The sequence below is a fragment of the Pelobates fuscus genome, chromosome 11, assembly GCF_036172605.1.
Source record: "Pelobates fuscus isolate aPelFus1 chromosome 11, aPelFus1.pri, whole genome shotgun sequence".
In the NCBI taxonomy this organism is placed as follows: domain Eukaryota; kingdom Metazoa; phylum Chordata; class Amphibia; order Anura; family Pelobatidae; genus Pelobates; species Pelobates fuscus.
This window is the reverse complement of record NC_086327.1, coordinates 138,176,769-138,298,664: the sequence shown is the minus strand read 5'-3', so window position 1 is coordinate 138,298,664 and position 121,896 is coordinate 138,176,769. Positions and strand designations below refer to the sequence as shown.

The 121,896-nt window shown below is 41.2% G+C and overlaps 4 protein-coding genes across 5 annotated transcripts in view; 1 reads left to right on the top strand and 3 right to left on the bottom strand.

Moving 5' to 3' along the window:
* Nucleotides 1-4,631: 4,631 nt before the first annotated feature.
* Nucleotides 4,632-72,990, bottom strand: LOC134577648 (beta-galactosidase-1-like protein 2). Its single transcript, XM_063436506.1, has 19 exons — nucleotides 72,879-72,990; nucleotides 47,760-47,957; nucleotides 46,684-46,752; nucleotides 43,222-43,317; nucleotides 42,177-42,285; nucleotides 41,666-41,758; nucleotides 40,107-40,188; nucleotides 37,438-37,502; nucleotides 34,527-34,611; nucleotides 32,708-32,845; nucleotides 31,532-31,612; nucleotides 31,332-31,438; nucleotides 21,227-21,373; nucleotides 15,463-15,534; nucleotides 14,778-14,856; nucleotides 12,908-12,995; nucleotides 12,679-12,790; nucleotides 10,072-10,188; nucleotides 4,632-5,176 (listed from the first exon to the last, which is right to left on the bottom strand). The coding sequence occupies exons 1-19, from the start codon at nucleotides 72,947-72,949 to the stop codon at nucleotides 5,090-5,092; spliced, it is 1,896 nt and encodes a 631-aa protein (XP_063292576.1). The 5' UTR covers nucleotides 72,950-72,990; the 3' UTR covers nucleotides 4,632-5,089.
* Nucleotides 72,991-93,907: 20,917 nt separating this feature from the next.
* On the bottom strand, nucleotides 93,908-102,592 carry ACAD8 (acyl-CoA dehydrogenase family member 8). Its single transcript, XM_063435725.1, has 11 exons — nucleotides 102,485-102,592; nucleotides 101,122-101,222; nucleotides 100,314-100,483; nucleotides 100,095-100,204; nucleotides 98,591-98,667; nucleotides 98,370-98,507; nucleotides 97,043-97,178; nucleotides 96,861-96,958; nucleotides 96,349-96,501; nucleotides 94,816-94,918; nucleotides 93,908-94,435 (listed from the first exon to the last, which is right to left on the bottom strand). Exons 1-11 carry the CDS (start codon nucleotides 102,585-102,587, stop codon nucleotides 94,383-94,385), a joined length of 1,242 nt encoding a protein of 413 aa, XP_063291795.1. The 5' UTR covers nucleotides 102,588-102,592; the 3' UTR covers nucleotides 93,908-94,382.
* THYN1 (thymocyte nuclear protein 1) lies at nucleotides 102,566-107,328 on the top strand. 2 transcript variants are annotated; one of them, XM_063435726.1, is made up of 8 exons: nucleotides 102,566-102,763; nucleotides 102,996-103,073; nucleotides 103,260-103,435; nucleotides 103,926-103,994; nucleotides 104,222-104,314; nucleotides 106,079-106,174; nucleotides 106,531-106,681; nucleotides 107,078-107,328. In XM_063435726.1, exons 2-8 carry the CDS (start codon nucleotides 103,037-103,039, stop codon nucleotides 107,119-107,121), a joined length of 666 nt encoding a protein of 221 aa, XP_063291796.1. In that variant the 5' UTR covers nucleotides 102,566-102,763; nucleotides 102,996-103,036; the 3' UTR covers nucleotides 107,122-107,328. The 2 variants fall into 2 exon arrangements, with proteins under 2 accessions (XP_063291796.1, XP_063291797.1); XM_063435727.1 differs by having other exon boundaries at nucleotides 102,757-102,819.
* Nucleotides 107,329-109,163: 1,835 nt separating this feature from the next.
* VPS26B (VPS26 retromer complex component B) overlaps nucleotides 109,164-121,896 on the bottom strand; it is a 19,874-nt gene continuing 7,141 nt past the window's right edge. Inside the window, exons 2-7 of the mRNA XM_063437121.1 lie at nucleotides 118,217-118,373; nucleotides 117,163-117,327; nucleotides 113,647-113,822; nucleotides 111,646-111,788; nucleotides 110,001-111,250; nucleotides 109,164-109,948 (exon numbers count right to left, since the gene is read on the bottom strand). Coding sequence (XP_063293191.1) covers nucleotides 111,101-111,250; nucleotides 111,646-111,788; nucleotides 113,647-113,822; nucleotides 117,163-117,327; nucleotides 118,217-118,373 — 791 coding nt within the window. The 3' untranslated portion in view covers nucleotides 109,164-109,948; nucleotides 110,001-111,100. The remainder of the gene's footprint in view (nucleotides 109,949-110,000; nucleotides 111,251-111,645; nucleotides 111,789-113,646; nucleotides 113,823-117,162; nucleotides 117,328-118,216; nucleotides 118,374-121,896) is intronic.

Sequence of the window (121,896 nt, the reverse complement as noted above, 5' to 3'; positions counted from 1 at the left end):
CTGATACCTGGAACAACAAAGGCAAGTCTCTGGCTGAGTGCCAGGTTCGCGGCTTGAGGTGGTGGAAGCTTGTTTTGTCGGGTGGTCGGATCTGTCCCGGTGGTGCTTCACGTCCGGTGCGGAATTGTGGTGGCTTAAGGTGGAGGCGAGTGCTTGACGTGGGGCAGGCTCTGCATTTCTGTTTGTGCCTCCGGTCCAGTCTTCAACGCCTTTTGCGTTGGTGGATTTTAATGCTTTGCTTAGCTGTGGTGGAGCTTGTTGGGGCTTCCTGCTTATTATTTGCTTCCAAAATTGATTAAAGAGTCTGTCCAGCTTAGACTCAATATCCTGCCATGCTTTGCTGGTACCAGGAGGACACGCGGCTGCCGCCATATTGGGAGAGTCGCAGAGGAGTATATCAGCCTGGGCGGCTGTGCTCTGTGCGTCCATTATCTCCAGACAGCCTCTCAGGGGTGGACCGGGATAACCCCCACCGGTCCGAGGGGGGAGTAACGGAGCTCCTGCCGGGAAGTAGCTGCTCCTGGGCATCCCAGGATCAGGAGATCGTCCGCCTCTCCCGCCCGGTGAGCACCAGGCCACACTTGCCACACGGAGGTAAGTAAGACTCTGTCGAGTTGCTGACCGCTATTAAGCATGTCGGGTCGGTCAGGTAGGAGCAACATTGCTGGGTCATCCCCTTCTGGGGTGATATTCGCTTGTTGATAGCTGCTTAAAGTGAGATTGAGGGAGCTCACACGAAGTGCGTCTTTCCTCCATGACAGCTAGGCCCCGCCCCCCGGAAGCTGCATTCTTAGTGAGAGGAGGGACAGTGTAGCTGCTGCTGATTTAATAGGGAAATCGATAGCTAGGCTAGTGTATTCAGTGTCCACTACAGTCCTGAAGGACTCATCTGATCTCTGCTGTAAGGACAGCACCCCAAAAAGCCCTTTTTAGGGCTAGAACATCAGTCTGCTTTTTTTTTTTTTCTGTGTAATCTAATTGCAGTTGCCTGCCTGCCTGCCTGCCTGCCAGCGTGTGTCAGGCTCACAGCGTATACTGTGCCCACTTGCCCAGTGCCACCACTCATATCTGGTGTCACAATAGCTTGCATTTAAAAAAAAAAAAACTTTTTTTACTGTAATATAATAGCAGTCAGTTTTTCTGTGTAATCTAATTGAAGTTGCCTGCCTGCCTGCCAGCGTGTGTCAGGCTCACAGCGTATACTGTGCCCACGTGCCCAGTGCCACCACTCATATCTGGTGTCACAATAGCTTGCATTTAAAAAAAAAATAAACTTTTTTGACTGTAATATAATAGTGTGCTACACGTGTGCGTTTCAGGGCCTGCCAGGGCACAGTGTCACACCAGTGCAACTCATATCTGGTGTAACAGTAGTGTACATTTAAAAAAAAAAAAAAAAAATACAGGGGGCTTGTTGTCACCTTTCGGGGACCCTTGGTGTTGTTACATAGTTACATAGCTGAAAAGAGACTTGCGTCCATCAAGTTCAGCCTTCCTCACATATGTTTTTTGCTGTTGATCCAAAAGAAGGCAAAAAAAACCCAGTTTGAGGCACTTCCAATTTTGCAACAAGCTAGGAAAAAAATTCCTTCTTGACCCCAAATGGCAGTCAGATTTATCCTTGGATCAAGCAGTTATTACCCTACATTGAAAGATTATATCCTTGAATATTCTGTTTTTGCAAGTATGCATCTAGTAGCTGTTTGAACATCTGTATGGACTCTGATAAAACCACTTCTTCAGGCAGAGAATTCCACATCCTGATTGTTCTTACAGTAAAAAAACCTTTCCTTTGCCTTAGATGAAATCTTCTTTCTTCTAGTCTAAACACATGACCTCGTGTCCTATGTAAAGTCCGGTTTGTGAATAGATTTCCTTGAATATATTTGTATAATGTTATCATATCCCCTCTCAGGCGACGTTTTTCTAAACGTGGCTGGGTGGAGGAAGAGACCTTCAATGACATCAGTGAGGACAAGGAACGGGACATAGCTAGCTTGGTATCCAACCTTGTGCAAATGGGGAGTTTGCGGTTGTGCAAATGGACTGTTTGCGGTTGTTTGCGGTGCGTTAAACGGGGAGTTTGGTCTGTCACTGTGAAGCGGGCGTAACCCTTACACTACCTGATCGATACAACATAATACCTGATGTTTTAAAGCACGTTATTCCAAACAATTTAGGAATGTTAGGTGATTTATGCCCTTTATGGATTTAAACCAAACTCTGCATCAACTATGTAATTTTCCATGGGAGTTTTGCCATGGATCCCCCTCTGGCATGCCACAGTCCAGGTGTTAGTCCCCTTGAAACAACTTTTCCATCACTATTGTGGCCAGAAAGAGTCCCTGTGGGTTTTAAAATTCACCTGCCTATTGAAGTCTATGGCGGTTCGCCCGGTTCGCGAACATTTGCGAAAGTTCGCGTTTGCGAACGGAAAATTTTATGTTTGCGACATCACCAATTTTAAAGCATGTATTTGTGGCGGGACCGCTACCTGTCCGTGAATTGTCCTTATGTTATTGCCTGTATTTCCCCATGTATTTGTGACTATTTAAGTGTTTTGCCTGCTCCCTGGAACTGTGCGTCTTCCATTTAATGGGATTCGATGTGTTTTAACGATTCCCTCTTAAGTGACCGAAGTGACTTACCGAAGAAAACCGTTCGGGTTACTCCGGCCCGCTACAGTATTCATTGGGAGCGTAGTCTAAAAGAGATTACAAAAACTGCAGTTCTTATGACTGCAGCCTTTGTAAGTCCTCCCCTTCTTCCCCGGAAGAGACTTTCAGTCTCTTCACAGGGAAATAACCAATCGGAGGCGTCTCAGTGAGAACCCTCTGACTTGGTCTCCACTGTTGCGTGCAAGAACGCACACATGCTGCAGCTGAGAAGCTGGTCTGAGGTCTGTGAAAGAGGGGGAGGCTCAAGTAGAGCGTGCCTGTGAATTCCGTTAGCTCAGGGGAAGGAATCCTCTCTGGCTGATTGATTGACAGCTGGGAGGAGGGGGTTCACTAGTTAATTTATGAAATACAGATAATATACAGCAATCACAATCCTTCTAAAGGTGAGTTAGTGATGTATTAAAGGGACACTATTGGAACCTAGACTCCTTCATTTTATTGAAGTTATTTTCAAACTAAAGTGGTCTGGGTACAGTGTCTCTGTCCCCCTAACATTACAAGGCTAAGACTGCCTCCAGTGGCTGTTCTTCAGACAGTCACTAGAGAAGTTTCCTGTCTTTTCACAGAGTTTAACTCCATGAAACATGATTCATTGCTTTCCTATAATGAAGATCTAATGTGCTTCCAGCACTCACCGCATATTAGGTCCCCCCATCGCCGTGACGTCTCTGGAGGAGGAGAGTGATCCAGCACAGAGGCACCTTGGGGTTGGACTCGGGTAAGTGAATAAAATCATGGTTGTTTGCGGGTGGGAAATGGGCTTGCTATAGCATTAGGAATACAGTTTAACATTCCTAACGCTATAGTGTTCCTTTAATGGAACCATCAAAAACTTGGAGATTTCAACACCTTTAAGGAATTTAATCAAATAACCATCAGGCCTAAATATTCTATTTTAATATAAATTATATAGATCGATGTAGAATTTTTAAGCAGAACAAACACCACAACACATTGTCTGACTTCATGATATGCACAGCCAATGCTAACCAACATTTTAATATATTGTTTTTAAATTTATTAATATAAAAAATGCATAATTCCTTTAATGTCCACTTAGAGGTACCCTGGCAAAATCAATGCACTCAAACACCTGTAACATTCAACTAGTCATTAAAAACCTCTCAAAGGCTCAATTTGTTTGTTTTGTTCTTTTGTCTTTAACCTCATGTTATCATCTGTTCCTTTAACCCCTTAAGGACACATGACATGTGTGACATGTCATGATTCTCTTTTATTCCAGAAGTTTGGTCCTTAAGGGGTTAAATATATACAAATTATTATAATTTTTATTTTAAAATTCTAAGGGTCAAGACTAATTTTGTAACATGCTTCAGGCACATCATGGACAGCACCTTTCTTTGGGTCCTTCTCGCACCAGTGTTTCATTAAGAGGTTAAAATACAGTTTTTCACTGGTTTATAGACCTGCATCACTTATTGGTAGATACATGTTGTATCATTTGAGATTACTTGGAATCCAATCCTAGAACAAGGAATTTTATGAAATCAAACATAAAGGGAAATTAAACTCAAAAGAAGAAACCCATTTATTTATTTTACAAGGATACAGACATAACTGCTTTTTTCATTAATGCTGAACTTTCTACAAACATTTTTATTTATCAAATATTTTACCAGGAACGAAACATTGAGATTACTCTCGTTTTCAAGTATGTCCAGGGAATTATAAATTAAGACAATTCACTTTACAAATAAAATTATAAAACAATTTAAAAACAACATTCAATCTTACAGGTAAAAATTGTCCTTGTTGATCCCTGAGCAGATCTGTTATCCAATAAAGCAGCAGATTATAAAAAAAAAAAACAACAAAAAAAAAACCATTAAAAATCAATAGAAACATCTGGAAAAAAAAAAAAAAACAGTGGTGGACACCTTTAAAAAAATTTTTTTTATATAAATCTTTAAAAAAAAAAAACATTAAATAAATGTTGGAAGCACTGGAAACGGAGAGAGCTGGGATTGTTGGTAACTTGTCCCAAATAAGAGAATCTCATTCCATGACATTCTGATTAAAACATCAGTCTATAAAAAAAATTAGATCTTTAAAATCATTGGAGGAGTGGCAGTCTTTGTGACATCTTGGTGCAATCTTTGTCTAATTTCTGGAGCGGGCGCAGTTTTTGTCAGTTTTTTTGAGATTAGTCACCCTGCTTAAGAAGTTTGCTGACTCTTAATATAATCAATTTAATTAAATGATCAGATGAAAGACCTTCAGATTTTGGTTGTTTTTCCTGTGTTCATTCTTCAGTTATGAGTGGTAGTGTTATACTTTTCTCACCTAAGCAGATGATACTACAACCTCTTACACATCTTTCATTTGCTACAACGATTTGTCTTTTTCTGATTCTGTCATCTACATACCACGATGTTCATCCCAAAACATTATTAATCCACATATTGTGTCCGGCCAAGAAATGGGGCATCAACCGTGTACAAAGTAGGACCAGATTTATACTCTTCAAATATCGTTATCTGTAACAGAAAGGGAGAGGGTGTGTAATGATGGCAGAAAGATGAGAGTCAGTGATTACTGGTACACAAAGTGTAATGACAATGGTTAATGAGAGACAGTGATTATTAATACACAATGTGTAATGATGGTGGCCAATGAGAGTCAGTGATTACTGGTACACAAAGTGTAATGACAATGGTTAATGAGAGACAGTGATGATTAATACACAATGTGTAATGATGGCGGCCAATGAGAGTCAGTGATTACTGATACACAATGTGTAATGATGGCGGCCAATGAGACTCAGTGATTACTGATACACAATGTGTAATGATGGCGGCCAATGAGAGTCAGTGATTACTGATACACAATGTGTAATGATGGCGGCCAATGAGAGTCAGTGATTACTGATACACAATGTGTAATGATGGCGGCCAATGAGAGTCAGTGATTACTGATACACCATGTGTAATGATGGCGGCCAATGAGAGTCAGTGATTACTGATACACAATGTGTAATGATGGCGGCCAATGAGGGTCAGTGATTACTGGTACACAATGTGTAATGATGGTGGCCAATGAGAGTCAGTGATTACTGATACACAATGTGTAATGATGGCGGCCAATAAGAGTCAGTGATTACTGGTACACAATGTGTAATGATGTCTGCCAATGAGAGTCAGTGATTACTGATACACCATGTGTAATTATGGCGGCCAATGAGAGTCAGTGATTACTGATACACAATGTGTAATGATGGTGGCCAATGAGACTCCGTGATTACTGATACACAATGTGTAATGATGGTGGCCAATGAGACTCAGTGATTACTGATACACAATGTGTAATGATGGCGGCCAATAAGAGTCAGTGATTACTGGTACACAATGTGTAATGATGTCTGCCAATGAGAGTCAGTGATTACTGATACACCATGTGTAATTATGGCGGCCAATGAGAGTCAGTGATTACTGATACACAATGTGTAATGATGGTGGCCAATGAGACTCAGTGATTACTGATACACAATGTGTAATGATGGTGGCCAATGAGAGTCAGTGATTACTGGTACACAATGTGTAATGATGTCTGCCAATGAGACTCCGTGATTACTGATACACAATGTGTAATGATGGCGGCCAATGAGAGTCAGTGATTACTGATACACAATGTGTAATGATGGCGGCCAATGAGAGTCAGTGATTACTGGTACACAATGTGTAATGATGGCGGCCAATGAGAGTCAGTGATTACTGATACACAATGTGTAATGATGGCGGCCAATGAGACTCAGTGATTACTGATACACAATGTGTAATGATGGCGGCCAATGAGAGTCAGTGATTACTGATACACAATGTGTAATGATGGCGGCCAATGAGAGTCAGTGATTACTGATACACAATGTGTAATGATGGCGGCCAATGAGAGTCAGTGATTACTGATACACCATGTGTAATGATGGCGGCCAATGAGAGTCAGTGATTACTGATACACAATGTGTAATGATGGCGGCCAATGAGGGTCAGTGATTACTGGTACACAATGTGTAATGATGGTGGCCAATGAGAGTCAGTGATTACTGATACACAATGTGTAATGATGGCGGCCAATAAGAGTCAGTGATTACTGGTACACAATGTGTAATGATGTCTGCCAATGAGAGTCAGTGATTACTGATACACCATGTGTAATTATGGCGGCCAATGAGAGTCAGTGATTACTGATACACAATGTGTAATGATGGTGGCCAATGAGACTCAGTGATTACTGATACACAATGTGTAATGATGGTGGCCAATGAGACTCAGTGATTACTGATACACAATGTGTAATGATGGCGGCCAATAAGAGTCAGTGATTACTGGTACACAATGTGTAATGATGTCTGCCAATGAGAGTCAGTGATTACTGATACACCATGTGTAATTATGGCGGCCAATGAGAGTCAGTGATTACTGATACACAATGTGTAATGATGGTGGCCAATGAGACTCAGTGATTACTGATACACAATGTGTAATGATGGTGGCCAATGAGAGTCAGTGATTACTGGTACACAATGTGTAATGATGTCTGCCAATGAGACTCAGTGATTACTGATACACAATGTGTAATGATGGCGGCCAATAAGAGTCAGTGATTACTGATACACAATGTGTAATGATGGCGGCCAATGAGAGTCAGTGATTACTGGTACACAATGTGTAATGATGGCGGCCAATGAGAGTCAGTGATTACTGATACACAATGTGTAATGATGGTGGCCAATGAGACTCAGTGATTACTGATACACAATGTGTAATGATGGCGGCCAATGAGAGTCAGTGATTACTGATACACAATGTGTAATGATGGCGGCCAATGAGAGTCAGTGATTACTGATACACAATGTGTAATGATGGCGGCCAATGAGAGTCAGTGATTACTGATACACAATGTGTAATGATGGTGGCCAATGAGGGTCAGTGATTACTGATACACAATGTGTAATGATTGTGTATTAGTAATCACTGACTCTCATTGGCCACAATCATTACACATTGTGTATTAGTAATCACTGACTCTCATTGGCCACAATGTGTAATGATGGTGGTGTAGCGTTACTTACCTTATCCAGGGGCCGGCCGTGGTCCTCTCTTCGAGCCGTGCGCGGTCCTGCTGCTGCACGAGCCGCACGCGGCTCATCCGACGGCTGCAACAAGAAGGCGGCAGTGACCGCGAGAAGCGGTCACGTGTCCCGCCTGAATCTAAGAGCGCGCCGCGGGTCTCGGGCGCGCTCTTAAAGAAACAGTGGGAACCTAAACTGGAAAAAGGCTCCCATTGGCCCCTGTCATGCCACACTCCCCATACACTTACCTTTTCGGGGTGTGGATATGACAGGAGTCAATCAAATTAATTTAGAAGGTACTTATCCTCACCTTTTTTCCCTTAGTCCTTGCCCTATCGTGGTTTCTGTTGCAGTTCCCTTTAGCGCTTGTTGTATTCAGTTGTGTTCCTTCGTATTGACCTTGGCTTTGTTTCTGACTACGTTATCTCTTTATCCTTATCTGTTCTGTTTGCCGGCTTGCCGTTTACTGAGTACCAGACCCCGGCTAGTCCTAGTTTACGCTGTCTCTTTGAGCCCTTGACCTCGGATCGTTCCGGACTCTGTCTCCTCTAAGATACGTTGAGTCCGGCCATTCTAAGGTCCGGTAGACGTATCTCTCCTCTCTGTGGTCTTTTGTCGAGTTGAATCCTGCGAGTTGGGGTATATTTTGGTGACAGGTGGTCAATGAGAGTCAGTAATTACTGATACACAATGTGTAATGATGGCGGCCAATGAGACTCAGTGATTACTGATACACAATGTGTAATGATGGTGACCAATGAGAGTCAGTGATTACTGATACACAATGTGTAACGATGGCAGCCAATGAGAGTCAGTGATTACTGATACACAATGTGTAATTATGGCGGCCAATGAGAGTCAGTAATTACTGATACACAATGTGTAATGATGGTGGCCAATGAGAGTCAGTGATTACTGATACACAATGTGTAATGATGGCGGCCAATGAGAGTCAGTGATTACTGATACACAATGTGTAATGATGGCGGCCAATGAGAGTCAGTGATTACTGATACACAATGTGTAATGATGGCGGCCAATGAGAGTCAGTGATTACTGATACACAATGTGTAATGATGGTGGCCAATGAGAGTCAGTGATTACTGATACACAATGTGTAATTATGGCGGCCAATGAGAGTCAGTGATTACTGATACACAATGTGTAATTATGGCGGCCAATGAGAGTCAGTGATTATTGATACACAATGTGTAATGATGGTGGCCAATGAGACTCAGTGATTACTGATAAACAATGTGTAATGATGGCGGCCAATGAGAGTCAGTGATTACTGATACACAATGTGTAATGATGGCGGCCAATGAGAGTCAGTGATTACTGAAACACAATGTGTAATGATGGCGGCCAATGAGGGTCAGTGATTACTGATACACAATGTGTAATGATGGTGGCCAATGAGAGTCAGTGATTACTGATGCACAATGTGTAATGATTGTGGCCAATGAGACTCAGTGATTACTGATGCACAATGTGTAATGATGGCGGCCAATGAGAGTCAGTGATTACTGATACACAATGTGTAATTATGGCGGCCAATGAGAGTCAGTAATTACTGATACACAATGTGTAATGATGGTGGCCAATGAGACTCAGTGATTACTGATAAACAATGTGTAATGATGGCGGCCAATGAGACTCAGTAATTACTGATACACAATGTGTAATGATGGCGGCCAATGAGAGTCAGTGATTACTAATGTCCTACGGGACAAAAATGGAGGCATAAATAATGTGTAGTTATGACAAAATTCCAACTTTTTAAACAAAACCACAAGGAATAAATATTAGTTTAGTATTTCCTACTCGATTTTTTATAAATATTAAATATATTGAGGTGCAGGTGTACCAAGACTATCAGAGCTTTTCACTAAAGCAAGAATTATGGAGAAATTACGCAGGAACACGGCAATGGCATGTTATAGTCCAGTGTAACCAAATTGGAAAATGCAGCTACGGTAATTTCTCCTAAAATTTGTAAAACCCTTGTTAATTCTCCCCAGTTCTCGGTTTAGTGTCATCCCCATACATGTATTTTCTGAGACAGCGAGGGGTTTATTAAGCACCTAACTATAGTTAGTCAAAAAAACTGTATGACGAATTTTAGGGTAAAATAACCGATTTGGAAAAATAATCGCAAGCTGGCAAATTTACCCTAAATGTTCTAGTTATTAGGAAATAAATGTTCCAGTGATTAGGAAATGAATCGAAATTTTAGTGCACTACCCTTGGTGAGGTGAATCTGCAGATTATAAAGGGAAATCCTGCTACAGCAGGAAAACTCACCTCATTAACCCCAGGCAATAGCCAGCTTCCCGGCACATAAAGGGTCTCTTGAGGACCAAAATCCCAATAACGACCCAAATTCTTCCCATTTACAAACACAACGCCTTTCTTCCAGCCCTGGAAAATAATAAATAAAGAGAAATGTTGTTGCAAAAATACAGAGGATGTGGTATAAATGCATCAGGAGGGAAAAAGCAGTACCGGTTTAGTGGAGCATTTTAAAACAAGTAAGCCACACAAAACCGTTATTTGGTTTCCATGGTAACTGCTCAATTTTTATAAAATGATGACAGAATTGCTCCAATCACAACATAATGGATTATTGCAGTATTTACAACAAATTTTATTAGTTTTGCAAAACATATCGTAGTAATACAAGTTGAAAAAAGACTCAAGTCCATCAACTTAACACATGAATTCATCCCATGTACGGGCGATTCATAATAAAGCCAGGCTAACTATAATGGACCTGGAAATCTTGTTTTGCACCCAGACATTTTTTCCAAATATGTTTATTGATTTGGGGCAGAGGACAGAAAATTCCATATCTTTACTGCTATAGGTGAAATCTCATTTCTTTAAGTTTTATAGGATGATTTCCTGTGGTTTGTACAGTCCTGTTAAACACAGGTTACCTGAGAGCTGCTTGTTTGCCCCGACATATTCATACAGTGCTGTTGTATCCCCTCGGACACACCTTTTTGTAAAGTAGATATGTTCAAATGTAATAATCTTTTTTTCTGAACTTATTTATAATTTAAATATTCTTTCAAATCAAAGCCCTAAACTCAGGGCCAGATTAAGAGCCCAGTGGGCCTGGTGCAGACAAATATGATGGGCCTAATTACAAAATCTTATCGACCAAAAACACTAAAACAGTCATACCTCCTAAGCGTCATGTATCTGATGGAGATGGTGCTGGAGGGAAACTCATAGGATGCAGCTATGAGAAAACACATACCCTATACTAATCTTACGCTTTAATATTTCAAGTAAACCCATACCCCCTAACAGCAGTGTCCAGTAAAGCAGGAAGTCTATGGATCGCGTAAAAGGGTGGGCCACTGACACAAATCACATAACCAGAACTGCCGAAAGAGGCGAACATACACAAAAAGGGGGCATGTCTGTGTCCCCATGTCTCCCAATGACACTAGGGGCCATTGAGAGACATTGGGACACTCAGATACTAGGGAACACTGGGAGACCTGGGACAGTGAGATTCTTGGGGACACTGGGTGACATGGGGACACTGGGTGATTGATACATGAGGGGACACTGGGAGACATGGGGCACTGGAGACTTGATAAAGACCTGGGTACAGGTCAAAACGTTGCGGTGTCCAATAAACCTGCTTAAATCTATCACAGTGAGTGCCTGAGATTTTTTTATTTTATACTTGGGGACACTGAGACACTTGGGGGCACTGTGAGACATGTGAGGCCCTACTGGCCGGTGCTGGTATTGTAGAATAATCTCTGTTTATTATACTTAGACAGACATTTGTATTGCCGGTATTACTGCAATACCGGCACCAGCTAGGCAACCTCAAATACCTGAGAAATACTTCTGAGAAATACCTGGCAACCCTAAGAGTAGTGTGTAAATCAATGGGCCTATTCCATGGGCCTGGGCCCCTATGTTAATCCGGCTCTGCCTAAACTGCATATCCAGGTGCACTTTTACATTCTTTTATACCGAGCCAAAATCATATTTTCATTATGTAAAATTAATGTCTTTGTACACAAGACAGTATCTTATTGACTTGTAATGAGACTGACTGACATTGCACATTGTTCTAGTTTGATGACTTGAGCAGCCAGTGCAAACCAATCAAATGCCCTTTTTAATCTTCGCCCGAATGATCCACACGACTCCCCAGGCAAATGCCGGAAGGATCGGTACATTCGTGTGCAGCACTGCCCACATATCTAATATTAAGCATTTTTATTTAAGAATATCCCTTACTGCACCTCATTAAAGTTACACTCCTCATTCTAAATAACTTTGCACAAATCCACATTCAATTTTATCTTTCACTAACATGTCCAGCCCCACCATTTTTAGTAGATGAGGCAATGCCAGAAAGCTCATCATTACCAAATTATGATACTATATGATACTGCTTTTATGAATAAATTACTAATTCAACAAATCCAAGCAATGGTACGATATATGAATGAGGACGGTGACATTGTAAAAATGTCCAAAATCTGCCTCATTTAGCTTTTTTGGCTGAGGGTACAGACACATGACAATATTTATTTCTATTGGTCTGTCTCTAACCTTTGTTCGGACAATTATTGCACAAATTCACAGAAATCAACAAAGCTAAATACAGTAGAAAATCATAAAATCCTCTGGCTTTTGTTAAAGTGCTTGGATGAGGATAATGAGAGTTGTATATTAACATGATCGTAGAATTATGAGTTGGAAAAGTTTGGGTTACAATTTCGGACAATTCTATTTACTGTTATTATTGATGGCAGATTATTGCATCACTAGAAATGAACAATTTGCTTATACAAATCAGAAATATTACCTTTTGAAAACAAAAATAAACAGCAAAATTAATTTTCAATCATTGGACATGGATGATTACCTTACCTTCATCCTAAGGAAGGTGTCCTGTGGTTGGCTAAGGACATGCAGAGCTCCCTGATAAAACACAGGTCCCCACTTCTCCTCTGATAGGTCTGACCAATGCAAGGTGTTCAGACTGGGAAAGAGATACATTGGGAATGTCAGGTTGATCATATAATTGAGACGGAATAAATAGGCCTGTCCAATCTCTTGTTTACCGAATGCTGGGTTGCCAGGCTTGAATATCACTCACCTACTGATGAAGGTCTGATTCATGTCAAGACTATACATCTTAAAGTTCCTCAAAGGGACATCTCGAAGGAACACATCCCCAACAAGGCCTGAGAAAAAGAACACAGTGGAAAGTACAAGGGATACATAAAAAGAGAATAATGTTAGCAGAAGTTTAGAAAACATACATCAATTTAATTACAGGGCAGATAGCTATTGGGTATTGGCTGGGAGTCATGAGAGATTTAAATGGATCCTATAGTGCCAGGAATACAAACCCGTTTTCCTGGCACTATAGGTTGCTCTGGAACTGCAATGTTTAACATTGCAGCACTAAGTGCAAAAGGGGCACAGCACCCAGACCACCCCAATGAGCTGAAGTGGTCTGGGTGCCTACAGTGTCCCTTTAATAGCAGATAAAGGGGAATCTTCAAATCTATAGTATAGAAGTCATGGCCCCATTTTAAAATTAACCTGTACTCCACAAATTGTGTGAATTGCACTATCCGTCCACCCAAGCATGTTCTAGGGGTTTACGCTTAGTAACCCGCTATTAAATGTATTACATCGATTTATTGCATTGGCATAGAAGTAAAGTACTGGAAATGTGTCTGCCAAAGTGGGTGCATGCATTATTTGGAGGCAGGGAGGGGATTTGCTGTGCACATCCATCTTGGAGGAGGTGGAAGCAATCTCCAGCTCATTATATATCAAAATCCACATATTTGCTGGGAATCAAATTTGCCTTGTTCACAGACAATATTTGTATGCCAGCCGGAAGCTGATGTAACCAACCCATATAAAAAAGAGGATATTACTACATCTGCGATACTGACTTTATTAGTAGTGTCAATATGATTCGGCATTATTTCACATCACTATGGTTTAATTATGAGTAACTGGACAATCTTCAATCTGAGGTAGAAGTGATAGATTTTATAACACATTACCAAATGTGACCAGGTGCAAACCCAAGGAACATGCTCAGTTTGTGTGTTTTAATATACAGTATCTCACAAAAGTCAGTACACTCACATTTTTGTAAATATTTTATTATATCTTTTCATGTGACAACACTGAAGAAATGACACTCTGCTACAATGTAAAGTAGTAAGTGTACAACCTGTATAACAGGGTAAATTTGCTGTCACCTCAAAATAACTCAACACACAGCAATTAATGTCTAAACTGTTGGCAACAAAAGTGACTTCACCCCTAAGTGGAAATGTCCAAATTGGGCCCAAAGTGTACAATATTTTGTGTGGCCACCATTATTTTCCAGCACTGCCTTAACCCTCATGGGCATGGAGTTCACCAGAGTTGCCACTGGAGTCCTCTTCCACTCCTCCATGACGGCATCACGGAGCTGGTGGATGTTGGAGACCTTGCGCTGGGGTGTACTCACTTTTGTTGCCAACAGTTTAGACATTAATGTGTTGAGTTATTTTGAGGGGACAGCAAATTTACCCTGTTATACAGGTTGTACACTTACTACTTTATATTGTAGCAGAGTGTCATTTCTTCAGTGTTGTCACATGAAAAGATATAAAAAAATATTTACAAAAATGTGAGTGGTGTACTCACTTTTGTGGGATACTGTAGAAACATAGAATGTGACAGCAGATAAGAACCTATTGGCCCATCATTAGTCCCTGGCCTTATCTTATAGTTAGGATAGCCTTATGCCTATCCCACGCATGCTTAAACTCCTTTACTGTATTAACCTCTATCACTTCTTCTGGAAGGCTATTCCATGCATCCACTACCCTCTTAGTAAAGTGATACTGCCTGATATTTTTAAACATTTGCCCCTCTAATTTAAGACTATGTCCTCTTGTTGTGGTAGTTTTTATTCTTTCTTTTGTTAACTTTTCATGAATAAGTATCCTTACCTTTGCGCTGTTCGTTTAATCTGTTTCCATAGTTAACGCGACCGCAGTTTTCTACTAATATTTGCAATTTCCTGTAGCCCTTTGAATTGAAAATGATATAAAAATCAGCCAGGTCAATGTGACTTAAACTGGCTCTGACATATAGCTCCCCATCACCGAGCATTATTACTGTCTATCCCTTGAGTTAATCATTTTCACTATGCCCAGGAGTGTGGAATTCTGGGAGCTACTCTGCAAATTACAGACTCTGATTGGCTGCTGACATCATCTGATCCCATGCAGCCATGTTTATATATCAATAATAACGAGATCCACTGGAAAATAGTTTGACTAAACCCAGAGTGACTATAGCCAATGACTCTGTCCTAGAAGTTGTGGCGTTTATTGTTTTCAGAGTGCACTTTAACCTCATGAAATACTCTGACCCCTACGTCCAAACCCATTAATCAAACAGAGACAGCAATTTATTCAATAAAAAGTCAGTTATGGGGAGTTAAAAATCAAAGTGCTTAATTTAAGCTGATTTGGAGAAATGTTTCACATTATTTTGCAATGTACTTGTCATTTTCACTCAAATCCCAGTTAAATGAACAATCTAAACAGTGTGTTGGATCTCCAACTCAGAGAACACAATACGTGCTCTGCAGAACGTTACCGTTTTATAATTAAAATAATTATGACTTACTGGAACCTCTGGAATATTCAGTTCCTGTTTTTTATAATCCACCGAGCCAACAGACTGAGTGCTGACAAAAACCTTTAAGAGAAATTGATCTGTTACCAGGATTTTCTTGGTAATAAAGGGACAGATAATGTCAAGTACAGTCAATACAATCATTTTATTAGCACATTTTGCTGAAAGCTGCGAAGGATCAGCCCAGATAACTCGGGAACTGTAGCCTATCATTAAACGCAGAATCAGTACTTGTACGGCTAGGGAGAAACCATTGAACACAGAGTCAGTACTTGTACGGCTGGGGAGAAACCATTAAACGCAGAGTTAGTACTTGTACAGCTAGGGAGAAACCATTAAATGCAGAGTCAGTACTTGTAAGGCTGGGGAGAAACCATTAAACGCAGAGTTAGTACTTGTACAGCTAGGGAGAAACCATTAAACGCAGAGTCAGTACTTGTACAGCTAGGGAGAAACCATTAAACGCAGAGTCAGTACTTGTACAGCTAGGGAGAAACCATTAAACGCAGAGTCAGTACTTGTACGGCTGGGGAGAAACCATTAAACGCAGAGTTAGTACTTGTACAGCTAGGGAGAAACCATTAAATGCAGAGTCAGTACTTGTACGGCTAGGGAGAAACCATTAAACGCAGAGTCAGTACTTGTACGGCTAGGGAGAAACCATTAAACGCAGAGTCAGTACTTGTACGGCTAGGGAGAAACCATTAAACGCAGAGTTAGTACTTGTACGGCTAGGGAGAAACCATTAAACGCAGAGTCAGTACTTGTACGGCTAGGGAGAAACCATTAAACGCAGAGTCAGTACTTGTACGGCTGGGGAGAAACCATTAAACGCAGAGTCAGTACTTGTACGGCTAGGGAGAAACCATTGAACACAGAGTCAGTACTTGTACGGCTAGGGAGAAACCATTAAACGCAGAGTCAGTACTTGTACGGCTAGGGAGAAACCATTAAACGCAGAGTCAGTACTTGTACGGCTAGGGAGAAACCATTAAACGCAGAGTCAGTACTTGTACGGCTAGGGAGAAACCATTAAACGCAGAGTCAGTACTTGTACAGCTAGGGAGAAACCGACGCAGAGTCAGTACTTGTACGGCTAGGGAGAAACCATTAAACGCAGAGTCAGTACTTGTACGGCTAAGGAGAAACCATTAAACGCAGAGTCAGTACTTGTACGGCTAAGGAGAAACCATTAAACGCAGAGTCAGTACTTGTACGGCTAGGGAGAAACCATTAAACGCAGAGTCAGTACTTGTACGGCTAGGGAGAAACCATTAAACGCAGAGTCAGTACTTGTACGGCTGGGGAGAAACCATTAAACGCAGAGTTAGTACTTGTACAGCTAGGGAGAAACCATTAAATGCAGAGTCAGTACTTGTACGGCTAGGGAGAAACCATTAAACGCAGAGTCAGTACTTGTACGGCTAGGGAGAAACCATTAAACGCAGAGTCAGTACTTGTACGGCTAGGGAGAAACCATTAAACGCAGAGTTAGTACTTGTACGGCTAGGGAGAAACCATTAAACGCAGAGTCAGTACTTGTACGGCTAGGGAGAAACCATTAAACGCAGAGTCAGTACTTGTACGGCTGGGGAGAAACCATTAAACGCAGAGTCAGTACTTGTACGGCTAGGGAGAAACCATTGAACGCAGAGTCAGTACTTGTACGGCTAGGGAGAAACCATTAAACGCAGAGTCAGTACTTGTACGGCTAGGGAGAAACCATTAAACGCAGAGTCAGTACTTGTACGGCTAGGGAGAAACCATTAAACGCAGAGTCAGTACTTGTACGGCTAGGGAGAAACCATTAAACGCAGAGTCAGTACTTGTACAGCTAGGGAGAAACCGACGCAGAGTCAGTACTTGTACGGCTAGGGAGAAACCATTAAACGCAGAGACAGTACTTGTACGGCTAAGGAGAAACCATTAAACGCAGAGTCAGTACTTGTACGGCTAGGGAGAAACCATTAAACGCAGAGTCAGTACTTGTACGGCTGGGGAGAAACCATTAAACGCAGAGTTAGTACTTTTACAGCTAGGGAGAAACCATTAAACGCAGAGTCAGTACTTGTACGGCTAGGGAGAAACCATTAAACGCAGAGTCAGTACTTGTATGGCTAGGGAGAAACCAATAAACGCAGAGTCAGTACTTGTACGGCTAGGGAGAAACCATTGAACGCAGAGTCAGTACTTGTAAGGCTAGGGAGAAACCATTAAACGCAGAGTTAGTACTTGTACAGCTAGGGAGAAACCATTAAACGCAGAGTCAGTACTTGTACGGCTAGGGAGAAACCATTAAACGCAGAGTCAGTACTTGTACAGCTAGGGAGAAACCATTAAACGCAGAGTCAGTACTTGTACAGCTAGGGAGAAACCATTAAACGCAGAGTCAGTATTTGTACGGCTAGGGAGAAACCATTGAACGCAGAGTCAGTACTTGTAAGGCTAGGGAGAAACCATTAAACGCAGAGTTAGTACTTGTACGGCTAGGGAGAAACCATTAAACGCAGAGTCAGTACTTGTACGGCTAGGGAGAAACCATTAAACGCAGAGTCAGTACTTGTACGGCTAGGGAGAAACCATTAAACGCAGAGTTACTACTTGTACGGCTAGGGAGAAACCATTAAACGCAGAGTCAGTACTTGTACGGCTAGGGAGAAACCATTAAACGCAGAGTCAGTGCTTGTACGGCTGGGGAGAAACCATTAAACGCAGAGTCAGTACTTGTACGGCTAGGGAGAAACCATTGAACACAGAGTCAGTACTTGTACGGCTAGGGAGAAACCATTAAACGCAGAGTCAGTACTTGTACGGCTAGGGAGAAACCATTAAACGCAGAGTCAGTACTTGTACGGCTAGGGAGAAACCATTAAACGCAGAGTCAGTACTTGTACGGCTAGGGAGAAACCATTAAACGCAGAGTCAGTACTTGTACAGCTAGGGAGAAACCGACGCAGAGTCAGTACTTGTACGGCTAAGGAGAAACCATTAAACGCAGAGTCAGTACTTGTACGGCTAAGGAGAAACCATTAAACGCAGAGTCAGTACTTGTACGGCTAGGGAGAAACCATTAAACGCAGAGTCAGTACTTGTACGGCTAGGGAGAAACCATTAAACGCAGAGTTAGTACTTGTACAGCTAGGGAGAAACCATTAAACGCAGAGTCAGTACTTGTACAGCTAGGGAGAAACCATTAAACGCAGAGTCAGTACTTGTACGGCTGGGGAGAAACCATTAAACGCAGAGTTAGTACTTGTACAGCTAGGGAGAAACCATTAAATGCAGAGTCAGTACTTGTACGGCTAGGGAGAAACCATTAAACGCAGAGTCAGTACTTGTAAGGCTGGGGAGAAACCATTAAACGCAGAGTTAGTACTTGTACAGCTAGGGAGAAACCATTAAATGCAGAGTCAGTACTTGTACGGCTAGGGAGAAACCATTAAACGCAGAGTCAGTACTTGTACGGCTAGGGAGAAACCATTAAACGCAGAGTCAGTACTTGTACGGCTAGGGAGAAACCATTAAACGCAGAGTTAGTACTTGTACGGCTAGGGAGAAACCATTAAACGCAGAGTCAGTACTTGTACGGCTAGGGAGAAACCATTAAACGCAGAGTCAGTACTTGTACGGCTGGGGAGAAACCATTAAACGCAGAGTCAGTACTTGTACGGCTAGGGAGAAACCATTAAACGCAGAGTCAGTACTTGTACGGCTAGGGAGAAACCATTAAACGCAGAGTCAGTACTTGTACGGCTAGGGAGAAACCATTAAACGCAGAGTCAGTACTTGTACGGCTAGGGAGAAACCATTAAACGCAGAGTCAGTACTTGTACAGCTAGGGAGAAACCGACGCAGAGTCAGTACTTGTACGGCTAGGGAGAAACCATTAAACGCAGAGTCAGTACTTGTACGGCTAAGGAGAAACCATTAAACGCAGAGTCAGTACTTGTACGGCTAAGGAGAAACCATTAAACGCAGAGTCAGTACTTGTACGGCTAGGGAGAAACCATTAAACGCAGAGTCAGTACTTGTACGGCTAGGGAGAAACCATTAAACGCAGAGTTAGTACTTGTACAGCTAGGGAGAAACCATTAAATGCAGAGTCAGTACTTGTACGGCTAGGGAGAAACCATTAAACGCAGAGTCAGTACTTGTAAGGCTGGGGAGAAACCATTAAACGCAGAGTTAGTACTTGTACAGCTAGGGAGAAACCATTAAACGCAGAGTCAGTACTTGTACAGCTAGGGAGAAACCATTAAACGCAGAGTCAGTACTTGTACAGCTAGGGAGAAACCATTAAACGCAGAGTCAGTACTTGTACGGCTGGGGAGAAACCATTAAACGCAGAGTTAGTACTTGTACAGCTAGGGAGAAACCATTAAATGCAGAGTCAGTACTTGTACGGCTAGGGAGAAACCATTAAACGCAGAGTCAGTACTTGTACGGCTAGGGAGAAACCATTGAACGCAGAGTCAGTACTTGTAAGGCTAGGGAGAAACCATTAAACGCAGAGTTAGTACTTGTACAGCTAGGGAGAAACCATTAAACGCAGAGTCAGTACTTGTACGGCTAGGGAGAAACCATTAAACGCAGAGTCAGTACTTGTACGGCTAGAGAGAAACCATTAAACGCAGAGTCAGTACTTGTACGGCTAGGGAGAAACCATTAAACGCAGAGCCAGTACTTGTACGGCTAAGGAGAAACCATTAAACGCAGAGTCAGTACTTGTACGGCTAGGGAGAAACCATTAAACGCAGAGTCAGTACTTGTACGGCTAGGGAGAAACCATTAAACGCAGAGTCAGTACTTGTACAGCTAGGGAGAAACCATTAAACGCAGAGTCAGTACTTGTACGGCTAGGGAGAAACCATTAAACGCAGAGTCAGTACTTGTATGGCTAGGGAGAAACCATTAAACGCAGAGTCAGTACTTGTACGGCTAGGGAGAAACCATTGAACGCAGAGTCAGTACTTGTAAGGCTAGGGAGAAACCATTAAACGCAGAGTCAGTACTTGTACGGCTAGGGAGAAACCATTAAACGCAGAGTCAGTACTTGTACGGCTAGGGAGAAACCATTAAACGCAGAGTCAGTACTTGTACGGCTAGGGAGAAACCTAACTTCTGCCTGTGACACAAACGTGTGTATAAATGTATGGCCCATTTATATGTAACTAGGAGGCAAGGAAAGGGAAACTATCGTACCATGAGCTTTGCAAATAACATAAGCTGTCATGTGGCTTTAAGTGTCCCTTTTAAAACACAAATGACAGGAAAGGCCAATATGTAAGCAAATTGTGGGTACCCATCACCCCAGGTAAATGCTGAGCTTTCAAGCCCTAAGACATTCAACTGAGAGAAAGCAGAGTTAAATCCTGTGAAAGGATGCCACATGCCTATATATAAGGGTGAATAGCATGCTTTGTAATTGTTTAACCCCTTGTGTGACATGTCATGATTCCCTTCTATTCCAGAAGTTTGGTCCTTAAGGGGTTAAGAAACCTGCATTTTAATTAATGCAAATGGAGTATTTCAGGCAAAGATTTTTGCTTTTAAGAGCTTCGGTACCCTTCAAATAATTCCTTATAGAGAATTCACACCTGTACACCTTGGTTATCCAGGGAAGATCGACAGCATGAAAGATCTGCTCTGACAAACCTGTAATATTACATGCATACACGGAATTTCCTTTGGTGTCTTTCTGTCCGGTGCAATCTATTGCTCCCAAATATAGCACTAAAGGTAAGTAGCAATTCACCTGGGCTCTGTCACGGACATTCCCGTTGGTGTGGAATTTGCCTCCTCCATATATAACGGCCTCGTACAAAGTGTAGCCATAGGATTGCCCGTTCCCATCGTTCACTGGGAGATTTTCCATATTAATAGGCTCCTCTGATCTGGATGGCTGGGGATGTAGAAAGAGAATGGAATTAGATTTTCCATTTATTCAGACAGCAGCTCACTATTAGTATTACTCAAACTGCCTGTAACAACCAAGCAGCTTATTTCATTAAAAAAGTTCAATGACCCTGAAACACAATGCATGCTTTGTACGAATAGTTTTCTTGCATATATAAAGTTCACAATTTATCTCATTCCACTTTATAAATATAATAAAACATTATCTTACTGTATATTGTAAACAACGGAACGCCTGGGTCTCGATCCCCATGAAGAGCAATTTATTGTCACAGCTCTGGAAGTGGCAGTTTATAAATCGCTCACCCCAATGCATGCTACTGAAGCACTGACTGGGGTAACACACTGACCTCCGCAGCCGTATTCCATGTTGGTACCATCATGCTGACATATGGGCTCGCATTTCTGCTTGGAAAGTGCTGCAGAAGCACGGTTTGCTTGGGCGTTGCTTTATCATGCCATATGCACACATTAATGTTCATGGAGCTTGTGATAAGAGACATTCACATGGTATCCGCTGGCTGCATATGATGCAAATCAAAGGAAAACTCCAAACTCCAACTTGCTGAAGAGCTTAATGCCTGAAGAGTTGTTCCTTTTTCACTTTATAATGTTAAAACGTCATGGCTGGCAATCATGCAGTCAGGGGCTGTGTCTTCTGTCTAGTTTAGCTCCATGAAGCTAAATGCAGGTGGCTGGCTGGTCTGCACAGCTTCTCAATGAGAAGCCCCAGATTGGTCATTCCGCTGGCACAGATGAGAACGTCCGTGATTGAGAATAAGGGGAGGGCTTGCAGAAAAACGCACATTCTGCCACTTCCCGATTTAAAGATCAGACAATTAAATTTATATAAATTTCCAAACAAGGCAAAACTCACTTTATATCACTTGTGCCATTACAGAGAGAACCTATGCCAGTGATGGCTAGCCTATTTTTTTTTTTTATAATTTTTTCTGGACTACATTCCCTTGATGCTCAGCTGGCTTTTAGACTCTGAAAGCTAGCTGAGCAGCATGGGAAATGTAGTCCAGAAACAATTTATGGTGTCAAGGTTAGCCATTGCTGACCTATACCATTGCGCAACAGACTGTTCCCACCAATAAGCATCTGCCCAGAACCGAAATGTTAGCAAGTTCTCTCTGCACGAGAGACTCAGCAACTCTGGATCATCATTTCAAACTTCATCTTTGGAGTGCATAATGTGTCGTCTGGTTACTGGGAGGGTGAAAGGGCTATTCTTTGATCACTGTTCCAGTGTGGAGGATTCAACAGGGAAAGTCCTTGTAAGGACTAGAGCTCCCAGGAGTGTCGTCCAGTGCCTGGAGGTGTCTAGAGCAAATTCCCCATTCGGCTCCTGGAGGGAGCAGTTCCAGGACCCCAGTCAAGCCACGGCAACTGTGGGCAGAAGTGCTGCAGTTTGTCCCCTGTTCCAGCTAGGAAGCGGTCCTTGGCGGAGGAACCCAGTCGGGGTACAGGAAGCTCCGTTACAAACCCCCTAAGAAGAATTTCATGCATGTTTCTGTGTGGGTATATATACTAAATTGCTATATACAGTATCTCACAAAAGTGAGTACACCCCTCACATATTTGTAAATATTTTATTATATCTTTTCATGTGATAACACTGAAGAAATGGCACTCTGCTGCAATGTAAAGTAGTAAGTGTAAAGCAGTGTACATTTGCAGTCTTCTCAAAATAACAACACACAGCCATCAATGTCTAAACCACTGGCAAAAAAAGTAAGTACACCCCTAAGTGGAAATGTCCAAATTGGGCCCAAAGGGCAATATTTTGTGTGGCCACCATTATTTTCCAGCACTGCCTTAACCCTGAGGGGCATGGTGTTCACCAGAGCTTCACAGGTTGCCACTGGAGTACTCTTCCACTCCTCCATGAAGACATCACAGAGTTGGTGGATGTTAGAAACCTTGCGCTCCCCCACCTTCCATTTGAGGATGCCCCACAGATGCTCAATACGGTTTAGGTCTGGAGACATGCTTGGCCAGTCCATCACCTTTACCTTCACCTTCTTTAGCAAGGCAGTGGTCGTTTTGGAGGTGTGTTTGGGGTTTTTATCATGTTGGAATACTGCCCTGCAGCCCAGTCTCCGAGGGGAAGGGGATCATGCTCTGCTTCAGTATGTCACAGTACATGTTGTCATTCATGGTTCCCTCAATGAACGGTAGCTCCCCAGTGCCAGCAGCACTCATGCAGGCCCAAACCATGACACTCCCACCACCATGCTTGACTGTAGGCAAGACACACTTGTCTTTGTACTCCTCACCTGGTTGCCGCAACACACGCTTGACCATCTGAACCAAATACGTTTATCTTGGTCTCATCGGTTCCAGTTATCCATGTCCTTAGTCAGCTTGTCTTCAGCAAATTGTTTGCGGGCTTTCTTGTGCATCATCTTTAGAAGAGGCTTCCTTCTGGGGCGACAGCCATGCAGACCAATTTGATGCAGTGTGCGGCGTATGGTCTGAGCACTGACAGGCTGACCCCCACCCCATCAATCTCTGCAGCAATGCTGGCAGCATTCATACGTCTATTTCCCAAAGACAACCTCTGGATAAGACGCTGAGCACGTGCACTCAACTTCTTTGGTCGACCATGGAGAGGCCTGTTCTAAGTGGAACCTGTCCCGTGAAACCGCTGTATGGTTTTGCCCACCATGCTGCAGCTCAGTTTCAGGGTCTTGGCAATCTTCTTATAGCTTAGGCCATCTTTATGTAGAGCAGCAATTCTTTTTTTCAGATCCTCAGAGAGTTCTTTGCCATGAGGTGCCATGTTGAACTTCCAGTGACCAGTATGAGAGAGTGTGAGAGCAATAACACCAAATTTAACACACCTGCTCCCCATTCACACCTGAGACCTTGTAACACTGAGTCACATGACACCACGGAGGGAAAATGGCTAATTGGGCCCAATTTGGACATTTCCACTTGGGGGTGTACTCACTTTTGTTGCCAACCGTTTAGACTTTAATGGCTGCGTGGTGAGTTATTTTAAAGGGAAAAGCAAACTTACCCTGTTATCCCGGCTATACACTTGCTAATTTACATTGTAGCATAGTGTCATTTCTTCAGTGTTGTCACATGAAAAGATATAATTAAATTATTTACAAAAATGTGAGCGATGTACACGTTTGTGGGATATTGTATGTATATTGTTAATAGGATAGCTGTCCATGAGTGCAGGCCTTTTTGGATATATATATATTTATACTCAATGGGGCTCACTTGCGATAGGGTTGTGTAAAATTAGGCATTCATGTCTGAATTGAATTTCAGTTATATAAATAGAAGTGATTGGCCAAATGCAGATCAAAAAGAACAAGAAACAAAAAATACAAGTGGTGTTGTGGATTTTTAACTAGGGTATTTGGGTTTATTTGTTTCTTTTCATCCCAAATTGGATATTTTTATGATGTGGCAATGTAGGTGCCAAATCTGCAAGGCGATGGATGTCATATTATCACTTGGCAAATAAACTATTCAATAAAATAATAAGACATTGTTATCATAATAACTGAAATTCAATTCAATGGAAATATTGTCTTATTTATCTATTGAAATTATGCGGGTTGGGTTGTCTTCCCCCATAGGGTACACAAGAAGGTACCCAGACCTTGGATCACATCCGGTTATCCAAGAGAATGTTGAGTATTTTTGGGGTAATGACTGAGATAAATGTTATTGTATGTTTAAAGTATGTCCGAATGATTTGGGTTAAACAAGCGGTTTAATATATAAAACGATATATGATTAGATTAATTTCCATAAATGCGCAAGGCTTAAACTCTCACGTTAAAAGAGGCTTTCCATATGATGTAATGACCAGAGAGAATGTTAAAGTGGGATTTAGTCAGGAGACTCATTCCTTAGCAATTTACAAATGTTTATGGCACTATAAAAAAATTCCAATAATTTATAATGCATCCCAACAAAAGAAAGAAAAAAAAAAGCGGAATATCTTATTTTTTCTAAGGATACAGTATTTGAGTGCCAATATCAAAATGCAGATTTGGAAGGTAGATTTATAATCTTGGTTGGCCTGTTAAATGGGGTAATGTATACACTTGTAAATGTATACTTACCTAATAAACACCCGATCAGGTTATTATATTAACTAGGATCTTGAGATTAATTGAACAGGTGAAAAAAGGGAAAGTAGTAGTAGCAGGGGATTTCAACTGTATACTTGACCCCATTATGGATAAACAACTGGGTATAAATCAAAAAAATTACCAACATTTAGCAAAGCAGGCTAAAGAAATGAACAAATTAGTGAATAAATTTGATTTAATTGATTGCTGGAGATTGTTGCATCCCAATGAGAAAAACTATGCTCACAGATCTGTCCCCTACGGCTCAGCGGCAAGAATTGATTTGATTCTTGGAAATATAAATTTTTCTAAATTTCTAATCTCAGTTAATATAAAAGAGAACACGTGGTCTGACCATGATTTAATATTAATTGAAGTTGCAGAAGGAATAAAAGAAATTCCACCATTATGGAGACTAGACGATAGCCTCTTAGAAGTAAAGTCAAATATCGATCATATGACCAATTTGATTGATTTATTTTTTAAAGAAAATTCAACAGATGAGATCACTAAAGAATGCCTTTGGTGTACATTTAAAACAGTGATAAGAGGGTATTGGATTAAGTTGATAAGTCAACATAAAACAAAAAGAGAGGTTAAATTATCAGACATGTATATTGAATATTATAATTTATCAACTTTGAATAAAAGTAATTTTTCAAGAGAAAGATTAGAAAAGATTAAGATCTGCGAAACAAATATAAATAAGTTAATCGAGGCTAGAATTCAACGAAATTTAAAAAAATTGAAAGTAAAATTGTATTACAAAAACAACAAAGTAGACTCTATGTTAACAAATAGACTAAAAAAACAAAATTTGGAAAGAAAAATTTATAATATAATAGTAGGAGGGGGGCGGAGCCTGACCACGAGCCGGAGCGGTCGCACCTCAGCAAGGCTCCCGACCGCAACCTGAAAAAAAAACCAACAAGTGGGGAATAAAACCCCCAACTTACCCACTCCTGACCAGGGGCACCATCGGTACTCTCCCCTACAACCTCCCATGCCGTTTGTGTGCCCGGCACGGGGTAACCGCCGGAAGCGCAGACCCGCGGCCTACAAGCCGGCTGCAGCCCTCGATTGGACGGAATTCCTCGACGGCCTCGATCAGCCAGAGGATTCAGCAGGGGACGATTCCTATATAGCACCCTCACCCACTCGGGCAGAAATGGGCCACCGGTCCCAGAAACCCCCACCGGAGACGGCTTCAGGGTCCAGGGATATCAGCACCATGCTGCAACAACACAGGCCGCCAGCCAAAATGGCGGGAGCAGCGGAGCAGGACACCATGAAGGTACTCAGGGGTCCCAGCCCACATGCCCAATCCCCAGAACAGGTACCTACACCAGGGGGAACCACTGATGGGTCTGCCCCAGTCACCCAGCGGGACTTCCAACACCTAATTGGGGAAATAAAAAACCTCCTGGCGACCAGCATAGCAGCCATTAAATCTGACGTGCAGGCTATAGATGTCAGGGTTCAGGCCACAGAGAACGATGTTGCTAACATCAAACAGGGACTGACAACCTTGCAGGACACAGTACTGGCACTCCAGAATCAACAGCAAGCACTCTCCCTCCACTATATCGCCCTCGACGACAGGACAAGGCAAAACCACATAAAAATAAGAGGAGTACCAGACGACGTCTCCTCAGACGAATTACCTCACTACCTGAGACGCCTCGTGGCCGCCATCCTGCCACCCACACAGGCCAAGAAATTTAACACGGATGGGATATACCGCCTGCCACCTTCGGGCAGGACAGCCCCAAGCTTGGCCCGAGACGTGATTGTCCGCTGTGCTGCCTCCCAAGACAAAAGAATCCTGATGACTGCTCTCCGGGGCAAGACGCCACTCACATTTGAAGGCGCACAGCTTAAAATCTACCAAGACCTCACCAGAGCCACGCTACAATGGCGCAGATCGCTGAACCAAGTCACCAGCACCCTCAGAGGAGCAGGGATAGAATACCACTGGAGGTCACCCAGATTCCTGGTGGTCACTAGACACGGAACTATCCACAAACTCTCCACACTTGAGGAGTTCCCGACATTCTGCCACGCTTTGGGCATACCCGCACCCAACCAGGCCACTGACAAGCGACCTACTACTGAGGCCTGACTCCAACAACAGAGACCTTACCACACATGTTCTACGTTGCACAGTTATAACTACACATAATCTGCTGGCCTTGAACCACTCCTAGCTCACCTCATCCCCCCCACTGACAAGAGGGAGCGACCGCTCCAAACCTACGTACCCCCCCCCCCCAGGCCCCCCTGGGCCCTGGGTATACATAGAAGAAGTCCATAACTCAGAACCCGATAGGGTTACTACACACATACTATGGTTACTCACCCATTCTCCCGAGGCAATTCACACACTCACGATAACATACCATTGCAGGCCCACATTCTCTAGTACATGATTTCGTTTAAATGCTATTGTTCATGCCGTACTATGTTTTCATGATTATGTTTGATGTACAGTTCAAATATTCTTGACCCGCAAGGGTATGAAAAAACAAAATTTCAATAAAAAGAGATTGACAAAAAAGAAGATAGTAGGAGGTGAGAATATTACAAAACCTGAAGATATAGCCTAGACATTTAGGAAGTTATATGGCAAACTATATAATTTAAACTTAAATCCTCCAATAACAGCCATGGAAAGATATTTAAGATAAAAATGCCGAAAATCTCTATTGACTAGAAAAATTATTTAAATAAGCCATTTACAACAGAAGAATTAGAACGGGCAATTAAGAATTTAGCAAAACAAAAAGCTCCGGGTCCTGACGGAACTAATCAATTTTATAAAAACTTTAAACTTCAAATTATTCCAGTGTTAACAGATACATTTAATGAAATATCAAAAGCAGGCCATGCTTCAGCAGATTTTTTTAAGAGCAGAATTATCAGAATTATCAAATTATCGCCCAATATCATTAATAAATGCTGATGTTAAACTTTATTCAGCAATTTTGGCAAATAGACTCCAAGCAGTGTTGCCAGAAATTATACACAAGGACCAGATAGGTTTTGTAGCAGGGAGACAATCCAATAACAATACTAGAAGAATGATAGAGATAATGGACTGGGCCCAAACAACTGAGGTGCCCCTGCTGACCCTGTCGATTGATGCCGAAAAAGCTTTCGACAGGGTCAGCTGGGATTTTCTAAAACAAACCATGTTAAAAATGGTTTTTGAAGGTTGGTTTACGGGGGCAGTGGAGGCTTTGTACCCGGAGCCGTCAGCTAGAATTGTAGGTAGAGACTTATTTATTTATAAAATATTTTACCAGGAAAGATACATTGAGATTTCTCTCGTTTTCAAGTATGTCCTGGGTCCACAAATCATTGCATTGTTACAGTTAGTGTACAATAAAATACAAAAACAATATTAATATACAATATATACAAAATTTAACATAGAACAGGTAGGAAATATATAATCAACCATGACAGGTGCATTCTGTTTTGAGGTATGTAGAAAGGGATCTCTTAAAGGACTTAAGATCTGAATGGTTCAAAATTCTTAACGGCACGAGACAGGGCTGTCCACTCTCACCGCTTTTTTAGGTTATTTCAGTGGAACCCTTAGCATGCATAATTAGACAAAGTATAGGTATAAAAGGGATTTCTATCCCAAATGAACAACTTAAAATCTGTCTATATGCAGATGACGTTATATTGACTATTACAGAACAAGAACACTCGCTACCACTGTTATTGCAGGAGATAACATTATATGGCGAGGTCTCCAACTTCAAAATGAATATAAATAAAACATTAGCCTTAACTATAAACATAGGGAAATCACAGTTACAAACGTTAAGACAAAATTATTAATTCAACTGGTCAATTACACAGCTTCCATATTTAGGCATTTTGTTAACATCTGAAGTTGCTCGCTTAATGGAAATTAATTTTTTAAATCAACTAAAAGAAATGAATAGATTGCTTAGGGAATGGAGGTTTCATGAAATATCATGGTGGGGCAGAATTAACACGATTAGGGCTTATATAGTCCCAAAATGGATCTATCTGTTCCGCATGATCCCTCTTAAGATCCCATTACACTGGTTAAATTTAATACAGAGAAGTTTTACAGACTTTTTATGGAGGGGCAAGAAACCCAGAATCAACTCAATAACATTAGCGAATAAAGCTTATCGGGGAGGTCTGGGATACCCATTAATAATAAATACTTATCAAGCAATTATGATGTCACATGCCTTAAATTTACAAGCTGCAGATTGTAAAGAACAAGCGTGGTATGAATTAGAACTATACAGAGAGGAGATGTCTAACATAGAAACATACTCTGGGCAAATATTGGTAAAAGGGTTAGCATACCAGAATTTAAAACCAAGATTATGTCACATACAATAAATGAATGGTATACTATAAAAAAGAAATTGGGAATAGTTGATTTAATCCCAGATACTAAATCTCTGAAAATGGTGGAAAATATTATGGATGATAGAAGTTTGGAAAAGTGGTACGATAACTCTGATATCTGTATTAAAGATATATATGACAACGATCATTTAGAAGACTACCCCACTCTAAGGACAAGACTAGCCTTACCCCCCAGAGAAATTTTTAATTACTTGCGTATTAAGAGTTTCCTAAAGATGCATCTTATAAAATATAATGGGGATAAAGGAAATCTACTTAGAAAGATTCTATCCATAGAAACTACGAAAAGGAAATATTCCCTAATACTTGATTTGTTAAACTCTATAAAGCAACCAAACATCCCCACAGCTTTTAAAAAATGGGAACGAGATTTTGATACCGAAGTTGACTTTAATTCGTGGTGCCTTGCATTTCTAAAAATTAAAAAACATCTCCATTGCTTAAATATATTGGAAAACTTTATTAAAGTCAGCTATAGATGGTATATGGTTCCAAGGAGATTAAACAAGATATGTCAAACTAATCCTCCTAATTGTTGGAGATGTTTTAACTTAGACGGCTCTATGATACACATATGGTGGAGCTGCCATAGAATCCAACCAATATGGGACCTTACTTATAAAATAATAGCTGAGATAAGTAATATTCATCTAAATTTTTCACCAGAAACAGCTTTATTACATATTTACAAAAACAAGCTAGATAAAAAAAATGAAATACTAGTTATACATTGTTTGTTTTATGGCAAAGCTCCTGATTGCAAGATCATGGAAGAAAACAGATATTCCAAATATGCATCATTTAAAGGGCCAAATTCTGAATCAATTTGAGATGGAAAAAGGAATAATCTGGCATAATGCTAATAAAAAAAAACTCAGTAAGAGAGATATATAATACCCTTATAGTAGATATAAACCATATAGAAAGCTAAAGAGGAAAACAAAGATTAATAATTTGAAGATCATGAGATAACCCATTTTATGTTTCAATGTATGTTGAAGTTTGTGTGAATGTGGATTAATCATAGATAAGATGAACAATGTATGCAAAACAAGAATGTCTATACTGTTGATGCAAAGAGTAAAGTGTCAAGTTAAACAAAAGTAATGTAATTGTATAGATATAAGAATATAAAAAAAAAAGAGAAAGCGAAAGGAAAAGAGGAAAAAAAAAAAATATATCTTTCTATGACTATGGTATGAATATTTTTATGTTTGATTCTAAACAGAACCATTGTTTTACTGTATGTATATTTGTACAAAATGTCTCAAGACAAATAATTTAATAAAGAGAAATACATAAAAAAAAGAAATTATCAGCAATAACATAATTGAGAAAGGGTTGTCATTGAATTAAATTGGATTTCTAGACAACAAAGGGCCAATAATCCTTATTTACTGATTCCCATACCTCTCCTGTAGATATCAAAACATCCCATAGAGATATACAGCGTTTCAGCTCCACGGCACCGTACGTGGCTTTGGGGATTAGAGGGGGAACAGGAGGAAGTGGATCCACTGTACAATCAAAGACAAGAGATCTGTTACTGCAAGCTCATATAATACATTAGCCAATAGACATTTCATGTAATAATTTTGATGATAAATTACCATGAAACTTGCTTAACAGATCTCGTAACTTGTAATATTTTGAAGTGTAGTCGCCAGCCTCGGATAATGGGGCGTCATAATCTAACAAGGAAGGATCATTTCATTAGAGAGTATAACACACTGCTCTGTGATATCTTGATCTTTAGGTGTCCTTTAAAATCAATGCTACGTTATGCCAGTGTTATATCTACAGAAAGCAGCAAAGTTTAATTCAAGGTTCAGTTTACAGAGAACTGTTGTTTTCAATGTGCAGTGTCTACAGATGGCTGCCAGGCTCAGTGTTCAATCCACAAGGCCCCACAAAATCAGAAGTGAACACAGCAGAACTTGCAGATTTCCGTGTAACTCCGGTGATGAAGACAAATCATATTTGTTGGATAAGATGATCGGGAACTCCAGGGCAGAGCCGATAATGTAAAATGACCCAGGCATGAAGGAGTCCCGCACTACTACGTCTATACTTCAACAATTCAACATTAAAGATGCATTAAAAGGACATTCCATTTATAGCCCTGTGAACCAACACAACTTGAGTGTACTGTATTTGATACATTTTGCCCAGATATTGGTGCTGTAATTTCTTCACCTTCAAATATCATTAGTTTTGCTTTAAAAAGAAAAAGGCTTTGCTGCTTTCTATAACAAAACCCTGTACCTTTAGTCACACTCCCTCTTTTCACAAAGCAGTTTCCTTATTAGATGTATTCTAAGTACGAACTCAGGAGCTGAGCTACTGACATCACTCTGCTTCGGAGCCAATCACGGTCGTTATTATTTGCCCCCTTCACCACAGCACAGCTTTCAAAAGCCATACAGATAATAGGAGGACAGTGATTGGCTGTGGTGGCGATGTCAAGACAGCTGCTCAGCTCACATTGATCTCTCATTGGCTGAGTTGAGTATGCACTCTGAATACATCTAATAAGGAAGTTGTTTTGCGATCAGAGGGTTCATGGCTAGAGTTCAGGGGAATGCTGCAGAAATCTGCTAAATCTTTTTTGAACACGGACAGTATAAGGACAAACCTATCAAATGCACTTAAGTTAAACTGCTGCCCATAGTGTCCCTTTAAATCTTGAATTATGCCAATGACCTATACAGGGCATTCTGTTTAATATTCATTGACCAACTTCTCAAGATGGATATTTCTCCATTCTCCTATATACAGGAACTCACCGTAGCTGGTAACATCAGAACGATACTCGTGAAAGTGCAGAGCTCCACTCATGAAGCCAAAGTTGGTTCCACCATGAAACATGTAAAGATTAATGGAGGCGCCTTTTTTCAGAACTTCTGAGACAGTCGTCATCATCTCTGGGAGGATATAGAAAGAAAACATTCAATGCCCAGGGTTTAGAGACACTTATAAATGATTATGGTCTACATATATCTAATAGTTAATCCACTGAACTCCTTGATTACTGTGCAGAAAACTGTATCAGTAGCCACCCCCCACCCACTGAAAGGGCCTATGAATAAATACATTAATGATCACATGAAATAAAACTTGGCTGGAATTTTATATAGACTGCCTTGTTACTTCCATAATGGTATACTTCATTGGGGCCTACACATAGGGCAAACCATAAAGATTTAGTGTGCTTTCCATGAGCATCCAATAAGAAGTCTTTGCAAGACAGGTGCTCTAGATAATTGCTGCCTCTCGAGTTTAGCTCCAATGAGCTAACCAAACCAGGAAGTAACAGGACCGCTTGTCTGATTGACAGCCAGGGGGGTGTAACTAAGATTCATTTAGAAAAGTGCCAATTTATATTAAAATCTGCACTTTTCGTAAAATGAATAAAAGAGAACACATTCTTCACACATAAAGCACTTCAGCAAACTAAAGTACTTTAGGGGCTTGGATCGTCCCTTTAATAAAAAGAAAAACAAATAAATAAATAAAAAAATGATGTATATAAATTTTTTGAGAAAAGTTAACTTTTTACTTGGCTAAGCAGCCATGTTCGGTCACACTCTACTGTTATCTGATCAATCACTCCTCAACCTAACTTCCTGGCTGCTCTATGTGAATCTGCTGCTGCAGGCAAGCTAGGTTGAGCAGCAGTTGATCAGATAATAGAAGAGTCTGATCCAACTTTACTGCTAAGCAAAATAAAAAAAAAAAGTACTTTTTCTAAAAAATTTAAAGGACCACTCTAGGCACCCAGACCACTTCAGCTTAATGAAGTGGTCTGGGTGCCAGGTCCAGCTAGGGTTAACCCATTTTTTTTATAAACATGGCAGTTTCAGAGAAACTGCTATGTTTATTAATGGGTTAAGCCTTCCCCCAAATCCTCTAGTGGCTGTCTCATTGACAGCCGCTAGAGGCGCTTGCATGATTCTCACTGTGAAAATCACAGTGAGAGCACGCAAGCGTCCATAGGAAAGCATTGTAAATGCTTTCCTATGCGCATGGATGAATGCGCGCACAGCTCTTGCCGCGCGTGCGCATTCAGCCGACGGGGCGGAACGGAGGAGGATCGGAGGCAGAGATCTCCCCGCCCAGCGCTGGAAAAAGGTAAGTTTTACCCCTTTTCCCCTTTCCAGAGCCGGGCGGGAGGGGGACCCTGAGGGTGGGGGCACCCTCAGGGCACTCTAGTGCCAGGAAAACAAGTATGTTTTCCTGGCACTAGAGCGGTCCTTTAAATGTTAAAAATCAATATACATAATTAAAGAAAATATAAAATTTCATTAAATGTAATAAACCTTTTAAAAATTTGAGTGAAAAGTTGATGACAGTTGTCCTTTAAACTTTTGTTGAATCCCTGCGTCTCTTACGACCTGTTTTTAAGTTGATGTGACCAATAAAAAAAGAGGGTTATGCAAGTGAATTTTACATTTCAGACCTAAAATGCTGTGCAGGGAGCAATACGGACTTGTGATTTTTTTTTTGCCAGTTTGAGTATTTGACCTCAAATTCAAAATTCACTTTAAATTCTCCCTGTAGGAAATGGAAAGGAAATGAGACATGCAAACACGAAGAACTACTCACGATCAACATCAAAGACATGGTGGTCCCCTCCCCAGTGATCGAACCACCCTGTCCAATACTCCATCACCAGGACAGGTTTGTTATTCTGTGTATAGAAATGAAAAGTGAACTAGTGAAATCCCATCACCCTTACAAGCTCGAAATACTCTACATTAACATTAAGGATTGTTCTGTAGTTTTATGTAATGCTTGAATATCTTAATATGGCCACGTTAAGAATTAAAATATATTTAAATATATTTATGGAACTTGCAGTTTTTAAAATGAGAGGAGCCAAGGAATGGCCTGAATATTTACTGACTAAACCACAAATTGTGATGAATTTGAATTAAAAAATGAATAAATAAATGAAAATAAAACAGGCCAAAAATAGTCTAAGCTGCGAATATGGGAGTATTAAAGAATTTTTAAATACATCCTCCCAACTGCCCCGATCCCGGGTCCTGTCCTACTTCTCATTTTTCCCTGGAGGTGGAGGCACCACCAATACTGCGGACAGGATCACCCTATTTCCCGGTGGGGCTGCCTCCCAGAGGGGCTGGGTGGAGCTAATGATGCAAATCACTTCATTGGCACTGGCCCCCATTTACCCCTCCTACCAGCATCCCACTTCACAGGACGCCGGTGTTGGAAGGAATTCTATTTTGGTTTAAATTTAGCCAATGAGTTTTTTTGTATTCACCTAAATTCAATGTGGATGTATGTGTGTACCGGTGTACAGACAGAGAGTGTTTGCAGCTCTGACGACTGGGTGAAGTTATTCCAGGTCATATTACCGAGAGTTTTACAGCAATGAAACAATGGCTGCTTCTCAAATTGGCAGAATGATTTACTGGTGACACTCTTCATAGTCATCTTGTACTAAATAAAATGCCTTGGACCAATTCTCTAATTTTACTGAAATACAGACGAAATACCAAACTTTTCTTCTGTGTGATACATTGTCTGAAAGTCTTTCAACTCAAAAATAATTATTTTAAGATGACATTGGTTTTCTGCTCTAAAAGCGCCAAAAAAAGAATCCGCCAAAGACAATAAAATGTACGTGGCAATTTGCATCAACCGGTGTGACATTCATCTAACGAACATTTGTATTTAGATAAAAGTCCCCCGCTGGATAAGGATCACTAATCCGGCTGCAGAACTGAAGGAATCGCAGATCTCAGATTGTAAGCTCGTTTCACCTCTGGTCTTGTAACATTCTGTATGTAAATATCTTCAGATTCTATCATTGTAATGCACGCTGAATATGTGGGCGCTTTATAAATCCTAATAATCAGAATCTCAGTCCAGCTGAGAATCCTTGGCACTATTTGAAAATTGTATTCTACAAATACCAGCCAATCAACCTGAAGCACCTGGAGCAAATCTTCCAAGAGGAAATGCTGAAATCAGACACCCACTACACACAGAATTCTTGTTCCGGGATGGCAAATGATGCCCCAAAGACACTGCTGAAGCTGGAGTTACACCAGCAGCAGAGGGGTTAAACTTTTGCTGCGTTTCATAGCACAATACTACACATACAGACCCCAGACACCACAACCACTTCAAATTACTTGGAGCAACCCTTTAATATAAGGGGTTTGAATACCTAAGCAAGAAGCATATTTCAGTTTTTCTTTTAAATATCTACTCAGAAATATGCAAGTTTGAGTTTAAAATGTAGTTTTAGAGCAGGAAAGTTTGTAATAAATGTTGTTTGGGCATTTGTGAGTGAATCATTTATAATTCGGCAATAATGATCATTTTTAAGTGATCTAAATACTTCTGCAAGGCACCGAATATTACATTTTAGTTCACTACAATGATGCAGATTGTATATTTTAAATGAGCTTTGAAAATGGCACACAATGGTGATGTCGTCTATTCCTTGAATTAACCTGCTTTCTATTGAAATATCACCGATGGTATTTTGTCAAGTGCTTTGTAACATTCTGTTTTATTTTGATTTGTGCTATCTAGTTAAGAGCAGGTTATAAAGGGAATTTATTCAGAAGTTTGCTGCAGGATAAAGTACACTGTAATTAGAGAAGGTCCTTCTCTGTGTAATTAAAAGCCATTGAGCGGTTGCATAGCTGTAATATGGAGCTCCTTAAATATCAACATATCTTGCCCTGTGCAGCTTACAGATTGAGTGCTTGCAGTAAAATGAGCCGTACATAATTAGCATGACAAAACCCATTTTGTGGTTATATAGCTGATTAATGTGACATAGTGAATAATCAGGTCATCTCATCGTAACAGCAATGGAACACAGAAACATGATCCACAATTTGGAGACAGATCGGGACTGGGTCCTGTTTTGTTTAACACTTTCATTACCAGAATTTGTATTCCAAAAGAAAATGTTCTACAATAAACCCTACTGACTTTCACTGACACTCCTGGCTGGTCCTCAGCTGTCTGAGAAACACATTTCTCCATTGGAGTTCTGGTACCGTGCCTATATCTTATGCAGAGGGACTATAAATCACATAAACCGCCTCCCACTCCTGTTCTGTACGGAGGCCTGTTAGGATCAGTGCATGCAGGGCTCCTGGACAGAATGTAGAGGGTAGAAAGAGCTAGGTAGGGCACTGGGCACACGGGATACACATACGGTATATCTGCAGTGCCCTTTGAAATAGATGCCTGGTTTCAGCCAAGTCACAGAATTTACTACAGGTGGGCAGTATACCCACATACAGCCGTTGGTATGGTGTAATGAAGAGAACTCAGTAGTAAAGTAATGTGAGTAAATAGCAGACACTGAATGTACAATACTGAATTTCAATCATGCGCTAAAATATAAGCAATGAATTTTACAGATTGTTTCAATCAGTGCGGATGAGGATGCTGGTCCATTCTATATGAATAGATATTTTTTATTTTTATAAAGCATACCGTACATGTGTTTGCTGTATATTACCTGGATGGAGTCCAGATAGGAGAAGAGAATGGGTTCAATCTTTTGGAAGTTGATTGTGGCCAGAACTGTAAGAGTTAAACAAAAGAAAAACAAGTAATGAACAAACAGCATACACGGCACAATCTACAATGGTCTTAACCCTTTTAAATCTTCTAAAACTGCACCGGGGGTTTATTAACTAAACAGTGATTTGTAGTGAACTGAAAAAAACTAAATAGAAAATGAATGGAAACAAATTCTCCAATCTCTGTGGTATAGTCGCTGCTTGGTTATTTTGGCTGAATGGGTTTGAGACTGTCGGTCATTAATCCTGAAAACATAAAACAGACACAGGTAATACAAACATGCCAGCTGTCATGATGTCCCCTTCTGGCTCTCTGTGCCATTTAAACAGAGTGCTGGCACCTTGTTTAATGAAGTGATTAGTTTACAAGGAGGAGGACAGTGTGTGTCTTACACCTTTCCCATGGACGGTTAAATACCACCAGTAGGATCTCTTCTTCTCGGGTTTTACTTCCAAACATGACAAATCATTAATAACAGTTGTTAACTCTACCATAGATGCATTGTATTAATGTGTGGAATAGGAAGTGAGATTTGTGGAGTTAACCAGAGGATGAATTATTCACTGTGAAATGCTGATTCTGTGTTTGTTTCAAGTAATGAGAGGTCTATATACACACACACACATATAGATGAGGTTCAATGTAGGTCAAACAGCTACATCTAGTGGTAAAGACTTTTGATTACAATGGCAAGGCCCTACTGTTACTGTACATGACCCAGTTCTCTATCCAAACATTATTCTTGCTGCAACAAACTAACAAGATTGGCTGATTGGTCTCATTGCCACTGGCACAAGCCTGGCGTACCTGCTGATAGTCACTAGCCCACTCATTCCCTGACACAGGATCGGATTACCTGGCTGAAGGCCACTCTGCCAGACACATGATTGGCAGATTCAGAAAGATCCTGACAAAACTCCAGCTATCTAGATAAAACCTGGCAACTTATCATGGGGAATGTAGTTCTACAACATATATCAGGTCTCCCCTGTGCAGGTAAGTAGTTGGACTTGCATTGCATTGTGGGACTGCAAGAGGTGGAGTATTGGCATGCTTATTAAAAACAGGAAACAGGTGTCAGCCTAGACAAGTTTAGGGACAGTCCACGCTGCAGTGACCCATTCTGTCTGTTTAATGAATTTCACTATATACAATATATATGTAAAGACAATAAATGACACATCACACATCCAGATACAAGCACTACGGAATCTCTCCATTACTCCTCTCCCTGCAACTTCCAGATACTGACTGAAGCTTGGAAAATAATCCACCTCTTATTATAACGTTGTTACTGTATTATAATTTGTTACTATAGCTTCATTTATCCATCACTTCCAAATTCCTCCTGCTACCTATTGTCCCAAATTCCCACTATACGCTTGCAAGCTCATGGGCTCTCTAACTGCACTTTGTATTAAAGAGCTTCAATGGCTAGATCTCAGGTCACTGGGCCACCTTTTGTATCGGTCTGTGTATATTGTACGTTCTCCCCTAATAGTACAGCGCTGAGAAATATGCTGACGCTGTTTGAATGCCAGTAATTTATAATAAATAAATCGATATTCTGCAGTGAGCTACCATCAACCAAGAAGTAACTCACTTAACTATATCTAGTGATTCTTAGATTATCCAATAAGCAGTGCTACATGGGAACAGCGAGGAATTCTGGAGGCTGCGGTTATAAGATAACAGCTGTAATACTCAAAAAAAAAACTACAGCAAAACAGGGATTTACTTAGGTTGGAAGGGTTAAATGGAGGCTTACAAAATTAAAATAAAAAAATAAAAGTGTGGTGTGTTCTTTTACTCACCATGACTAACCTGTCCAGCTGGTGATACTTAGATTAGCATACAGAAATTTACCTTTCCAGGATCAATGTATTTATTGTTATATATAAAAGGTTACGTGCTGTTAGACTTAGAATTACATAGTTACATAGCTGAAAAGAGACTTGCGTCCAAGTTCAGCCTTCCTCACATGTTTTTGCTGTTGATCCAAAAGAAAGCAAAAATCCCAGTCTGAAGCGCTTCCAATTTTGCAACAAACTAGGAAAAAATTCCTTCTTGACCCCAAAATAGCAGTCAGATGTCTCCTTGGATCAAGCAGCTATTACCCCACTAATTAGAAATTATATCCCTGTATGTTATGTTTTTGGAAGTATTTATCCAATTGCTGATTAACCCCTTAAGGGCCAAACTTCTGGAATAAAAGGGAATCATGACATGTCACACATGTCATGTGTCCTTAAGGGGTTAAACATCTGTACGGACTCTGATAAAACCATCTTTATTTACACTTCTGTTTGCTACTTTTTAAAGCCACAAACATGAACAATGTTTAATGAGATAAATACTTTATTAAATGTCAAAAACACAAGGGGTTTATTCACTAAACCGTTAACTATAAGAACCGACAGCAGAATTGCATATTTCAGGCAAAAATAATAATAATAATTTGATCTAAATGTGCAATTACTTTGCCATCTCTCTTGGGTTCCCAGTTTAGCAAAAAAGCCTAAAACATTCTTGAAAGTAAATTTTAAATGTAATGTCATAAAATTTCTCTCTGTACAAAATCAACACAACAAGGCTTCGAATTACCTCCTTCTACTGTCCCGGAACTGAGACCATCTTTGTTGTCAGACGTTAGTAAAAGTTCCTCGATCCCTCTGCGGACAAGGGCCTGGTGTGCGAAGACACAGAGGGTCTTGTTATTAGAACAGAGAGTGACCTGTACAGACGAGCTGAGAGCACACAGTGAATGCTGCCAACCATTATACAGAGATTATCTCAGCCATGCAATCACACCTGAAACCTAGTGACTTCTGTTTATACACTAATTAAATGAAATAACCGGTTTGGAAAAATTCTCAAACTCGGCTACTTTAACAGCTTAACTACTTGTGCCTAAAACTTGCATATACCCTGTAACTTCTCCTCAATTTCCATTTTAGTGAATAAACTACCATAGGGGTTGTTCACCTACAGTGACCTATACTTAATTGAAAAAATAAATAAATAATAAAACTCCGATTTGTAAAACTGCTAAAATCACAGCTTGGATACTTTGGTTTGAATTTAGTGATTTTGTGTGCGATTTATAATGTTTAGTGCATTAACCCTAATAATTTACAATATTATAAAGTGGGATATGCGCTTTGAAGGGCAGGAGTGATTCTGAAGAATTAAGGTATCACCGCTGATAACAGCACTACACAAATAATTATTTTATATCATAATGTATCACGGTCTGTGCTCAAAATAGTCAGTGAACTGTAATTAACTGAAAACTGAATGGCAAAATAGAAAAAAAAGTAAAAACAAATCTTACATTTAGCGTTTTTTTATTTCAAACAGTTTTAGCCAACATTTTGAAATATCAGTTTTCTCTTATCTACAATCCAGTGTTTTATCTAAGAAGCCCTATTATCTTTAACACCCTGGGTACGTTTTGTGGCTGCCCCTGCTGTAAATACTTTTCAAGACCCCAGAATTTAGCAAGCACATTTTTTAGCTTTTTAATAGCTGTCAATTTTCTATAGGACATTAAAAAGGATTTATAGTGTAATTAGTCATTTATACAAAAGTGTTCTGAATAACTATCGTCCATAAACTGAGCAAACTGAACCTGCAGCCGAGAGGAAGCCAATACAGCTCACCTGATTGTCTAACACCAGAAAAACTACGATTAACTCAGCAATTCCCTTGTGCCAGGCTTCCGATTACAGGCGACAGAGAGCATACAGAATTCAAAGGGGGAAACAAATAATTTATTCCAAAACATTTCCCAATTTAGGCCTTTGTTCCAGATTGGATATTTAACTTACATCAGGGTTACTCAAACTAAAACTGATGGCAATTTGTAAAACCAATATAGCTGAGATGGAAACATACAGGTGGAGAGATGTTTGCAAATCCCAACTGTTCATGGTTTAGTAAATAACCTGATTATGTTTCATATGGTGCACTACACAGGAAATCACATCACACTTTGAGGTTAATTCACTAAACACAGAATTGTCGTGAATGAAAAACTAAATTGCAAGATTTCAGTTAAAATAACCAAGGTCTGACTATATTGTCGCCTAAAGTTTAGTCCGTAAGCCCCAGTATATGTCATGGATTAATAAAAGGGTCTCGCAGCCCACGTCTGCACTTACGGTCTTTATAAATTCCATGTAGTTGGCGTCCTTAGCGTAAGAGCCATACTCATTCTCCACCTGAACTGCGATTATTGGTCCGCCCCTTGAGTACTGCAGATATAAAGCACAAAGGTTACCGAGTTAGCAGTTTATCCACCAACCAATGAGCTGCAGAGAGTGGAAAACTGGTGCGCAAAGTTTAGATCTAAAGAACTGAATTCAGGGGAATTAATCAACGTAAACCAGTTGGATCCTTTTGAACTTGTTTTATTGCAGCTGGAAGGTGTATAATGGCTTTCCAGCGGTTTCTCAACTACCTCCAGGGATGTGCAAACTGCAGCCATGCTGAAATAATCATACCGCAGTACTAAGCATGCTAGACGAGGACTGTTGATTAATGTGGGGCTTGTTGAGTGTGTTGGGAGCAGTTGCCCTCCGCGGCAAATGTGTCAGACTGTGTTCCTGACTCCTGTGATCAATTCAGCGTCAGGTGGACTGAGACTGATAATTACTGCACCTGAGAACCTACCTGATGCCAGATCACCTTCGGGATCAATTCATCAAAAAAAGCCTCGGTTGCCTCTGTGAAGCCGCTATACGTTGTTCGTAGCTGCATGTTCTTGTCTCGTAATAACCAGCTGGTAAAGAAATGCCTTTAAGATACTGGATCAAATACTGAGCTTATACCAGCATTTCCCCTCCATCTGACCACTAACCATAGTTTGCTACTTTCTACCCCCTATGCATGAATAAAGATATTAATAGCTACGGGAGCTTTGAATAAAGAGTAAAAGTCACCGTGGAAACTAATACAATGTCCCTAGTGACTCCACTTTTTGGACTTTGCACTAGAATTACGCAAGAACAGTCTATGTATTTATACAGTGCTATTAGTTTACACGACTTGTGACACACAACTTAATAACAAACAGAGTCAAACAAAATAAAACTGCCCGCCCACAGTATGGTTTATCCCGTCTCATCTTCATTTTTTTATAAAACCTCCCAAGAGCCCAAGAGCCACCACTTCCGCTCCTACATCAGCATTTTATCACCAGCCCTTCCGAACCACCACACATTTGCTCCTGTCTCCCCAAACAGCAATCTTTACTCTCTCACCACTTACTTCCCCTCTAGTATTCTTTCCTCGTCTCCTTCCTCATCTCTACAACCTCTTTTGACCACAAGGAAATTAGTCAACGAAAATAGAGTCCCACATTTTAATTATCCATCTTACCTAAATGCATATAGTTACATAGCTGAAAAGAGACAGCCTTTCTCACATTTCTTTTTGCTGTTGATCCAAAAGAAGGCAAGAAATCCACTCTGAAGCATTTACAATTTTGCAACAAACTAGGAAAAAATCCTTCTTGACCCCAGAATGGCAGTCAGATATCTCCTTGGATCAAGAAGGTATTATCCCACTAATTAGAAATTATATCCCTGTATATGTAGTTTAAAATATAGTCAGGTACATTTTATCTATAGCTATCCATTGTCAATTAACTCAGATGAGCTATGAACAGTGGTCCATGGTAAATAGCGTTTGGATAAATGTAGACACTACTTCTCACCTCGGCAAACCTCCAAGGTCCCACTCAGAGCATATGTATGGTCCAGGGCGCAAAATAACCCAGAGTCCAACTTCATCTGCCATATCTAGAAAACCTCTAGGGAAATTTAGAAGAAACCAGATTACAAGCTGATCACAAAAATAAGGCTACTCAATATATCCCTCACACATGTTTATTGGGTCTGCAGTCTGTGAAGTTAGGGATTAAGCAAATCTATTTACAGCCCACAGCTAAACCCAATACAAGCAATAACACCCCCAGTAATGTGTCTTTAAACTACAATTTACGTGTTTAGAAATAAGTCTGTGTAAATAAGATACATTGTTTTTCATCGAAGTTACATTTTATTTGAATAAATTGTTATTAGTAAGTCACCTAACATTTCTGATTTTAGTGGTCACACCCCTAAAATAGTAGTGTCCCTCTTTGTCCATTTGAAATATTGGGAGGTATGGACTGTGTACATTAGTTGTGTGTGTGAAAGATACCGTTTTCCACTAAAATAAAACCGGTTCTTATATTAATTTTTGCCCCCGAAAAACACACTAGGGCTTATTTTCGGGTAATTTATTGTTTCGGGGGAAAACGGTAGCAAGTATGTGCAAGAAAGCAGGTCTACGTTCAGGGGAATCAGACCAGTTCACTAGCGAATGGAATCCTGCAAATCTATGCTCAGGGAAAATGCCCCGAACAAAGATTAGCGAACTAGTGACTAGGGTTTATTTTCGGGGTAGGGCTTATAGTGCACGCATCCCTAGAAAATAAGCATCAGCTTTTTGGGGGGGGAGATGTCCTATTTTCGTGGAAAAACAGTATATGTGATAGTTGTATGTATGTAATCGGGGTATATAGATTTGTTTAGTGTCGGATATGTGTGTGATGTATATGAAGGGAGTCAGAGGCGGCTCTCTAATTAGGCAGTTTAGGCGGCCACCTAAGGCCTCACTGCCGCCTAAACCACCTTAGGGCAGACTGTATCAGGTCCTCGGTCACTGACTGAGCACCCGACACCAGGAGGGGGCCCGGCGGCATATCTAGCAATCAGAGCGTTGCCGCGAGTTACCACGGCATTGTCCTGACGAGATCTCGCGATATACATGGTCTGCAGCTCTGCACACTGCGGAGCTGCAGACCGGCGCCTATGGCCACCGGACCACCAGGAAGAGAAACAAGGTATTGAATCACTCCCTCCCAGTATTTCTCCCCCTCACCCCAGCATTAACCCACTCCCTCTCCTAGTATCCCCCCCCCCCCCAGAGCATTAAGCCTCTCCCTCTCAGTATTCCCACCCCCTGCATTAAGCCTATCTCTCCCAGTATTCCCACCCCCTGCATTAAGCCTCTCTCTCCCAATATTCCCACCGAGCATTAACTCTCCACTCCCAGTATCCCCCCCGAGCATTAACCCTCTCCCTCCCAGTATTCCCCCCAGCATTAACCCTCTCTCCCCCCCCCGCATTAACCCTCCCCCTTCCCACACAGTATTATCCCCTCCCTCCCAGTATCCCCCACACAGTATTACCCCCCTCCCTCCCAGTATCCCCCACACAGTATTACCCCCTCCCTCCCAGTATCCCCACAGTATTACCCCCCTCCCTCCCAGTATACCCCACACAGTATTATCCCCCTCCCTCCCAGTATACCCCACACAGTATTATCCCCCTCCCTCCCAGTATACCCCACACAGTATTATCCCCCTCCCTCCCAGTATACCCCACACAGTATTACCCCCCTCCCTCCCAGTATACCCCACACAGTATTACCCCCCTCCCTCCCAGTATACCCCACACAGTATTACCCCCCTCCCTCCCAGTATACCCCACACAGTATTACCCCCCTCCCTCCCAGTATACCCCACACAGTATTACCCCCCTCCCTCCCAGTATACCCCACACAGTATTACCCCCCTCCCTCCCAGTATACCCCACACAGTATTACCCCCCTCCCTCCCAGTATACCCCACACAGTATTACCCCCCCTGCCTCCCAGTATAGCACTCACACCATCAACCACCTTCAACACAGTATCCCCCCACAGTGTTAACCCCTCCCTCACAATATTTCCACCACACAGTATCACCCCTCCGTCCCACACAGTATCAACCCCCTTCTCACACACTATCACCCCCCTTCTCTCACAGTATCACCCCCTCACACACACTGTCATGCCCCACAATGTAGTATCACCATACTCTCACACAATCAGCCTGCCCACACACGGTCATCCCCCCCTACACTGTCAGCCCCTTTACGCATCCACACTCACATTAACCACTCCTAATATTGTTAAACTACCCCTGCCCTTGCTCTGTCACACTCAGCAGGTCAAATTAAAATTCTGTCACACTCACCTTCTCACACTCTGTCACACTCTCCCCCCAACCCTGCCACACTTATCCTGTCACATTAATGCCTCTAATCCGGTCACAAAAAATGCAACCCTATTTTTTATTTATTTTTTACTTTTGGTGTTAGCGGGGCCTTATGTTTGAGTTTCGCCTAAGGCCTCAAAATCTAGAGCCGCCTCTGAAGGGAGTTATACATGTTTAACCCCTTAAGGACACATGACGTGTGACATGTCATGATTCCTTTTTATTCCAGAAGTTTGGTCCTTAAGGGGTTAAAGACGTATATGTATAAAAGCTGTGAGGACAATGTGTGATACCGGCTGTGTAAGCATGATTTGGGAGCTGTGTGATGGACTTTAAAAGGTAAATGTAAACATAGAAATAGTTAAAAGTAAAGATCAGTAGTAATTATTCATCGTTTGCCACTAACATTGAAAAGGGCAATAATGCCATGGGACACCAGGCACCATAATCACTTTAATTATATACAGTGGTTATGGTGCCTATGGTGTCCCTTTAGTGACAGCAAAAAAGAGGACTGTGAGCACCATAACCACTTATGCTTACTGTAGTTTTTATGATACAAAAAGTCTTTAGGCGTCAATAGTATTTAACAGTTTTACAGTGTCATGGCTGGCACCTACATCAAATAATGAGAAAAAAAAATGATTACGACACCATAACTACTACAACGACCAGTAATAATACAACAAGCTATAGTGGTTATGGTGCTTAGAGTGTCTCTTCAAAATATGCTAAATATTACAAGCTGAAACCAGCAATATACAATACAAATATTACACTCAACGTCAGTGAAATGATCAGCTCAGTCATTCTTTTCTTTACGTTTAAATTAGTTTCAATTAATGTTACAGTGACGTATACCAGCAGATATTGTATTTTTATGTTTTTATTCTTAAATTATTTTTATGAATGTGGATAATATCAAATAATTTATCATAATATAAATTCACATTTAGCATAAAAACATTAAAATTGGTTTCAGGTATCAATAGGTGATGCTGAATTCGCAGTCAGGACCAATTGCCGGGCTGCCTCTGTCAGATTAAGAATACAGGGAAAAACTGCATATAAAAAATGAAAGTCTCCAATTACCCGAGGTTCAAGTTCCCAGAGAAGTCAAACTTCCCTCGTCTTGGCTCGTGCAGATTCCACGGCACATAGCTAAAGTAAAAGACCGACATCGTTAGGAGCATTTACATATCAATTCACACAAAGCATGTTACATGGCTATAGATGGTCTCTGGTGACTGTCTGGATAGTCCCTCATCCAGTGGTGGTACTTCATAAAGGCTCTAAGCAGCAGCCAATGGTAATGAGATGCTGTTATGGGCAAATGCAAATATTACAAGTTTTAGAATGAAATGTTGTATTTCTTAAACTGTGTACCTTGTCTTTAAGGGATATTGCAAATTGACAAGGTGTTAGAAATGGAACATATTGTTTTTCATAACTGTTTCTTTAAGCAATAACCTCAGTGCATAATATGTTTGCGCCATTTTGTCCCAGACAAATTACAATAACAATAATGCATAAACAAGCTTCAAGGCTATACTACGACTCTTTCAGTACACAATATACTGTGGTAACCCCAAGTTAATGGAACTTCCCCAAATCCGGGAATCTCCCACGACTGTGCACTTACGTCTTAGTATAAACAACAGATAAGCTATTCAGACTTTAAGATGCCATCTTGAACTAAGTCAGGAAAATTTCCATGACGTATGCACCCTTTAGTTATGGCCTTGTATGTTTGCCAAATTAAGGGTGGTCCTAAAATGAATAAAGTAAAAAAAGTAACTTTTTCATATATGAACTATTGCACTATTCAAAACCAGCTGTTTCTCCAGTCGTTAATAAAGGAAAGAATGAAAACTGCTGATATAAATCACAGCAAAAACATACACTTATCAGTAGCTCTTACAATGCCAATAGATTCGATTTGTTTTTTGGGTGTTTTGTAACAAAAACTGGGGGGGGGCTACTGTAACAAACTACTTTCGGCAAAGATCTTATCGATGGGAGATTAGATGTTGATTACTAGTAAATATGAGGCATTTTACTGCATTAACGGATTTGTAAAGCACAGAGTTTGTAATTAGCTGTACATTACACGGTTCTTTGGCGACGCACCATGCATGTACGGATATGTTTATACTTCAGGTACCTACGTAGTAAGGGTATTTAAGCCACACGCCTTCATCTTCAGCATCCGGTCCTTCCACTGAGCATGAGGTACTCGAAAATAATGCATGGAACCTCCCAAAATCATGATGGGTTTGCCTTCTAGGAGAAATTGTGAATTCTCGGCTTGCAGGCCTGTGCGATGGATTAACATCCTTATGGGGAAGATTTTGTATAAAGAAGATCTGTAGATATTAGAAAATAATTCATGTTATACTGGATAGCATGCCAACGTTTAATCAAATTGGTGATATTTTTTTGAAACCTCTATTCAGAAATATGCCACTGGGTTCTTACACATATCCATAAGCATAGGTTTGACTACCTATCTATATATATATTATTACTGTATGTAGATGCAAAACTAATTGTTCTGCTTCTAAGCTGATATATCAGATCAAGCCAGAAATAGTGCAAGAAACATATCAAATAAATTAAAAATTCAAATGTGCATTATTTAGATTCTTTGTGAACTCTTTGTGAAAGGTTATATACAGTTGTGCTTAAAAGTTTGCATACCCTTGGAGAACTGGTAATATATTTACCATTTTAAAAGAAAACATGAGCGACTAGGCAAAACACATTTCTTTTATTCAATTCTTGCAGGTGGTATAGCTGCCCATTCGTCTTGGCAGAATGCCTCCAGGTCATGCAAAGTCTTTGGTGGTCTTGCATGAACAACATGTTAGAGATCTCCCCAGAGTAGCTCGATGATATTAAGGTCAGGAGACTGCAATGGACACTCCAGAACCTTCACTTTTTTCTGCTGCAACCACTAGAGGGTCAACTTAGCCTTCTGCTTAGGGTCATTGTTATGCTGGATAGTCCAAGAGCGTCCCACGTGCAGCCTTCATGCAGATTCATGCAAGATTCCCTGTGCCTTTATGTCACGGCACTGCCATGTACTCGCCGCTCCCAGAGACCCCTCTCCCGGTTCTGCGGCGGTTTCTTCTCTCCCTCTTGCCGCCGAGGTCCATGGCGAGCACGCCGTCGCGGCAAGATTGCGGGTGCCACGTGGACCGAGCATTCTGCACAGGGAGGAGGAGAAGGAGAGCTGCAGATCAGTTAGGGGAGGGCAGATCAGGGACTATAGTGCAAACCAAGTTGGCGCTAAGTCCCTGTCCTCTTTTAATACCTCCTGTGTGCCCCACCTACTGGTGGGAGGTGGTCGGTCATGTGATCCTTTTTAAACCAAGCACACCTTCCAGTCAGTGCTTGGTTATTTTCCTTGTCTTTGTATACCTGCCTTTTGCCCTGATATTCAGCTTATATTCCTGGTTCCTGACCCCTAGTCACCTGATTGATTCTTCTTGCCTGCTGTTTGACCTGACTTCGGATTGATTGACTGTGCCTCCTGCTTCTTCCCTTCTCGGATTCCTCGCTTGGCTTCTTCCCATTAAAGACCTCCGTGCCACCGCAGACCCTTTGGGACCCTGTCCCTACTTTCAGGTGCTCCTGCGGGTCGTGATTGTTTGGGAGTGCTATTCCGCTGCAATTGGGTTTCGTCACCTCTGCAAAACCCCAGGTGGGTGTGACACTTTAGAGCTCACACACCCCAAAACATCAGTGAGCCACCACCATGCTTCACAGCGGGGATGGTATACTTTTCACTATAGGCCTTGTTGACTCCTCTCCAAACATAGCACTTATGGTTGTGATCATAAAGCTCTATTTTGGTCTCATTTTTTCCAAATTACAGTGTGCCAGAAGCTGAGAGGCGTGTCAAGGTGTTGTCGGGCATATTGTAACCAGGCTTTTTTGTGGCTAGTGCAGTAAAGGCTACTTTCTGGCAACTCGATCATGCAGCTCATTTTTGTTCAAGTATCGTCGTATTGTGCTCCTTGAAACAACCCCACCGTTTTTTTCCAGAGCAGCCTGTATTTCTCCTGAGGTTATTTGTGGGTTTTTCTTTGTATCCTGATCAATTCTTCTGGCAGTTGTGGCTAAAATCTTTCTTGGTTTACCTGACCTTGGCTTGGTAAATTGAACAGTACCGAACAAATCTCTTTTTGTATCCTTTTCCATATTTATAAAGTTCCATTACCTTGTTACGCAGGTCTTTTGACAGTTCTTTTCTACTCCCCATGGCTCAGTATCTAGCCTGCTCAGTGCATCCATGTGAGAGCTAAACTAATTGACTATTTATACACAGACACTAATTGCAATTTTTAAAAAAGGGCAGGTGTTGGAAATTAATCTTTAATTGCCATTTTAACCTGTGTGTGTCACCTTGTGTGTCTGTAACAAGGCCAAACATTGAAGGGTATGTAAACTTTTGATCAGGGCCATTTGGGTGATTTCTGTTATCATTATGTTATCAAAACAACTATGTAATAATAAATGTCTTCATATGATCACTATCCTTCAATAAAAGACATTTTTTGCATGATCAGTCATATTTTCAAAATCAATGCCACAATTTCACAATTTAAAAATCAAGCACCTAATATATGACTTTTCTTTAGTTATTAGACATGTCATTAGCGAAGAAGGGAAAATGATTTACTTTAGTGGTAATTATAGCACATGAGCTAATGAACTTTACTACTTTCCTCTTCTTTCCCAACAAGCTCAAAAGTTAAAATCAAGATAGACAACAAATGCAAGTTATGCAACCTGTGATTTAACATGAAATGCCATTCAGTTATAATGGTTTTGAGGTTGTGACAGTGGCTTAACATTCAATATTTCTGGCTCTGTAAAATGTAATTGTCCCAATCCATAAAGTTGGAATAGAACTCACAATACTCATCACATTGCACCCATTGTAAAGCACTATGTAAATATAATAATAATAATAATAATAATAATAATAATAATAATGTCTTACTCATCATAGCCAACAGTCTTATAAAGTTCACATTAATTAATAACATTTCCTTAAACAATGAATATGTCATTTATCATGAACTGAGTTTATATCAGGATAAGCACATTATGGCTGGAACACATAATCAGATTCCCACTATTATCCAAGGCAGGTGCTCTGAAACATGTAACGTTTCTTGTAAATGGGTTAGCTCTGACCAGACTACCCTCCTTGGTACATACATAAAGGTCTAAGTGCAAACATAATGACTCAAATAGTTTGAAGTCCTTAATTAGCAAACAGATCACAGACTGCATGCATGCGACCAGTATTAAAAAGGAGCATAATACAATTATTTGTGCCTGGACATTTTGGCAGAGCACATTTTCCTTTAAAGGATCGTGTAGCGTGCGCTGGGTGTGTGAGGAAGCTGGGTAATTCTCTTACCGTGACCTGCCCTTCTCTGCTAGCTATGAAATAACGCCAAGATGAGGAATGGAATGCAGATTACCTAGTTAAATTATTACCACCTTATCAGCAGACAATCCTGGGGCAATGTTCAGGCCTGATAGTGTAATAAAAAAAGCAATGTTTCAAAGGCTTGAAACCTAGAAAATGGCACATAGAATGTTAATTAAAGAAACCCTCTTTGCAATACAACCATTTTCATGCATGTTATAGATTTTGGCCATATTTTGCATGTTCAATGTTGTATAGTTTTTGCAAAATAAAAATATAAATATTTTGCAGCAATCTTAATATTAACCCTGCGCCCTATTCCAATCCCACTCTCAAACACTCCATAATGGCTGTAACTGGGTAAAGCCAGCGGCTAACCTGCAGTGTTGACAATGAGGCAATACAAAGCTTTCTGGGAACTGTAGTTCACTTAACAGAATTCCTACTTCGAAAGCTGATACCTGAAGTACCAAAAACCCTCGAGCAAATACCAAGACTGAGGCTATACACAGAGAGCTTTGAAATCTAATAATCTAACCCCCCACAAACCCCTGCCCCCCATCACACTTTAACTGATTGGCCATGCTACTTCCTGTAGTGAGCAAAACTTAAAGTCGATGATGTAATGTTTGGACATTATCACAAAACAAAGGAACTTCAAAATACAGATTTTATTATTGTTGATAATATTTTGAATGCAATAACTTTAATGGGTTAGAAAATGAATGGGGCTGTTCAGTCTGGTTTGTCGTGGCAAAAACAACTCCCTTACCTACACCATCACAATAATATTAAATATTGTACCCCTGCGCATGCTTACTCACACTAGTTAGTTGCAGTCACACAGGACAAAGAATGTGCTGCTTAGAGCGGCCATTTCATTAATAATAAACTTTACCTAATCAGTTTCTGTATCTCAAATCTCTTTTTATTGGTTTAATACATAGGAAAAAGCAGGAACTCAGATCTGGCACCAAGAGGTAAAGATACTAAATATGAATAAAGGCAAGTGGCGAGGGGGAGCGTATAATCCTTAAGACACAAGGGCCATAAGGAAAAACAAAATTAAAAACAAACAAACTTAACAGTGCCGCTTTAAGAGAGATGTCTTGGATTCCATGTTAGCGCCATCATGATGTTGTGATGTAGTGAATTTTAAAGCCTGGATGTTGAGGAGAGTAGCATGTTAAACATTGTATGACAATTTCCTTTTTAATACATTCATCTATTTATTTATTTTTATTCTTTATTTTTTGTTGTGCATGGTATAACAATAGGCTTGTTCAGCCACAATAGCAGTCACAATCAGTAATGTAACGAACAGTTGAAACATAACGTGGCATATGAATATACAGCACATTTTTAGTTTTGTAAGAGGAAATATAAACAGTGGGTGAACGTTGCTTGATTCCTGCTCCTATCTAGCAAACCGTAATGTAATGGCATTGCATGTAGCTTGACATACTAAAGGTACTTTAATTGCTTCAATCTTAGCTGTTCTTGTCGTAAATGTTTGCGTTTAACAATCGCTGGACTCTTAAGTTTTACCCCCCTCCAGTGCTTCCCCGGCCAGTCCAGGATATATAGTAATAAGAAGAAGAAGAAGAAGAAAGAAAATAAATAAATGACATATGCTTTCATACATTCTTGAGAGGTCTTGTGGGGCAGAGAGAGTTGTGTGTCCACTGGTACTGTGTCTGGGTTAGAGTCTTAGTCCCTTTGGCTTCAGCCAATGCCCTGTTGGGGCTGGGTGAGTGTCTCCTGCGGTGAGTGGAGCAGCTGGTACGGACCCCTCGATATGAGGATACTGGTATCCCTTGGGCCATGTTGAGCTGTTGTGGGCACTGGGTGTAATCCCTGGCAAGCTGCTCGTGGGGTATGGATTGCCTGTCTGGGGCTGCTCTGTATGTGTCTTCCTGGCGCAGTTGCCTCGCCGGTTCCCGCGCCCCTCCGCTGCACTTGCCTTGTGTGGTGTGGACTCGTGGCCTGCTTTGTCAGTCCCCTCCGCTTGACTGCCTTGTGTGGGACAAGCGGGTGTTTCACCCTCCGCCACCCTCTAGCATCCGCTTGCTTGGGCTTTGTGTCCTGCTTCTGCCCCTGCCGGGTCAGGCTGATGTCGCCTTTTGGGTGCTTCTGTTGTTGGTGTTGTGCTGCTCTTTGTCCCCGTCTGGCCTCCTGTGGGGTGCCCTGTGGCGAATTCCGTTCAGGCTCTGGGGCTCTCATATGGGCTTCCAAGAAGGCGGCAAAGATGCCATTCAGCCGCACCTCTGTTTCCCGCCATGCGTTAGCCGTGTCTGCAATTTGGGAGGCCTCCGCCATCTTGGAGGTCGCAGTGATGGCAGCTTTTGGGCTCCAGTGGGCCGGTGTCGGCACGTCGCTTTGCCAGGGAGTCTGGTGGGAGTAGACCGGGATGACCCCCACCGGTCTAAAGGGGGGGGTACGAGGGCCCACAGTCAGTTTCCCGGTGTGGCTTTGTTGCTGGGGTGCTGCCGCTTCCCCTGCGCCTGCCTCGCTCGTAGGCCTGATCATATGCTGTGCTCGGTTCGTCGTTCGAGAGGTACCGTTCTTTTTGCCTTGATGTCCACTCTCGAGTGGTAGTGTTAGATTCCCGTTTAGGTATAGCCTTTAAGTTTGACGTCAAGTGCCAGGCTTAGCAGGAGCTGCTGAGGTGTGCGTCCATGCAGCTCTGCAGTCAAGCCACGCCCCTAATCTATTTATTTTAATGTAGCACAAATCAAGTATCAAAGAGTTGACTTTTTTTCAAAATTGTGATCTTCCCAAGAACACCTGGAATGGAATATCTGATATTCTTTTTAATATACGCATTGCACTAGTGATGTAGGATTTTAGATAAAACAATGGGGACATAAATTAAACTACAACTCAGTTTGTTGGTGTAGTGATCCTAAAATATGGGGGAGTGCAGCAATTAAGAGAATTGGGAACTAATTTGTGCTGGAACAGTGTACATATCAGTCTCAAACGTAGGACATTATTTATTTAAACTACGCATTTTGTGGTGATTATGCCAACACAATAACGGTTGTGTATTAAAAAAAGAATTCTGGGGGAAAATTTAAGAAGTTGAGCAATCACCATGGAGACCAAAGGAATGTAGCAGCATGGTGCTCCACTTTCAGTGCTTTTCCCACAATGACTCTTTTTAGAACCCGCCTTGAATAGCATAAACAATATAATATTACTCAAACCTCCCAAAACGAAATGTGGTTCATTTATGAGAATGAGAAATAGGGTGAACTGAAGACGCAGAGGAGTAGTTAGCACCCAGCTGCCACAGATAATAAATCACATAATGCTCAGCCAGTTTCCTAATGGGATTTGGAGTTCCTAGCAAACACTAGAGGTATGGTGGACTGCGAACTAGATCATTATTATTAGACAACACCTACGAGACACAAATCACTCCCGTACAGTTATTATTCCTCATCTCCAACAACAAACACAGATGATATGTGTGACTTTTCTAAATCAATTTGGAATTACAATTCCCAGCGATTTGGTATTTAGTGAATAAATCTCATATCATTTGATTTAATCCTGATAGCGCACCCATGGTATAGATTAGTAATGACTAAGTAGATGGAGTGCTTAAATCAGTAACAGGGCAGGTGCTAATTAGCTGCCCCGGGGGTATGTGCCAGTACGTGCCAGGTTATTAATAGTCAGTGGAAAGGCAGGTGTCAGCTTACAGAGCATGTTACACAAACTTGGGATGATGACAGACATTGCTCCGGATTGTCTTTCCATTCATTAGTAAGTTTTGCACCCATGCACTGATTTTATGTTTGTTCACTAAATAGCGTGACTTAAAATATTTAAATAGAGTTATTGGGTTTATTTAGTAAAAAGCTCAGTTCTAATAATAATATTTTCAAGTCATCATAACTCGCTATTTAATTAATTACCCCATGAGTTATTTGGATAAATAATCAAATTGCTTTCTATCTTCTCCTGATTAAGGTTTTGGCTCTCGGCACAAAGTGCATACAGCTGAACTGATACTGAAATATTGATCTTATTAAGACCCCCTGTTCGTACTGTGCGGGATCTCCTACATAAAGCCATATGTAGGAAATCTATTCATAAACAGGGCTATACATAGGACACGAGATCACGCATTTAGACTGGAAGAAAGGAGATTTCATCTACGGCAAAGAAAAGGTTTTTTACAGTAAGAGCTACAAGAATGTGGAATTCTCTGCCTGAAGAGGTGGTTTTGTCAGAGTTAATACAGATGTTTAAACAGCAATTGGATAAATACTTACAGAAACATAACTGTGGCGAAACCAGCTTCGCCACTGTGAACTGGAGAGGCCTGGTTGCTAGCCTCCTGCCCACTGACTATGGCCCCTGGACATGTTGCACTTTAAAAACTATATTTGGGCATGTAATAATGTATATTACTGCTACTGGGCCTTTAAGGGCCATCCGTGGATCTATGGGGACTTTTGGGATACTGTACCTTTAAGACTGTGGAGCGTAGTACAGTAATCCTGCCTTTAATACTTTAATGTCATGTATGTATTTTTGTATGCAGTTTAACCTGGGATATGTATGCAGCATTCATCTGATTGTTCAGTAGAATCACTCCATTCATTGTATTGAGGAAACTACCGAACAACCAGACCACCCAGGACTAAGTGTGCCTCCAATTACCGTTTGCAACAATGTTGCAAACGGGTAATTGGCAATCAGTGTAATGTATTCTTTGTCCTCTGGGTGGCCGCCATTCGGGAAACAAACACGTGGCGGCGGCCATCTTAAACTACCGAACAGCGGTGTTTTGCCGTCGAGTGTCTGGAACTAAAATCGGACACTTGACTAGGCAACCACCGCTGAGACCTCCATACTTCCAGAAATTCGTATAACAACTACCGAATGACCAGCCGTTCGGTAGAAAGAACCCCACAAACAAGGGAATTCATTTAAACCCTCTCCAGGCTCTATAACACAGGCAATTCGTCTGTTTTCATTCCCTTGTTTGTGACCGACCGCAGGGCCAAAATGCATGGAACTGTTTTCGGATACTTTACCCATGCGGTCGGTCAAATCTTTGGAACCTCATATCTCCCGAACCATTCATCCGAATGACCTGATTCTTGGATATGTTGTCCCCCTGAATAAGGGCTATCAGATACCGGTTTTGGAGGTGTAGCATATGTATTTGGGGTACATCCAGGAATTGGGGAAAAGGGTGTACGGTATAATTATGTTAAGTGCTAATCTAAGGGGAGGAAATGTGGGGGAGGTACATCCATGTGATTGGTTAAATTCATCCTCCCCCTGGGAGTGTCCTGTATGTACTTGTTTGTAATAAAAGCCAGACTGGGTGTCCCAGTCCAGAGTCTTGCTTAACCCTCAAAGCGATGTGTCGTCTCGGTCTTTGGGGGAATGGGATTGTATGCTGACTGCCAAGAGTGTAAGCCGATGTCTGCTTTTCTTGTTCAGCTGTTCCAGTGTTCGTGTGGTTCCAGTCGGGAGAATGGTGTTTGCAGTAGCTGCCTGTGCATCTGGAAAGGGGATTATCGCCTAAACTGGGTTTTATCCTCTTGTAAGTGAAACGGTCCGTTACAATAACATACAGGGATATAATTTCTAATTAGTTAGGTAATAGCTGTTTGATCCAAGGAAACATCTGACTGCTATTTTGGGATCAAGAAGGAATTCTTTTCCTAGTTTGTTGCAAAATTGGAAGCGCTTCAGACTGGGTTTTTTGCCTTCTTTTGGATCAACATCAAAAACAAATGTGAGGAAAGCGGAACTTGGTGGACGCAAGTCTCTTTTCAGCTATGTAACTACGTAACAGCAAATGTAGAACCAAAAGAAATTGCCAAAAACAAAACCATGAAATTTGGGTCTTTTTCTCACAAGAATGTTTCAGGTTTTTATTTTCCTTAGAAATAACGCTTATAATAACGCTTATAATAACGCTTATAATAACGCTTATAATAACGCTTATAATAACGCTTATAATAACGCTTATAATAACGCTTATAATAACGCTTCTGACAACTAGACTAATGTTAAGACAGAGCCAGTAATTTGATTATTTTGTGTGTATGTTAAATACAGCTCGGAACCATGATCTGCCATAACAACGTTTCTCGGGCAGCATGATGTAATCAGTAACCGTGTTGGAAGGAAGAATTTAATGAGCACTTCCTCCATCCTAATGGGGGTTTGTTTCCTTGGAGAATTTGCCAAGTGGCAGACATCAGAAAAAGCATTGTGCTCTAAAATAACGATTCAAAGTTAGATAATTGTGATCCAAGCATTAGTAATGCCAGGATGGAATAGATCATTATTCAGACATTTCTATCAAAGTAAACGAATGGTCACTTAAATGCAACAGCAGTAATATATACCATAATATATATTTATCGGTATTATTTAGAAATTAACCTGATGTCTGGTTAAAGGACAATTATCAAATTTTCACTTCTCGTTTTCTAAAGGTTTATTACAGTAAATGAAACTTAATGATATTTTTAGGTATGTTTACGGATTTAGATTTTTTTTATTTATTTTTTTAAATGTCATTTTTTTTTTAAATGGCTAAGCGGCCATGCTGAGTCTCACTCCAATGATTTCTGACCAGCTGCTGCTCAACCTAACTTGCCGCCTCTGTGAATGCTCTGTGTGAACATGCTGTAACACTTTCTAGCGGTCAGATTGGTAAAATGCGTCTTCATGTGCATGTGCAGTGGGTCTGCCTCAGGTGCAGTTTTTGATTAAGTATAGTTCGCTAAGATTTGCCGAATTCACATTATGTGATCTTGGTAAACTAACATGTAATCTTATGAGGCAACATATCAGTACACTGGATATTCATATTTAATTCCCAACAATTTTCAATTTCAAATTTAAGGCCAAAATAGCAGAACTGGAAAAATTCTGAAAGTCAGTCATACTTCAAGCTGACTCACTTTGGCCTCAAATTTGAATTCACTTTGAAGTCTCACTTTAGCGAACAACCCTGTTAGTGTGTAGGATCTACTCTAGTGCTATGTGTGTGCACCTTTACCACATTTATAGTCAATGTTCTCATGTCACAAACATTTACATATAGACTGAGACACACAGTGTGCGTGCAGTATTATTACTAAGGTTGTGCACACAGGGATTTTGTTGTTTAATAAAAGGAATTATTTATTGGCAACTCTGAAATCTAAAGGTGAATTGTTATTTAATAAGCTGTCAGCAAACTAAAACAAAGCTAAACTAGTTTTAATTACCTACTGAACACAAAACACATAAACTGCACCTGAGGCAGACCCACTGCGCATGCATACAGAGACGCGTTTTACCAATCTGACAGCTAGAAGATATTTGGCACTATAGTCTTGTGCCGAATGGAACCACGTGAAAAAACACAGATCTCTGAATATCATATTTGTTTGGGTAAAAAAAAAAAAAAAAAAAAAAGTGTTTTTCGCCATAACTCCACTGGGATTGTATATTCAACCGAGGAGGCAAGGGGACTGAAATCTCCAAACTGCTGTGGACTGTGCAATTCCCAGTGATATAATTATAAAAATCAGAAACAGCTCTGTATGTGACTCCAGAGAAAAGCTCTGTCTCCGGCAGTGGACCCGTAGGGATTTACTGATAATGGCTGTAACAAGGGTATGATCATGTGGGCAAGTGAGAGACTCGTCCTTTCTATATTCACAGGATGGCTTGAGAAATGTTTTACTGTATCTGAAAACAATGAGCTGATCTTGTTTCTCTCAACACCCCGTGTGAATCTATATTTCCATGTGTGTATATTAATATGGTATTTGCATGTATCTGTAAAAACAAACTACACCTGTCACCATTTCCAGGCAAACAGCCTTACTGCACGGCCAGGTGAGGTTATACAATACTGCCTTGACATTTACCGGGGCCATGAATCAGATACTACAAAGTCAGCCTTGTTCTTAGTTCTATTTTAGCCTCAGATTTGCAATTCACACTTTAGAAAATGCCTCTGATCCAATATTCACCATAAAAACACTTAGTGAATTGTGGTGAAATGAAAACAAAATTGCAAAATTCTGTGTAAATTAATAAAGTCAGAACACAACACAACCTGGAGAATTTCTAAAAAAAAATTCAGTCATTTTATTCTGGTTTCCAGCTATTTTTTAATTTACTACATCCCGCTTGTCGGTTAATAAGCTGCTTTGGGTTATTCCATAAACCAGGAGATTTAGGTGAGAAGCGTCAAATGGGGAAATTAGTTGAGTTTGAGATTTTTTTTGCTAATTGATCTACTTTGTTCTAAAATCTGTAAATCTTCTGCAATTTATGGTTTAAGACATTACACTAATTATATTATCTGGTTTCATTTAATTATAGGGCTAAGGATGACACAGGCTTAACAGATTAACCACACTAATATATTATGGTATTAAGCTATTTAAAAAACAAAAAACATTAACTGTATCTTTAATAAAGTAAACATGGAGATCTCTACTATACTTCATTAGATTGCAACTACAAATTAGGAGAAAAAAAAAAAGTATCAGACCAAATACTAAACATGATTAGATTTAATTAGAGCATGCTGTTCCAGCAATGACTCACACTGATATTACTCGGTAGTCACACAGACATACAGTTAGGTCCAGTGAGGATTTCCAGGTACAAACTTGCATGTTGTAAAAATATTTATTGCAGATCCTGGCAGATTATTGCAAATATCTGGAAAAACAGTTTCCATATCTGTATAGATCTCACACAAGTGATTTGAAGTGGTCGTGGTGAATGGAGTCTGCGTGTATAATGTTCTGCTATGAAAAGCTGAGATTAACCCCTTATCTCCACCTCCAGCAGTGTGATTAGCTGGTCCAGAACAAAGTTTCAAGCTGTCTAATATCAATTCTGTGCAAAATTTCTGTCTGATACTAGCGCGCACAGCACGCTGTGGTAATGGTTGTACAACCCATGTCCTCCCTTCAGTATGTCCTCACCCCCCCTACAGTGATGGGGAGTGACGTCAGCCAAGGTGGATTGGACTCAGTGATGGATTTAGGTGAAATTTAGCTTTTCTTTTTTAACTTGTGGGGAGATCACCTAGAAAAGAGTTACTCTAACCAAAATCAGCACTTTATAAAAACAGTTAATAACCCTTTAACACAATGTAAATATATATGGGCATTGTTAGTGCTTTTTAGAATGCTGAGGAATTTTTTTGATTGACCCACACAAGTGGGTGTTTTAAGACTGAAATATGTAAAAAAAAATGTCTACATTATCAACCCTCAATTTAGCATTTTATTTGTATGACGCTTTAAGACGATAGAAGAATCGTGTGCTCATCATTAAATCATGTAAGTGAATTAATTCTCTGGAGCAAAAACAGGAACACTGTTCATAAGACTATGTTCATAAGACCATGATGACTGGAAGGAACTGGTTAATAAAATTAGATTATCACTAATTGCTTCAATCTTCGAATGGTCACATGACAAATCGGTGTTTAAAATCTGTTTAAATAAAACTGTGTTTCCGCTTAGTACAGCAACGCTGATCCAAAGAGATCTGCACAATTGCAAAGGGTTTTTTTCCTCCCTAAATATGAATTCTAGTGAATTTATAAAGTTAATTGAAAAATGTATGTAAAAATACTGGATTTGGAAAAACTCTACACCATGGCTTTAGCCACAGCTTGGATATTTTACCCTGAACTCTGTCATTCTGGTTTCAGTTATCATCATTTGTGTTTAGTGAATAAATACCAAAAAGTCTCATCAGATTAATGTTCTGTGACGTCTAAAAGTGCAATGTTCTAACACACAGGTCTCTTTACTGACGCTACGATGCAAGTACAAAGCAGAGTCAATGGCTAACAGTTATAGTACAGCTCCCAAGAATCGAAATCATGATATCATACGCAGGAATATATGTGGGGGGTATAGACACATGCTTGGAGGGAGGAACAGAAAGGATAGGCTCATGGAACAAAATTAATTTTAAAAAGAAAAAAAGTACGGTAGAATAATGAAAAACACCCGCAATATAAACTGTAACCTGATCTATTTCTATATTTGGAATATTTCAATGTGGGATTAGAAAACTTCAAGAGTGAGAAGAGAAGCTGGTCCAAGCTCTGCCCTTTACAAAGTGAGTCACTAGATTAATATAGGTGAACAGGCCCTTCTCACTGTGATCCATTACAAATCACTGAGCTAGGCACATGGCATCAAATGGTTAATAACAGAAATTACAATAACTTTGATTTAAGATAATTGCATTGTGCAGATTTATAGCAAGACAACGGCAATCCGTGATGGTCTTCTAACAGATAATCTGCTCGGGATGTACTGAATCACGGGCCATCTAGCGTAAAAAAAAAGCGTTTAATCACGGTTTTGTAAGAACTTCTTGAATTGCATTTTTTTAGTTTTTTTTACTGTGCAAAGCCAGAGTCCAGCACGTACCTGACATCCTATTGCCCATTTCTTTAACACGTTTAATAATATTCAGAGGGCAGTCAGTCTTTCTACTGAAGATGGGAATTAATATTAAAGCGTATCTGTTACCCACATTTTGCAAAGACCCCCGATGGGGATATCTCCAGTTGGGGTGCGGTGACCTACAGCAACAGCTGTGAGAACTGGCAAAACTTGGCAGTGGTAGGTCCACCATTTGCCAAATTAGGATTTTACCACAAGACAAAGTAGTCCGTACTGTCTTAATATATAGTTTGGTGAAGATGTAATTTCAGTGAAATTCAAACACAGTCTTTATCATTTCCTAAAGATTTTATCTGTATAAATTCTGCTTTAAGGAGACCTAGCACAAATATAGAATTAATATAACTCGGGTTAAAATATAAAGTTACACTACAAGTACCGCGACCGCCATGAGTAGCTAAGATTTATCAGTCACTTTCCATACCCTTCTTTTCTCTGCTAATGTCACTCTTTTCTAGGAGAGCCCCACAACAATAATACTCCCAGTAATGGGTCTGAGTGTATAACAGAGCTCCGCAGCAATAATACTCCCAGTAATGTGTCTGAGTGTATAACAGAGCTCCACAGGAATAATACTCCCAGTAATGTGTCTGAGTGTATAACAGAGCTCCACAGTAATAATACTCCCAGTAACGTGTCTGAGTGTATAACAGAGCTCCACAGCAATAATACTCCCAGTAATGTGTCTGAGTGTATAACAGAGCTCCACAGTAATAATACTCCCAGTAATGTGTCTGAGTGTATAACAGAGCTCCACAGCAATAATACTCCCAGTAATGTGTCTGAGTGTATAACAGAGCTCCACAGCAATAATACTCCCAGTAATGTGTCTGAGTGTATAACAGTGCTCCACAGCAATAATACTCCCAGTAACGTGTCTGTGTATAACAGAGCTCCACAGCAATAATACTCCCAGTAATGTGTCTGTGTATAACAGAGCTCCCCAGTAATAATACTCCCAGTAATGTTACATTGTTCTTCTTCTAAATTATATTTTTAATTCCATAAATTGTTATCAGTTGGTCACTCTAAATTTCTCCAAACGGCCCCACCCCTGACCACAGCCCCGGCCCAAAAATGAAAGTGTCTTTCTTTTTCCATTAGAAATGTATGTTATACTAAATGGATTGGTTTCTGTAAAAAACAAACCTGTGTTAAAAAATATATATATAAATAAAAGGGTCTCTTTAAACTGGGAAAAATTCACTTGAACATAAGAGTCCAAAGTGATCAACATACAAATGGCATTTGTACATTTATACTGATAAACTTTAGAGTTTATTTTATGGTTCCTAATAAAAAGCCAGTAAGTAAAAGCATTTGCAAAGTAGAATTTATAATCCAAGAAGATAAGCTCAGTGCTGGCTCACAGGTCACGGGATCATACTTCCATCTTACTTGGGCTGGTAACACAATTCTTTTACATTATACTGTGTCACTTACAGTACTGCAAAGTACGTTAAAGGAAATAAATGATTCAGATTGCAGTGTTAAAATAGAAATTAGAAAAAGGTTAGGACCCACCGATATTGGGGTACTCTGTAAAAAGTGTGACTAAACCCCATATTTCATGCAGGAGATAGGCATTTTGAATAGCCTTGAAAGACTTGTTCAGTGTGCATACGTATACATGGCCTCTTTTGGCCATTTCAGGTTCCACGCAGCATCACTATTAAGGGGACACCCTAGAGACACGTAAAGCACCCTTGTGTCAGGATTACAGTTGATCCAGCACACAGAATAGGGTCACACCTAGGACTAAGGGTAACGTCTAATCGGACCTTAGAATGGCCGGACTTAATGTACCTAAGAATAGTCAATATACTTGCCGAGGTCAGGGACACATAACGAGACACAGCAATAAGGAAAAGCCAATGGTTAAACATACCAGAAGTCAGGGAAGTCAAAACTAAGCCCCGAAGTCCAGAACCAGAAACACACAATAGGAACACACTCTCGGATAACCATCTAAGGGAAAACACGATAGGGCAATGAGAAAAAGTAAAAGTGAGTTTAACTAAGCCTCCTACAGATCCGATTAGCCGTAACCGGCCTTTGACCCCAAAATGTGCGTGCGCATATTTTGCGTGACGTCACATGCACGTTGACGTCGTCATTACCGTGGGCAGATGTGGGGCTATAATATGGCTGCAGAAGTCAGGTATACTGGCGCAGGGCTGCTGAGAGGCACTTCGTTATTGCCAGGAAGGCAATTTCTACCGCAGATACCATAAGGTAACACCTAGCTTGCTGAAAAGCTTTATGTGTGTAGAGTGTGTCCACTTTATTTCATTTTGGAAATGGTTCAGATTTCAATAGATACATTTACACTTTTATAAATTACAAAGACAACATTCTGGGATCCACCAGATATCAAAATTAGATGTAGTAACAAACCTATAGGGGCCTCCCCTGTTGGTTATAAGGGGGGGGGGGGGGGGGGGGGGGGAGGTTTGAGGTTTGTAGCCCTCTCCTGATAGTGGTACCAATCCGGAAGCCAAAATTCAGGAATTCCAATAATGTTAAAATCCAGAGACATAATGAAAGGTAATAATTGCTTTATTGGCATATATAAAAAAAAATTAAAAAAAAAAAAAAAAATTAAAAACAAAAGCCAAATGAGTCCTACGCATTTTGCTTTCCGCAGAAAACTTCCTCAGGGACCAGCGTGTAAAACAAATAAAAACAAATATGAAAATGCCTAACACAAATCCCTTGCTTTTCAAGCAGACAACAATTCATGTTACTTCCTGGTTTGGTTAGCTTATTTGCACTGAACTCAAAAGAATGCAATTGCCCAGAGAACCTGCCTTGCAAAGACTTCTCATTGAGCGGCATTGGGAAGTCTGTGATTGGACAGCCACAGAAAGTCTGGGAGGGGTTAGAAAGGGAGGGCTCCCAAATGCAGCCGACCAGAGAACTGCAGTTTCTGCAAGCTGTTTGGATATAACTACAATGAAAAAACAATGTATAATTAAATGCATGCAAGTTTTCATTTGGAGCATATCTACCAAAAAGTGATTTTATTTATTTTGTATTTGGGCAGTGGAGTGTCCCTCTAAATTATGCATGTTCTTGTTGTGCCCCCAATAATGTTTTCTGTGTTCAACTGCTTGGCTGTAGACTAATATTCCTTCTGAAGAAAGGACAGAAACAGAATATAATTTGTATTACAAACCATCTGAAGCCTCAAGGAAAGCCATATTATGAAATGTACTAATTTAAAGTAGCAATTGAGATGGGGTAAGCAGGGTCAAGAGGAAACATCGCCAGTAATGTGGCCCGCGTTGCTAGCAACGCCCAAAATGGATGAGCCCACTTGGAGAACATGCGTGCCTGCCCACTGATAGGCTCTCTGATTGGCCACTAGCCTTCAGGACTGAGAAGGGAGGGCTACTGAAACACTTCCTGCATGGTCCTAGCATCTGCTTCACAGCACAAGAACGTCTAGTGATGTGTTCATGCTGTGCTGTCCAGAGACAGTTCCCAATTGATCCTACAGCGACAAGACAAAACCCTGAAATTGGGACTGTTCCACTGATAGCAGGACTGCATGGAGGACTGACTGTGTGAAGAGTCACCCTAAGTGCCACCATAATGGTGCATAATTCAACACAGATGGTGCAAAGAGCAACTCAGCTTTCTTTTAGCTCTGTGTGTCAGAGAACTGTAGTAAGTTGGAGAAAATTAACACAGGTCTAAGACAAACCCTCAGAGCTGTCTAAGACAGTTATATTGCCTAGTGCAAAACAATGTGCATTTGTAATAAGATCTAACCCCCACACACTCTGCAAAAAAATAAAAAACAATTATACTCTAGACTCATATCTCCTAATTGTCCCAGATTTAGGTGGGACAGTCCCTTTTTTGGGCACAAATCCCTCTTATCTATCCTAATGTTGCTAGTATTGTTCTTAATTATATTTTAGTAATTGTTATTAGTAAGCCACCTAAAAGTTCTCATAACAGCCCCTTCCCTCCCCCCCCCTTACACGCCTAAAATTAGAGTGTCTTTCTTTGTCCATGTGAAATGTTGGAAGGTATAAAATAGATGATTTTCCCTTCATCCTATATAATAAAAATAAATTATTACATTGGAATGCTTAGCGTAAGACCGCCTAAAGTTTAAACAACCTTATCGAGCCTCTCCAAGCAGCAAGCTGCACGCTAAACTTAACTTAAACTCCGTCTTCTCCCTTAAGAGAAACCCAAGCTGCCAATTGCTGCACATAGCTGGTAGACGCATGGCAACGATCACGTTACACATCAGACCCACTAGCCAAAGAGGTTTATTCTAAATAGATCCCAGCACAAATAGCAATAATGATCCAAGATAATCTGGGGGACATTTGTAGGCTAACAGCCAGGCTACATTTAAACAGGATTATTTACTAATTCAAAAAGAATTCCAAACCTAATGCTACATTAGCTGTACGGAAAGCACAGCGGTCCTCGAGAATTTTTACAGTTTGGAAATATTGACCATAAATTCACCTTGAAATCTCACCTTAGTGAATAATCGGACAATGTTTTCTAAATATCTGAATAGAGGAAGGCAGACAATGGGTGCAAATGTAGTCCAGATTTTGGCCCCTCTGGGTGCTGCCGAATGCTTGAAAAATATAGGGTCGAAAATTTCAATTACTCCACTGAACACTCAAATAGAATAATAATGAGACGGAATTGGCAGCTAGCTTCCAGCAAATATGGTCCAAACTATTTTCCACAATCAGGATGGACAGAATTAGCGAGCAGACAGCTGCCAATTCTAACAGAATCTGTCTTTACAAAACACCATTATTAGCACCAGCTTGATAGCTTACTGCATTGGAGAAAGGGTTAACTCCACAGAGGGCTCCTGCATAGCCCAGGGTTTAAAACATTCAGCAAGGTTACGGTATTTATAGATTTAGATTATTTATTACAGCAATATTTTATTAGGCAATACTTATTTGCCCCTTAGCCATTAGCCTGATTTATGTTGGTTTGCCTGCAGAAAACAAGCATTTGTAAGTGTCCCTTCAATTGGATATTATAATGTGAATCCAGTCGTAATTATATATATATACACACACACACACACACACGAGGTTGATAGAAAAAACCCAATAAAATATGGTGCTACTATCACCTACGTGGTTCACTCCACCACACATACAAAAGTGCAACACCAACAGAATATATAAATTGGTGAGAGCACACGAAAAAAGAGCAAATATTACCACATACAAAGCAAGGGATAATCCTGTAATACAAAAAGGAAAACATTGGGTAATAACGTTTTTAAAAAGTGAAACACAGTAGATGATTAGTCTCACTCACGTGCTTCTGAGCCACTTAAATAAGAACCTTGAATGGAAAGGTAAAGGTGATCTCAGGATTGATTATTGCAGCTTTTTTAACCAAGTTTGGAAATATTGTTAATTCCCACATGGATTTTTTAATTGAGGGGATTAATATTTTAAATAAAATTTTTCTTTGGTTTAATAACCAATGTTACCTCCAAACTAAAGGTAATGCCATGGGGACCAGATTTGCCCCAAGTTATGCAAATCTTTTTATGTCCTACTGGGAAGAACTGTTGTTCATGTGCCCGTCTCCCCCACTTGGACCAGCGCATCTGTGTGGGCATCTCAAGGTGACCTGCGTCTTCAGAATATGGGAACTCAACCTGCATGTTCAGAATATGGGAAAAACATCCATTTCAGCAGGAAGGTTCTTTTCTTACAGCATTTGATGAATAGTATGCACAATTTTGGGAGTGTCTTAGTCAACAGCAGACTTTACCTACAATAACTGATGAAGCCTGGGTGCTTTCCAAAGGAACCTCAGTGCATTACTCCCTTCCTGACTCCAGAGCTGTGAGGGGTCTTCACCTCATACTTGGTCCACTACATCCTGGAGTTCCTCAGCACCGCACCAGGTTGGCTGAAAGTGATGGGAGTGCCCCTGGGCGACAATGGCCCACATGCCAGAAGTAGGGTGTGGAGGGGGGTGGACACTGTCCTTGGGCTCTTACCAGGACTGAGGGCCAGAGTTGCGAAACTCTGCAATTCTCCTGTCACCCTCCAGCTGGTAACCTTATTACTGCATCCTGGATGGCCTTTTCTAAGCCTGAGAAATGGCCGAATTTGGTCTGACCAAGTCCAGGAAAAAGCTCACTGGAAATTGCTGCATGGTCCTTTTTTCTATAGCGTCCACAGTTTTCTTGCAGGGCATACACTTACCTCGCCGGTGGTTTCTGCTTGTGTTTGATCCCTGTGCATTGCGTACTGACTACTTATTCTGTGTTAATATTTGTACCACAATTGAAAAGTCATACCATATTTGTGAACAGATATTCTGCATTCTATGTGCTTTATTTATTGTATATTTCTCTGGTTTGTTTTAACCCCCTAAGGACCAAACTTCTGGAATAAAAGGACTTCATGACATGTTACACATGTCATGTGTCCTTAAGGGGTTAAGGGAACCTCAATAAAAATTGACTGACAAAAAAAAAAAGATTTACTGAAAAACATTCTCCATTTTTGTTCAGTGATTTTGGCTTCCATTTTGAAATTCCCTTTGACTTCTTGACAATTCACATGTCAATGAATAACCCTGTCAGTGTTTACTGAATAAACCTCTGTCATTAAGAGACAGGTTAGGATTGGTAGGTAAGAGGAAGGAACGCTTTTATAAAAAGGTATGATCGTACTTTTCATGCTTATGAAATTAGGTTAGTTGCTGTGTAATTAATAAAATGCAAACAGGGGATACACAATGTTTCTCTGTGAGTGATATAAAATGGAAATGTTATTGCTTCCTAGGCAACAAACATTATTTCCATACAAACTAACTGGTTGCCTGGTGCAGATTTAGCTCAGTTTTTATTTTATATTGTTCTCACCTTTTGAACCCTTTGTAGAACTGATAACCAACTTTTATATACTTAAAGGAACACTAAAGGGTCAGGAATACAAACATGTATTCCTGACCCTATAGTGTTAAAACGACCATATCAACCCCTTCCCTCCCCCTTACTTCCTGAATACAGTAAAATCTTACATTCATTACAGTCTGCAGCTGCTGGCTCTGCCCGTGATGTGCCTGCATGCCTGACTTCATCAGAAGGAAAGCATTGGATTGGCTGAGATGATCAATTCTGATCTCTCAGCCAAGGAGGTGGGCCAGGTGTCAGAGCCAAACACCATTTTGGACAATCACCACCTCCTTATAGAGATATATTGAATCAATGCATCTCTATGAGGAAAGTTCAGTGTCTGCAGGCAGAGGGTGGAGACACTGAATGTCAGTCACACTGTGCAGCACTGCCCCAGGAAGCACCTCTAGCAGCCATCTGAGGAGTGGCCAGTGGAGGTACTGCTAGACTGTAATGTTAACACTGCATTTTCTCTGGAAAAAAAAAACAGTGATCACTGCAAAAAGCCTGAAGGGAATGTGTATACTCACCAGGACAAATACCATACGCTTTATACTATGCAACCTTTCACCTGTATGCAGAAAGCATAGTATATTTTCTGGTTATGGCTTATCTAAAATCCAAACATGAAAATAGCTCACAGCATAATTCTGTTTTAAAAGATCCCTCATTCGTTGCACTCACAGAATGTGAGATTATATAGCGATCACCTCTATGAAGATCCAAACCTCCCGTTTCCTTTCTACAACTTTCTCCTCTAAGCAGGGAGCCCTTTGCAATGTTTTGTCTGAGAGTTCAGCAGACTTTGGTAAGGACGTTGTACTGGACCTGGTATCTATTGGGTTAACAGATTCCAGTCTACACGTTGTGTGTACTTACTAGGTGCTTTTTGTCATTGTGAAGTGCACATATAGATTTTCCATGTGCTTTGCATTGGTCAGAGCACCTGCAAACTGAAATAGGATTACTCAGCAGCCTGGGACAGCCTGGGAGACTCAGGTTTTATCAGGAAATGCTGTTCGTACTTTCCTCTAATACTGTGTAGGGGGTGCCCAAATGGTAGATCCCCAGATGATACAGCTTCAATGATAGTTTGTCATTCTAAAGGCATGCAAGGCATCATGGGAGTTGTAGTTCTATAACATGTGATGTTAATGCACCCCCCCCTGAATAAAATGATATATAATAAGGGGGGGTGCATTTAATATGAAAGAGGTGAATTACGGTTGGACAGACATATAGTGCAAATGCCAGGTTTTGTTCTGTTCACAACTTGTATATTTGTCTCAGTCCTTAAGGGGTTAAATAGTAATAAAGGCTGTAAAATGACCCAACACAACATGGGAACAAGTGAATTAGCCCTCTGAAGGAAAGGTTGTATTGTAAATCACCCCTGGCATGAGGATTATTAACCCCTTTAAGGACAGGATGTATTATAAGTCATCCCCAGGTCTGTGAAACGCGTCATGGGCTATAAATCCTTCTCCAGCACTGAAAGAGTTGCGAAACACTGACTGTATTGTAAGCTCTCAAGCAGTGAGTTAACCTTGTGATGCCCGGAGCGCAGTGAGCGGATTAACCCGGTGATACCCGGAGCGCAGTGAGCGGATTAACCCGGTGATACTCGGAGCGCAGTGAGTGGATTAACCCGGTGATACCCGGTGTATTATTTTAAGTGCGGTTCCCGGTATGCGGTGTAATACCCGGTATGTGATGCCCAGTGTGCGGTGTGTGAGATACTCGGTCTGTGATATTCCCGGTGTGTGATACCCGGTGTATTATTCTAGGCGCGGTTCCTGGTATGAGATGCCCGGTATGCGGTGTGTAATGTCTGGTGTGCTATACTCGGTTCCCGGTGCCTGGTGACGATGAAGGCGGTGATTACGATGACGCCAGTACGGTCAGTCTCCCGGTGTGTGATGCCTGGTATTATTCTAGGTGCGGTGCCCAGTGTGATATTCCCGGTATGCTGTGTAATGCCCGGTCACCGTGTGTGAGATACTCGGTCTGTGATATTCCCGTTGCCCGGTATGATGTTCCCGGTATGCGGTGTGAGGGTTCCCGGTACCTGGTGACGATGAAGGCGGTGATTATGGTCAGTCTCGCGGTGTGTGTGAGGTGTGATATTCTAGGCGCGGTGCCCAGTATGTGATGCCCGGTGTGATGTTCCCTGGTTCCCGGTATGCTGTGTGTGAGATGCTCTCTGTGCCCGGTGTATTTTTCTAGGTGCGGTTCCCGGTATAATATTCCCGGTGTGTGTAACACCCGGTGTGATATTCCCGGTATGTGTGATACTCTGTTCCCGGTACCTGGTGACGATGAAGGCGGTGATTACGATGACGCTCAGTACGGACAGTCTCCCGGTGTGTGTGAGGTGTGATATTCCCGGTATGTGGTGTGAGGGTTCCCGGTATGATATTCCCGGGATGCGGTGTGTAATGCCCGGTGCCCGGTGTGGGGATTCCCGGTACGATATTCCCGGTATGCGGTGTGTAATGCCCGGTGTGGGGATTCCCGGTACGATATTCCCGGTATGTGGTGTGTAATGCCCGGTGTGGGGATTCCCGGTACGATATTCCCGGTATGCGGTGTGTAATGCCCGGTGCGGGGGTTCCCGGTACCATATTCCCTGTATGCGGTGTGTAATGCCCGGTGCCCGGTGTGGGGATTCCCGGAACCCGGTATGATATTCCCGGTATGCGGTGTGTAATGCCCGGTGTGGGGGTACCCGGTATGATATTCGCGGTGTGTAATGCCCGGTATGCGGTATGTGTGATGCCCGGTGCCCGGTGTGGGGATTCCCGGTGCCCGGTGTGGGGATTCCCGGTGCCCGGTGTGGGGATTCCCGGTGCCCGGTATGATATTCCCGGTATGCGGTGTGTAATGCCCGGTGCTCGGTGTGGGGATTCCCGGAACCCGGTATGATATTCCCGGTATGCGGTGTGCAATGCCCAGTGCCCGGTGTGGGGGTACCCGGTATGATATTCCCGGTATGCGGTGTGTAATGCCCGGTGCGGGGATTCCCGGTACCCGGTATGATATTCCCGGTATGCGGTGTGTAATGTCCGGTGCTCGGTGTGGGGATTCCCGGAACCCGGTATGATATTCCCGGTATGCGGTGTGTAATGCCCGGTGTGGGGATTCCCGGTATGATATTCCCGGAATGCGGTGTGTAATGCCCGGTGCTCGGTGTGGGGATTCCCGGTACCCGGTATGATATTCCCGGTATGCGGTGTGCAATGCCCGGTGCAGGGATTCCCGGTACCCGGTATGATATTCCCGGTATGCGGTGTGTAATGTCCGGTGCTCGGTGTGGGGATTCCCGGAACCCGGTATGATATTCCCGGTATGCAGTGTGTAATGCCCGGTGCCCGGTGTGGGGATTCCCGGTACGATATTCCCGGTATGCGGTGTGTAATGCCCGGTGCCCGGTGTGGGGGTTCCCGGTATGCGGTGTGTGTAGTGCCCGGTGCTCGGTGTGGGGATTCCCGGAACCCGGTATGATATTCCCGGTATGCGGTGTGTAATGCCCGGTATGCAGTATGTGTGATGCCCGGTGCGGGGATTCCCGGTACCCGGTATGATATTCCCGGTATGCGGTGTGTAATGCCCGGTATGCAGTATGTGTGATGCCCGGTGCGGGGATTCCCGGTACCCGGTATGATATTCCCGGTATGCGGTGTGTAATGCCCGGTGTGGGGATTCCCGGTATGATATTCCCGGTATGCGGTGTGTAATGCCCGGTGTGGGGATTCCCGGTATGATATTCCCGGAATGCGGTGTGTAATGCCCGGTGCTCGGTGTGGGGATTCCCGGTACCCGGTATGATATTCCCGGTATGCGGTGTGTAATGCCCGGTGCAGGGATTCCCGGTACCCGGTATGATATTCCCGGTATGCGGTGTGTAATGCCCGGTGTGGGGATTCCCGGTACCCGGTATGATATTCCCGGTATGCGGTGTGTAATGCCCGGTGTGGGGATTCCCGGTACTCGGTATGATATTCCCGGTATGCGGTGTGTAATGCCCGGTGTGGGGATTCCCGGTACTCGGTATGATATTCCCGGTATGCGGTGTGTAATGCCCGGTGTGGGGATTCCCGGTACTCGGTATGATATTCCCGGTATGCGGTGTGTAATGCCCGGTGTGGGGATTCCCGGTACCCGGTATGATATTCCCGGTATGCGGTGTGTAATGCCCGGTGTGGGGATTCCCGGTACCCGGTATGATATTCCCGGTATGCGGTGTGTAATGCCCGGTGTGGGGATTCCCGGTACCCGGTATGATATTCCCGGTATGCGGTGTGTAATGCCCGGTGTGGGGATTCCCGGTACCCGGTATGATATTCCCGGTATGCGGTGTGTAATGCCCGGTGTGGGGATTCCCGGTATGCGGTGTGTGTAGTGCCCGATGTGTGATGGTTCCCGGTACCTGGTGACGATGAAGACGGTGATTACGATGACGCTCAGTACGGCCAGTCTCCGCCGCTGGTCCCGTCTCATGGCTCCCGGAGCTCTGCACCATTACTTCCTGTTACCGGGGCAACGCGAAGCCACGGGGTACTGCCGGCCGCTGATTGGCCAACACGGAGAAGGCGGGGCCTGTCTGACAGAGACAAAGAGGGCGGGGCCTGTCTAACGGACACAAAGAGGGCGGGGCTGGGAGAGCAGCTCCTTATGGTCCTGTCACTCACTTAGTTAGTCAGTCAGTTACTCAGTCACTCACTCAGTCTGTCAGTCACTCAGTCAGTCACTCACTCAGTCAGTCAGTATATCAGTCAGTCAGTTACTCAGTCACTCAGTCAGTATATCAGTCAGTCAGTTACTCAGTCAGTCTGTCACTCAGTCAGTCAGTTAGTCAGTCACTCAGTCAGTCAGTCTGTCAGTCACTCAGTCAGTTAGTCAGTCAGTCTCTCAGCCAGTCTGTCACTCAGTCAGTCAGTTACTCAGTCAGTATATCAGTCAGTCAGTCTGTCACTCAGTCAGTATATCAGTCAGTCAGTCTGTCACTCAGTCAGTATATCAGTCAGTCAGTCAGTCACTCAGTCAGTATATCAGTCAGTCAGTCAGTTACTCAGTCAGTCAGTCTGTCAGTCAGTCACCCAGTCAGTCAGTCAGTCACTCAGTCTGTCAGTCAGTCAGTCTGTCACTCAGTCAGTCAGTCAGTCACTCAGTCTGTCAGTTAGTCAGTCAGTCACTCAGTCAGTCTGTCACTCAGTCAGTATATCAGTCAGTCAGTCAGTCACTCAGTCAGTCAGTTACTCAGTCAGTATATCAGTCAGTCAGTTACTCAGTCAGTCAGTCTGTCAGTCAGTCACTCACTCTGTCAGTCAGTCAGTCTGTCACTCAGTCAGTCACTCAGTCAGTCTGTCACTCAGTCTGTCAGTCAGTCAGTCTGTCAGTCAGTCAGTCTGTCACTCAGTCAGTCTGTCACTCAGTCTGTCAGTCAGTCAGTCCGTCCGTCCGTCCCTCAGTCACTCAGTCAGTCAGTGTATTAATATTCCCAGTAATATACAGCCACCATCCTATTGATATCCCGTGTATTAATATTCCCAGTAATATACAGCCACCATCCTATTAATATCCCGTGTATTAATATACCCAATAATATACAGCCACCATCCTATTAATATCCCGTGTATTAATATTCCCAGTAATATACAGCCACCATCCTATTAATATCCCGTGTATTAATATTCCCAGTAATATTCAGCCACCATCCTATTAATATCCCGTGTATTAATATACCCAGTAATATACAGCCACCATCCTATTAATAACCCGTGTATTAATATACCCAGTAATATACAGCCACCATACTATTAATATCCTGTGTATTAATATACCCAGTAATATTCAGCCACCATCCTATTAATATCCTGTGTATTAATATACCCAATAATATACAGCCACCATCCTATTAATATCCCGTGTATTAATATACCCAATAATATACAGCCACCATCCTATTAATATCCCGTGTATTAATATTCCCAATAATATACAGCCACCATCCTATTAATATCCCGTGTATTAATATACCCAATAATATACAGCCACCATCCTATTGATATCCCGTGTATTAATATACCCAATAATATACAGCCACCATCCTATTGATATCCCGTGTATTAATATACCCAATAATATACAGCCACCATCCTATTGATATCCCGTGTATTAATATTCCCAATAATATACAGCCACCATACTATTAATATCCCGTATATTAATATACCCAGTAATATACAGCCACCATCCTATTAATATCCCGTGTATTAATATACCCAGTAATATACAGCCACCATCCTATTAATATCCTGTGTATTAATATTCCCAGTAATATACAGCCACCATCCTATTAATATCCCGTGTATTAATATACCCAGTAATATACAGCCACCATCCTATTAATATCCTGTGTATTAATATTCCCAGTAATATACAGCCACCATCCTATTAATATCCCGTGTATTAATATACCCAGTAATATACAGCCACCATCCTATTAATATCCCGTGTATTAATATTCCCAGTAATATACAGCCACCATCCTATTAATATCCTGTGTATTAATATTCCCAGTAATATACAGCCACCATCCTATTAATATCCCGTGTATTAATATACCCAATAATATACAGCCACCATCCTATTAATATCCCGTGTATTAATATTCCCAGTAATATACAGCCACCATCCTATTAATATCCCGTGTATTAATATACCCAGTAATATACAGCCACCATCCTATTAATATCCCGTGTATTAATATTCCCAGTAATATACAGCCACCATCCTATTAATATCCCGTGTATTAATATACCCAGTAATATACAGCCACCATCCTATTAATATCCCGTGTATTAATATTCCCTATAATATACAGCCACCATCCTATTAATATCCCGTGTATTAATATACCCAATAATATACAGCCACCATCCTATTAATATCCCGTGTATTAATATACCCAATAATATACAGACACCATCCTATTAATATCCCGTGTATTAATATACCCAATAATATACAGACACCATCCTATTAATATCCCGTGTATTAATATACCCAGTAATATACAGCCACCATCCTATTAATATCCCGTGTATTAATATTCCCAATAATATACAGACACCATCCTATTAATATCCCGTGTATTAATATTCCCAGTAATATACAGCCACCATCCTATTAATATCCCGTGTATTAATATTCCCAATAATATACAGCCACCATCCTATTAATATCCCGTGTATTAATATACCCAGTAATATACAGCCACCATCCTATTAATATCCCGTGTATTAATATACCCAGTAATATACAGCCACCATACTATTAATATCCTGTGTATTAATATTCCCAGTAATATACAGCCTCCATCCTATTAATATCCCGTGTATTAATATACCCAGTAATATACAGCCACCATCCTATTAATATCCCGTGTATTAATATTCCCAATAATATACAGCCACCATCCTATTAATATCCCGTGTATTAATATACCCAGTAATATACAGCCACCATCCTATTAATATCCCGTGTATTAATATTCCCAGTAATATACAGCCTCCATCCTATTAATATCCCGTGTATTAATATTCCCAGTAATATACAGCCACCATCCTATTAATATCCCGTGTATTAATATTCCCAGTAATATACAGACACCATCCTATTAATATCCCATGTATTAATATTCCCAGTAATATACAGCCACCATCCTATTAATATCCCGTGTATTAATATTCCCAATAATATACAGCCACCATCCTAATAATATCCCGTGTATTAATATACCCAGTAATATACAGCCACCATCCTATTAATATCCCGTGTATTAATATTCCCAGTAATATACAGCCACCATCCTATTAATATCCCGTGTATTAATATTCCCAGTAATATACAGCCACCATCCTATTAATATCCCGTTTAATATACCCAATAATATACAGACACCATCCTATTAATATCCCGTGTATTAATATTCCCAGTAATATACAGCCACCATCCTATTAATATCCCGTGTATTAATATACCCAGTAATATACAGACACCATCCTATTAATATCCTGTGTATTAATATACCCAGTAATATACAGACACCATCCTATTAATATCCCGTGTATTAATATTCCCAGTAATATACAGCCACCATCCTATTAATATCCCGTGTATTAATATTCCCAATAATATACAGCCACCATCCTAATAATATCCCGTGTATTAATATACCCAGTAATATACAGCCACCATCCTATTAATATCCCGTGTATTAATATACCCAGTAATATACAGCCACCATCCTATTAATATCCCGTGTATTAATATTCCCAGTAATATACAGCCTCCATCCTATTAATATCCCGTGTATTAATATACCCAGTAATATACAGCCACCATCCTAATAATATCCCGTGTATTAATATTCCCAGTAATATACAGCCACCATCCTATTAATATCCCGTGTATTAATATTCCCAGTAATATACAGACACCATCCTATTAATATCCCGTGTATTAATATACCCAGTAATATACAGCCACCATCCTATTAATATCCCGTGTATTAATATTCCCAATAATATACAGCCACCATCCTATTAATATCCCGTGTATTAATATTCCCAGTAATATACAGACACCATCCTATTAATATCCCGTGTATTAATATTCCCAGTAATATACAGCCACCATCCTATTAATATCCCGTGTATTAATATTCCCAGTAATATACAGCCACCATCCTATTAATATCCCGTGTATTAATATTCCCAGTAATATACAGCCACCATCCTATTAATATCCCGTGTATTAATATTCCCAGTAATATACAGACACCATCCTATTAATATCCTGTGTATTAATATACCCAATAATATACAGCCACCATCCTATTAATATCCCGTGTATTAATATTCCCAATAATATACAGACACCATCCTATTAATATCCCATGTATTAATATTCCCAATAATATACAGCCACCATCCTAATAATATCCCGTGTATTAATATACCCAGTAATATACAGCCACCATCCTATTAATATCCCGTGTATTAATATTCCCAGTAATATACAGCCACCATCCTATTAATATCCCGTTTAATATTCCCAGTAATATACAGCCACCATCCTAATAATATCCTGTGTATTAATATTCCCAATAATATACAGCCACCATCCTATTAATATCCCGTGTATTAATATTCCCAGTAATATACAGCCACCATCCTATTAATATCCCGTGTATTAATATACCCAGTAATATACAGCCACCATCCTATTAATATCCTGTGTATTAATATTCCCAGTAAAATACAGCCACCATCCTATTAATATCCCGTGTATTAATATACCCAGTAATATACAGCCACCATCCTATTAATATCCTGTGTATTAATATTCCCAGTAATATACAGCCACCATCCTATTAATATCCCGTGTATTAATATTCCCAGTAATATACAGACACCATCCTATTAATATCCTGTGTATTAATATTCCCAGTAATATACAGCCACCATCCTATTAATATCCCGTGTATTAATATTCCCAGTAATATACAGACACCATCCTATTAATATCCCGTGTATTAATATTCCCAGTAATATACAGCCACCATCCTATTAATATCCCGTGTATTAATATTCCCAATAATATACAGCCACCATCCTATTAATATCCCGTGTATTAATATTCCCAATAATATACAGCCACCATCCTATTAATATCCCGTGTATTAATATTCCCAATAATATACAGCCACCATCCTATTAATATCCCGTGTATTAATATTCCCAGTAATATACAGCCACCATCCTATTAATATCCCGTGTATTAATATTCCCAGTAATATACAGCCACCATCCTATTAATATCCCGTGTATTAATATTCCCAGTAATATACAGCCACCATCCTATTAATATCCCGTGTATTAATATACCCAGTAATATACAGCCACCATCCTATTAATATCCCGTGTATTAATATTCCCAGTAATATACAGCCACCATCCTATTAATATCCCGTATATTAATATTCCCAATAATATACAGCCACCATCCTATTAATATCCCGTGTATTAATATACCCAGTAATATACAGACACCATCCTATTAATATCCCGTGTATTAATATTCCCAGTAATATACAGCCACCATCCTATTAATATCCCGTGTATTAATATTCCCAGTAATATACAGACACCATCCTATTAATATCCTGTGTATTAATATACCCAATAATATACAGCCACCATCCTATTAATATCCCGTGTATTAATATTCCCAATAATATACAGACACCATCCTATTAATATCCCATGTATTAATATTCCCAATAATATACAGCCACCATCCTAATAATATCCCGTGTATTAATATACCCAGTAATATACAGCCACCATCCTATTAATATCCCGTGTATTAATATTCCCAGTAATATACAGCCACCATCCTATTAATATCCCGTTTAATATTCCCAGTAATATACAGCCACCATCCTAATAATATCCTGTGTATTAATATTCCCAATAATATACAGCCACCATCCTATTAATATCCCGTGTATTAATATTCCCAGTAATATACAGCCACCATCCTATTAATATCCCGTGTATTAATATACCCAGTAATATACAGCCACCATCCTATTAATATCCTGTGTATTAATATTCCCAGTAAAATACAGCCACCATCCTATTAATATCCCGTGTATTAATATACCCAGTAATATACAGCCACCATCCTATTAATATCCTGTGTATTAATATTCCCAGTAATATACAGCCACCATCCTATTAATATCCCGTGTATTAATATTCCCAGTAATATACAGACACCATCCTATTAATATCCTGTGTATTAATATTCCCAGTAATATACAGCCACCATCCTATTAATATCCCGTGTATTAATATTCCCAGTAATATACAGACACCATCCTATTAATATCCCGTGTATTAATATTCCCAGTAATATACAGCCACCATCCTATTAATATCCCGTGTATTAATATTCCCAATAATATACAGCCACCATCCTATTAATATCCCGTGTATTAATATTCCCAATAATATACAGCCACCATCCTATTAATATCCCGTGTATTAATATTCCCAATAATATACAGCCACCATCCTATTAATATCCCGTGTATTAATATTCCCAGTAATATACAGCCACCATCCTATTAATATCCCGTGTATTAATATTCCCAGTAATATACAGCCACCATCCTATTAATATCCCGTGTATTAATATTCCCAGTAATATACAGCCACCATCCTATTAATATCCCGTGTATTAATATACCCAGTAATATACAGCCACCATCCTATTAATATCCCGTGTATTAATATTCCCAGTAATATACAGCCACCATCCTATTAATATCCCGTATATTAATATTCCCAATAATATACAGCCACCATCCTATTAATATCCCGTGTATTAATATACCCAGTAATATACAGACACCATCCTATTAATATCCCGTGTATTAATATACCCAGTAATATACAGCCACCATCCTATTAATATCCCGTGTATTAATATTCCCAGTAATATACAGCCACCATCCTATTAATATCCTGTGTATTAATATTCCCAATAATATACAGCCACCATCCTATTAATATCCCGTGTATTAATATTCCCAGTAATATACAGCCACCATCCTATTAATATCCCGTGTATTAATATTCCCAGTAATATACAGCCACCATCCTATTAATATCCCGTGTATTAATATTCCCAGTAATATACAGCCACCATCCTATTAATATCCCGTGTATTAATATACCCAGTAATATACAGCCACCATCCTATTAATATCCCGTGTATTAATATTCCCAGTAATATACAGCCACCATCCTATTAATATCCCGTATATTAATATTCCCAATAATATACAGCCACCATCCTATTAATATCCCGTGTATTAATATACCCAGTAATATACAGACACCATCCTATTAATATCCCGTGTATTAATATACCCAGTAATATACAGCCACCATCCTATTAATATCCCGTGTATTAATATTCCCAGTAATATACAGCCACCATCCTATTAATATCCTGTGTATTAATATTCCCAGTAATATACAGACACCATCCTATTAATATCCCGTGTATTAATATTCCCTATAATATACAGCCACCATCCTATTAATATCCCGTGTATTAATATACCCAGTAATACACAGCCACCATCCTATTAATATCCCATGTATTAATATTCCCAGTAATATACAGCCACCATCCTAATAATATCCTGTGTATTAATATTCCCAATAATATACAGCCACCATCCTATTAATATCCGTATATTAATATACCCAGTAATATACAGCCACCATCCTATTAATATCCCGTGTATTAATATACCCAGTAATATACAGCCACCATCCTATTAATATCCCGTGTATTAATATTCCCAGTAATATACAGACACCATCCTATTAATATCCCGTGTATTAATATACCCAGTAATATACAGCCACCATCCTATTAATATCCCGTGTATTAATATTCCCAGTAATATACAGCCACCATCCTATTAATATCCTGTGTATTAATATTCCCAGTAATATACAGCCACCATCCTATTAATATCCCGTGTATTAATATTCCCAATAATATACAGCCACCATCCTATTAATATCCCGTCTATTAAAATTCCCTTCCCAGTAATATACAGCCACCATCCTATTAATATCCCGTGTATTAATATTCCCAGTAATATACAGCCACCATCCTATTAATATCCCGTGTATTAATATTCCCAATAATATACAGCCACCATCCTATTAATATCCCGTGTATTAATATACCCAGTAATATACAGCCACCATCCTATTAATATCCCGTGTATTAATATTCCCAGTAATATACAGCCACCATCCTATTAATATCCCGTGTATTAATATACCCAGTAATATACAGCCACCATCCTATTAATATCCCGTGTATTAATATACCCAGTAATACACAGCCACCATCCTATTAATATCCCGTGTATTAATATTCCCAGTAATATACAGACACCATCCTATTAATATCCCGTGTATTAATATTCCCAGTAATATACAGCCACCATCCTATTAATATCCCGTGTATTAATATTCCCAATAATATACAGCCTCCATCCTATTAATATCCCGTGTATTAATATTCCCAGTAATATACAGACACCATCCTATTAATATCCCGTGTATTAATATTCCCAGTAATATACAGCCACCATCCTATTAATATCCTGTGTATTAATATACCCAGTAATATACAGCCACCATCCTATTAATATCCCGTGTATTAATATTCCCAATAATATACAGCCACCATCCTATTAATATCCCGTGTATTAATATTCCCAATAATATACAGCCACCATCCTATTAATATCCCGTGTATTAATATACCCAGTAATATACAGCCACCATCCTATTAATATCCCGTGTATTAATATTCCCAGTAATATACAGCCACCATCCTATTAATATCCCGTGTATTAATATACCCAGTAATATACAGCCACCATCCTATTAATATCCTGTGTATTAATATTCCCAATAATATACAGCCACCATCCTATTAATATCCCGTGTATTAATATTCCCAGTAATATACAGCCACCATCCTATTAATATCCCGTGTATTAATATTCCCAGTAATATACAGCCACCATCCTATTAATATCCCGTGTATTAATATTCCCAATAATATACAGCCACCATCCTGATAATATCCCGTGTATTAATATTCCCAGTAATATACAGCTACCATCCTATTAATATCCCGTGTATTAATATTCCCAGTAATATACAGCCACCATCCTATTAATATCCCGTTTATTAATATTCCCAGTAATATACAGCCACCATCCTATTAATATCCTGTGTATTAATATTCCCAGTAATATACAGCCACCATCCTATTAATATCCCGTGTATTAATATTCCCAGTAATATACAGCCTCCATCCTATTAATATCCCGTGTATTAATATTCCCAGTAATATACAGACACCATCCTATTAATATCCCGTGTATTAATATTCCCAATAATATACAGCCACCATCCTATTAATATCCCGTGTATTAATATACCCAGTAATATACAGCCACCATCCTATTAATATCCCGTGTATTAATATACCCAGTAATATACAGCCACCATCCTATTAATATCCCGTGTATTAATATTCCCAGTAATATACAGCCACCATCCTATTAATATCCCGTGTATTAATATTCCCAATAATATACAGCCACCATCCTGATAATATCCCGTGTATTAATATTCCCAGTAATATACAGCTACCATCCTATTAATATCCCGTGTATTAATATTCCCAGTAATATACAGCCACCATCCTATTAATATCCCGTGTATTAATATTCCCAGTAATATACAGCCACCATCCTATTAATATCCCGTTTATTAATATTCCCAGTAATATACAGCCACCATCCTATTAATATCCCGTGTATTAATATTCCCAGTAATATACAGCCACCATCCTAATAATATCCCGTGTATTAATATTCCCAGTAATATACAGCCACCATCCTATTAATATCCTGTGTATTAATATTCCCAGTAATATACAGCCACCATCCTATTAATATCCCGTTTATTAATATTCCCAGTAATATACAGCCACCATCCTATTAATATCCCGTGTATTAATATTCCCAGTAATATACAGCCACCATCCTATTAATATCCCGTGTATTAATATACCCAGTAATATACAGCCACCATCCTATTAATATCCCGTGTATTAATATTCCCAGTAATATACAGCCACCATCCTATTAATATCCCGTGTATTAATATTCCCAGTAATATACAGCCACCATCCTATTAATATCCTGTGTATTAATATTCCCAGTAATATACAGCCACCATCCTATTAATATCCCGTGTATTAATATTCCCAGTAATATACAGCCACCATCCTATTAATATCCCGTGTATTAATATTCCCAGTAATATACAGCCACCATCCTATTAATATCCTGTGTATTAATATTCCCAGTAATATACAGCCACCATCCTATTAATATCCCGTGTATTAATATTCCCAGTAATATACAGACACCATCCTATTAATATCCTGTGTATTAATATTCCCAATAATATACAGCCACCATCCTATTAATATCCTGTGTATTAATATTCCCAGTAATATACAGCCACCATCCTATTAATATCCCGTGTATTAATATTCCCAGTAATATACAGCCACCATCCTATTAATATCCCGTGTATTAATATACCCAGTAATATACAGCCACCATCCTATTAATATCCCGTGTATTAATATTCCCAGTAATATACAGCCACCATCCTATTAATATCCCGTGTATTAATATACCCAGTAATATACAGCCACCATCCTATTAATATCCCGTGTATTAATATTCCCAGTAATATACAGCCACCATCCTATTAATATCCCGTGTATTAATATTCCCAGTAATATACAGCCACCATCCTATTAATATCCCGTGTATTAATATTCCCAGTAATATACAGCCACCATCCTATTAATATCCCGTGTATTAATATACCCAGTAATATACAGCCACCATCCTATTAATATCCCGTGTATTAATATACCCAGTAATATACAGCCACCATCCTATTAATATCCCGTGTATTAATATTCCCAGTAATATACAGCCACCATCCTATTAATATCCCGTGTATTAATATTCCCAGTAATATACAGCCACCATCCTATTAATATCCTGTGTATTAATATTCCCAATAATATACAGCCACCATCCTATTAATATCCTGTGTATTAATATTCCCAGTAATATACAGCCACCATCCTATTAATATCCCGTGTATTAATATTCCCAGTAATATACAGCCACCATCCTATTAATATCCCGTGTATTAATATACCCAGTAATATACAGCCACCATCCTATTAATATCCCGTGTATTAATATTCCCAGTAATATACAGCCACCATCCTATTAATATCCCGTGTATTAATATACCCAGTAATATACAGCCACCATCCTATTAATATCCCGTGTATTAATATTCCCAGTAATATACAGCCACCATCCTATTAATATCCCGTGTATTAATATTCCCAGTAATATACAGCCACCATCCTATTAATATCCCGTGTATTAATATTCCCAATAATATACAGCCACCATCCTATTAATATCCCGTGTATTAATATTCCCAGTAATATACAGCTACCATCCTAATAATATCCCGTGTATTAATATTCCCAATAATATACAGCCACCATCCTATTAATATGCCGTGTATTAATATTCCCAGTAATATACAGCCACCATCCTATTAATATCCCGTGTATTAATATTCCCAATAATATACAGACACCATCCTATTAATATCCCGTGTATTAATATACCCAGTAATATACAGCCACCATCCTATTAATATCCCGTGTATTAATATTCCCAGTAATATACAGCCACCATCCTATTAATATCCCGTATATTAATATACCCAGTAATATACAGCCACCATCCTATTAATATCCCGTGTATTAATATTCCCAGTAATATACAGCCACCATCCTATTAATATCCCGTGTATTAATATTCCCAGTAATATACAGCTACCATCCTAATAATATCCCGTGTATTAATATTCCCAATAATATACAGCCACCATCCTATTAATATGCCGTGTATTAATATTCCCAGTAATATACAGCCACCATCCTATTAATATCCCGTGTATTAATATTCCCAATAATATACAGACACCATTCTATTAATATCCCGTGTAGTGATATCCCGAACTGTTCGCAGGCGAATAGTTCCTGGCGAACATCGCTTCTTCGCGTTCGCCACGGACGGCGAACATATGCGCTGTTCGGTCCGCTCCCTATTCGTCATCATTGAGTAAACTTTGACCCTGTACCTCACAGTCAGCAGACACATTCCAGTCAATCAGCAGCAGACCCTGCCTCCCAGACCCTCCCACCTCCTGGTCAGCATCCATTTTACATTCATTGTGAAGCTGCATTCTTAGTGAGAGGAGGGACAGTGTAGCTGCTGCTGATTCGATAGGGAAATTGATAGCTAGGCTAGTGTATTCAGTGTGCACTACAATTTTTTTTTGACTGTAATAGATTGAATAGCAGTTAGTTGTCTGCCAGCGTGTGTGTCAGGATCACAGCGTATACTGTGCCCACTTGCCCAGTGCCACCACTCATATCTGGTGTCACAATAGCTTGCATTAAACAAAAACTAAACTTTTTGGACTGGAATATAATAGCAGTCAGTTTCCTTCACAAGTGTGCGTTTCAGGGCCTTCCCAGTGCCACCACTCACTCATATCAGGTGTCCCAATAGCTTGCATTTAAAAAAAACTAAACTTTTTTGACTGTAATATAATAGCAGTCAGTTCCCTTCACGAGTGTGCGTTTCAGGGCCTGCCCAGTGCCACCATTCACTCACTGGTGTCACAATAGCTTGCATTTAAAAAAAACAAAACTTTTTTGACTGTAATATAATAGCAGTCAGTTTCCTTCACGAGTGTGCGTTTCAGGGCCTGCCAGGGCACATTGTCACACCAGTGCAACTCATATCTGGTGTAACAGTAGTGTACATTTAAAAAAAAAAAAATTTTTGACTGTAATAGATTGAATAGCAGTTAGTTGTCTGCCAGCGTGTGTGTCAGGCCTACAGCGTCTACTCTGACAACTTCTGCCACTGCACAGTGCCACTCATATCTGTTGTCACAGTAGCTTGCACGCATAGTACCACTAATCGAAAGAAAAATGACAGGCAAAGGCAAGCCACCCCGCAGGGGCCGTCGTGGTCGTGGTGCTGTGATTCCCTTTGGCCTACAATAATGCCCAGTGTTCAGAGGCCACGTACCCTGAACTTGAAAAGTGTCAGGGTACCTGTGGTCTCTACCTCCGAAAGAGGTAGAGACTTAGCTGTTCCTCCATCCAGACGGTCTGATGGCTCCCTTCCCCGCGGTCTATCCGGTCATGCTAGGCCGGCCGCGAGGGAGTGACTGCCTTTTACAGCATCTAGGCAGGAAGTAGTCATCAGGACACTCCCCCGGAACAACCTGTCAGTCAATGGCTGCAGGACCAATCAGGACGCCTTGGGGGCGTGGTTACTGCTCTGAACAGGGTATTTAACAGAGCTTCTTTCATTAGCTCATTGCCCTGTCGTGGTTCTAGCTTGTTCTAGTCACTCAGTGCTTGTGTATTCTATTATCCCTTTTGGTTTTGACCCGGCTTGTTTACCTTACTCTGCTTATCTCTGTTACCCTTGATTCGGCTTGTCTCTCGCTTACCTGTCTTCTGTTACCCTCGACCTCGGCTTGTCCTTGACCATTCTATACTGTACTACTTACGTTAGTCCGGCCATTCTAAGGTCCGGTATACGTATCTGGCTACTGTTTGTACTCTGCGTGTTGGATCCCTGTCCCGATCCTGACAAAAAGTTCTGAAGACATAGTTGACTGGCTAACACAGGACACCCAATCTTCTACAGCTTCCGCTCGGAACCTTGACGCACCATCCTCCTCCAGCTTAGCTTTGGGCACCTCTCAAGTTACCACTCGCCCGCCTGCCGCCACCACCAACACTAGCACCACAGCCGCTTCACTTGATCTGTCAGAGGAGTTATTTACACATCAGTTGGAAGAAATGAGTGATGCACAACCATTATTGCCAGAGGATGTAGATAACAGGGATATGTCTCAGTCAGGCAGCATTACACACGTACGGTGTGATGATGATGATGTTGTACCCGCTGCTGCACTGACACGACTTGCAGGCAGGCCTGCTGCCGCCAAATCTACTCCTCCTACTCCATCCTTTTCCATAACCTCCTCGGCTGAGTCCTCTTCTGCTGCTGCGTCTTGCTCCACATCAACGGCACCCCCCCAGCTCCCCAGGTACTGTTCCACATCCCGGATACGGCAGTGTCACGCCGTCTTGGGGTTGACTTGCCTGAAAGCAGAGAGTCACACCGGACCAGCACTCCTGTCCGCCCTGAACGTACAGGTGGATCAATGGCTGACTCCGCACCAACTGAAGATCGGCAAAGTGGTTTGTGACAACGGAAGAAATTTGTTGGCGGCATTGCATTTGGGCAAGTTGACACATGTGCCGTGCATGGCACATGTGTGTAATCTGATCGTACAACGCTTTGCGCATAAGTACACAGGCTTACAGGATGTCCTTAAGCAGGCCAGGAAGGTGTGTGGCCATTTCAGGTGTTCCTACACGGCCATGGCGCACTTTTCCGATATCCAGCGGCGAAACAACATGCAAATGAGGCGCTTAATTTGCGACAGCCCGACACGTTGGAATTCAACACTCCTAATGTTCGACCGCCTGCTCCAACAAGAAAAAGCCGTTAACGAGTATTTGTATGACCGGGGTGCTAGGACAGCCTCTGAGGAGCTGGGAATTTTTTTGCCACGTTACTGGACGCTCATGCGCAATGCCTGCAGGCTCATGCGTCCTTTTGAGGAGGTGACAAACCTAGTCAGTCACACCGAAGGCACCATCAGTGACATCATACCATTTGATTTCTTCCTGGAGCGTGCCCTGCGAAGAGTGCTGGATAAGGCCGTAGATGAGCGTGAAGAGGAAGAGTTGTGGTCACCATCACCACCAGAAACAACCTTATCAGCATCGCTTGCTGGACCTGCGGCAACGCTGGAAGAGGATTGTGAGGAAGAGGAGTAAGAGGAGGAATGTGGCTTTGAGGAGGAGGAGGAAGACCAACCACAACAGGCATCCCAGGGTGCTCGTTGTCACCTATCTGGTACCCGTGGTGTTGTACGTGGCTGGGGGGAAGAACATACCTTCAGAGAGATCACTGAGGACGAGGAACAGGACATGAGTAGCTCGGCATCCAACCTTGTGCAAATGGGGTCTTTTATGCTGTTGTGCTTGTTGAGGGACCCTCGTATAAAAAGGCTGAAGGAGAACGACCTGTACTGGGTGTCCACGCTACTAGACCCCCGGTATAGGCAGAAAGTGCCTGAAATGTTACCGAATTACGGCAAGTCGGAAAGGATGCAGCAGTTCCAAAATCAATTAAAAAGTATGCTTTACACAGCGTATAAGGGTGATGTCACAGCACAACGGGAATCTAACAGGGGAAGAGGTGAAAGTAATCATCCTCCTCCCAAGACCACGCCGGCAAGGACAGGACGCTTTATTGACGTGTTGTTGATGGAGGACATGCAGAGCTTTTTAAGTCCTACGCATCGCCACAGCCCTTCAGGGTCCACCGTCAGAGAACAACTCGACCGACAGGTAGCAGACTACCTCGCCTTAACTGCAGATATCGACACTCTGAGGAGCGATGAACCCCTTGACTACTGGGTGTGCAGGCTTGACCTGTGGCCTGAGCTATCCCAATTTGCGATAGAACTTCTGGCCTGCCCCGCTTCAAGTGTCCTGTCAGAAAGGACCTTCAGTGCAGCAGGAGGTATTGTCACTGAGAAGAGAAGTCGCCTAGGTCAAAAAAGTCTAGATTACCTTACCTTTATTAAGATGAATGAGGGATGGATCCCGAAAGGACCGACAGTGGGCGATACATTCGAATAAAAAAAGGCCTGATGAGGGGGACGTAACAGGGTGTCGCGGCTGCCGGCCCGCCGCGTGATATTTAAATCCCTAGCTCACCCCAGTACCTTGCCCTGTCGTGGTTTCCTGTTCCTGGTTTCCTGAGAGTGCTTTATATTTGTGAATCTGATTTCCTGGTATCCTGAGCTTGGCTTTTCCCTGGTTATTCGGAATTCTGGTTTCCCTGACTTGGCTTGTGTAAACGGTATTGTGTATTTTCTGGCTTCCTTGACCTCGGCTTTCCCTTTGACCATTCTCTGTCTCTAGCGTATTAGTCCGGCCATTCTAAGGTCCGGTTTACGCTCTGTCCTTTTATTTTCCTTTTCTTGCCTATGTATATGTTTACATAGTTTCTGCGTGCTGGACCACACTAGTAGTCGTGACATTGGGATTAAACTGATAAGAATAGTACTACTTAACACACCACTCCTATCTGGTGGCACATTAGATTGCACGCGCAGTGCACCAAATTTGAAGTAGGAGGACCGACCAAGCATCTTGTTCCATCTCCCGGTTCCTAAAATCGATGCCTTATATACACGTCCCCTGATAGGGGACGTAGCAGGGATTAAACTGATAGGAATAGTACTACTTAACACACCTTATAATAACGCAGAGAGAGGGAACGCAGAGAGAGGAGGCTGAAGAAGAAGAGTCAGAGGAGGAAGGTGGCTTTGAGGAGGTGAAAGACCAAACACAGCAGGCATCCCAGGGGGCTTGTTGTCACCTTTCGGGGACCCTTGGTGTTGTACGTGGCTGGGTGAAAATATATTTCAAAGAAGAAAAACTACCACAACAAGAGGACATATCAGGTAGTATTACTTTACTGAGAGAGTAGTGGATGCATGGAATAGCCTTCCAGCTGAAGTGGTAGAGGTTAACACAGTAAAGGAATTTATGCATGCGTGAGATAGGCATATGGCTATCCTAACTATAAGATAAGGCCAGAGATTAATGTAAGTATCTAGAAAATTGGGCAGACTGGATGGGCCATTTGGTTCTTGTCTGCCGTCACTTTCTATGTTTCTATTGCTTTTGAGTTCTACAGGCCCTGTTCCTGTTCCGATGTCACATAGTACCCTGGGCCCCTGTGTTTCTCCCTGTTATACCTAACAGTCCCCTGTCATACGGAATTTTGCTTAGATGACTCATAAAATTACGAGACTTTCCTGGACATTCCTATTGTACTTAAGCACACATGCTCCTGTCTCCCTCTACAACCTTGTTGAATAAGGATTCTACCATGGTGCCGGCCCTTAGAACATTGTTTTTCCCATGGCACCCTCACCCCACCTAGAGCTTCCTCATCTGTATGGTTAGCCCTACTAAGTTCTATGCTTTAAGACATTATAGTGGTAAATAAGGGAAATCAGCCGCGGTTACAATTTTGCACTCCTGCCTCCCAATCCTCCATGCCTGGTGCTCGGGGCAATACACAACGTTGCATACAAAGCCAGTACTCAAGGTCTTTTTTTTTGTCAATCTTTGTTTTATTGAGACAAGTTCACAAACATATAAGATTCACATTGTAAATTGAGATTGAACACAGTAGTATAACCTTGGAATAAGCATTTAACCTTAGCCTCTTTTCCTTTTTTTTTTTGGTGTGGGTCATTTGTGGTTGTGCAGTATGATTGGTGATTGTTGTTCTAGTTAGGTGTAGGTACCTCGTAGGTGGGTGGCGGGCCGTCTGTTATAACCATCGTTGGCGATATTAGTACCAATCATTTTAAGGCTGTAGCAACACTCAAGTCTGACTCTATAAATACATAAATGTACAAAAAAAACAAACCAAAAAAACCATATACATACCAGAATTAGTCAGTCTCCATAATCAGTTTTATTTATTTATTGCAGTGTTAAATATTATTCATGTGTTGTGGTCAGCTATGTCTAGAGTTAAATATTTTAAATGACAGCACATGACCGAGAAGCTGATGGTATGATGCCCTAGTCATAAGAAGAGAACAGTAAACAGCGCATGTATTTACATGGCAAACATATACAGGTGATCCTCGAAAAATTAGAATATCGTGCAAAAATTAATTTATTTATTTCAGTAATGCAACGTAAAAGGGGAAACTAATATATGAGATAGACGCATTACATGCAAAGCAAGATAGTTCAAGCTGTGATTTGTCATAAGTACGATGATTATGGCTTACAGCTCATGAAAACCCCAAATCCACAATCTCAGTAAATTAGAATATTACATGCAATCAATAAAACAAGGAGTGTACATAGAACAATATCGGACCTCTGAAAAGTATAAGCATACATATGGACTCAGTACTTGGTTTGGGCCCCTTTTGCAGCAATTACTGCCTCAATGCGGAGTGGCATGGAAGCCATCAGCCTGTGGCAGTGCTGAGGTGTTATGGAAGACCAGGATGCTTCAATAGCGGTCTTCAGCTCTTTTGCATTGTTCGGTCTCATGTCTCTCATCTGTCTCTCGGCAATGCCAGGTCAGGCGAGTTTGCTGGCCAATCAAGCACAGTAATCTCAAGGTCATTGAACCAGGCTTTGGTGCTTTTGACAGTGTGGGCAGGTGCCAAGTCTTGCTGGAAAATGAAGTCAGCATCCCCATAAAGCTCGTCTGCGGAAGGAAACATTAAGTGCTCCAAAATCTCCTGGTAGACGGCTGCGTTGACCCTGGACTTAATGAAGCACAATGGACCAACACCAGCAGATGACATGGCTCCCCAAATCAACACAGACTGTGGAAACTTCACACTGGACTTCAAGCATCTTGCAGTGTGTGCCTCTCCATTCTTCCTTCAGACTCTGGGTCGTTGGTTTCCAAATGAGATGCAAAAGTTGTTCTCATCAGAAAAGAGGACTTTGGACCACTGAGCAACAGACCAGGACTGTTTTTCTTTAGCCCAGGTAAGACGCTTCTGACGTTGTTTGTTGTTCAGGAGCGGCTTGACAAGAGGAATACGACATCTGAAGCCCATGTCCAGGATGCGTCTGTGTGTGGTGGCTCTTGATGCACTGACTCCAGCCTCAGTCCACTCCTTGTGAAAGTCCCCAACACATTTGAATGGCCTTTTCCTGACAATCCTCTCCAGGCTGCGGTCATCCCTGCTGCTTGTGCACCTTTTTCTTCCACACTTTTCCCTTCCACAGAACATTCTATTAATGTGCTTTGATACAGCACTTTGGGAACATCCAACTTCCTTCGCAATTATCTTTTGAGGCTTTCCCTCCTTATGGAGGGTGTCAATGATGGATTTCTGCACAATTGTCAGGTCAGCAGTCTTCCCCATGATTGTGATTCCTACTGAACCAGGCTGAGAGACCATTTAAAGGCTCAGAAACCCTTTGCAGGTGTTAAGACTTACTTAGCTGATTAGAGTGGGACACTGTGAGCCTAGAATATTGCACCTTTTCACAATATTCTAATTTACTGAGATTGTGGATTTGGGGTTTTCATGAGCTGTAAGCCATGATCATCGCACTTATGACAAATCACGGCTTGAACTATCTTGCTTTGAATGTAATGCGTCTATCTCATATATTAGTTTCCCCTTTTACGTTGCATTACTGAAATAAATGAACTTTTGCACGATATTTCGTGATATTTTCGAGTATCACCTGTACCTATGTAAACAACAAGGAGATAGAAACCCACATGATATCGTGCCACGCGTCACACCTAAGCATCTGGCATCATTTATATCTAAGATTTATTCTGAGGGGAAAAAAAATAATATACCCAATTTTATATCCTCCACAACATTTATACATAAAATGTAAATATTATTATGATTAGCATTGATATATCGCCAACATATTCCGTAGAGCTTTATGATTATCGCAAGGAGATACTCCAATATCCCATTCTCTCATATACACACTATTTCACAATTTTAATATATCCTATAAGTCCTACAGTGCATTACTTTATATCCCATGACCTCATTGTGACAGCCCAGTTTCATAACCAATTCTATATAAATATACAATAAGGTTATATCCTTTATCCATTTCCCACAATGCCTTGCGTACATCCACTTTTAACATGCAACGTGACAGTATAAAATCATTATTATGTATAAAGTTAGTTTGTAACTTCTCATGTTAAAACGCTAAATTGCACACTCATAGGCAGATAGTGAGGGGGATTCTAACCTCAGCAGCTGAATATATGTATATATAAAACACATTTTTATATATTTATATTTGGGGGGTGGGGGGGGGGGGGAATACTTGAAAAGTTTACTCAAAATTATTAAATGGTGGTCATACGATGGTTCCATTTGCTATTAAAGGTACACTATAGTCACTCAGACCACTTCAGCTCAATGAAGTGGTCTGGGTGCCAGGTCCTTTAGCTTTAACCCTTCAGATGTAAACATAGCAGTTTCTGAGAAACTGCTATGTTTACATTTGGGGTTAATCCAGCCTCTACTGGCTGTCTTCCGGACAGCCACTAAAGGCGCATCTGCGACGCAGGAGGCATATTTCGCCTCCATCATGCAGAGCGTCAATGGGATCGCATTGAGAAATGCCTTCCTATGGACACTTTGAATGTGCGTGCGGCATTTGCCGCGCATGCGCATCTAGCTCCGCTGACGTCGGACGGGGGAGCTGACGTCAGCGGGGGAGGAGAGGTCACCAGCGCAGAGGAAGCCCGGCGCTGGATTAAGGTAAGTGGCTGAAGGGGTTTTAACCCTTTCAGCGTCACGGGAAGGGGACCCTGAGGGTGGGTGCACCCTCAGGGCACTATAGTGTCAGGAAAACCGCTTTGTTTTCCTGACACTATAGTGATCCTTTAAATCTAGGCATGCTCACTGGCAAATAAGGTCAAACAATTGAAATCAAAAATGCAGAATCAAAGGCATTTTAATATTTAATATTACATCAGATAAAGAATAAGAAATTGATTCTGAAATAAAAAGGGAGAAAAAAAAAAACACAACAAAGCCCACACTCACATTAATGACACGATACCACGAGAACAAAAGTAAAATTAGCCAAAGACAAATATCCCCTGAGAGTGCGTATTGATTGAATAGAACGTTAAGAAATGGAGTTGAACGTGATAGAACAAGAAGCTGGTGAGGTATGAATGTTGGCGATTTCTTTGTAACTGCCCCCAGGACACAGAAAACCACTCCTTCCTAAGTTGTCAGTAATTTTGACATTTCAAAGTTAGCACCTTCCACTGTTTAGCGGGTAGACCCCTTAATGTTTCTGTACAACAGATCCGTAAATGGTTCCACACAGCAATGCTCCAGGAGACATTTTGTACACATTCGCCTTCCTGGCAGACATAACAGCTCCTGCAATCAGAGCACGGATTTCACCCTTGCAACAGGCTTCTGGCTACTATCATCCGCATTACCTCATTGGTTCCTGTGAAAAAAAAAATATATATAGTTTTGTTTATGAATACACATTTACAGAAAGGGATACCCCAACTATGCTACAATGTCCCCCATCGAGAAGTTAGATTTGGATTCAGTGTTGGCTAGTCATTAACTGATGCTTTACAATTAGTGTCGATTTCTAAAATTACATTCAATGGATAATCAGTCTCTATGGTAGAAAGGCATATTTTTTCCAGCATAGCAACCTTTCAGCGGATGGCTTATTACCTCTCCAAATTAACTGATCGTCTCGAATGTCTGACTGTTTTTATGAGATCTCGTATATAGCCCACTGAGAAGGCTCTGTGTGATAAAGTGTGCGCATGTTTAACATGATTCATGGTCTCTGTAGCCAGTCACACTCACCCTCTAAGATCTGATGAACACGAATATCGCGGACATACTGCTGCACGGCATAGTCTTTTAGGTATCCATATCCTCCATGCATCTGCAGGGCTTGATTACACACCTACGGAAAGCAGTGGAATATTACAGACCTGGTCAGGAACAGCCTCAAGAACAAACAATGACTTCTCAGGTAAAACAAAACCAAAATAGCTACCAGCACCGCTTTCAGCCAATCAGCAATGCCCTAGCCTGGCGGCACTCTACACTCTAGCTATTGGCCGCTGGGTGAGGGGGGAAGGTTTAACCCCTCGAGGTAAGAGTGCTCCAGGGGGCCTCCTGGCGATATAACAGCATACTTTTGAGTTGTCTCTTTAATGCAAAACAAGTTCCCTAGCAAGACATCCACATCATCACAGCTCCTATTCTTTCAAGACCCAACACAAAGTACCCTACTGTGGAGACAATCACCGAGGACAATCACCGAGACCGGTAACACGCCGGCTCAGGGATGCAGGAATAGACTACAGATGGACACTACCAATCTGTACTAACCACAATGGCACTATCTTGAAATTCACCTCACCATCCGAAGCAGATCCATTCCTTCGAGCCCTAGGGCTCCCAGAGAGACCCGAGCCTCCAGAGATCCCGACCACTTTGCACGCTTGGGACCCCTCAAAGACTTTCCCTTTCACTCTCTGAACGAAAGACAGCCCGAGACCAGCTCCCAGAACTACACTGATGATGAGTGCATGGGCGTGTCACTATGTTATGTTTTTCTGTTCCTTACCATTTTTAATATGTTTTAGCTAACCAATGCTTACTCTAGTGAATAGCTTTATTGCCTAACCGAAAGTATCATACACTCCCCCCCACCCTCTCAGTGGCCCCTCTTCAGAGTGATCACATGGCCCGCTTGGTCCTAATTTGTAGAGGTGGGGACTGTCTGGGCTGTCAGACAGTCCCCCCAGACGGAGACGAACACTGATCGCCCGCGGGGGAATGGCGGCGATCGGTTAAGTGAATAGGAATACCGCGGATGTACTAGATACATCCGAGGTCCTGGGGGGCTAATAGATATATATATATTTAAATTATTTTATCTTCACTGAGTGCCTACCCGATGGCTTCCGATGCTCTGCTACACTGCCGGGCGCCACGTGGGGAAAGCCTCCTGGGGAGCGATCCCTCGGCGGTGGCAGTCAAAAGGTGTATTGCAGGATGCCATGACATGCTCACATTTGCCGCTTGACCCAGGTAAGTGACAGAGGTGGAAGCTATAGTGCCAGGAAAAGGAGTTTGTTTTCCTGGCACTATAGTTTCCCTTTAACTGTAAACAGGAAACACATGGAGTAGCATGTAACACTGTAACAAGGCTGTGTAATACAGAGGCAACTCCATGTGTTCACTATTTTGGCCAATTTAATTTTAGGAGTCATAAAAAGAGATTCTCCTAACCACGGACTGGCAAATTACCCAATATACACTTGTACTGGAAATCTTTCAGCTTCACAGAAGATGTAGAGCATTAACTGGACAGGCAGCGCCTACCTTAAAGCACTCCTCGGTAGCATAAAGCTTTGCCATAGCACAGAATGTAGCAGCATCTGCCTGTCCATCCTGTAAGGCCTGAGCTGCATGTCGAATCATCAGCCGGGCGGTGACCAGACGCGTTGCCATCTCTGCTAGCCCAAACTGCAGGTACTGTAAAAAAAAAGCAGAGAAATAGCTCAAAAGGAGATTTTAAGCACAGAACAGACTGAAGAATATTAACTGGCAATACTGGCGACTGGTGAATTACAGCACATACAATGCCACATACAATGCCGAACAGCCCTGGTAACGTGGCAGACAATTATTATTGAACTGCTGAACAGGAGAGGGGGTGTTTTGTTATTCAGATAGAAGGTTCTACACCTCAGTATAACAAATCATAAAGGCTGTTACATTGCGTCCTCTAGACAACATACCCATGAGTTATAAAACAAGCAATTAATTACAAATAGTGGGCTCTTGCCTGTTATTCCAGTAGGCACATTTTAAACAATAAATTAAGCAGTTACCTGATTATTAGCTAAAGGCTCCCCAAACTGCTTCCTCACAGAGAGATGGTCTCGGGCAAGTAACACAGAGGCGTGAGCTGCTCCGAGTGAACAGGATGCTGCATTCAGCAAAACAGACAGAGCAAGTTAATGGAGCAGGATACTCAATGCTGTGGACAGGCCTTACGGTCCATGAACCTTACCGATATTTATTCGGCCTCCATTCAGGCCTTGCATAGCAATACCAAACCCCTGACCCTCTTCGCCAACTCTATTGGTCACAGGAACCACGCAATCCTCGAATATAACCGCTCGTGTTGGCTGGGAGTTCCACCCGACCTGCAGTAACAAATACAAAAGAGGTTATTACCTAAACCGAGAATTCCAAACCAAAAAAGTCTGATTGTGAATATGGGGAATTGTTCAAACTGAGCAAATTTAGTCTAAATCAACTATTTGATCTTAAATGCATCACAATTCAATGTTCGGCAAATAAATCCTAAACAGAAGCATTAGGGAAATCAAACAAGATTGTATTACTAGCAAAACAAAAAGTATATATACAACGCACGTGCTCCCCAATGGTTAAAAATATATAAAATAGATTTACCAACTGTAACTGTAATTGTAAGAAGAACCTTCTAATCTTCTTAATATTAGTATAAAAAAATAGAATCTACAAACAGAAATAGACATGGAAAACATAGTATGATATGGGTTTTAAGATACCACACTATGTTTTTCCATGTCTATTTCTGTATACTAAGATTGTATTACTGCAAAGAGACAAGATATTTTATAAGTTAAAGGACCACTCTAGGCACCCAGACCACTTCAGCTTAATGAAGTGGTCTGGGTGCCAGGTCCAGCTAGGGTTAACTAATTTTTTTATAAACATAGCAGTTTCAGAGAAACTGCTATGTTTATCAATTAGTTAAGCCTTCCCCTATTTCCTCTAGTGGCTGTCTCACTGACAGCCGCTAGAGGCGCTTGCGTGATTCTCACTGTGAAAATCACAGTGAGAGCACCCAAGCGTCCATAGGAAAGCATTATGAATGCTTTCCTATGTGACCGGCTGAATGCGCGCGCAGCTCTTGCCGCGCGTGCGCATTCAGCCGACGGGGAGGAACGGAGGCGGAGAGGAGGAGGAGAGCTCCCCGCCCAGCGCTGGAAAAAGGTAAGTTTTAACCCTTTTCCCCTTTCCAGAGCCGGGCGGGAGTGGGTCCCTGAGGGTGGGGGCACCCTCAGGGCACTCTAGTGCCAGGAAAGCGAGTATGCTTTCCTGGCACTAGAGTGGTCCTTTAAATACAAAATAGCAGGAATGAGGTCTGATCGGATAAAGCAGGCCATTAGACAGTCAGCCCACCCCAGTGAATGCACCTATTGTCTCTCATTACACCTCTCTTTCCCCCACCTCTTTCCAATCCGTGCCCCTTCTGTCACCAGGGACTCCTCACCTCAAAACATCTTTATAAAGAAGAAGCTATTTTGAGTTGTTTTTACAAAATAGGAATATTCTTTCACACTCACCTTCCTCTCTTTCTTGCCAAAGCTGAGCCCTGGAGTCCCTTTCTCCACCACCAGACAGGAGATCCCTCGTGCACCACTGCCTCCCGTACGACACATCACCACATAGACATCAGTTTCTCCACCGCCGCTGATAAACGCCTGGAGAGGACACGTCGAAGAGGTCAATAAGCTGAATGCACACTCACATGCAATGCTTATAACTACACCAGTGAAAACCTTACCTTCGAACCATTAAGGATGTAATTGTCGCCATCTCTCTTGGCAGAAGTTAACAGGGATGCTGCATCACTACCGCTGCCTGACGGAAGACAAAAATAAAATAGTGGCAAAATAAATCAAAATAGATTATACAAGGCATGCTATGGACACAGTGTTAATTTATAGAATTGTTCATAAAGTGTCTTCAGCCTTTACAGCCAGTTCTTTTTCAAGGGACATGCTAAGAACCAAAACAACTCTAGCTTAACCCCTTAAGGACACATGACATGTGTGACATGTCATGATTGCCTTGTATTCCGGAAGTTTGGTCCTTAAGGGGTTAATGAAGCAGTTTTGGTGTATAGATCATGCCTCTGCAGTCTCACTGCTCAATTATCTGCCATTTTGGAGATAAATCACGTTGTTTATACAGCCCTAGACACTTATGGAAAGGGAGTCTAATTTTTTTTTAACTTCCCTTATTCCACGGTGTGTTGAATTTGGAGTTTTTTTTCTCTTTTATTTTTTCCTGAAGCCTGCAGCAGCCTGCTGTGTGTGATTAAAGTTCAATTAACAGGGCAGTGAAAAAGCACTAGTAATGTAAACACACTGTAAAAATATAACTTTTCTCATAGGAGGAGTGACTAGGGCTGCATAAACTTAATATTTTAACTCCTAAACACCAGAGAATTGAGCAGTGATACTTAAAGGGATACTATAGTGCCAGGAAAACAAAGCAGCTTTCCTGCTACTATTGGTTCCTACATTGTCCCCCTCGCGCTCGCCCCCATCCTCGGCACTAAAGGGCTAAAACCCCTTCTGTCACTTACCTGAATCCAGCGCCGATGTCCCTCGGCGCTGGGTCAGGCTCTGCCCACGCTCCTCCCCCGCCGATGTAAGCCAACGGGGGAGAAATAATTTGCATGCGTGGCCAGTACCACGCTCGTATTAGGATTCTCTATAAGAAAGCATTGAAACAATGTTTTCCTATGGGATTCCAGTGACGCTGGATGCCCTTACGCACAGCGTAAGGAGGTCCAGCGTAATTTAGGAGACTATTGGATGCTTAACCACCCGGAAGTCCCTCTAGAGGCTGTCTGGTAGATAGCGACTAGAGGTGAGTTAACCCTGAGAGGTAATTATTGCAATTTCTTGGAATCGGGCCATGAGACATTGCACCCAGACCACTTCAATGAGCTGAAGTGGTTTGGGTGCCTACAGTGTCCCTTTAAGCAAAGTTGTTTTGGTGGTTACAGTATCACTTTAAGGAAAGGTTTGTTGGTGTATCAATGAAAAGCACATATCGTATTTTCATCCATACAGTGTGCAGAGAGCAACTCCCCATCCCTTGCTGGATAGGCCAGCTGGCACTGGAAAGATATCCAATCAGCAATACACAACAACCAACCTTTTTGTTTTCTTTTACATATGTAGCCAAAATCCTCTCATGTCATAAATCTAACCCTATTCAGTCTTTATGGCTGCTCAATAATCAGTTGTTTACCTTAGTGTAGGATCATACCTCACCTGGTTCTGTTAGACAATACGACGCAAACTTGTCCATGCTACAAAGTGGAGGACAGAACGTATGCCTTTGGTCATCGTTACCAAATGTATCGATCATCCATACACACATGCTGTGGGTAAAAAACAAACAAAAAAAAAAAGTTGTCAGAGCTTCTCCTTGAAAGACAATGTATTGGTTTTAAGATCAAACAACGACAGACTGTGCTGGATCATCCGTACTTGTGAATGCTCATGTAGGCTGTCGTGCTCACACATCCCGTGGACAGAGCCTCAAAAATGATGGAGGTGTCAAGTCTGGAGAGTCCGGCTCCCCCAACATCCGGCTGTATGTAAATACCCCCAAACCCAAGCTGTGCCGCCTTCCGCATGGTCTCCACCGGGAATATTTCCTGCAGAAGAAGAAATCAGACAGATGGATAAAGCACTACATTGTGGTATAGCTTCAAGGATCATTCTACTCACATTTACAGCATCGTCCTGTATTTAGAGTTCTCACCTAATCATGGCATGTGTACAGCATTTTCAAACACTATCGCTTAAAATAAATGTACTGAGCAAAGATAATCGGGTTTATTCAAGACATGGAAATGTGGAAAATTCAGAAGGTAACTGCAGATTGTATAACCAAATAGTCAATCCTGTACTGTTGGGTTTTACACCCCTCCTCCTATAGACTGTAAGCTTGTTTGAGCAGAGCCCTCTTCAACCTATTGTTCCTGTAAGTTTCTATAATTGTCTCATTTATTGTTAAATCTTCCCCTTTAATAATATTGTAAAGCGCTACGGAATATAATAATAACAATTTTATTGAGGTTTTGTATTGAAGTTTTTTCTGCAATTTGCAATTCTCTTCATTCATTTATTGGACAAAAAACGGACCAACATTTTCTTGCTTTTGTTAGAAAAATAATGGGATTTACTCAGTAAACTAGGCATTTTGAAGCTGCCATGGTCAATATTCTATGGTCGGGTACCATGGCCAATTCTCTATGGTCAGCTACCATGGTCAATTCTCGACGGTCCTCACCTTTTCATCCCACTCCGCCATACGAGGTGCCATCTCTCGGGAAGCAAAATCAAACGCTACTTTCTGAAACTCCTTCTGTTCTTCATTCAGCCCAATGGAGGCTGCAAATCAGAGAGCGACAGGAGGAGAAAATGTATTAAGTAGTTAGTGACATATATTTACAGTGATAGTTCCATTTGATAACTTAGCATCATGTTTCCGATTTCGACCCTTTTCTTTATAACAATGCATGTTGCAGGTGGCAAAGTCTACACACATTTTGTTCAATTTTAGGAAACCATAGAATCACTAAGAGCATTGTAACACTATTTTACATGAAAACACTGCTGTTTATATCCCAGACAATTCTGGTCTTCCCACAGCTTGACATCACAGAGTCAGATGTTACCCTTAAGCATAGTTACATAGGCTGAAAAGAGACTTGCGTCCATCAAGTTCAGCCTTTCTCACATTTGTTTTTTTGCTGTTGATCCAAAAGAAGGCAAAAAAAACAAAAAAAACAGTTTGAAGCACTTCCAATTTTGCAACAAACTAGGAAATAAATTCCTTCTTGACCCCAGAATGGAGTGCTCTGGGTGCCCATAGTGTCCCTTTAATGCAGTGCTCTGGGTGCCAGTAGGGTCCCTTTAATGCAGTGTTCTGGGTGCCCATAGTGTCCCTTTAATGCAGTGCTCTGGATGCCAATAGTGTCCCTTTAATGCAGTGCTCTGGGTGCCAGTAGGGTCCCTTTAATGCAGTGTTCTGGGTGCCCATAGGGTCCCTTTAATGCAGTACTCTGGGTGCCCATAGTGTCCCTTTAATGCAGTGCTCTGGGTGCCCATAGTGTCCCTTTAATGCAGTGCTCTGGGTGCCTGTAGGGTCCCTTTAATGCAGTGCTCTGGGTGCCCATAGGGTCCCTTTAATGCAGTACTCTGGGTGCCCATAGGGTCCCTTTAATGCAGTGCTCTGGGTGCCCATAGGGTCCCTTTAATGCAGTGCTCTGGGTGCCCGTAGTGTCCCTTTAATGCAGTGCTATGGGTGCCCGTAGTGTCCCTTTAATGCAGTGCTCTGGGTGCCCGTAGTGTCCCTTTAATGCAGTGCTATGGGTGCCCATAGTGTCCCTTTAATGCAGTGCTCTGGGTGCCTGTAGGGTCCCTTTAATGCAGTGCTCTGGGTGCCCATAGGGTCCCTTTAATGCAGTACTCTGGGTGCCCATAAGGTCCCTTTAATGCAGTGCTCTGGGTGCCCATAGGGTCCCTTTAAGAAGGACATCAATGGCAGGACCCACACACGTCACGTGACCTTTTCCAAGATGGCGGCCTCCTGGCTTCCCATTGCCCTCAGTGAAGGCCGGTGTGTACTAGCGCCCCCCGGTGGGCCATACCGTCTATGCAGGAGGCCATCCCTCTGGCCGGAGCCGCTGGGCGCTGGTAAAGGCTCCCCAGCCTGCGGGCCAACAGCACTGCTCCTCGGCATCTCCCCGCCATGTCTGTCAGCCAGCGCGCAGTGCATCACGGGACATGTAGTCCTCCACAGCCCAGACTCCTACAGTAAGCGGCTCGCAGGACTACAATTCCCGTGACCGCTTGCGGGCAGTACTGCGGGAGAAGCGAGGATCCTGATTGGCTGGTGGAGGGGGTGCGCCTTAAAGGGCCAGTGACCGGTGTTCCTGCAGTGTCCCATGGGCCAGGCTGGGGGAATATTTACATTAATTTAACTGTGATTATTATATTTATTATTATTATAACTAGATAATATATTAATATACTCATTGCACAATTAATATACTGATACAGTCATTTAATATAAAATAATGTAAAATCAGATGGTAATAAAAAGGGGAATCTGCAGATGATTACTCAGAGTTCTAATAAATTATGGGACTTTTTCTTTAGTTTTATTTTCAGTGGACGGCTGACATTTGAAGCGTATTATAATGCCTCGGGCTAAGAGGAAGCGAGCATCGTCTGAGAGTGAGTACACACTTCCAGGCACCGCTGCTGGGCTATGCACTAACAAGGCCAACTTAAATTATACGGGCCTCATCCACTAAGCCGTGAGAAATCCAGAACAATATGGCTCGGAATTCAGCAGCAATCTAGGGATCCATTGCTTTATATTGAAACACCTTCTCTTATTGCGATAACGTTTCTTTACAGATTCCACAGAACCAGCAGCCGAAGCAGGTGATAAGGAGGTGGAAAAGACTGTGACGAGCGGCGCCATCACCGCTAAAAATAAATCTGCGCAGAAGACGGGCGAGCCAGAGGAATACGCACACTGGCTGGTAAAATCTGAGCCGGAGAGCAGGATGGACAAAGGGATAGATATGAAGGTAGGAGACATGTGCCTGACCGTATTCTCCCCACTCTAGCATAGAAACATCCATCGCAAGGATCTGGTTTCCACTTTGTAGCAATGCACAGTCCAGAAGAGCTACAGATCTTAAATATCTATTTATTAACGTGTTCAGAGAGTGAGATTCCACAATCTGCCGAATGGTTTAATCGTGTCAGAGAATGTTCAGTGATTTGTAGAGCAATCTGTGTAATACACCAGCAGAGCAGTGTCAAGCCTTTCGCCTCCAGCTATTGAAGGACTACAAATCCCATAATCCCCTGACAGCCAATTAACTGCCTTGTTGCGCCTTCAATCAAGAAGTGGTTGCAATTATTGTCCAGCTATATAGTAGATCTCCATCTCCATACTGTGACGGGCAGACTGGCAGATCTCAATATTTACTTCCTGGTGAAACCTATTTTAAACACATCACCCAGTGATTTGCGTGTCTGACGGCTGCGCTGTGCCATGTTCTTACATTTCAGTTCGGAATCGAGGATTTGAAGAGTCAGCCTAATCAGACTGCCTGCTGGGATGGAGTCAGGAACTATCAGGTGTGTTTGGGTTTTGTTTTCTCAGACTAAAGCTACAAGTTTTAGCATTTATAGATCATGTCATTTAAAGGGTTACTCCAAGCACCATAACAACTTCAGTGTTTTTTTGCATTACAGATCTGCATTACAATAAGCTTTAAAAGGGTAAATTGTTACATTCAGTGTGTGGATTTTCTCCTTTAGTTCTGTTTATATTTACCGTGTTTCTCTTCCCATCCACTGTGCAGGCAAGAAACTTCATGAGAAAAATGAAGACTGGGCAAAAAGTCTTCTTCTATCACAGTAACTGTAAGGAGCCCGGCGTTGCGGGCGTGGTGAAGGTATACACTGATGAGTGTGGAATTATCACATGTACCAGAGAGCCGTGTTTATTTGTTTTATTCCTTACACTTATACGTAGATCAGCCACAACCCTAAAACCACTGACCGGTAACGTGAATAACGGATTATATTGTTACAACGGCGCCTGTCAATAGGTGGAATATATTGGGCAGCAAGTGAACAGTCAGTTTGTGACTTTCTCGTGTAGCATCTCCAAAATTGCAAGTCTTGCAGGGTGTTCCTGGTATGTAGTGGTTCGTATCTACAAAGGGTTGTGTAAGGAAGGACAACCTATGAAATGACATCAGGGTCCTGGGTGCCCAAGTCTCATTGATGCACTTGTGGAGGAAAAGCTAGCCCACCTGGTCTGAAATACCCAATGCTGGCCATGGTAGAAAGGTGTCAGAACACGCAGTGCATTGCAGTTTGCTGCATAGCCGCAGACCGGTCAGAGTGCCCATGATGATACCCCCCCCCCCCCAAGCACCTTTAATGTGGAAATGAGCATCGGAACTGGACCATGGAGCCATGGAAGAAAGTTGCCTGATCCGATGAATCATGTTTTCTTTGAGATCAAATTGACGTCCCAAGTGCGTGTGTAAAATTTTCCAGGGGGAAGAGATGGCAGCAGGATGCATTTTGGTTTTTCAATCTGATTGAGCATCTGTGGAATGTGCTGGAATAAGCTCATTTTCATCACTAATACTTCGTGTTAGATGTATGAATACCAAATGTAAAGATGCAGTTTTTATTTAATTTTATGTTGCTGATCCAGTTGAACAGCTTTGCACTTAAATGGTCACTGGTCTCCTGTCCAGACAGTTTCAGTCCGCTGTCCATGACTTTTTTATTTGGTACAATGCTGTATTCCCAACATCTACAGAATAGGGCATGCAGCTACAGCACAGGTTATAACGGAGTACAGCAACGTACTCCAATCTGTAATGAATTACATCATTCTAAATAGCTTTAATTGTTGTCCTTGGAATGCAATGTTGTTTTGATACTTGCTCTTTAAAAGATAACACTAATGTTTGTATGGTGACTTTCCCTGAGGATAGCTATTTTGAAGATACTCAAGTTCATAAAAGACAAGTCTTATAACTTTCCTAAAATACATATTTGCAATACTTATTTGAAGGGACCCTCTAAGCACCAAAACCTTAGCTTAATAAAGTGGTTTTGGTGTAGAGATCTGCCATTTAGGAGTTAAATCACTTTAAGTCGCTGTTGCAATACAGCCCTTTTGCGGAGATTCATGCAACCTCCTTGGACACTTCCTGTAAAGAGATCCAATGTTTATACTTCCTGTATTGCATTGTTTTATTTACAATTTCATATCTCCTGTTCTGTTAATAGTCTGCTAGAGTCTCTTATGTGTGATTGCAGTTCAAGTAACAGAGCAAGAGATCAGAACTTCTAAAGTAAACACACTGTGCTGTAAGATTGGCAGTCACAGCTAGAGGAGGTGTGACCTGGACTGCATAAACAGAAGCAAAAGTGATTAAACAAAAAAAAGTATTGAGACTGCAGGGACATAAGCTTAATTAGCAGTTTTGGTGCTTAGTGTGCCTAGTGTGCCTTTAACCCCTTAAGGACCAAACTTCTGGAATAAAAGGGAATCATGACATGTCATGTGTCCTTAAGGGGTTAAAACAAATTGTTACTACACCATTGGAAGCCATATGTTGTGACAGACCTGAGAAGCACATTGCTTTCCATTTTACCAAACTGCTCTCTATAATATTATATACTAAATACAGATTGTAAAAGAAGCCTACACGGACCACACACAGTTTGATCCAAAAAATCCACATTATGACTCCTCGAGCAGCCGGGACAACCCCAGATGGTTCATGGTAAGTGTGAGACCCAACCAGTTCACATTGGAGGTGAGGTTCCAGAATTAGTCACCTAGAATAGGACTAAACATGTTTTTAGCAGTTACAGCAGCAAGAACCTGAAGTTTAGTTAAAACGTTCCATAATCTGCCTTCTGAGACAGATACCTTGTTATAGTGCGCCAGTCTTAATGGACGTACTGTCTTGGCACATCTGTGTAAATCTTACAGTAACATTATGAATTTAATGCGGCACACATCGTCACTTTTGGCAGTAGCTTAATATTAACACTGCGTGCATCACACAAACACTAAAGGTTTAGAGGACGCAGAAGGTGCTGCTGTATGTTAAAGGGAGATGTCCTTCCTGTACAGGTGGATGTGCAGTTTGTCCGGATGCTGAACCGTTTCATTCCGCTGGCAGAGCTCAAACAGATTCACCTAAAGCACAAAGCTTCGGGGGGCCCATTGAAGAACATGGCTCTTTTTACCCGAGCAAGGCTGTCAGTGCAGCCCCTAACACAAGGTGAGTCTGGACGGGCAGGGGGACAGGTAGAATCCATAGCCCAACTTGTCACCTTCTGTGCCATCCTAATCTGATTTATGAAGGCATGGTTACAAATCCTTGCTAAACTGCTCCACCTAGTGATAGAACTTGAAATATTCTGTCAGGTTCAGGAAGGATGTACAAAGAAGGGAGATTAATAAATTAGATTGCAGCATTTTGGCTAAAATTCCATACTATAGTGGATGAAGCTATAGAATGCGTAACAGTTATGTCTTTAACACAATATATTATCAGCGTCTTAGTATAGCAGAAACTGGGCTAATCCTCCTTTTAAATGTCCTGCCTTTATCCTAGTTTATAGTAAGGAAGTTTGGGTATTCATTCATTTGCATTTTTTTTCTTTTTCTTGCACAGAGGAGTTTGACTTTATCGTAAGTCTGGAAGACGTTAAAGCGTAGGATTGCACGCAGTGGGCGTGGCTTTAACGGAAAGTTGTTGCTCAGCAGATCTGCCCCTAAATCACCCCAGTGGATCAGAGGATTATATTGACATTATCGCTTCCATTCCAGGTGTGAGGAATGAAGTGTGTTTGTATATTTCTGGACCACGTTTCCAATGATGCTCATACAAAGTTCAAATTAATACAGTAATCAGTTTGCCATCACTCTTCTATAGTTTTTTTTTTTCGTTTTTTTATATGTATGTAATAAAACTTGAATTTCCTATTTGTTTGTATTCAAGTGATAGATTTATACGTGGGTTCGCTACAGTCCAATTTTGGATGCTGTGATTTTATTGTACTTTACAAAACTGGCCACATGCAGGACTTCCTCATTGAAGTGATCCGGGTGAAGTGCCCCTGTCCTCCCTGGCAATGTTAATTATTTCTCAAACTGCGACATTTACATGGTCTACCAGACAGCCAATAAAGGCGCTTCCTGCATATTCACTGAGTTAAGATAATTGGATATTCTCATGGTTTATATGAATACATCCGGTGTCTTAAACATCCCTACAGGAAAGCATTGATTCATTGAGGTCTTACGGGGAGGTTGCTGGAAAGATGTAAGTGAAAAGAGGTGTGTGTGTGTGTATTATTTACAGATAATTTATGGGGACAGTGTATGGTAAAAAGATTAAAACCCGACCCCTTCACATGAAAAAAAAACATTTACCTTTTAAAGTAGCTAATATTACTAACAGGTTCACCTCCATTACCAAGAAACGAGGACCACCAATCAGGAGCATCTCGTTTTGGTGTATGGGGTACATCCTTTATCTTCCAGGAGCGATTCCAGCCATCTAACAGGCCGAGTAGAACTACCGTATATACTAGAGTATAAGACAAGTTTTTCGGCACATTTTTTGTGCTGAAAAAAACCCCACTCGTGGGGCTGGCAGCGAGCTGTAACTTACCTTACCTGCAGCTCCCTTCTCCTCCATTCCGGTCAGCTCCCACTGTAAGTCTCGCGAGAGCCGCAGCCGTCAGAGCGTTGCCACAGGTTACCGTGGCAACGCTCCGTGCGGCACTCAGACCGCGAGACTTAGTGTGAGCTGACCGGAACGCAGGAGAAGGGAGCTAACAGGAAAGGTAAGTTACAGCTCGCTGCCAGCCCCCTTCCTACACAGCCAATGCCACTGGACCACCAGGGAATAATATAGCCTCCCTGGCCATGTATCAAGCAGGGAGGAGGGACACAAATAAATTTAATATTAAAATAAAAAAAATATTAATATTAAAAAAAAAAAAAAAATTATTATTAAAATAATAATAAAAAAAAAAAAATGCCAACCCCCCCATCAAGGTTACACATTCTGCACTCATACACAAACACACTCTGTATCATACACACACACTGCATTCATTATATACACAAAATAAATATTCAATTAATGTAATTTTTTGGGGGATCTAATTTTATTTCGAAATTTACCAGTAGTTGCTGCATTTCCCACCCTAGTCTTATACTCGAGTCAATAAGTTTTCCCAGTTTTTTGGGGTAAAATTAGGGGTCTCGACTTATATTCGGGTTGACTTATTCTCAAGTATATCCGGTATGTAAACTGAAATGGACGGTTTTACAAATCGATGCAGTTATAAGCCTGGAAGGCATTAAAGTGCTTAGTGTGCAGCAATCTCTCCGCATCATAACGTTTCCAAAAATACAAAGTTGTTATGGGGACTACACTGACTCCTTGAGCGGCATTCCCAAATCCCAGATATACACATAAGCAAAGAGTATATCTGATGAGCAGCTCTGGCCACACAGAAAATCCCAATAATGTAAGCAAATCGTGCCGCTGGTGAGCTGCGGTGTCCATGGCCAGTACCAAGTCTTGTATTATCTTTACTTACGGTATTTAGCTCAGCAGAACTTCGTGCAATCCTACACACAGTATGTATAGATAACGGCTCTGCACACAGAACATGGACAAAGGATATTGGGACTCCGTAGTATTGCATAAATCGGTTATAAAATAATCACAGAATTGGCTGAGGCTTTGTTTTTGTTTTGTTTAATCTTAGACTAATAAAACAATGTAAAAGAGACATTTAAAACACAATGAAATTAGACATGAAAAATAAAATAAAACACTGCAACTGATGGAATTCTCTGAAGTGTGAAAGTGATCTGTAGAAGGGAGAGCTGTCACCTTGAAATGAATGCAGACACTGAGTATCCCTGCCCCTAGGAGCTTACAATCTAAATTACATTTCTGAGGCACATCCAAGTTTTTTTTCTAAAAAATGCAGTCTCTCTCACAAATAGATACATCAATTACCACCTCGTAAACACTTTGTTTTAACCAAAAAGCGTATATTTTGTATATAATTTAAACATGGTGAAGCACATTAAATGTGTACACAGTTCGAATTTAATACAATACTTCAAAATGCTTTCCCCCTCACAAATGGCTAATAGAATCTAACTGATCTATTCGGCCATCAGTAATGCAAACTACATAACCCCCTCCAGCATTTTAAATGATCGAGTACAGCAAATCGCTACCTGCACTCAGGAAGGGGTGTTTTCATGGGGTTTGTTGGATATTGTCATATACAACTGATATATCCTAAGAGTAAAAACACCTTTTATATGCCACAGATCATCAATATTTGAAAGCTACAACCACAATGTATTATTGTAGCTTCCCCTGAACACAAAAGGTAAAACATCACTGGACTGACGCCAATGGTTCAGGCTAGGGGTGTAAGAACTAACTAACATTGGTTAAAGCATTAATGAGTAGGGAAGAAGCTGTGTTGCAATTGTACAAACACGGCTGGGCACTCAGGCGAGAGCCTCTCTCTATGTTCCCAGAAGAGCTAGTTAACTTAGCCACCCAAGATGGGGTACCAGACTGGTACAGCATTGCCATACCAACAGGCCCATACAGACAGTCTTAGGTAAGACTGGTTTATTAAGCAATATAAGCTTATTAGACTAGTTAATGAGCAAAGAATCCCATATTCTTATCCCTTGGGGCATCTCCATCCCCTCACCCCCCTAAGAATTGGAATCCGCAAGGATCACTTCATCTTTATTAGTGGAGCAGAGTTCTCCTGTATAGTAATACTATGATTCTGCCGAGAGGCAATATACGTGCAATCGTTTGGATTTCAAGGAAAGGTGCCCAGCTTAAACCGTCCATGTGCCTAAGGAGAGGCAAAGTCCCTGAATCCCCTAGGGGTTAAAACGCTTCATTTTTTATTTTATTTTTTGGAGACATTAATTCCTTGTTAATTTAACAATTATACCTTCATATATATTTCTTCATGTAGATTTTCAGGGGACATATTTCAATATTTTAAATACGACCTCAAAAAGGCAGTGCACAGATAAACAAATAAAACACTTTTAAAGAGGATTGTTGGGAGTAAGGCCTCACCGACTGGGGCATCTTACGGAGAGTTAAAGAGATGTCATGCATGGAGATGCTGCTCGCTGGTGGTTAAAACAGCATCTTAAAAGAGACGGGCATTGACAATGGGCAGATTGGTGCATTACTGGCACTGAGACATTAACTATTAATTACATCAGCACCTACTCCCATTCATAAGAAGAGGGCACTTCTCATGGCAAGAAAAGTGAAAGAAAAAAAAAGAAAAAACTTTCGCTGAAATGATGTGTCCCTCCCACCCCCTTCAATGTTAATAAGTTTGTGTGTAACACCGAGATGGGCCTGTGATATTAACAAAGGCAATGTGAGAATTAAAACTATTAAGGGACCATTATACTTCTCATCTTCCCCCAAATATCACCAAATGAGTTGGGATTTGGCCTGCCTGGTAAATTGTGCCTGTTGCATCCCTCTGCAGGCATAGATCCGAATGCCCGTGCTTGGGGTAACAGCACAGATGGCGACAAGGTTTGGGGTAAAGAGGTTCAGTCTCTGTATATTGGACCAAGAAGGCCTGAAAAGAAGGACACAATTTCACTCTTTTTCCTGGTCCCCCGCTGTGGCCCCGCTATGCTGTGGTCTACACTCGGGGTGACTCGTCCCCTCGAATCGCTGAGATGCAATAGCAGCCTGGTGAGACATACTCTTCCGCACAATGTCTCCTTTACGCCATAACACCACCTCCTGGAGAGGGACAAAACCAGGATATATTAAAAACAATATCTCCCCTGTGAAACAGTACAACTTCAAAACTGTTAATTTTTCCCACCTTCAATAATCCCATGTAAGGGATTTACACTTCGGCATCATCAAGTCTTTCCAATCTATTCAGCAATGATGTGCTGAGAATGCTGTTAACCCAGCAATCGCAACCTATCACTGCCATGCAGTTTGGACAAAATGCCCACAGTAACGTGGAAATGTATGAGCTGATACACAATGGCAAAGGACTGTTAAGGCAGAATGTTGCAAAACAGAAACAAAACCAGTCCTGTTTAATATATAGGTGATCAAGGTAAACAAAAACAGCAACCTGTCGCAAGTGATACTTTTGGCACACACAGGACTCCATCTTTTACCTGCTGTTTGAAGTAACGCCTCTCCTCCTCGTCGATTAACACCAGGTTGAGGTAATAGCGGACACTGAATTTTTTGTTGATGTCTCTCATGGTTGGAGTCAGCTCATAGCCAGCAAGGAAAAGCCGAATTGGTATGGATTCGCCTGCAAAGAGGAATCCCAATTAGAGCTGACAATGGAACAGAAACCATAATCACTCCCTGGAATCTGATTCAACTCAGAATGTAAAAACATAAAAAGTGCTCAATGAAATGTTATCCACAGCGCTCATGTTTGTACTGGATCCTGTACAATGTTAGCCATGGCGCTGTGTACATGTTAGTACTGGATCCTATACAATGTTAGCCATGGCGCTGTGTACATGTTAGTACTGGATCCTATACAATGTTAGCCATGGCGCTGTGTACATGTTCCTACCGGATCCTAGTAAAGGTTAGCCATGGCGCTGTGTACATGTTAGTACTGGATCCTATACAATGTTAGCCATGGCGCTGTGTACATGTTCCTACCGGATCCTAGTAAAGGTTAGCCATGGCGCTGTGTACATGTTCCTACCGGATCCTAGTAAAGGTTAGCCATGGCGCTGTGTACATGTTCCTACCGGATCCTAGTAAAGGTTAGCCATGGCGCTGTGTACATGTTCCTACCGGATCCTAGTAAAGGTTAGCCATGGCGCTGTGTACATGTTAGTACTGGATCCTATACAATGTTAGCCATGGCGCTGTGTACATGTTAGTACTGGATCCTATACAATGTTAGCCATGGCGCTGTGTACATGTTCCTACCGGATCCTAGTAAAGGTTAGCCATGGCGCTGTGTACATGTTCCTACCGGATCCTAGTAAAGGTTAGCCATGGCGCTGTGTACATGTTCCTACCGGATCCTAGTAAAGGTTAGCCATGGCGCTGTGTACATGTTCCTACCGGATCCTAGTAAAGGTTAGCCATGGCGCTGTGTACATGTTAGTACTGGATCCTATACAATGTTAGCCATGGCGCTGTGTACATGTTCCTACCGGATCCTAGTAAAGGTTAGCCATGGCGCTGTGTACATGTTCCTACCGGATCCTAGTAAAGGTTAGCCATGGCGCTGTGTACATGTTCCTACCGGATCCTAGTAAAGGTTAGCCATGGCGCTGTGTACATGTTAGTACTGGATCCTATACAATGTTAGCCATGGCGCTGTGTACATGTTCCTACCGGATCCTAGTAAAGGTTAGCCATGGCGCTGTGTACATGTTCCTACCGGATCCTAGTAAAGGTTAGCCATGGCGCTGTGTACATGTTCCTACCGGATCCTAGTAAAGGTTAGCCATGGCGCTGTGTACATGTTCCTACCGGATCCTAGTAAAGGTTAGCCATGGTGCTGTGTACATGTTCATACCGGATCCTAGTAAAGGTTAGCCAGGGCACCAGTAACATGTTAATACTGGCTTAATGGTATCTGGTTTTAAAAGGCTGTGGACTCTAACTCCCACCACTGTGTTAGTAATGGGAGTGAATGTCTTGTGCCCAAAAGGGTTGGAGGGAACACTTCCTTACCCCCACTCTAACACTGCATGTTAACATAAACTGTGCTATAATGATGCTCCCTCTTCAGAACAGAGCTTTTAATGTGTCCCTTTCATCCACATGGCGACTAAATTCTAGGAAAATCAAAAAATAGCTCCGTGTGTGCGGACACTAATCCTTTTGATGGATGTTATATATCTGATTATATATATTAAGAAGATAGCGTTTTCTAGAAGATTTCCTTCAAGAAAGCTTGTTCGAAAATTATTTATAACGTGACTGATTACTGGCTTAACAAAGATGCTGTTAATAAACATTTTACATGAATTAATATAATTTCCTGTATATTACACTTACCTTTTTTGGTGCACTAAGGGGAGAGGGGGCAGAGTAGATGAAATATTTATGTTTACGGAGGTTCTCTTTTAGCCAGTTTAGCCAAAGACACACCTAGAGCAGCCTTGCATACCCTGCTGTCTCTCTCCACTAACCTCTTACAGGGGCTCCGTCCATGATTTCGTACTTGGCGATCGTGTCGTTTTCATGGTAGACATTTGGCCCAGTGCCAGTCGTTTCTCTCTTGATGATATCAATTTCCATGTGTTTGATCTTGATCCGTACAAGGAGGAAATATATTTTCCCCACAATTACATCTTTCAGATGGTATCTAGAGGACAGGAGCAGACAGAGAGGAACTGAGATTACCAAAAGCTCTAGGCAGTCTCTCCTTTCTGAGACGTTATTCTAAATCCTGACCATGTATCAGTGGAATATTTAGCAAAGTTCCACGTTATTAGTTTTCTCAAAATAAGCAATTTTAGTGTTAAAATGTGTCTTTTTTTTCAAAAAGTACTTCTGCCATAAATCTTTGCCATAGCAAAATCATCTCAGTACTGTTTGCTAGAAGTTACACATGTTTAACTGCAAAGATGAGCTACATGCACCAGACAAAACCATTTTAACTTAACAAAAGAGATCAAACACACTTTGCAAATTTTACAGTACATAAAGCAAACAGAAAACTGAAAATACTAAAATAAAATATTCACCACTTTGTTCAGGTTTAATATTTTTACTGGCAAAAGAAACTGACCGACAGAAGAAAAATACACAGACGGGCGGATTAACAGAGCTGCACGCCAACATTCTAAAACGGAACAGTGTGCAGCCTATAGGAAGAAGGCAGGCCCAATGTCCCCATGGGTTGACCACGGTTCTGTTTATTTTCTTTGCCCCAGTGAGGAATGGAGAAGGGAAGCATCAATAGGAAACGTTTCAATCCTCAGGCTATTATTGTAAAGCTTGTTTCGCAGCTTGCATGTTCCCACCCATATATTTTATCTTCATCCAAAAAAAAAATCAAAGAATTTAAACAACCAAACAGCAGATAATTTTGTGAGTGTAGCATAAGCAGTGATCGTAAATACCTGCGGCTTTTTTTAGACTTTTAGATGAGCGGTTAGCAGTGCAGGAAGCCAGAACTGCAAACAGTTTTTTTTTTTTTTAAATAGGCATTTAAATGCTATGTGAAAATATCAGTGTGAGCCTGGTTAAATCCTACTCACACCACTAATCGATGGATACCTTCAGATTCGGTTACTCAGACTGACCACTGCTGCACAGAGCCCTTTAAATCCATTATTAAAACCACGACTGAATAGTCTCGCTCGGCTGCAGTTTTTGTGGGGTGCAGACTGCTCAGGGGAGTGTTTGAATAGATCCTGGCAGGGTCATCTAACCTGTCCCCAGTCGGAATGGACAGGTGTTAGGCTTTGCCAGCTACCCTACCATTCTCTATATATTCGAGAACCAGGCTCATTCAGAATTGCACTAAGTGTAATTCTTAAAATGGGCAGTAGATGGTGGCAACAGAATATAATATCATAATTAATAATAGCAGTGGGTTACCTTAGGGTTAGGGTTAGATTAGCGGTAAGAGTAGGGTAGGGTTACACTTAGTGTAGGGTTAGCATAAAGGGACACTAGTCACCAAAACAGCTTTAGCTTAATGAAGCAGTTTCTGTGTATAAATCATGCCCCTACAGTCTCAATGCTCAAATCTCTGCCATTTAGGAGTTAAATCACTTTGTTAAAGACCTGGTCCCACCTCCCTGCATGTGACTTGCACAGCCTTCAAAACACTTCCTGTGAAGTCATCTAATGTTTACACTTCCTGTTTTGAAAATACTGTTTAATTTAGAATTTGTTACCTCCTGCTCTGTCAGTAGCTTGCTAGACAATGCCTCCTGTATGTAATTAAAGTTAAATTTACAGAGCAGGAGATACAAACTTTTAAAGTAAGTTACATCTCTTTGAAAGTGAAACCATTTTTTTTTTTTCAAGCAGGCTGTATCAGTCACAGCCAGGGGAGGTGTGGCTAGGACTGCATAAACAGAAACAAACTTGATTTAACTCCTAAATGTCAGAGAATTGAGCAGTGAAACTTCAGTGGCATGATCTATACACCAATTCATTAAGATAAAGTTGTTCTGGCGACTATAGCGACCTTTTAAGCGTTTGTTAGTGTAGCGTTAGGATCACGCTGTTTAGGGTTAAGGATAGGGTAGGGTTGACGTTAAGAGTAAGATTAGACATATACTTGGTATTACCCACTTGATGTTTTGCTTATGATTAGCTATATTACTATAAATAAGCCATTCTTGTTAATAATCTTATTGATTGTTTAAATAATATAAATTGAGGCAGTCCTGCATAGGAGATGTTGTACTGTGTTACCGTTAAGCCTGTGTATTTTGACTTACTCAGCTTTCCGATACCATAGCCTAGTCCTAGCATGTATTTAAATATTCTGCAACTGAATAACCACCTGACATAACCTTACTATTCTTAACATAAAATGAGGCTAGCAAATATTTAGAGATGATATACACTGCATTGTATTACTCCCGACTTGTATGAAACGTTATTGTCTCCCTTCTTACATTCTGTACCCACAAACTTTTATGCCTCAAATAAAAAAGAGATTTACAAAAAAAAGAGTAAGATTAGAGTAGGCATACAGTTAGATTTGGTGTGAGGAGTATGGTTGGTACTGCATTAGTGTGGCGGTTTGGTATAGGGTTAGCATTAACATCATATTAAAAATTTAGATCCTAAATATATTAGGTATTTAACAATTGGGACTGACATATGAATTTATTTTAGCTCTTTTCAATTAGTTGCACTGAAAGTGTAAAAATTATTATAAGCAAAAATGTGAAAAAAAAAGTCGTCTCAATTATATTTCCCCAATTTCTAACATTTATTTTCCCCAACACGTAATGTTGTGTTGGAACGTTAAAGGGAAACTGTAGGCACCCAGACCACTTCAGCCCATTGAAGTGGTCTGGGTGCCAACTCCCATCACCCTTAACCCTGCAAGTGCAATTATTGCAGTTTTTATAAACTGCAATAATTACCTTTCAGGGTTAAATCCTCCTCTAGTGGCTGTCTATTAGACAGCCACTAGAGGGACTTGTGGCTTCTAAGACGACTTCTGGTCATCTAAAAGACGCTGGACGTCCTCCCCCTATGCATGAGGACCTTCAGCGTCGGCGGGATCCCCATAGGAAAACATTGAATAATGCTTTCCTATGTGGAGGTCTAATGCGCACGCACGGCCATTGCCGTGCATGCACATTAGGTCTTCCCCGCTGGCCGATGTCGGCGGGGAAGTAGCGTTGGCGGAGTTGGATTCAGGTAAGTCCCTTCAGCAATGTGGGACGGGGCACTCCGGATTGGTTTTCCTGGCACCAGAGAATCCCTTTAAACAAAAAAATTTAAAAAAATAAAAATACACACACACACACTTGACCAGAAAACTTTAGTAGTACAGGGGTAAAAATCTACAGCTCAAATTTAAGGTTTTGTTTTGGTTCAGAACGTGGACAACTGCCTCCGCCCTTAAGAGATTAAAATAATTTTTTTTAAAATCAATTATTAAAAAGCGGGTCACTTTTCTGGTGCTGTATAAACAATCTGTGGCTGGATGTCCTATTCATACCTACTTGGACTTGTTGTACTCAAACTCAATGTGCAAGCAATCCTCAATCCCCACTTCCATCTTGATTGAAGAATTGAGCTCGGGGTATGTACTCAGTGTGTGCACCACGATATCCATCTCTTTCACAACGTCATTCAGACGTCGGCTCAGCGTAGCGCGCAGGAAGTATCTGCACCAAGACAGGAGAACAAAAATTTTTTATAGACACACTCGCCTCAAGCCGAGGGTAACAAGATCTGGTTTGGACATCTGACAATGTACAGACTTTACATGTCACTATTTTACACCATAGTCTCACAATAACTATAAAAAAAAAAAAAAAAAGCCTCAAGTTCAAACATTCTCTTGTACGAATTAATAATGGTTTTCTGGATTTGGAAAAACATTTTAACTTGATCTAGTAAGAAAGAAAGAAAGAAAGAAAGAAAGAAAAAAACTAAAACAATAAATTTACATTTTTGTGGATTTTTCTGTTGTGAGACCGCTGTCCAGTGAAGTTTGTTTTTATGGTCTAAGTTAGTACACAAACAATTTTAACAGGAACTCAATTGGCACTAGTAGGGTGACTCATTCTAATATTTTAAAAATGATTACATCACTGACCCATTAACAGTTATAATTAAATCAATTCAGCAAATCCCATGAATTGGCACTGTGGAGCCCATCACGGCTCTACGTCTGTGAGTTCTACTCTTTCGGCAGATTGTGTTTTATGGTTTACACTATGTGTGTTTGTTGTACATTCTAGATTCCAGTTACTGTCATTAGCCCATCTTCATGTGTACAAGTATAATCTATGCACTCACTTTGGAGTGTACATATTCTATTTGGTGGTAGGGGAAGCCCCTGTTTGTATACATCCAAAACACGCTATTACAAGTAAAAGAAGCGCCTATACACTGCTGCATCAAATGTATGCAAAGTTTTCTGAAATAGCCTCTAACTTGCCTTCAAATACCTGGACAGGCTCGCGTTCTTTTGCAGGCAAACAATCCCAATTGTACAATTCCCAGAATCCATCCAGGTAAAACTGCATTACACAGAACCACTGAACATACCGTAGCTTGACGTTCTGACCAGTGTACGACTCGTATGGCTTCTCCACATGAGTAAATTCAAAATCAAAGCTTTGAGTCTGCGAGATTTCTCCGGGGCGAGCCAAATCCTTCACCAGTGATACAAATTCATGGTGGTTCCCACGGTCATAGTACAGCTCTGCATTACCAAGCATAAAAAGAATGAAATAGCAAGGGGCCTTATTATGCAGAAAACTATTTATTCCATTAGCCCTTGCATGACAGATGACAACCCAGGATTTACCAAGCCCCTTTTCTTTTTAGCGAGAACAACAGATTGCTTTTCACTTTCACAAAATACTACGTTCTTCTTTCGGCTGAGAATTCCATTGACTAGCATGCCATACTGACCACTACCTTCAATACGTACGGAAACAGCACAGACTGTGAGCTTAGAGCCTATCGGTGCCAGAAGGATAAGACAAACTATAAAATCAATTCAACATCCTTTAAACTACACCGGAGACTTTCTATCAATAGATAGGCTGTAACATTGCTGTGCACAGAGTGCACTCAGACGTCAACATAAAATGGATGTTAAAATTCATAAACCTTTAAATTATAAAATCATTTGAGCAGGGCCCTCTTGTATGTCTCATACACCCATTGTACAGTACTTAGGATTATGTTGGTGCCTCATAAATAATAATTATAATAAAATGCATGCATTTTAAAAGGAACATCATAACCACTACCGCAAGCAGTGCTGCTCACTGGCTAGCCTTGCATTGTGGTACTTAGCTCAGAAATACTAATGGAACTTCCTGGTTTGGCCATCAGGAGATTGTAGTGGAAGTGACACCCGGTTCCCCACAGGGAGGAAGCCAAATCATTCTAACAATGCAGGGGCTTCTCGGGCACTCCTGGAACTATAACCTGTACAGAGAGCAAGTTATTAAAAAGAAAATCTCTTGTAAAATGTAAAACTATAGAACGAAAATCTAACCCATCGAATTAAAAAACGATTGGACCCATAACTCTTATAATAATCCTTAAAAGGAACACAAACCTGTATTCCTGACCCATTTAGGTGGCTTGTCCCCCACTTAGCCCCCTAAAAGCAATTAAAACACCTTATGTCCAGTATCACGCCGGTCTGCTGGCACTGGACCTGCCCCCTTGGTGACATCAGAATTGCAGAATTTTAGCCAATCCAATGCTTTCCCATGGCAAGGGGTGGAGCCAAATGCCATTTTGGCCAATCATCACCTCCTCATAGAGTTGTATTGAATCAATGCATCTCTATGAGGAAAACGGCAGTGCTGCCTACTGTGCAGCACTGAGCCAGGAAGCACTTCCAGTGGCCATCTGAGGAGTGTCTACTTGGAGGTGTCCCTAGGGGCGATGTAAACACTGCATTTTCTCTGAAAAGGCAGTGTTTGCATTAAATTGCCTGCAGGCTCCTCCTAGCTGTAAATACCTACACATAACTGTTCAATCTCCATCTCTGTTTTTCAGGCCTCACTTCACACTCAAACTCAGTGAAGCTCTGCATTTTTTCTCACCACTTCCCTCCCACCCAGGCTCCCCTAAATATATAGCAGGCTCCTCCAGCTGTTTGAGATTCTCACTCAATTACCTCTTCATTCCCTTTATATTCTATCAATAGCTGCTTCTCTCTGTTAACTCTTTCAGCCATCACCTCCAAATTTTCCCTGCTACCTAGTCTCAAATCCCCACGGTATCCTTTAGATTGTAAGCTCACAGGCCAACTAGCTAACCCGTTGTATAAAAGAACAACAATGGCTAGATATCAGCTTACGGGCAGGGCTCTCTCTACCTCTTGTATTTGTCTGTGTATATTGTACGTTCTCCGCTAATTGTACACCGCTGCGTAATCTGTTGGCGCTTTATAAATATCAGTAATAAATAAATAAATCCAACAAACAATACTTCAGAATTGAGAGAAGAAGCATTTATGGCTGTGAATGCCTGTGAGTTGTCAACGTATTTGTAGCTAGGCCAGAAAACCTATTAGCACAGTCTGCAGGCAAAACCTATGAACTGGATAAGACATCCCTCATCTCTGCTTTGGAAAAGAGGTTCTGCAGTAGCATGAGATATCTGGGCTGAATTACTGAATTATTACAGATAAAAAGGGCTCTCCACCGTGTGCCCAAGTCTGATGGCCATTTAAAGCCAAGTTGGAGGGTTAAACAGACGTTTCCTTTTTCCTCCTTTGATGTACAGTGCACATTTCCGTTTCCTAGCAATGTTTTTATATAGACTCTGCAAGACAAAGGAGTTGTGCAATGCACTGCGATGTCACACCTTGTGGCACTTAGCGGGTTAAAGGGACACAACCTGCGATGACACCTTGTGGCACTTAGAGAGTTAAAAGGATACAAGCAGTTTAGCTTGCTGAAGTTCTTTATGGGTGAAGAGGGTGCCCTTTCTTTTTTTATTTTACAAAAAGTGCAGATTTCAATAGAAATGTACACGTTTATAAATTAGCCTGGTTACCCCCCTCCCGGACTGTCAATCAGACAACCGGTCCTGTTACTTCCTGGTTTGGTTAGCTCAGTGGAGATAAACTCAAGAGGAACCTGCCTTGTAAAAACTTCTCATTAAGCTGCATTGGGAAGTCAGTGATTGGACGGTCACAGAAAGTCTGGTTGGGGTTAGAAGGGGAGGGCTGGCAAAGGCAGCAGACAAGAGATGTTTCTATGTTTCTATGGTTTTAAATATACCCCCTATGTAAAAATGTATTGTTAAATGCATGTTTTAGCTGGGGGTATATCTACTAAACAGTGATTTGTATATATTTTTGTTTTATTTGGGAAGTGGATTGTCTGTTTAAGTCGTTTAACTAGTTTTGCAATTCTGGGGAATTTGAAAAATAGATTATAAATTCACCAGAAACATTGCTTATTGCAAAGGCTTAGATCCGATGTAACGGATTGCATCACAGTGTAAAATAGAGGAACAGAAAGAGAGCCACAAGACATTGAATGTATAAAGTATACAGGCCAATGGTTTTTAATGTGTGCTGTGCTAAGAATCTACTCCGACGTGCAGCAAACCATATTAATCCCATAAAGGAAATCAAATTACCTGCAGATATTGCCAAGTAAACAAACAAAACTCCACCTAATGACTCAGCATACTTTACACAACAGCCGCCATTTATATTTATAATTTAGAAATCTGGATGTGTATGTTGGAAAACAGATATTATTCTAGAAATGTCAATTAATTTCTTAAATTTCATTATGATGAAGAAAATTCTGAGCAGGAGTTTGTGTGGGGTCCGCAGCAATCCCCCAAGGAACAACCAGAGGGCCAGGATTGGCTGAAGTGTTTTGGCCACCTCCTAAGGATTGCATGAAATGCACCAGCTTCACGGGTGAGCATTTTATGGTGAGTATTTTCATCTCCAGGAAGCATTGGATAGGTTATAGTGAAAGGGGCATCACAGCCACAGTCTATTTGTATACACACGATATACAAGACTCCATCTCCCCAGAAAGGCTCCTTCTCATTCAGGTAGCCATGTCTCCCAGCTCCACTCACAACATTGTCAGCTTAAGCAGCAGTTCCATTTGTTTGTCTGATGAAGGGGACTCCTGCAAAGAGCTGACCTACATCATTATTGGCAGAACTACTTCCTGGTTTGATGAAAACACACTCAAGAAACAAAACGTTTGTTAAAAGATTTGCAG

Coding starts and splice junctions, on each gene's coding strand:
- ACAD8 (XM_063435725.1), bottom strand. CDS start 102,587: ATGGCGGGGAGATGCCGAGGAGCAGTGCTGTTGGCCCGCAGGCTGGGG. Junction 97,179..98,369: donor TTGGCAAGAAAGAGAGGAAG/GTGAGTGTGAAA, acceptor TTGTTACTGCAG/GTCGGGTGGAACTCCCAGCC. Junction 96,502..96,860: donor AGCCTTTAGCTAATAATCAG/GTAACTGCTTAA, acceptor TTTTTTTTACAG/TACCTGCAGTTTGGGCTAGC.
- LOC134577648 (XM_063436506.1), bottom strand. CDS start 72,949: ATGAGACGGGACCAGCGGCGGAGACTGGCCGTACTGAGCGTCATCGTA. Junction 40,189..41,665: donor ACATGGAATTTATAAAGACC/GTAAGTGCAGAC, acceptor TTCGCACACCAG/GCCCTTGTCCGCAGAGGGAT. Junction 37,503..40,106: donor TTCCGGGACAGTAGAAGGAG/GTAATTCGAAGC, acceptor TAACTCTTACAG/TTCTGGCCACAATCAACTTC.
- THYN1 (XM_063435726.1), top strand. CDS start 103,037: ATGCCTCGGGCTAAGAGGAAGCGAGCATCGTCTGAGA. Junction 103,436..103,925: donor ACAAAGGGATAGATATGAAG/GTAGGAGACATG, acceptor CTTACATTTCAG/TTCGGAATCGAGGATTTGAA. Junction 103,995..104,221: donor ATGGAGTCAGGAACTATCAG/GTGTGTTTGGGT, acceptor TCCACTGTGCAG/GCAAGAAACTTCATGAGAAA.